This window comes from Rattus norvegicus, chromosome 13, assembly GCF_036323735.1.
Source record: "Rattus norvegicus strain BN/NHsdMcwi chromosome 13, GRCr8, whole genome shotgun sequence".
Taxonomy (NCBI): domain Eukaryota; kingdom Metazoa; phylum Chordata; class Mammalia; order Rodentia; family Muridae; genus Rattus; species Rattus norvegicus.
In genome coordinates, this window is record NC_086031.1 from 81,033,290 (window position 1) to 81,163,278 (window position 129,989).

At 44.4% G+C, this 129,989-nt stretch overlaps 1 protein-coding gene and 1 long non-coding RNA gene across 6 annotated transcripts; one reads left to right on the forward strand and one right to left on the reverse strand.

Moving 5' to 3' along the window:
• The first annotated feature begins 18,433 nt into the window (after window positions 1–18,433).
• Ildr2 (immunoglobulin-like domain containing receptor 2) lies at window positions 18,434–80,301 on the forward strand. Of its 5 annotated transcripts, XM_008769713.3 has the most exons (11): window positions 18,434–18,624; window positions 34,813–35,145; window positions 36,010–36,129; window positions 54,716–54,772; window positions 57,865–58,011; window positions 59,017–59,193; window positions 67,169–67,282; window positions 71,241–71,454; window positions 72,434–73,130; window positions 74,221–79,636; window positions 79,872–80,301. In XM_008769713.3, exons 1-10 carry the CDS (start codon window positions 18,579–18,581, stop codon window positions 74,254–74,256), a joined length of 1,941 nt encoding a protein of 646 aa, XP_008767935.2. In that variant the 5' UTR covers window positions 18,434–18,578; the 3' UTR covers window positions 74,257–79,636; window positions 79,872–80,301. The 5 variants fall into 5 exon arrangements, with proteins under 5 accessions (XP_008767935.2, XP_017454485.1, XP_008767938.1 ...); XM_017598996.3 differs by lacking the exon at window positions 18,434–18,624 and adding an exon at window positions 18,672–19,239 and having other exon boundaries at window positions 74,221–80,301; XM_008769716.4 differs by lacking the exon at window positions 18,434–18,624 and adding an exon at window positions 19,281–32,528 and having other exon boundaries at window positions 74,221–80,301.
• On the reverse strand, window positions 53,637–71,247 carry LOC120096307 (uncharacterized). Its single transcript, XR_005492613.2, has 4 exons — window positions 69,137–71,247; window positions 57,780–58,890; window positions 56,346–56,513; window positions 53,637–54,983 (listed from the first exon to the last, which is right to left on the reverse strand). It is a non-coding gene; the product is annotated as an uncharacterized LOC120096307 (long non-coding RNA).
• Window positions 80,302–129,989: the final 49,688 nt, after the last annotated feature.

Genomic DNA, 129,989 nt, shown 5'->3' on the forward strand with positions numbered 1-129,989 from the left:
ACCACGGTATTCCTACTGCAGAGTGCTGCCCAGATGTCTTGAGGAAACTACACTCCAGCTGCCACCATGACTGCTACTCCAGCCACAAGTTCTGCTTCAGGAGATCAGCTCCAGTACAGACAGCTGCACCAGCTTACATCAGGAAGGTCAATCAGATGTGACCAGGATGGGAACCACTTAGGATGGGAAGGTTATAGGTGACTCAGAGAAAAAGAGAAGGCTGGCAATTTGGTGCTTATGTAAGGTTTGTGATTGGTGCTTAGGTAAAGCTTAGGTGGGACTGAAAGCACATGTGAGGCTGTGATTGGTAGAATCACAGTTGATGCACAGGCATGTTACACCTGTCACTGGTGATGTAAGCAGAATGATTCCCACACCTCTGAGGTTCATTTGGGAGGATTTTCTCCCCAGGGCTGCAGCATTGAGCCCAATCCGGCATCTCTGAATGGCCTTCAGCTGACTCGTAGTCTGTATTATTGGTATAATGGGCTGAACAATCAGACTTAACAATAGCAACTGCAGAAAAGAGGCAGTTAAAGGCCCCAGACCACCACTGTGAGCTGAGAGCCCTGGAATCCAAGCTCTGAGAAACATCAAGAGGCAGCTGGAAGTACCAGGCAGTCACCAAGGGCTGCAGGTACAGTAAGCTAATACTAGGAAGAATGTCAGGAATACTGTGGTTAAGTCTATGGAAAAGGGCAGTGCACTAGAGGTTAAAGGGGCTGTAACTGCAGCCTCTGAGTCTTGATCCTTTAAACTCAGAAAAGTGCTCAGTTTGAGCACACCCAATGACAAGCCTTTGTCACTGAAAGCTTGGAGCCATAACCCTTGGGCTCAAGGCTTAGAGCTATTGCTCTCTGCATTGGAAGCCTAGTTTCTTGTAAGCCTCCAGAACTCAGAGCCAGTAACATGAAGAACACTGTTCCCTGCTCCTTGCAGTTGCTTTTAGATAAAGCAAAAGAGCCCATAGCCAGCCACTTGTGACAGTTTCAGGGTGGTGCATGCGCGCGCACGTGTGTGTGTGTGTGTGTGTGTGTGTGTGTGTGTGTGTGTGTGTGTGAGAGAGAGAGAGAGAGAGAGAGAGAGAGAACCAATGTTGATAAAGGGCCAGCATACAACAAACTGAACATACCTGAGACATAAAATTTGACAGTTGTGCACCCGAGAATCTGCATCTGCAAACATCTGCCGCAGGCTGCATGGGGCACCCACAGTTCTCTACTCATTCTTCCTTCTGCCCTTTTCTGTCTCCTCGTGTGTACTTTCCCTCTGTTGCTATGCCTTCACGTTCACTTGTGTTCTCTATGTCTGATGTCAGTCCTACCAGCATATTTCCACACCAGATTATTCTGTTTTTATCAGCGGGAGTTAATTGAATCTTAAAAATATCCTCTATTTCTCTACTTAACAGAGCCGTTCTTTACTTTTCTCCACACAAAATTGAGCTATAATATAGAGAAGTTAACGAAACAACTAATTGTCCTTGTCTATGCATTTTGTCACCCGAGTCATTTCTAGGTCTGTCCCAACAGGTGGATTATTATTATTTGGAGCTAATGTCCTATGGTTTTGCTTGGTAATATCTGATTGCAGGCTAGCCATTTTACTGTTAAATGATGCATATTTTTATATTCGTGTGCTTTGCTCCAGGACATGGTTTATTACCTGGAAACAGCTAAATGCTCTCTTTGCACATTGTTCCTATGCTTTGTTATTTGAGGGCAGAGCAACCACTAAGACTAATTTTCCCCTCTACTGACATGACACCCTTCTGAGGACTCCACCTGATGGCCCATGCCTGAATTTGGAGGCTTTTCCATTTTGGCTGACAAGAACACAGACTATTTCCAGCCCTGTGTGAATTCCAAGGATTGTTCCTTCTAATCCTTTCAAGTTGTTCTTTCCCTGGCACTGGTGTGGTTTCCTCCCACACGGACGTTGATCAGTATTCAGCTACAGCTTCAAGGGAGATCCTCACTACAGCTCCAGAGTGCTCTCTCTCTCCCCATGCTTCTTCGTCTTTCCTGTTACTCTGCTGGCAAACTCTTCTTGCTCTGGCCAACCTGGACACTTGGCTCCTTTTTCTGGAGCCAAGGAGACTCTAGGGTCCTGAGTGCTCCCTTCTTAAGCCTGAGAGCTTGCTCTTTTCTGCTCGTTCAGGAATAGATACCTTAGCTCCCTGATGTCCAGTGTTTGAAGTCATTATTCCATATATTTGATTGGGTTTTTAGTGGCTTCAGGCTGTTAGATAAATCTGTTCTCTGTTACTCCACCTTGATCCAAAGGACTTTCTCTTATTTTAACACTTAAAACAATTACATGTAACTAAGAAATTTTTAGATAGGTGGTCAGGACAGATTATCCTGAAGAGACCTTTAAATTAGAAAGGAACAGAGAGAATTCTAGACAAATGGAATGGGTTACACAAAGGCTCAGATGATAGCAATCTGCTCATGTCCTCAGTACATATGAAAGCCTGCTTCTTAGTGGTATTGTGATTCTATTCAGGTAGAGAATGGTGTGTGTTGAGGTTGGAATAATGAATTGGGACTTGGGTGTGGCCATTATGAGGAATTCAAATTGTAATCTCAATAAAATGGTCAAGAGTTTTATATTATTTTTAACTGATAGAGTGCATACGTTTACTATATACACACATGCTATTTTGATATATGTACACACCATGGGATGGCTAAATTGAGCTATTTAACATATGTATTACCATGTGTACTTTTTTTTGTGGTGAGAATACCTTAAATTTACTTTTAAAACTGCATTTATTTGTTTGGGGTGGGGATGTGCAAGCACCATGGTATGTAAGAGAAATCAGAGGGCAACCTGTGGAAATCTCTACCCTCCTTTTGCTACGTGGATTCTGAGGGTCAAATGTAGGTCTTCAGGCTTGGCAGAAAAACCTTTACCTTCTGAGCCATCTCTGGACCAGAAACCCCCTATTATTTGAATGCTTTTAAAAGCATGTCAGGATTGATCATTTAAGGCCAATGTTACTGCTATTTGGAGAGTAACTCAAAGCGGTAAGGATGAGGGCATGTGAGGTGACTCCTCGTTAAAGATGCTAAGAAGCACGGCAGCATGAGTTCAACTCTCAGAACTCACACAGGGGTAGAAAAGAATCAACTCTCACAAGTTGTCTTCTCAGCTCCACATGAGCACCATGTCCCACCACCAACAAATATTTATAAAAGGCAGTAAGAACAGACAGGGTAAGATCTGTTAAGAGGTTCCTTTAAGAGTTAAGGGAAAAGAGCTATGGGCATATTGGTAGGTAGCATTCCTGGGGGTCCCTAGTATCACACGGTGAGAAAGGGGAGTCTACATGAATATTACAGGAGGCAAGAGGATCATAAGATCAAAGTCAACAACCTATTGAGACCTAGACTCAAGCACACAAACTTGAAAATGACTAAGGAACGTAGCTTAATGGTAAAATTCTTACCTAGCATGCTCAGGGCCTTAGGATCCATGGATTCAATCTCTTTAAGTTAGTGTAGGTGTGAGTAAACCTAGATGGTGGCCTAGGATAGAAATGCACTGGCAGATATGGAAAGCAAGGAATGGCTAGTATTGTAGTGCAGGGAAAAACAGAACTTACAGGTCACATGCAAAACCAAGAGAAATGGGAGTCACCTAAATGTGTGTGTGAGTTACCAAGTTGCAAGTGGTGCTTTTACTAGGTTTGGAGGACCTGGGGGTAGAGGGAGAAAATGCTGGTGCCAAGGAGGGTCCATATTCTCATATCTCTTTCCCTCATCCTCTGATACACTTTGTCCCCACTCTTAAGTCAAGTCCTAAATAAACACAACTTTATCTTCCTTTCAACCAGATACAATTATGCCATTCAGAAATTTTAGAAGGTGGCAGACTTTGATTGAGATAGTCTGGAGATTAAGGGCACCATTATGGATACATTAATTTCTAACGCCTATTCTATATCCAAGTGAAGATATTAAGTGGCCAAGAGTCCATATAAGCTTGGAGGTCTGCCCTTGAGATAATGTTTGGAAGTGAGTCACATGAAGATGGCTTTTCTGTTCGTGGAAATGGGTGAGATAACCCAGGGAGAAAAGGACCCAAGATGAAGGACTGAGGAACACAAGCATTTAGGAACCATAGGAAGAAGCCCAAGCCAAGGTGAATAAGAAGGCATATAGGGGAAGTAGGAAGAAAATGAGGAGAACGGAGGGATGGGAGACACCAGCAGGCAGCAGTTCATTTACTCAGTACTCAGTACTGAGCCTGGAGAGAGCTGGTTTCCCAGGAGTGCCGTTACTCCTAAGTTCACAGGTAAGACCACCACTTTGGCTCCAATAGCTGGCCAAAGAGGGACCTGCCAGGAGCCCACAGGGCACAGGAATGGCAGAGCAGCCAGGGACATGCACCTTCCAGTCTCCATCTGCACCCTGAAGCTAAGGCTGTGCCACATCTCTCCGTACCCAAAGGAGAGCCTTCTGAGTACCCCATTCTGTTATAGGCAGAAGAGTAGGCTGGATAAAACAAAGGTTATAATAAGGAAAATGGGCAATGAAGAGATAATAAGTATGTTTTTCTAATTAGATGTCAGAACATCATATTGGAAAAGTCTGATGAAGAAAAACAGGATAGAGGAATAGTAACGGGCAGAGCCTGAAATTTAGGGCAGTCAGAAAAGTCCCTGGATAAGACAACAAAACCTGAACAGACTCGAAGCAACTGGAAAGCCAAACCACAACATTTCCAGAGATCATTGCAAGGTCAGAGGAACAGCAAACCCTCAGGCAAGATGGGTTAGTGGTGTTTGGACAGCAAAGCTGCTCCTATAATGAGAATATGGTGGCCGGTGTGGACATAGGATAGCAAAGCTGTGCAGGACTTACCCAAGGACACCATAAAGACCTAGATTTTAGTCAAGATGAGGGAAGCCAATAAAATTTACGTGGGATATATCGTATTTTAAATACAATATAGAAAGTATAATTTTCAGCTAACTGTGTAAAAAGCACCAAAGAATGCTATGGTGGGTTCTTGGAAACTGTGGTTGAGTTTTCCCTAATGATGGCTTGTATTAAATGCCTGATAATCGTTTGTATGCAGACTCCACCCTGTTCTGATAAAATAATGACAGTTAATGTTCTTTGAAAGGTATTATATATTGAGCCTCGCTGATCCCGACCGACAGCTCACTGCTCCCAAACCCCTTGGGAGAGAGAGCTTGCCGCCTGGACAGGTGGGAACTCCTGAGACTGCAGAGTGGGAGAGACCACCAACTGCCCACCCCTGCCCACATCCCTGGCCCAAGAGGAAACTGTATACAGCCTCTGGGAACCGGAAGATAGGGGCACTCTTACGGCAGACCCCCTGCAGTCCAGACACTGCCCAGACATGGAGGGAATCTGTCAACAGTTCTCTACACCCAAATCCCATGGGAGGGAGAGCTAAAACTTCAGAGGGGCAGACACACCTGGGAAGCCAGAAGAGACTACACTTTGCCCACATTTCTGAATCCAGAGGAAAACACCTAACACCATCTGGGACCACGGTGCACCGGAGCTCCGGGAAAAGGTGGCACAGACCCTCCTGGTTGCTGCCCTCACCAAGAGCTCAAAGCAGCCCCCCACAAGCAACTTGAGCTGCGGGACCACAGGTAAGACCAACTTTTCTGCTCCAATCAACCTGCCTGGTCGGACAGGACTCAGGACACAGGCCCACAGAAACAGCTGAAGACCAGTAGACAGGAAAGACTACACGCCCGAAAGCAGAACACTCTGTTCCCATAACTGGCTGAAAGAAAACAGGAAAACAGGTCTACAGCACTCCTGACACACAGGCCTATAGGACAGTCTAGCTACTGTCAGAAATAGCAGAACAAGGTAACACCAGAGAAAACCTGATGGCGAGAGGCAAGCACAGGAGCCCAAGCAACAGAAACCAAGACTACATGGCATCATCAGAGCCCAATTCTCCCACCAAAGCAAACACTGAATATCCAAACACACCAAAAAAGCATAATCTAGATTTAAAATCACATTTGATCATGATGCTGGAGGACTTAAAGAAAGACATGAAGAACTCCCTTAGAGAAACGCAGGAAAACATAAATAAAAAGTAGAAGCCTATAGAGAGGAATCACAAAAATCCCTGAAAGAATTCCAGGAAAACATAATCAAACAGGTAAAGGAGTTAAAAATGGAAATAGAAGCAATAAGGAAAGGACACAGGGAAACAACCCTGGATATAGAAAACCAAAGGAAGAGACAAGGAGCCACAGATACAAGCATCACAAACAGAATAAAAGAGATAGAAGAGAGAATCTCAGGAGCAGAAGATTCCATAGAAATCATCGACACAACTGTCAAAGATAATGTAAAACAGAAAAAGCTACTGGCCCAAAACATACAGAAAATCCAGGACTCAATGAGAAGATCAAACCTAAGGATAATAGGTATAGAAGAGAGTGAAGACTCCCAACTCAAAGGACCAGTAAATATCATCAACAAAATTATAGAAGAAAACTTCCCTAACCTAAAGAAAGAGATGCCCATAAACATACAAGAAGCCTACAGAACTCCAAATAGATTGGACTAGAAAAGAAACTCCACTCGTCACATAATAGTCAAAACACCAAATGCACAAAATAAAGAAAATATTTAAAAGCAATAAGGAAAAGGGTCAAGTAACATATAAAGGCACACCTATCAGAATCACACCAGACTTCTCAACAGAGACTATGAAAGCAAGAAGATCCTGGACAGATGTCCTACAGACCTTAAGAGAACACAAATGCCAGCCCAGGTTACTGTATCCTGCAAAACTCTCAATTAACATAGATGGAGAAACCAAGATATTCCATGACAAACCCAAATTTACACAATATCTTTCTACAAATCCAGTGCTACAAAGGATAATAAATGGTAAAGCCCAACATAAGGAGGCAAGCTACACCCTAGAAAAAGCAAGAAACTAATCGTCTTGGCAACAAAACAAAGAGAAGAAAAGCACACAAACATAATCTCACATCCAAATATGAATATACCAGGAAGCAATAATCACCATTCCTTAATATCTCTCAACATCAATGGTCTCAACTCTCCAATAAAAAGACATAGATTAACAAACTGGATTCGCAATGAGGACCCTGCATTCTGCTGCCTACCGGAAATACACCTCAGAGACAAAGACAGACACTACCTCAGAGTGAAAGGCTGGAAAACAACTTTCCAAGCAAATGGTCGGAAGAAGCAAGCTGGAGTAGCCATTCTAATATCGAATAAAATCTATTTCCAACTAAAAGTCATCAAAAAAGATAAGGAAGGTCACTTCATATTCATCAAAGGAAAAATCCACCAAGATGAACTCTCAATCCTAAATATCTCTGCTCCAAATACAAGCGCACCTACATACATAAAAGAAACCTTACTAAAGCTCAAAACACACATTGCACCTCACACAATAATAGTAGGAGATTTCAACACCCCACTCTCATCAATGGACAGATCATGGAAACAGAAATTAAACAGAGACATAGACAGACTAAGAGAAATCATGAACCAAATGGACTTAACAGATATTTATAGAACATTCTATCCTAAAACAAAAGGATATACCTTCTTCTCACCTCATGGTACTTTCTCCAAAATTGACCATATAATTGGTCATAAAACAGGCCTCAACAGATACAGAAAGATAGAAATAATCCCATGCGTCCTATCAGACCACCACGGGCTAAAGCTGGTCTTCAATAACAATAAGAGACGAACACCCACATATACATGGAAGTTGAACAATGCTCTACTCAATGATAACCTGGTCAAGGAAGAAATAAAGAAAGAAATTAAAGACTTCTTAGAATTTAATGAAAATGAAGGTAAAACATACCCAAACTTATGGGACACAATGAAAGCTGTGCTAAGAGGAAAACTCATAGCGCTGAGTGCCTGCAGAAAGAAACAGGAAAGAGCATATGTCAGCAGCTTGACAGCACACCTAAAAGCTCTAGAACAAAAAGAAGCAAATACACCCAGGAGGAGTAGAAGGCAGGAAATAATCAAACTCAGAGCTGAAATCAACCAAGTAGGAAAAAAAGGACTAAACAAAGAATCAACAAAATTAGTAGCTGGATCTTTGAGATAATCAACAAGATAGATAAACCCTTAGCCAGACTAATGAGAGGACACAGAGAGTGTGTCCAAATTAACAAAATCAGAAATGAAAAGGGAGACATAACTACAGAATCAGAGGAAATTCAAAAAATCATCAGATCTTACTACAAAAGCCTATATTCAACAAAACTTGAAAATCTGCAGGAAATGGACAATTTCCTAGACAGATACTAGGTACCGAAGTTAAATCAGGAACAGATAAACCAGTTAAACAACCCCATAACTCCTAAGGAAATAGAAGCAGTCATTAAAGGCCTCCCAACCAAAAAGAGCCCAGGTCCAGACAGGTTCAGTGCAGAATTCTATCGGACCTTTATAGAAGACCTCATACCAACACTATCCAAACTATTCCACAAAATTGAAACAGATGGAGCGCTATCGAATTCCCTCTATGAAGCCACAATTACTCTTTTACCTAAACCACACAAAAACTGAACAAAGAAAGAGAACTTCAGACCAATTTCCCTTATGAATATCGATGCAAAAATACTCAATAAAATTCTGGCAAACCGAATCCAAGAGCACATCAAAGCAATCATTCACCATGATCAAGTAGGCTTCATCCCAGGCATGCAGGGATGGTTTAATATACGGAAAACCATCAACGTGATCCATTATATAAACAAACTGAAAGAACAAAACCACATGATCATTTCATTAGATGCTGAGAAAGCATTTGACAAAATTCAACACCCCTTCATGATAAAAGTCCTGGAAAGAATAGGAATTCAAGGCCCATACCTAAACATAGTAAAAGCCATATACAGCAAACCAGTAGCTAACATTAAACTAAATGGAGAGAAACTTGAAGCAATCCCACTAAAATCAGGGGCTAGACAAGGCTGCCCACTCTCTTCCTACTTATTCAATAGAGTTCTTGAAGTTCTAGCCAGAGGAATCAGACAACAAAAGGAGATCAAGGGGATACAGATTGGAAAAGAAGAAGTCAAAATATCACTATTTGCAGATGATATAATAGTATATTTAAGTGATCCCAAAAGTTCCACCAGAGAACTACTAAAGCTGATAAACACCTTCAGCAAAGTGTCTGGGTATAAAATTAACTCAAATAAATCAGTTGCCTTCCTCTACACAACAGGGAAACAAGCCGAGAAAGAAATTAGGGAAATGACACCCTTCATAATAGTCCCAAATAATATAAAATACCAAGCAAGTAAAAGATTTCTATGATAAGAACTTCAAGCCCCTGAAGAAAGAAATTGAAGAAGACCTCAGAAGATGGAAAGATCTCCCATGCTCATGGATTGGCAGGATTAACATAGTAAAAATGGCCATTTTACCAAAAGCGATCTACAGATTCAATGCAATCCTCATCAAAATACCAATCCAATTCTTCAGAGAGTTAGACAGAACAATCTGCAAATTCATCTGGAATAACAAAAAACCCAGGATAGCTAAAACTATCCTCAACAATAAAAGGACTTCAGGGGGAATCACTATCCCTGAACTCAAACAGTATTACAGAGCAATAGTGATAAAAACTGCATGGTATTGGTACAGAGACAGACAGATAGACCAGTGGAATAGAATTGAAGACCCAGAAATGAACCCACACACCTATGGTCACTTGATTTTTGACAAAGGAGCCAAAACCATCCAATGGAAAAAAGATAGCATTTTCAGCAAATGGTGCTGGTTCAACTGGAGGTCAACATGTAGAAGAATGCAGATCAATCCATGCTTATCACCCTGTACAAAGCTTAAGTCCAAGTGGATCAAGGACCTCCACATCAAACCAGATACACGCAAACTAATAGAAGAAAAGGTGGGGAAGCATCTTGAACACATGGGCACTGGAGAAAATTTCCTAAACAAAACACCAATGGCCTATGCTCTAAGATCAAGAATTGACAAATGGGATCCCATAAAACTGCAAAGCTTCTGTACGGTAAAGGACACTGTTGTTAGGACAAAACGGCAACCAACAGATTGGGAAAAGATCTTTACCAATCCTACAACAGATAGAGGGCTTATATCCAAAATATACAAAGAACTCAAGAAGTTAGACCGCAGGGAGACAAACAACCCTATTAAAAAATGGGGTTCAGAGCTAAACAAAGAATTCACAGCTGAGGAATGCCGAATGACTGAGAAACACCTAAGGAAATGTTCAACATCTTTAGTCATAAGGGAAATGCAAATCAAAACAACCCTGAAATTTCATCTCAGACCAGTGAGAATGGTTAAGATCAAAAACTCAGGTGACAGCAAATGCTGGCAAGGATGTGGAGAAAGAGGAACACTCCTTCATTGCTGGTGGGAATGTAAACTGGTACAACCATTCTGGAAATCAGTCTGGAGGTTCCTCAGAAAATTGGACATTGACCTACCTGAGGACCCAGCTATACCTCCCTTGGGCATATACCCAAAAGATGCCCCAACATATAAAAAAGACACGTGCTCCACTATGTTCATTGCAGCCTTATTTATAATAGCCAGAAGCTGGAAGGAACCCAGATGCCCTTCAACAGAGGAATGGATACAGAAAATGTGGTACATCTACACAATGGAATATTATTCGGCTATCAAAAACAATGACTTTATGAAATTCATAGACAAATGGATGGAACTGGAAAATATCGTCCTGAGTGAGGTAACCCAATCACAGAAAAACACACATGGTATGCACTCATTGATAAGTGGCTATTAGCCCAAATGCTTGAATTACCCTAGATGCACAGAACACATGAAACTCAAGAAGGATGACCAAAATGCGAATGCTTCACTCCTTCTTTAAAAGGGGAACAAGAAAACCCTTGGCAGGGAATAGGGAGGCAAAGTTTAGAACAGAGACTGAAGGAATGCCCATTCAGAGCCTGCCCCACCTGTGGCCCATATATATATATATACAGCCACCCAATTAGATAAGATGGATGAAGCAAATAAGTGCAGACTGACAGGAACTGGATGTAGATCTCTCCTGAGAGACACAGCCAGAATACAGCAAATACATAGGCTAATGCCAGCAGCAAACCACTGAACTGAGATCGGGACCCCCGTTGAAGGAATCAGAGAAAGGACTGGAAGAGCTTGAAGGGGCTCGAGACCTCATATGAACAACAATGCCAAGCAACCAGAGCTTCCAGGGACTAAGCCACTACCCAAAGACTATACATGGACTGACCCTGGGCTCCAACCACATAGGTAGCAATGAATAGCCTAGTAAGAGCACCAGTGGAAGAGGAAGCCCTTGTCCTGCTAAGACTGAATCCCCAGTGAATGTGATTGTTGCGGGGAGGGTGGTAATGGGGGTAGGATGGGGAGGGGAAGCCCATATAGAAGGGGAGGGGGAGGGGTTGGGGGATGTTGGCCTGGAAACCGGGAAGGGAAATAATAATCGAAATGTAAATAAGAAATACTCAAGTTAATAAAGATTAAAAAGAAAGAAAAAAAAGGTATTATATTGACCACTCCTAAAAACTCCATGAGAGTTAATCCCTATCTCCCTTACAACAGGGAGAGACAGATTCCTTCATTAGTCCTGTTCGTAGACCAGGATATTGGAGTATAGAGTAGAAAACTGACTTCCCTAAGCTGACACTGCCCGTGACCCTGAGATCTATGAGATCCCACGACCCTTTAACACTTTTATAACAAAATGTTTATCACAAATCCTCTAAGGTTTTTATGATCTGAAAGCTTACAAAAGCAAACCAGGAATTTCTGAGTTTCTTCTCGACATTACTGAATGTGTTTGAGTAAATGAACCCCACCTGCCTAGTTCCTTGTACCCACCGAGTCTATATACCTTCACACTTTTGTTTGGTCACGTGGATTTTGCCTCTTGTATTGTCCTGTAATATTTCTCTCAATTCCTACTCATGGTGTTCTGTGGCCTACTTTGGGTGATTTGTTCCTTCCTGGCCTTTTAAAATTAACTCCCCCATGAAGAAGGCCTCTTTCTATTTTTTCCTCTCCTTAACTCATCCTGTATTCTGTGGCCAGAAACACAATTTGCCAAAATATAAGGCTGACTGACGTTCCTTTTCTTAGAAGTTCTCATGAGTTCCTTTGCCTTGAAGTCCAGACCTGGAAACCCAATTTCCGTTGTCTGATCTCAGTGCTATTGCCCCTCTGCCCATTAGAGCACATGTTCTAGGAAGCAAGCCCCGGTCTCACTTCTGCTTGCTGCTTCTGTTTGTGTACCTCTGGTTTCCTTTCTGTCCTAAGAGATTCTGCTCCAGTGATGCTTAAGATTTGGACTAGCGGTTACTTTCTATGAAAACATTTCTGAGTCACACAGATGATCCGTTCTCTCTGTTTCTATTCCCACATCATACCTGATACATTCTCTCACGTGGCCCCTGTCACACCATCATATTCGCCTCCCTTCCCATACACGCAGCTGTGATAAGTTCTTTGATGGGCTATGACCCATTCATCTTTGAATTCCTATTTGTCTTAAATTTTTAGATATTATAGGTGCCCAATAAATGACTGATTTCATGGCAGAGAGAGGAAGGTAAAAGGCAGGTGAATATTCTGGAGCAGATGGAAATGAATACCTACTCCATGTGGAAGGCATCTAGAATTGGCCAAGAGGGGCACAGTGCATACACTTGTGTGAACTATCTCTACCCCACAATTCCAACATGAAGGTCAAAGTGGATGCTCTCTAATACTGTCATTGCGACTTCACCTACCCTTTGCTCATTCGGTCTATGTCCTTTCACAATGTTCAGTGTCTGCCTTTGTCTTTCGTCTCACCATCCCTGTGTGTGGGAAACAGAGGAAGCCCCGAGTGAATGTATGCTGTTGACATTGGCTTAGAGGGACGGCAAAGCCTTCCTGTGGTCCGTGTGTGGATATTAACAGTGTGTACAGAAAATGTTCCTCATAGCTTTCTCTCCGTGGATATCTAGAGTCTAAAGACCGCTCCCCTACAGAGTCTGCTCCTACCAAATCCAGACCTCGTAGCCCAATCTCCCATGTCTGATCTCATCCTACTTCTGGCATCATTGCCTCTCTGCTCATGTAAACACACTCTGTGGGAAGCAAATTCCACTCTCACTTGTTTGAGCCAAACCAGATTTCTTGATCCAGCAGTAAAGCCATGAGCCCTACCTTCTTGTTTGTACTTAAGAACTCAGCCTCTGTGCTTAACTGTATATAATAAACACGTCAAGCTTCCAGTGTGCCAAGGTTTCTCTATCACACAGCCTATTCCAGCCCATCCAAGATTTCTGCCCATGTGTGTTTGCATGCTATATTTTTTCCATTGCTTCACTGCCCTAGTGAGGTCTGACCTTGGAGCTATGCTGGATGAAGCCTCTCCCCATATTCTGGGAGTGAGGTCATCAGATGATTCTGGGAGTGAGGTCATCAGATGATTCTGGGAGTGAGGTCATCAGATGATGTATTTTTGTAGTTCATGTCTATCCCTTGGGTTCTTTCTGTCTATGACTGGGACCAGGGAAGGCCTCTGAAAAAAATCTTCTTAGGCCTCTGAGCAAGAACCTTTCACCCTGTCATGATCCAGTGCTCTAGGCACTTTGGGCTTGTGAAAGCCAACTGCCCATATCCCCTTTCTTCTTTCTCTTTTGGGCTGTCAGACATTGCTCCATCCCTGGGATCAGAATTGCTCTGTTCCCCATTTTGGGAGTTGCCAGTGTTATTCAGGTTTCCAAAAAAAATGCTAATAATTGAAACAGAAACAGAAACAGAAGCCAAAATCAGAATGAGGGCTCATAACAGAGAAATCGCCTTACTTCATCTCTGGCCCTGTAAATTACAAACAATTTATGAGTTGAAGTATTAGTCTGTAAGTGTTCCCAGGGCTTCAAATCCTCATAATTAACTTGATTAGTAGATCACAATTGAGACATAATGAGAGCAGGTGTACGTTTGGGAGCTTTGTTTCTGGCTAAAAATACAGGCCTGACAAAGCACCTGCCACTCCTCTACCTTTCTCCTTCCCCCAGGGTAATCCCAGACACTGAATAAATTTGGGGAGGGGCAATATGTTTAGTCAAAAACTTTTCCACATTGTAGAAATAACGGTGTTTAGAAAATTATAAAGAAGGCACAAATGAATTATAATATTACCCAGAGATTATCTTTTTGTTGCTTCGTCTTTTTAAAATGTATCTTCCCCCATTTTTGAGATCATGCTGTTTTGTTCTTGTTTTCTACACATTATCCTTGCACGGGACCTTTGGGAAAGGCATTCAGAGAGCTAGTTCAGAAGGAGAGTGGGTTCTGACCCCAGGTAGAGTACAAAGGTACCATTTAATTCAGCATCCAGCATCACCCAAAGTGGGAGTCTGAGAGAGCAGGCCCTAAGATTAAACACAGCACAAATGAGGGAACTGTAGCATTGTCACTCTGTCTTTTGCTTATGATGTACTTACCACAGTTCTTGGCAGTTGACATGGAGGAGACATTGTGAACTTTACGTTTACAATATTAGTCTCTAAGACTATTAAAAAAAAACACGAAACAAAATATCCCTCATTTACAGAAGAGCTTCTAGATTGAAAATTCGTCCATTCTCAGGAGCGTCCTTGATTTAGATATTTAGATTCTTTTTTTTTTTTTGAACTTGGAATTCACTGGGGATGGTTTTGTCAATATGAGGATGGGGAGGATAACAAACCCAATAGGTAGCACAAAGAAAGGAAGGATGAACCGAACTTAGATTTAAAAAAAAAAAGGCATCTGCTTTAAAGTCCCACCTCATCTACTCCTCCTGAAACAAAGATCAGAAAGAGGCAGAGATACGATTTTTATCTGTGCGCTTTAAAAAGACCACATTAAGCAGGGCTCCTGTGCATGCATGCCTGTGTGTCTGCAATGAAATCAGGTTTTAAAGAGGATTCAGCTGCCTCATATTTATAACTGTGTGTTCTCCAAGCTCCCGGTTCCCAGCATGTCTCCTTGTGGTGGATCACGTCTCTATTCTCTGTGTCCTGATTTCTGTTCTAAAGCATGCAGCTTTGAAGAAAGTAGACTATTTGCCCGTCCTTTCTCCCCACCAAACCCCATCCTAGTCGTGACTTTCTGAGACTCCTACTCTGCTCTGACATGCTGGGCCTACTGCAGGAGAGAGAGTGATATGTTGGGGAGCAGGCCTCTCCCTTTGTTATGATCAACCAACCTCTACCCAGAGTCCTGCTCTGCTTGGCTAGTGTAAATGGACAGTGAGAATTTAGCCACACCACCGGCTTATTTGCAAATATTGACAACTTTCTAGGAAGAGAAAAAAATATTACTTCTTAAAGACTAAACTTTATTGAAAGTACTCAAGGAAGGGATTAAAATGCAGATTTCCAGGTTACGTGGTGGCTTTGATCTCATTGTTTTTAATTGAACTTGGAATCTCCCTTTTAAGCAGGCACTGTACAGAAATTCTGCTGCTCCAGGTCCAAAATAAAGAAAAGAAGGCAACAAGATATTGGGGGTCTTGTATTCTACTATCTACTGCCAATATGACAAATCCAATTCCGTTGTCACAGCATCCTCCTAGCTCTATCCTTTGGACTGTACATTTTGGATCACTGGGTAGCCTTAGTGTTTTTGCACGGACCATAGTGGTGTGCATAGGAGGGAGCATTTAGGAGGCACACATAGTTCAATTTAGAATGTAGCTCAGGGTCCTACCCATTCAGGATCATACGGGATAGATCACTACATCTGTCTATTTGTAAAGTAAACAGGCAGTACCATAACATGCAGAACTGAAAACAGTTCCTGGGCTGACAGGCAGGCCCCCTGCACTCTAGGATTCACTATGATATAGTTCTTCTGCAAGACTTCTGATTCCCGTTGACATACACATAACACACATTCAAAGGTCACTTCTGTGGACATTCACTTTTTAAATTAGCCCATCTCCATATTTCCCCTCTGTATAATTTTCTCATATGTCTACGTTTTGAACAAACTTCTCAACCAGACGTTGTATGTACAAATATAGGCATTCAATAAATAGCAGATCATAGTACAAATACATTGATATTCCAGCCCTTTGATGCAGACATACTTTTTGTAGTAGAAAGCATACATTTTGAAGCCAGATGATTTGGGATCAAATTCTAGCTCTACCATTTACTGGCTTCTTGATCTCAAAGGTATTAACGACAATCTTTATATCCAAGTTTCCTCATTAGGATTAAACAAAGAATTTAGTAAAAACACCCACAAACTTGCTTAGATCCTAATAAGAAACCATCTTAATTTCTAATTTTTTTGGAGTGCTTAAAGGATATAGTTCTCAAATTTCTCTCATAGAGCTTATTACTCAGGCCTCTTACTGGTATACAGATCATTCAGATTAAGTGAAAAGACCGTCTATGAAACGCAGTGAGTGGCTCTAAGATTTACTAGAAACCTGAAGATCCAAATGCAGGAGACAAGTGGGAACCTAGAGAGACCACACCAGGACCGCAGCTCAGATCACACCCCTGCACAGTGTGACCACTTGGTCTCCATCCAACACACCTGGCCCTGGCCCCAGATGTTGCTGCTACCTCTGGGCAAAACTGGTTCTCCAGTGCCCCTACTTCTTGTGCCCGATACTTGATCCAGATTGAGAAACCTACGAGTGACGAGAGGTCACCCTGGCCATGCTGGGGCCAGGAGCCTATCCTCCAGCTTCTGTAGTCAAGAGGTGACTAGACTTTCTGGCTTCTTTCTGTATTTGGAACTGTCCAGATATGCAAAAGAAACCCAGAAGGCAAGTCCTGGTGAGAGGCCACCATCAAGCCCTCTCCTTATTCCACAAGTGACCCCGTGCACATCACCCCCGCTTTCACATGCATCAGTTCTTAGGCTGAGGGATTTCTGTTTCCCAGTTCGCGCGCACTTTTCGGTCCTCGGGCATTCTTCCTCCCTCCCTCTAGCCAGAAGATGGGTGCCTGCTTCTTTAGCGCTACCAATTCGCAACAGTCCAAATCTTGTCCCATCTTTCAAGTGCTAACGCAGTTGTCTCTTTTATTGTGGTCATCAGCCCCACCCCTGGCACTAACTTGCTCTTTCCTGAGTCCACCCGATCTCTTCCCTGTCTTTCCCAAGATGACACTGGCACAATTTTTACAGCGAATATGCATCCTGCCTTTAATAGTCTGGCCTTTTTTTTTGGTTCTTTTTTTCGGAGCTGGGGACCGAACCCAGGGCCTTGCGCTTCCTAGGCAAGCGCTCTACCACTGAGCTAATTCCCCAACCCCATAGTCTGGCCTTCTTCCTTGCCTGGACCCAAGATGAGGCTCCTCAAGGACACGGAGCCTACACCATTACTCATCCTGTAGCCTTAGTTGTTAGAGCCTAGGAGAACCTTCGTATATATTTGCTAACCCAAGCAAGCGTTTCTCAGCGCTTTCTCAATGTATTGTGAGTATTTCCCAACAGACAGGAGACAACTCCATTTTAAAAGTGGGCATAACCCATGGAAATGTGCTTCGCAAATGGCGAATATATAGGTGTAGGCCATTTCAATCTCTCCTCTCCTCTCTCCTCTCCTCTCCTCTCCTCTCCTCTCCTCTCCTCTCCCCTTCCCTCCTCCTCCTCCTCCTCTTCCTCTTCCTCTTCCTCCTCCTCCTCCTCCCTCTTCTTCTTCTTCTTCTTCTTCTTCTTCTTCTTCTTCTTCTTCTTCTTCTTCTTCTTCTTCTTCTTCTCTCTCTCTCTCTCTCTCTCTCTCTCTCTCTCTCTCTCTCTCTCTCTCTCTCTCTCTCTCTCTTTCTCTCTTAAAAACCCATTTTCTGTTAACAGGAAAAAAATGTTGCCTAGTGGGTTTCTCCCCTGTGGATTCCAATTTGGCTGAGGCCTCTTGATTCTTTGAACCAGAATGCATCAGATAGGACACAGAAAACAAAACAAAACAACAACAAAAAACAAACCATACACAGAAAACAAACAAACAAAACCCACGTAGGTCTGAGCCCCAGGAGAAGTTATGCCAAGTCCTTGTAGCCTTTCTGTCCCTAAAGGTAAGGTTGCCACGAGCAGATGGAGACATGGGGTCCTGCATGGTGGCCTGAGTAGAGTGTGGACCGCAGTCCCCCGCCACAGGAGGCGCTGACCTCCTAGACCCCGGACTAGCCCCTAGCACGTGACTGAGAAACTTTGGCGGGCGGCGGCGGCGCGGGCGGCGGCGCGGCGGTCGAGCTCCCCCGCGCGGCGAGCTCTGCTGCGGGGAGTCGCTCGCCCCGCACCGCGCTGCTTGTGCGTGCGGGAACGGCCCCCGCAGCCCAAGCGGACTCTGGAGCTGGCGGCAGCGCGCCTCTCGCAGGCGGCGGCGTTCAGCGCCCGGGGCCGGGCTGCGCGGCCAGCCCCGAGGGCTGCTGCGCCAGGGACGCGCTGGGCCCGCGCTCCGCCGCCGCCTGCTGCCGCGAGGTCATCGAGATCCTAGCGTGCCAGCCGCTGCCAGCTTTCCCCACTCTGGATCTGAATGGGAAGTTGGGGAAAATGGATAGGGTCGTGTTGGGGTGGACCGCTGTCTTCTGGTTAACAGGTAAGAAGAGTCCTTTGCTACAGAGACGGATAACTTTATATGTATTCCCACAGTGGTGGTGTTCCACTCCAGCCTCGTTTTCCTCCTTTTTGACGGTGTGTTAGCGCTGCTTAGCCTGTGTGTGTGTGTGTGTGTGTGTGTGTGTGTGTGTGTGTGTGTGTGTGTGTGTGTGTGGATGGATGGATGGTGGGGGAGGCAAAGAACTGGATGGAGATGCAGGTGTTTGACTCACTACCGCTATGAGGCTGTTCTTGGGATGTCTATTTCCCCTCCAGACAATGGCTCTTCCTCCTTCTTTCTCCGAGTTTCTTAGGCTCGAGTCCTGGGCAAAGCCTGGGGAAAGCTCAGAAGGGGTTGATTCATTAACAGCACTGGTTTTCTGGAGGAGGGGGTAGGGGAGTGAGTGTCTCTCCAGCTACTTCCCGGGAGAAGGAGGGAGACCCAGAGGCCTTCTCTGGGGCTCTCCGGCTGCAGGGGAAGGGGTTTGGGAAGATGAAGAACAGGCTTGATTGGCCCTGGAATTTAAGGCCTGATCAGTCTTACCGGAGCCATTTGGAGAAGAAGAACGACAACGCCCCTCCCCCCAACAAGGTTAATTTGCATGGAGGCTCTGAGGTAACTTTGGAGATGCCTCTGGTGCACCTCTCCTTTTGTGAACTTTCTTCCCATCTTCTGGTGTCAGGAGAAGCCCTTGTTTGTAACACTGTGTACAATTCTGCAATTCTGGGTTAAGGAACAAGTGGCCCTGGGGTGGCCACCACAGATTCACAGCCCCGCTGAAGGGAAAATGGGACAGGATGAGGAGGGTTCGGATGGCCGGGGGTGAGTCAGAGGCAACCAAAGAGACAGTGGAGGAAACAGAATAAGGTGTCAAAAGGTCACGCTTGATAGGATCCGGTCAGTCACAGGCAGAAGAGAAGAGAGCAAAAGGCTGCAAGAAGAAAAAAGTTTGTTTCCTCTGGGGTATCCACCAGCTCCAGAGGGATGCAGAAGGGTGGGGTGAGATGGAGACACTAGGAAAATGGGATCCAGCTTAAAATAGCTGAAACAAATCCCTGGAACGGGAGGAAGGCAGATGCTCCCTCTTCTTTTACCCTCAGAATGAAATTATCAATTGTCTGATTTCTTTCCCCGTCGCCCTTTCCCCGTCGCCCTAACAGCGCTCTTGCCCCCAGCTGGGATGAGGTGGGGGGTGGCACCCTCAACAGAGTTAGCCTCTTATCTTGGCTGCTCTGAGTTCATCCCTCCCACATTATTCAAATATGAATCATCTAATTCCAGGGTTTGGCTGATCCACGCTTCTGCCTTCTCTGGCCTCCCAGTGCTTTCCACTGCCGCCCTCACAGATCCTAGCTCGGAATTGCCTCTACCCCTTTCTCAGTTACCATCTTCCAGGGGACTTGGACTTGCGGCCTGTGTCATGGCTTTTGAAGTCAGGAGGGCATCTTAGGAGGTCCATGAGTCAGAGATGCTTTTCTGGATGACCCCCACCCCCATACTGGGTCTGCCCACTCAGAGAGAGTGGGAGAAAAACATATGGTCTCTCTAGATGGCTAACAGGTTCTTATGAAATGGAAACCTATTAGTGGGGGGACCACGGGAAATCTAGCTCAGCCCCACCTTGGTGCAGAGGGACAGTATGCGTATTTGAATCTGGAGTGCACTACGGTCCCCCAGGGCCCCAGCCAGACTTCTGTACACCAGCTCCACCTGCTTCCCTGGGTTTCTGGTGGGAAGCTCTGGTGCTTTATTTTTGCATGGAGGGAGGTGCTGCATTGTCTGTGCCTTCTGCCTTCTGCACCTGGAGAGCTGGCTCTGCCTGGAAACAGGCAACAGGTTACTTGTCAGGGAGTCTCAGCAGTGTCAGATGGCAGGGGTGATGTGCAAGGGAGGCTGCCCCTTGGGATGCCACTGACTACCCTCTGCCATCCCCTGACCCCCCCCCCCCCCGCTGTCAGAGGTGCCGATGGACAAGGAGCCTCTCAGTCCCTCCACAGTATGAGGGCACTAACAATGGCTGCTGCGGGGGAAGGGGCCTGAGGAGAGAGGTGCAGTCAAGGATGAGCAGGATTTAGACTCATCCCTCACACAGGAACCATATGAGGAAAGGTAAGACATTCTGGTCCAGCCCAATCAATAGATTCTCTCCTGAGACAAGGTAAAAGGGAGAGGGAGAGAGACAAAAAGCAGATTAAAAATGAGACAGAGCCAAGAACAAACCACATTCATCCTTTCCCTCCTTCCTCTTTTCTCTCCCTCCCTCCCTCTCTCCCCTCCCATGCTCCCTCGCTCACCATTCTACTCCCCTGTTTTGCTTTAAGGCAGGCTGAGTAATTTCTAATCAACACTTGGGTTCTTTTCCTCAGGCTGCAATGGCTGCTTCCTTGTCTTTCCATTACTGAAATCCAGTACTTTTTCCTGCTACGGATTTAGCCACATGATTTCTCATTGTCACTGCAATGCTACTTCCTGCAATAGATTGGTGGCGTTGTTGATGTTCTGAACAAAACAAAATGCCTACCAGCTGCTAGTTTAGCAACAGGTGCCATCTAGCAATGAGACTTGAAGAGGGCTCCTTCAGTCGTTGTCCCTCCCCTGGAGGCCTTTCGGATTCAGTCTTCCCTGGCAGCAGGGGCTGTGAGAAACAGTGGCTCTACTCCGAGAGAGCCTACTCTATGGACTAGCGATAGGTTTTCCTAGAGACCGTTGGGTGTCTCTGTGGTGGAGTCTAGTTGTTCCCTCAGCTTTTCTGGGGGGTGGGAACCCTTTCATTCCCTTATCAACCCACACTGAAAGCTCATACTCAACCCCTGTGATTTCTATAGGTACTGAGACTAAGGTGCCAATGGACCCTCAGAGAAGGGCCAGCCTAGTTGGTGATTCAAACTAGCACTCGGGGAATCTGTCATAATGGCTGATGGTTCTGTACGAGCTGCATAGGTGCTGTGTGCCTGGAATAGGCAAACTCTATCCAAAACAGGGGACTCTAACCCAAACTAACCCTGAAATGAAGTTCCTAAAGAAGTGATGGCTGAACTGAGAATGCAGTTTTCATGCAGTCAGGGAGTCGCTGGCTTGTCCTACGCACTGTGCTGTATCTTAGTAAGAATAAGGACACTAAAACAACCACCTTCTAATCCAGCAAGGAGCAGCCAGTAGACACTAGTTTTAGCATTGTGCAAAAGCAGTAAGAGAAATCTTCCCTAAGTATTGTGAGGTGGTTCAGAAAATCTCCTAACCCAGGGTGGAGGAGGCAGGGTGGTGTTGGGGCATGATTGTTACCTGGGCCACTTTGCTATCTGATGACCATGTAAGGATGGTGATATGAAGACTTAGGGTGTTATCAGTCCTGGGAAAGGAAGACTTTCTTTTAGAGATTGCTGGTACCTTAACTTCCATTATCCCCTTTCATGCTCTGTACAGTGCCTATACTCCCTCCCTTCTCTGTTCTGCCTTCTTCCACAGAAGGGACATTGTTTACACCAGAACTTCTTTCAATATTTTATCATAGCTGTCCCCACGCACACCATCCCCAGCCTGGGTGCTCCTTGCTGGATTAGAAGGTGGTTGTTTTAGTATCCTTATCATGGCCCACAGTTTGGACACATGAGCATGCGGAGTGGCTGCTCTCCAAAGGTTTGAGTATAGTGAGCTCTGTGCTTCTATGTGTTAGCAGGTTTTAGTCCAAGTACTCGGTGCTGGCTCTAATGTTAGTTTTAGTATGGGAACTTGGTGGATGGAAAGATCCCTAACCTGGGAGTTGAAGGTTAGGTTCAAGGACTAGGTCTTCTGTGAAGAGCTGTGTAACCCTTGGTCTTACAGTCTGCTAGGTGGGTGATTTCTAGGGTTGCTTTTGGCTGTGATTCTGAGTCTGAGCGTTTTCTCGACCTAGTTTTGGTGACCTGCTAATTCACCTGGTGAAGGAAACTGAGTAAATCTGTTTTCTTCAGTGTTTTTCATTCTAATTGATGTTTAGAATGAAACAAACAAACAAACAAACAAAAAACCAAAAAACAAAAAACCACCAGCTAGGAAAGGAGATCTGTTGCTGAGATTTTCAGAAGAACAAATGATTAGCATTCAGCTTTTGGGACACAGGGTTGGGTGGTCAGGTTAGGTAGAACGAGTCGAATAGTTTGAACTAGGTGGCTGAATCCAGGCCAGCATGGATTCCTCCAATTTCCAGAACCTACTTCTCCCTTCTTTGGGCATTCATACTTCCTATTCTCTAGTCGGAAGCATACAGAAAGGTAATGGCTTTTGGTGTTGTTCTTGATATTTTTGTGCTGTGCTGTTTCCCTTGGTGTTGGTGGCTTTCATATACATTATCCCATTTGATCCTTCTGAAGTAAGGCCATTATTACCTACTCACACCCAAGAAGCCCAAGGCTCAGAAGAAATAAAGGACTGATCTGTCTATGGGGTTTTATTGATTAAAAAAATTCATGAGATATGGTGTGTCAGCACTTTGGCATAACTTGGCCGTCTCAAGCGCCGGGATCCACGGAAACCATTCTATTTTGGTTAAGGTGGCACAAACTGTAGTTCTTGACTTTAGTGAATAAACATGATGACTACTGTGGCGTCTTAGAGTTCATGGAATTCAGGGAAACAGTGCAGGGGAAAATGAGAGAGATCGGCTGTTGGTTTCCCCTAAATTAAGTCCTGAGGTGTGCGTGTGGGGTAAAGTGTATAAGGAATACTTCAGAAAGGCAGGGGCTGTGTCCTCGGGATAGCATTTGGGACTAAGTGTTAGTGCTACACACCCAGGAGCCCTGAAAGATGTAGCCATGCTGTATGCATGCTTAGAATCTCGGTGACGGAGATAGGCTTTTGGCTCTCCGAAAATGAAAAGAAAGCATTTTGGATGACTGGAGTTCTTTGTGGGCCAAGAAACAAGAAAGAGCACAGAGGAACATGCTACTTCCTCTGTTCGCCTTCTGTGTCTGGAGCTTACAGGATGCAGTGATCTGCCTTAGGAGCAGAATGGACACACTATTGCTCCTTCTGTACCTGGCCTTTCCATGGGGCTAATACAGAGGAGAAGCAGGTCATAGGCTGCAGTTTATGTGTGCATGTACGTGTGTGTGTGTGTGTGTGTGTGTGTGTGTGTGTGTGTGTGTGTGTGTGTGTGCCTGTGCAAGTGTTAAGGGGTAGGGTTAGCATTAACTGACTTGGATTTGAATGCTAGTTTAGTATTTTATCTTATTTCCTTTGACTTAGACATACAAAGCTCACTCGCCTCACAGTGCTGGTTAAATAATTAAAATTAAACCATGTAAAAACTCCCCGAACAACGTTCAGTAGATAGTGACAGCCCATTACATCTCACAAACCAAACTAGGCATGCTCATTAGCAAGCAGCATCAAGAAACAAACTCCATAGCTCACTGAGTTAATCATGTCCCATGGAAGCTGCAGTTAGTTGTGGGTAACTGAGTGTTGGCTTGGTGGACTTGACTCGGTACCAGTTGTCCTTTACCAGTGTGAAGGAACAGACACTAACTGGTTATGTGGCTCTCACAGTGGAGGGCAAGGGTTTGGGAGGATTGGGTGGGAGTACAGAGGCAGCGTGTAGTGCCATACCACACAAGTGCCTCTAAATTTCTACTTGGACACGCCGTGTGACTTATCTGCTCATATTACGCTGGGCAAAGGAAATCCTGTTGTACAGTGTACGGTCTGTGGAGTTGGACCGGTATGTGTGCCTGCAGAGTCTTCCAATGCAAGACTGGAAAGGGAAGGAACAGTGAAATCCATCCGTTGGACTAAGTCATCTAACAACTGTAATCTTTGTCCTTACCATGTAGCAGAATCTTCAGAACCCTGCAGAATGGAATTATTGTTAAGAAAGGCTGCAGATGACTGAATAGGAAATTCTCAGGCGAGGAAATGGGATTCTGCTGTGTACTGTGCTGAGAGCTGGAGGCAGCTTTTAGAGACAGTGATACTTGAGGAAGTCCTGAAGAATAAGTAGGAGTTAGAAGGGAAGGGAGCTACGGGGATAAAGAATAAAGAAATGTGCAGAGGAAACGGGCTATGTAACGGCTGAGAACCCAGGGAGGATGTGATACTTTTTTTGTAAACTACAAATATTTATCTGTGCTTGAAGCATTTAGTGCTGCAGGAGCACAGAAAAGAGAAGCCCCTTTGTCCTCCAGAAGGCTAAAGGGAGTCTTGAAAAAAAGAGTCAGAGCCAGGGGCATGCTGTGATCAAGTGTGCATTTCAGAAAGAACATTCGTGCTCAAGGTGGTGAATAGATTAGATGTTGGTAAGGAGCCTTGTAGGAGAAGGTATGATGGGACCTGTACCTAGGTGGTACAATGAGATAAGAGACAGACATGGAGTTTCAAGAGATGGCTTAGAGGTTAAGAGCACTGGCTGCTCTTCCAGAGGTCCTGAGTTCAATTCCCAGCAACCCCACAACCTCTCACAACCATTTATAATGAGATCTGATGCCCTCTTCTGGCATATGGGCATACATGCAGACAGAACACTGTATACATAATCAATCAATTATGGAAGGGCAGACTGACAGACAGACGTGGACAGACTTACATGGTGGAAGTAGGAATGGCTGGATGCAGAGGTTGAAAGGGAAGGAATGTTAAGGATGCATCTTGATTTCTAGTCTGGGATTTCTAGGAATCCATGGCTATGGATTAATATGAAAGGGGAAACACATAAAGGAGGGACATGGACATCTCGCACTGTCTCTTTCTCCTAATTACATTATAGCCTAGGCTGCTATAATTAAGGTATGCTAAACCATACTGTATTAGTGATTTTATGCAGTGCTCAATAAAAGCAACTTAGGAAGAAGAGCTTGTTCTGGCTGACACTTCAAGGCTATAGCTCACCCGGGTCCTGGTGGTGGGAGCCTGAGACACCCATCACACTGTGTCTGCAGTCTGAAGCACCCATCACATGTGTCTGCAGTCAGAAGCAGAGGGAGTTGAATGTTTGGCTCAGTACTTTCTCCTTTTCATGTAGTCTGGGACTCCAGCCCATGGCATGATTCGGTCTACATGGAGGTTGGTTCTTCCCACCTCATTTAACGTCATCTTAATCATTCACCCCAGATATGCCCAGAGTCTTACCTCCTCATTAAGTTTTTGGTCTTATCAAGTTGATGATCTTACCCATCATGCCTAGTGACTAATATAAAGTACTGTATTTTTCTTTCTCATTACAGTTTGGATATGTGGTGCTACAGCTACCATTTTAACATGTGGTTCCTAGCTGTAGGCTCTTCTCATCAGGAGGAACAAGGAAAATAGAGTTGAGGGCAAACAGCTTGCTGGCAGAGAGGTGACCTAGAAGCTGTACACCTAGTTTCTCACTGCTTAAATGTAGTCACAGGGCCATAGCTAGCTGCAAGAGAGTCCAGAAAATGTGTAGATCCTGATGGTTTGTCTGTCCAAATGAAAACCTGGGATATCCTATTACTAAAAAGGAGGAAATGGTTGTGTCTCCCTCTTTAGGAGAATGAGCTTAAATATGTTTATGTAACACCAAAATAGAGAGTAAAGCTGTGTATTTGAACCTGGAGCTCAGGAGAGATCCAGACAGGAAACACAGACAAGTTGATAAAGGTTGATAGGAGATAGGAACTTTCTTATATATTCCCTTGCTTGTCTAAATGACTGGAGTTGATTTCTAAGGTCCCTTTGCATTGCAGGGTAAAGAATGACCTCTTTCAGCACTGCTTTGGTTCCACTGGACTAGCACACAAGCTAGTTAGACGTCACCCGTAACTCAGCTCGGATCTATGGATGATGAAACAAGTCAGATAGATATATCTGGTTTTTATCTACATGGTGGTTGCAGAATAGGAAAACATGGCCCGGCTGGAGACATAGGAATTATGCTCAATGAGTGGCAAGCTTTGTGTGCAACGGGCATCAGAGCTATTGGCTGCCAATAATAACTAGGCTATGGGCCAAGCCTATGTGGGTGTCATTGACCACACTCCTATCTGAAATGGGAACATGGTGTTGTACTTTGAGATGGAAAACATATTAGGATGCTAGCATTAAAAAAATGGTCTTCAAATGGTCTATCTGGTTACTCTAGGTGTAATGTAGATAAAGGATTCAGGTACTGGGGCAACAAAGAAGAGACCTTAGTGTTAGATTGGTCTTGTGGGCAGTGCATTCAGATGCTGAGTTCTATATGACAAGATCAGGTTGCAGTCTAGACATGTGTGGGAACAGGAAGCGAGGATGGGGGTGGTGGAGAGAGGTGATGGAGTCACACGATGAATCCTGGGAATCAGACTCCCGAAACCAGCATCGGGGTGCATATCTGAGTTTATTGAGCAGTGCATAAGCTTATATTCAGTGTTCAAGTCAATCCAAGCCCCTAAATCTTGACCAATCATATTTTGCCACAGCAACATCATGCTCCAATGAAAGCCCTGCTGATGAGGTTACTCAGAAGTGTCAGGGCGGGGGCGGGGGGGCTAGGAGAAAGGGAGCCATCTTAGACCTGATGCCATGTGCAGCGGATCGGGACTCTCTGAGCAGTCTCAGGAGCCTGTGGTCCTCACTCTCCCTCACGCTCTTTTCCTTCACAAGGTTGGCCTCTACATTCCCACAGACATGGGCACTGTGTTGACCAATGTGCTGTAAGGAATGATCCCCAACATCTCTGATTGGTAAGTAAAAAGTAGAGCCTGTGACAGGGCAGGGGGAGAGGAAGACGGGGCATCGGATCGACTAGGGGGTCTCAGGTAGGGACCACGAGGGAGAAGGATCAAAGGAGGACACAGGTGGAACCAAGCAAATAGGATCTATGGCTGAGATAGAATAGCTCAGAATCTGCCCAGTTTAGACTTAAAGGTTGTTGATAAAGATACCATGTTCCTGTGTTTTTTATTTGCAAATTTTACAGGCTAAAGTGGGTGTTGAAATGCTCTGCAGAAACCTGGGAACAAAAGGGGGCACAGGACACCCCCCCAATAAATTACTACGATACCATGGTTCTAGCCAGTTTAAGCATGGAAGAAATCTTTTTTTCAAAGAGTTTGATAAACTTGGGAATCAATGGGAAATGTAGAGAACAAGGCTCAGAAAATAGGCAGGCACTAAGGTGACATCTACTATTCTTACTAAAGACTTTTTTTTTTGAACCTCAGTTGATCAAGGAGATTGTTTCTACTTCTAAAAGAAAATTGTCAAGCTGCATTTTTCTTTGTCTTTAAACCTTTAACCTGTAGGTAGACATGGGGCAAATGCTTTGCTCCCATCCTGAATACTCAGGGATGCACAGTCTTTCTTTACTTGGTTGGACCATAGGCTAATCCCATATGTGCATACCTTCTATTTGCTTGTCTACATTTGGAAAGCTTGCCCACTGGCTGTCTCGAAAACGTCTTGGGAGGTTGAGACAACATGTTTAAAGTGTGAAAACAAGTGATAGATTTCTTATGTTTTAACTTGAAGGCAGGAGAAGGAAGGTTTGAATCCACATATTGAATAAAGAATAAGGAATTTGTCAAATCTGCTTTGGGGACTTGTAGACTTAAGGGATGGGTAAGCTTTATACAAAGCTTCTAGATGCCTGTCCCTAGATATTTTTGTGACCTTAGCAGCATCTTGCTTCTCTAAAGTGGGCGGAGGGTGCTTATAGAACTGCCTCTCAGAGATGCTGGAGGAATGGCTGTCAACAAGTGGGGAAAGGAACTTGCTCTGAAAAGAAATGAAGGTGCTAAAATAAGAACAGCCTTGCTTTAGAAACTGCTTGTGTTTCTTCCACGAGAATATAGTTGGTCATATGGAGAATCCCTTCCCTCACATGAGAATTGGGGTAGGCAAATCGGGACCCTAATTTGCAGGCACTTGGAGAGGACTTTTCTCTAGTCTGAAAGTAATCCAGGAGGACAGCTGCTATTCTGAGGTCACTTCTTCAGGTTTGGGCCAGAATGCACGCTCTGCACCGAGGCGCCCCTGCTAAGAAAGCCACTCAGACTCTCAGGCTCCTGTGTACGTCCATTTGTTGATTTACTCCACATTTTCTTAGACCTCAGCTACACTCTATGGCTTTGCTGGATGTTGGGGATGTAGGCTCAAGGAAATCCTGGTAACTAACCTCAGGCACCTTAGGGTAATACAAATAAGCAAGTTTAGATGAAATGTACCAAGATCTGGAATTTGCCTTTTCTTTGCGTTACTAGCATTTAATGACGTGTTTTGAATAGGTTTTGGCAGAGTTAAAATAACAAAGGTCAGTGTTTTCTAGAGTTCAGAGAGCCAAAAGTATGTGTAAGAATAGTTGGTCTAGGAGTTGGGGATTTAGCTCAGTGGTAGAACGCTTGCCCTGGGTTCGGTTCCCAGCTCCGAAAAAAAAAAAAAAAAGAATAGTTGGTCTAAGATGATGACTCTTCTCTCTATGGATGAGCTACTTGTGGTCTTCGATAGCTTACAGTGCTGCCTGTAGTCAGTGATTAACTTTTGAAAGGAGATCTGATCTTTACAGGTGTGTTCTGTGCCACACACACTGCCTGTCTTAGTCAGAGTTTCTGTTCCTGCACAAACATCAGGACCAAGAGGCAAGTTGGGGAGGAAAGGGTTTATTCAGCTTACACTTCCACATTGCTGTTGATCACCAAAGGAAGTCAGGACTGGAACTCAAGCAGGTCAGGAAGCAGGAGCTGATGCAGAGGTCATGAAGGGATGTATCTTACTGTCTTGCTTCCCCTGGCTTGCTCAGCTTGCTTTCTTATAAGAACCCAAGACTACCAGCCCAGGGACGGCACCATCCATAATGGGCTGGGTCCTCCCCCCTTGACCACTAGTTGAGAAACTGCCTCACAGCTGGGTCTCATGAAGGCATTTCCACAATTGAGGCTCCTTTTCTGTGATAACTCCAGCTTGTGTCAAGTTGACACACAAAACCAGCCAATGCACTGCCCTTCTTCCTTTCATTTATTTATTTGCCTTTTTTCTGCTTCTACCTCTTTTTCTGTAATAGCTACCTACCTTAGTTTGAAGAATGGACCAAGTTCTTTCTGTACCACTTAAATGATTAAGAAAACTTCAAAACTCATGTTCAGTAAGATGTCCCCAGTGCCTGAGCTCAGAATGTCAGCTCTCTGTACCAGCCAGTGCCCATACTCAGAACATCAGACTTCCCACTGTGGGCCAGTGCTCAAGCTCAGCATGCCTGTCTTCCTAATGTGTGCCAGTGACTGATCTCAGAATTCCTGCCTTCCCACTGTGTGCCAGTACTTGTTCCTGCATTTGCCACACCTCTCCTCAGCGTTCCTCTCTGACTCCTTTCAGCGATATGTCCCTCTAGACAATGGATGCAAATGTATAGCTGGAATGTATATGGGCCCAATCATAAATAAGCTCTGGCTTTAAATCTTATTTTGTTTATGTGTGTATGTCTGCCATGTGTATGTGGTGCACCTAGGGGGAAAGACGCAGCGGGTCATCTGGAGCTGAAGTTACAGGTGGTTGTGAGCTGCCCAGCGTGGGTGCTGGGAACCGAACTCAAGTCCTTTGGAAGAACAGCCAGTGCTCTTACCTGTTGAGCTCTCTCTCCAGACCTATGAATGAGGTCTTACATCATACCAAGGCATTGGGATTTGGGAATTTTATCCTGGAGAGAATGAGGAATGAATAGCATTTAAGGCAAGACACTGAACTGATGGGATGATCACAGGTTTTTAGGAAACATTTTTTTGGGGGTTCTTTTTTTTCGGAGCTGGGGACCGAACCCAGGGCCTTGCGCTTCCTAGGCAAATCCCCAACCCCTGATCACAGGTTTTTAAAAAGAATGCTCTAGAAAAATGTTGCGTATCGATTGGGCTAGAAGTGTCTGTGTGTATGGTTACTCAGTACACAGCTCTCACATCCAGGGGGTAACGCTAGCCATATAAGGTGATGGTTAAGAACTTTGGAGCCAGTCAACCTGGGGCTCAGCACATTTGTCACCTGCCACACTGATATTTTAAGCAGGTTATGCATATTATTAGAACATCAGTTTCCCATACGTAAACCGAGCATGATAATAACCCCTATTTCATATGTTTTTGAAAGAATTCACTAAAATGCCATAGGAGAAAGGCTTATCATGTAAGGTCATACAACAATTATCTGGGAAGGTGAACAAGAAACCTGGTGATGGTGGGAACAGAGAAAATCCAAGTGAGGGATCAAAGGCAGTGGGCAAGTCATCGCAGCCGAAGCATTGGCCTGGAGTGGGTGTATTCGTTACTTTTGCCTCACTGTGACCAGAGTTCCAAACAGGGCCAACTTAAATGGAGGAAACAAAAATTTATTCCCACTTATAGTTTCAACCCATCATGGAAGGGAAGGCATGGTGGAAATGCCTTCATAGTGAATACCATCAACCTTTCAGATTTGACTCAACTGTGCATGAGGAGTTATAGGAAACATGTCCCCATCCTTTTGAGAAGGGACTGCTGCTGGGTTGTGGGAAAAGCGAGCTGAAATTCTGGGCAGGGCTACCAGATTGCAAATTAGCATACCAAATTGGGAACAGTTTCTGTATGAGGCAAACACAGGATAAAAACAAGAGATGCTGTCACGTGGGCACAAGAAATCTACTCTCTCATCCTGGACATAGGGTTAGGGCCAGATGAGCAGTTGTAGACCCTGGAAGCTGGGTTTCTGATGGAGTCAGAGCGGCTTTGGAAATCAAATGCTCCTTACCATTGGAAACCGACAAAGTGGAGACAGAGATTGTCATTTTCATTTTAAATCTCAGTGGTCATGGTCCTCAAAAAGTCTGGTAAATGGACACTCAGAACTCCTGGCCATGTCCTCTCAGCTAATCCAGCTCTGTCCTCAGTGCAGGGTCCCATCATACCTGCATCTGTGCCCATCCAGTGCGCACGTGTACACGCAGTGCACGCATACATGCATGTGCATTCACATATGCCACTCTCCATTTTGACTTCAAGGACACACTATTGAATTGGTGAATGACACATCGAGACTCCGTCACTGTGGAACTCCTGACATAGCTCCAGCATGCTCTTCCCTTTTCACGGCCAGCATCTCATGCCTGACTGTCTGCCCTTGCCTGGCTTGGGGACCACAGCACCACAGAAGTCAAGATGCTTCTCGATAGTTACAGCAACCACAACAGCGGTTGCCATAAGTATTTAGGATGAAATGTCATCTAACCTTTAAACAACCCCATAAGACTGTTACTATTATTATGGTTTTACTCATGAGAAATCTGAAGTTCACGAGCTGAGTAACTTGCCTAAGGCCTTGTAGCTGGATTCTAATTTAGGACTGATTTCCAAGTTCCAGCCTTTAACCAACCGTCGTGCTGTGGAAAGGCCAACGTTTCCGAGAGCGTATTTCTTACTCTTTGGAGCACGAGTTTGTGTGTCTGTAATGGAGGAAGCCGAGAGCTGACTAACCTCTATTAATAATTGATTAAGAGAGTTCAATGGCTTCCCTCCCTCAAATGGCTAATCTCATTAACAGAGAACAGAGCTGGTGACAAGATTATTCTCAGCAATCATCTGATGAACCAAAACCCATATTTGACTCTTTAAAAAAAAAAGAGTAAATAATGTTTGAAACCTCAAGAACGCTTTTATGTAGCACTTTCCCCCCTCGATGATTTTATTTACCCTGGAGAGGCTGGGAAGTGAGATTTTTCCCAAGCAGAGCCTCAGCGGGGCACAGGGCAGAGGGACCTAGCATGGTCAAGTGCATGATATGTCCTGGGAACACTGCCCATGCTTCGTTCCCCAGACACAACTGTTATTGATTGAATGCTTTTCACCTCTCTGATCCACTTACGTCACCTGGAAAACTGGGACATGAGCAAAGATTTGAAGAATTACAGGGCAGAAAATTGGCGCTGTATCGTTTAAGGAGGAACTGTAACGTAAGGCACGTTTCTACTGCAAGTGCGTGAGTCAGGGAGAACGGAATTAGCGACATCAACATTTGGGGTGGGAGATAGCAGCTGAGTTTCCTGACAGAATTTCTTGCCCCTTGATGGGGCCGATCTACAGAATATGGTGGTTATCAAACCTGGTGGTAGGAGATGGTCGTTGAGGTGTAGTAGGTGCGGAAGGGAGCAGAGGGACAGAGGAGAAAATGGCGGTGGGGGTGTCCTGTGAGATCTACCTCTCAGTGAAACTCTGTGGAGTCTGCTCCCTGAAGGAGCGTGGTGAGGTAGTATTTTCATGTTGTGTTCCTGGGGGTGGGGGAGCATTGATACTTCCTGGGTAGGTGAGGAAAATGGATCTCAGATTGCTACACAGATTTTAAGGCCTTGCCACTAGTATGCTGCCAGATGATATTCCAAGCCCTTCCTGTTTGGTGCCAACACTATTTTAATATACTATGCAATCTATGAGTCACCTCCCACTTTCCTCTGCAAAGCCCTTAAAGCTCTCATACTAATAGTCTTATATTTGCTCATCCGTCCCTGTATTTATTCATGGGCAGCCTCCAAGCACTTGGCTGGTCCAAAACACTCTCTTGTGTTCACTACCACGTTCCGGGGAATACAGGATTCATTTTCTCACAACAAGAATGAGGACCTGTGTTTTTGACTGCGCCTTTCATGGAGGAGGGATGCTGCTCTGGAAATCAGGGGACGTGTGTACACCTTGTCCTTGCCAAGGCTGCTTCAGTAAAGAGGCGTGTTCCCACGAGGTGTGTGTTTGAGTTTGAGGGTGAGCACCTGGCACCCCTTTCTCACCCGTCCCTGCTGGTCTAAAGCCAAACCTCCTGCCCCACGCTGGGTGGGGTGAAGCATGCTTCATCCCCAGCACCTGGGAGCCAGAGGCAGGTGGATCTCTGAGTTCGAGGCCAGCCTGGTCTACAGAGTGGGTTCCAGGACAGTCAGGGTTACACAGAGAAACCCTGTCTCAAAAAACAAAACACAAATCAAACCAAACCAAAATAAACCAAAACAAACCGAAACAAACCGAAAGCCTTCTGCTCCAAGCTACCTGAAGCCAACCTGGAATTCAGCTCGGAAGCTCTCCAATCTGTCTTCCTGTTCCTTTCTCTGCCTCTCGTCACAATTCTGCTTTTGCTTCCAACAGAAGTCTCTAGGCTAGAAAGTCTAGTCCTTAGGAAATGGTGTTCCCATAGCTTAGAACTTCTAGACTCCGACTGACAAGTCCCCGGGCCTTTGCCTCTCAGACTCCCCTTGGTATCTTGCTCACTAAAATCCCCTGTTCTCCCTGATCGAGTCAGCCGACAGCTCTCCTCTTCTGGTTTTTAGTTTCTTTTCTTCTTTTGATTGCTCTTAAAAGCCGTTCAACCCAGTGTAGTGCTTTGGCGCTGGGGTCTCCCTTTCATAAAGAGACGTCTTTGCTCCATTTCTTCTTTGCTTGGTCACCATCTGGAAAGGGAGTCAATTTGTCTTGAAGTCATACTTCCTGATTTCATTGCTTTCCTATCAAGTATTTGGTCAGAACCCATGGGCTTCACAATCCAGATAACATACTATCATTTCCTGAAATGGCATGAAAAGAAGTACAGAATTGTCACAATTAACTGTGAACAGGAGAATGCTTGGCATGTGGCTAACACAAAGAAGGAAGGGACCCCCTGGTCAAAGAAGGCCTTAGAATTGGGTTTTGAAGACGGATCGTCATGTGCAGTGACCTAGAGACGTGGAGTAACACGGGTCACTCGGTGAAACTCTACATTTTTGGTTTTCGTTGAGCTTGGTGCTCCAATGGAGTTATTTCAAAGGGATGAAGCAGGGGGCCAGAAGCTAGATGATGAACTATTGGAACATCTTGAGGAAGATGGTGGTTAGTTTCAATTATGAACTTGGCCAGGTCTACAATGACTGGAGTTATAGCCTCTGGGCATGCCTGTGGGGCTTAGGTAGATTTGGTGGAGACAGGAAGACGGGCTCGTTGTGGGTAGACTCCTTCCCTGGGTTAGGAACCTGGACTACGTAAAGGGAAGAACGTGAGCGGTGCACACACGTTCATAATGCTGTGCACACACGTTCATAACGCTGTTTCTTCACCGTGGGTTCAGTGTGACTGCCCGCGTCAAGCTCCCGCTGCTCTCTCTTTTTACGCGATAGACTGTAACCTGGGACTGTGGGCCAGAATAAATGAGAGCAAGGATGTCAGAAGGGAAGGTGATGTCGTGCGGTGAGGGCTGGGGTCCAAGGTATGGATACTGTTCGGACCTGTTCCTTCTGTTTTGCAGCCATGGTTGAAGGCCTCCAGGTCACAGTGCCCGACAAGAAGAAGGTGGCCATGCTCTTCCAGCCCACCGTGCTTCGCTGCCACTTTTCCACGTCGTCCCACCAGCCTGCTGTGGTACAATGGAAGTTCAAATCCTACTGCCAGGATCGCATGGGAGAATCCTTGGGCATGTCTTCTCCCAGAGCCCAAGCCCTCAGCAAGAGGAACCTGGAATGGGACCCCTACTTGGATTGTCTAGACAGCAGAAGGACCGTCCGAGTGGTAGCTTCCAAACAGGGCTCCACTGTTACCCTGGGGGATTTCTACCGGGGCAGAGAGATCACCATAGTTCACGGTACTGACACCCTGGTTCTGAGTCTACAGAGCGGGAGGGAGGTTCAGGGTTTTCCCAGACACAAGGGAGAGTCAACCTCTTGTCCTTTCAGTCTCTCGAGGATCTGATTTTGTGGGAGATCGGAGTAGCAAGAGCCCTGGCATTTTGCTCTGAGTGACAGGCAGGTGTGTTGACAACATCCCATGTAGGAAACACAGGGATAAGCACTGGAATAGCCTTTCAGAGCCTGACCTCCAGTCTCAGGGATTATTGTCAGAACTGTTTGAGATTAGTTTTAGTGGAAGAACTTGAGGCAGTCGTACCATACCTAGATATTACCCTTCTTGCCTCTTTACTGACCCTGAAAAATGGACTTTGCTAAAAATCCCTTTTCCTGGAGAAGGGATGTGTGTAAGCTACAGAGCCAGGAGGATGGATCCATTCCACCCTCTCTCCGGCTCCCTAAAGCTTTAGATAAGAAAAATCACATGTCTTTTGCAAAGTGAGTTGCAAGTCTCATGACCTCTTTGCTCATTAAATTATTTGAAGGAATCGATTTATTTCTAGGAACCCAGAATTATTTGGGAAACTACCCTGTTCTTGGGTGTCCCTGCAGACCTGGTTCAAAGACATCCACTGCTCCTGAAAGTGGGCTAGAACTACATCTGTTTGCGCTGCTGTACCCTAATCATTCTCTTGCTTTAAGGATGCCAGTTTGTATTATTTTGTTTGAAACAAAGTAAGCAATTTCCAGTCAGTATTTGGGCAAGGAAACAGAATTCTGTAGATGTCCCAGAAGGGTGCTCCTGTCCCAGGCCCCATGCTCAATGCCTTTCTTCCAGAGGACAGAGGTTTAGGACTGGACCCTCCTTTTTGTGATAACAGATGCAGATCTTCAGATTGGAAAGCTCATGTGGGGAGACAGTGGGCTCTATTACTGTATCATCACCACCCCGGATGACCTGGAAGGCAAAAATGAGGAGTCGGTGGAACTGCTGGTGTTGGGTGAGTGAAAACCAGGGGCAGCATTTACCTCGTAGACTGCTTGCATCCCGTTCATTTTCTCCTGCATGCATTAGCAGACGGCATACATGATATCTATCTTCTGTGCGCAGACAAGCCTGCTGTAGAATGTTCTCCCTCTGAGTTGTAGCTCTGTCCATTGTGTCTTGCTTCCAAAAGGCTGTGGCTCTCTTTGGAGCATTGTCAGAAATGTTTCTGGTCTCCTGAGTGCCCTTACCTTTCCTACTTTCACCTTTAGTCCTGATTTCCCTTACCCTTTTCTTGTCTTTTTACATGGTTACATAGTTAATTATGGGGAGAAAAGATCCCTGGAGCCATGAGCTGTATCTCTCTTTAGTCTCTACCCGTAATTCAAAGGCCTTTGGCATTTTATTGAACAATTAATTTGTCTCTATTTAAGATAACCATGAGCAAGGTGTCTGTAAGCTGGAGAGTCTAGTAATAAAATGCATCCAGTGAGAAAAGCTATTTAGAGGTATGCTGAGTTATTCTCAAGCAAATACTTGTAATCCTTATTAATATGAACTGTTTTGTAACTGAAAACTCCTTGCTTTGGCTATTGTCCCTCTTGTGGATTGGAGGAATGTTACTGGTCAGTGCTCTCTTTGAAAATTGAGTGCGTATTTTGCATTTCATAAATGTTGGTTAGATAAAACAAAACAAAAAACAACTTACAGTAAAAAAATGAAGAAAACAAAGAAAAACCCTCTATCAATTGTAAGGAAAAAATAATTGAGGATATACCCTTTAAACTATATTCAGGAGACGTTGTGGTTTTGCGTTTGTTTTTCTTGTAGCCTCCAAAAGTTAGCTGACACTGATTTGTGGGAACATCTAAGAATGCCTTGATTGAAATGCAAATGAAGGTTAAGATTGATATCCCCCCTCCATGAGAATCTCAATACTTAGGGATAAAGTGACATTTTCTGTTTAGAATTTTTAGGTTCTGTCATGACTTTGGCAAAGCCATAGTTCTCGTGTCTTAGTCTTAGAGTTTACAAGCTGAACTAAGGTAATTTTGGTCTTCCTTGTTAGAAGGCTGACTTAATCCTTAGGGCCAACACAGAAACTGCTGTGGTTTGTAGAAAAGGGGGGGGTATGAATTATTCAAAGAAAATTATAGGAGCAAAAGATGTATTGACAATGTCAAGAGCACAGAGAGTTAAGGCGTGAACTGTGTTGTGGCTTTTTAAATCAGACAGTCTGAGAGATACATTCTTATTTTGCCTAATCTTAGAACTCTAATAGCCAAGCATGCAGTAACAAGAAGTTCGTTTGAGCTTGCGTTTAGGTAATTGTGAGCACAGCTATTGGATCGAGGCAGCCATCTGGAGGGAAATAATTGGGTATGGAGGGAAAGAGGCCAGGTAAAAAACCTCTTTAGATAATTTGGTCCCACTTCAGCAGATGTGGGGGGAATGTTTTGTCATCTGAGGATGTACACATTCCTCTGGATCAAATAAAAGCTAACTGTGGGTTGAGGAGGCCCTTCTTGAGTGAACAGAAGGCCAGATGACAGTGGTCACCAGTGATGGGAGGAGAGATGAGGAGCAGAGATCAGCACTGAGAAGAGCAGTGACCACAAATGAAGGACACTGAAGTCAGAGCTCTACATAAAAGCAGGACCACGAAACCGATACACCTGAGGAATGAGTATAGCCCTGCTCTGCTCTATGCTAATTAGAAATGGACAAAACGGCAGCCAACAGATTAGGAAAAGATCTTTACCAATCCTATATCCAATAGAGGGCTAACATCCAATATATACAAAGAACTCAAGAAGTTAGACTCTAAAGAACCAAATAACCCTATTAAAATAATGGGGTACAGAGCTAAACAAAGAATTCTCAACTGAGGAATATTGAATGATTGTGAAGCACCTAAAAAATGTGTTCAACATCTTTAGTCATCAGGGAAATGTAAATCAAAACAATCCTGAGATTCCACCTCACACCAGTCAGAATGACTAAGATCAAAAACTCAGGTGACAACAGATCCAGGCGAGGATATGGAGAAAGAGGAACACTCCTCCATTGTTGGTGGGATTGCAAGCTGGTACAGCCACTCTGGAAATCAGTCTGGAGGTTCCTCAGAAAATTGGACATAGTACTACCTGAGGACCCAGCTATACCACTCCTGGGCATATACCCACAAGATGCTCCAACATATAAGAAGGACACATGCTCCACTATGTTCATAGCAGCCTTATTTATAATAGCCAGAAGCTGGAAAGAACCCAGATGTCCCACAACAGAGGAATGTATACAGAAAATGTGGTACATCTACACAATGGAATACTACTCAGCTATTAAAAACAAATACTTCATGGAATTCTTAGGCAAATTGGATGGAACTAGAAAAATATCATCCTGAGTGAGGTAACCCGATCACAAAAACACACACATGGTGTGTACTCACTGATAAGTGGATATTAGCCCAAAAGCTCAGTTTACCCAAGATGCAATGCACAGACCACATGAAGCTCAAGAAGGATGACCAAAGTGCAGATGCTTCAGTCCTTCTTTAAAAGGGGAACACAAATATTCACAGGAGATATGGAGACAAAGTTTGGAGCAGAGACTGAAGGAAAGGCCATCCAGAGCCTGCCCTACCTGGGGATACAGCCCATACACAGTCACCAAACCCAGACACTATTGCTGATGCCCAAGAAGTGCATGCCGATAGGAGCCTGATATAGCTGACTCCTGAGAGGCTCTGCCAGAGCCTGACAAATACAGAGGTAGATGCTTGCAGCCAACCATTGGACTGAGAATGGGGTCCCCAATGGAAGAGTGAGGGAAAGGACTGAAGGAGCTGAAGGGGTTTACAACCCCATAGGAAGAACAATAATATCAACTACCCAGAAACTCCAGAGCTCCCAGGGGCTAAACCATCATCCAAAGAATACACACGGAGAAACCCATGGCTCCAACTGCATATGTTGCAGAAGATGTCATCAATAGGAGGAGAGACCCGTGGTCCTGTGAAGGTCCCAGCATAGGGGAATGCCAAGGCAGGGAGGAGGAAGGGAGTGGCAGGGTGGGTGGGGGAGCACCCTCATATAAGCAAGGGGAGGAGGGATGGGATAGGGGGTTTCTGGAGGGGAAACTGGAAAAGGGGATAACATTTGAAATGTAAATAAAAAATATCCAATAAAAGAAAAAAAAAGAAATGTGCAGAATGGGATAATTTGCCATGGACAACTTTGGGCAAGACTACTTATGTCAATTATTTAAAGGAATTGATTGAAATCTATGAAATTTTTTGAGCACGTTAAAATACTAAGTGCCAAATGAATCTTTATCTTGGCATCCCTTTATACATTTTTTCAAAATACTGTCACATTAAAAAGAAATTAGAGTTGTTTGGTTGTTATATTCTGCAGACCATTTTGCTTAATAGTCTTTTTTCTGCGAGACCAGGAAAGTAACTTGATTTCTGGGTTCTCTGCCAAAGAATGGGGTGCCCTGAAAAGATTTTGGGGGTTCATAGTTTACTAATTACAGCACCATTAACTAGTGGTATTAAATTTTCTGTGAGGAATGGCTAGAGGATTCATTTTAGTAAAAAAAAAAAAAAAAAGGACTTAAAGACCAGGGGATGTGTCTTCCATATTTGGAATGAGGGTTTGTACAAGAGGCACTGGAAACACACTCCATGCCTGGCCGGTGGTTCATTAGCGGAGGAGCCTGGAGCAGGGCTGGATATGGAGGCTGGTCCAGGATCGCAGACGAAAGGTATGAGGTTCTGAACCAGACTAGGAAATGCAGACACCTTAACCACAGTTCTGCGACCAAAGCAATTGATCGTGGGGATGTATAGAAGGAAGCAGGGGAGATGAGTCGAACAGGATTTCTAACTAGGCGGTTAACCAGGCATCCCACTAACTGAGAATGGGACAAGGGTGAAAATGCAGGTTAGAGAAAAAGCAGAGGGATGAGTTGGGTTTTGAACATGTAGAATTTAAGATGTCTGTGAGACACCAACGGGCCTCCAGGGGCTGTGTTTCATTGGGACATAAACAGATGACGTGAAGTAAGTAATATACTTACCAGGTCACACTCACTGGTCGTAATCTTCTTCTAGGTAATGAGTGAGTGTTAGTAGGATTTATCAGAAACTATGGTCGAAAGCCCTGGTTCTGATTAACTTAAGGGAAAGAAAAAAAAGAATGCATTGGAGGGTATCAAAACCAAAGGCGACCTAAAGAGTGTATTTTTTTTTTTTTTTAGGAAAGAATTCATTAGCCTCTACACAAATATCTCCTAACCTCAGTGATCTTTTTCTGCCCAGAAGTTTATTTCTACATTTGCCAGTCAGACGGATAGTTCCCCTCCAAGGGGTGGCATGAGGTTCTAGGCTTCTCTTTTGTTTGGCTCTGCTGTGTTGGACTTCTGCTCCCAGATAAAGGGGAGTGGGGATGGGGTGAGAATGGATAAATATACGAACGCTCAACGGGGGCTTCTTGGGATCTAGTGTGACACAGAATACTCCATAGTCAGGGTTTTTTCATTCATTAATTTATTTATTCACTTTACATCCCGATCCAGCCCAGTCTCCACCTCTCCTCCCAGTCCCACCATCACAAGCCCCTCCTCCCATTGCCCCCTCCCCTTCTCCTCAGAGAAGGGTGAAGCCCCCCTTGGGTACCTCTAAAGATACATCAAGTCTCAGCAGGACCAAGGGCATCTCCCACTGAGCCCCCACCAGGCAGTCCAGCCAGGGGAAGGGGACCCAACGTCAGGCAAGAGTCAGAACAGCCCCCCCCACAGTTATTAGGGGACCCACATGAAGACCAAGCTGCACATCTGCTACAAATGTGGAGGGAGAGGGCTAGGTCCAGCCCCTGAATAAGCTTTGGTTGGTGGTTCAGTCTCTATGAGTCCCCATGGCCCCAGGTTAGTTGACTCTGTAGGTCTTTTCTTTAGTCATTTTGGAAGAAATAGAAGAAAATAACAGCGGTTAACATAGTAGTTAGTCTCAGCATTGTCAGAGATGCTTCGGGGCTCCTGGCTTTATGCTGTGGAAACTGCTGAAAAAATATCTTTAGGGCTCCCTTGGTAGAAAAAAATAAACATAAATGTTATTTTCCATTCTTGTAGTGTCCTAACAACAACAACAACAACAACAACAACAAAATTAGCCTTAAGAGAGAAATCCCAATTGGCCCAATTAGGTCAGTTGTCCACTGCTTAGCCCTGGGAAGCCAGAGGCTCTCGGGGACCGTCCACCGATATAAAGAGAATGAATACCTCAATACCCACCACACATGCACACCAGATAAATGTCATCTGAAGTGATGCCAGCACTGTGCCCACTCACACTGAAAATAAACTGCAATCCACAATGCTTTCCTTTAATACTTTTATGGGGTAGGAGAATAGCAATTATTCCCCCCCCCAATCTTCCAACTTAAAGAAAACCAGTGCCCTGCTCTAATGACTGCACTCCAGGTTTTAAAAGGTGTCAGTGATTAAACCCCATTGCTTTTAATCCCTAACTTTATCTGTTTTCATATACCACATTTCATATCTGTTTCAATACCACAGGTCCCATGTGTACCGAGACGCTATAGATTAAGCTATGTCCTAAACAATGTGGTTGCCGCTAGGGGCCCCAGGCTTGCTTCCTTGGTTCCCTGCATTTCTTCCTTAAACTCTATGTAACCATTGACCTAGGCCTTCACTTCAAAGACACAGTGGCTCTTGTCTAGATTGAATATCTCCCCACTGAGCATGAGTCACCCCTCCTTCCACCCCATACGTCTGAACCTCAGAGGCTATGGCAGCTTGTTCAGAGGTTACAGAAATAGCCAACGGTACATGATTCACAGAAACGGGAGGACAACCGCTGTTTCAACGTTAAACAGGAAAACTATCCAAACACCCTTTGATGATTCAGAAAGTAAAGTCATTCTGAAGTTGGAAGAGCACACGGTGTTTTGGTGCTTTGAGACGGCCATGACAGATACCTGGGAAATATTTAGACAGAGTGGATGCAGGCAGGACAGCACGACAGGCAGTCACAGAAGGCAGGGTGTCCAAAGATCTGCCACTTGGGATTAGACATTGGTCTGGGATTGGTAGCAAGGATTGGCTGTGAACATGTGACTGTTTGGGTAGGAATAAAGTTCCCAGGGGCAGCTCCGGCTGGCAGGAAGGGCCAGGCAGGGAAGTTATTATTTTAAAATCTAAAAGCAGCCTCCCTTCTTCTTAGTTCTTCCTATGTACCATATAAGGGCCTGACCTTCTCATTCTGATGTCCCTCGTAATAGCTTGATGTTTAAAGGGGGGACAGGGACCCCTGTGGAGACGAGGATGTGAACACCCCTGCCTCCACTCCAATAAGAGGACCTGAGCCAAAGGGCGCTTAGCTCAAGCTAATGGTAAAATAACAGGTTTTTTCAAGTTTGAAATTATAGGTGGTTGGGAGAAATCACAGAAGCTCCTTCTCTGATGAGCTTTAGCACATAGAACAAGTTCAATCCGGGTTGCCTAGATACAAGGAAAACAATATGGCTTTCCACAGGCCTTTCAGGGATTTTTTAAAAAATTCATTTCAAAAGCCCCTGGATTTAAAAATTAATTCTCCATTAGAAGGCATTCCTCAAATTGCCATCCGCTGCTGTGGTTTGTTTTAATATTGTTTCTCAGAAAGAAAAGATTTTTTTGCTTGTTGATCACACGTTGAACCAAGCAGGAGAGTAGAGAAGAAATTACCCCTGCAAAGCCCACTCTTTCGAGTTGTCACAATTCCACAGCCATCTAAGGGATGGAGGTTCCAAATGAGGTGCGTCCTGTGGCTTCCGTAACAGGCAAACCCCAGGGCATGCCCAGATTTAATCAATGAGTTCTGGTGGCAGATCAGTGTGTCACAGAGCTGGCCTGTCCTTGCCTCTGCCTCCTGCTCTTTCCTCATCTCCACTTTCAGGCAAGGCCTCTTCTGAGGACTTGCACAGGACCCTGCCTCAGGAGGCTAGAGCTCTGTCTGTCTGTCTGTCTGTCTGTCTGTCTGCATAGTCCCTGTAATAGCCCTGTTGTTGGAGGGAGGCATTCAACCCCCACCTTTGCTGCAAAGGAAAAAGCAGCCTTTTCCTGAAGGAAGCCAGGCAGTTGTTCCCAAATGAAGACGAAGGGAATGCCAGGCAGGCAAAAACACACACTGCTAACATTTTGTGGAATTCATCATCAGTTTCTGCCTCGTTATGGGCCAAATGTAGTGCTAACTGAGGAGGCCGGAAATAGGTGTGCTCCCAGCGGGTCCTTGCGAGAAGGCACTAATTTGGGATTGGTTCTTTCCTATAAATACAGTGCTGCAGAACTACCTTTGTTTTTCCTATTTTTTTCTTCCATCTCCTGTGACGTACCCAGGAGTACAGCATACATTACCTAGACAAGTAAAAGAATGGGCTGGCGTGGTGTTTTTTTTTTGGTCTTAATTCAAGCTATTCACAGTCCTGTGTCTGGTAGAAATAAATATCTCTGCTCACTGGTATGTTTAAAAGCCATTAAGAACCAAATAAGTAATCAATGAATTTTGGGGAGGGGATATCTCCCTCCAGGTGACTCTAGGACTATTTAGTGGAAGTATTTCCTAAGATTGCGCGGAAATGCCCTAGCGCCCACCTCTGCATTCCTGCAGTTCGGGTTTGAATCCTGCCCCACATCCCAGTGATTTTAGTTCGGGCTGTTCAGAAAGGGTACTTGTTGCCAAGACTTCCCCTTCCCCCTTATCTCTCTCTTTGCCAGCCACAGCCTGGTGCTGCTAACCAGGGAGATTTGCCTATTAGAAGGGCCTCAGCTCCCAGAGTTCCCATGGCAACAGCCTCCTTGGAGGTCTTTTGTTGCCTGCTAAAACTTTGATCTCAGAGAGTGGCTGCTGCTGTTTCTCTCTGGAAGATTTACAAACAGAGGAAGAAGGGTAAAAGAATTGGGGAAGAAAAAAAGAAGTTTACTCCTGGCAGAAGGGAGAGAGGGGGAAAAAATGAATTACAAGAGCCACACTCTGGCTAGAGAGTCTAGAGAGAACCTTGGGAACGTCTCAATTTTCTGCATTTCTCTCCCAACATTTCACTTGCAGACTTGACCATGCTTCACGGTTGGGCTCATCCCTAGCACGGTGAAAACATCCTACTTCAGCATGCACACATTCAGAATTCTAGATAGGTTGAGATAATCCTAAAGGTGCCCTTGAAAAAAGTGGCAAAATGAGTGCGTTTCTAATGTCTGGGCAATGCTCTAACGTCTCTTCTCCAATCTCTTTGCTCTCCCCCCTGGCCTGGTCTGCCCACAACTTTACTTAGCCGTCTCTGTTGTTTTTGTTTTTAATGAAGAATGAGAAAATGTATTGAAAGGAGAAAGAAGAGCTAGAGGAGTTACCCAGGCATCTAACTCCCCCTAGAAACTGTAGCTAGGAGGAGAAGAGAGGAGTCCTTCCAAGATGTGGAGCCAAATCTTTGATGTTCTGCCAGAGCTTCTCTTAGCTTCAAGAACTCATGGCAGAATCCTAATCTTGCTCACTGACAGACACCCCAGAGTAGGTCAGTATCGCTTCCGTTCTGATTTATATTTAAACTGTGATAGAAAAATTTTAATGAGTATTTTTAGCTGTACTGGATCTTTTTTTTTTTTTTTTTTCGGAGCTGGGGACCGAACCCAGGGCCTTGCGCTTCCTAGGCAAGCACTCTACCACTGAGCTAAATCCCCAACCCCTTAGCTGTACTGGAATCCCACGCAACTGAAGATACAAAATACATAAATGGCATCATTGTGTCCCTATTAAAATTTTGTGTCCTTTGTGAAGGTAAAAGTTGTGGTTTGGTAGAAAGAAGAGTAAAAAGAAAGATTAGAACTGTGCTTGGATACTAAGTATCTACGCCACAGGTGCTCAACAGAGGGCGCTTTGCCCTCTAGGAGACTTTTGGCAATGTTTGGAGGCCTGTTTTGCTTGTCACACTGGCCAGGAATTAGGATCCCAGTGAGTAGAGGCTGGGAAGGTTTTGGAGCCTCCTTCACTACAGACCAACTCAGACACTCACTGCTCTTACTGCACACATCCCAACAGAGTAAGTCTGTTTGGATACTGGCCGTGATCCAGTGTGAACATGGTATAGAGGCTTGGGGACAGACAGCTCTTGGTGAACTAATATGAGCTAAGTTTCCCAATCTGTAGAAGAGAGGGTCTTAAAAGTTATCCCAAAGGCTGATTGTTAAAAAAAACAAAACAAAACAAAACAAAACAAAACAAAACAAAACAAAACAGAAAATGTTAGATCCTCCTACCGCTTGCCACTCTCCACCATACCCCACCAGTGTGTTATCCCTGATCTCAGGGAACCCTCTAAGGAAATGTATGTTGAGTACTCCTAAATGGTTGGTTTTCCTTAAGCAGATTTAATGGGCTACGTGTGATTGACCATTAGGAATAAACTCCTATTTTCTCACTGACACCTGAGCTGCCTTTGAAATCCTCCTGATGGTGTTAAACTTGGAGTTTATTTGACCCAAGACCCTTCTCGTCTTTGCGTTACCTCATTTTTGGTTGCTATTGGAAACACCCATTTTCTGAGGACTTAGGGATGTACAGCTAGCTCCCTTCAACTACGTTAATCAAGCATTCCAGCCCAGAGAAAGAAGGGTGCCTTCACACAATAGTAGTTGGCTGGAAAATATATCCAAAGATTTCTGACCTGTTACAGTCTGGCAGGTTCTCTTCATGGGTGCCATTCCCTCAGCTACTCCAACTCAGGATGGGGCCAACTTACTCTCCCCTCCCTCCTCACAGGCAGCCCAGCTCACTATTTTTCCCTCACTTGTTGCTCATCCCTGTGGGAGGAACGCGGCCTTCAATTAGCGTGCATTCCTGACCACCTCGGTTGCCATGGTTACCCTGGGTGGCGCAGGAGCAGCTGGGTCAACCGGCGCACTGTCTTTGTGGTCCGCAGAGCCCTCGCGGGGAGGGGACGCAGGGCCAGCGCGCTGGAGTGGGTGGTACCGGGAAATCGGCTCAGTCCCCCAGGAAAGAATGGCAGTCCCTCAAAGCGGATCAGGAGACGGTTCCATTTTCTCCAAAGCCAGCTGCCACTATTCAAAAGCGTGCAGGTTTAGTTCACACGGGGACGGTGCCTCGGATTTGGTTGAATTGGCCTCCCAAAGAGGGCCCTGGGAAAGGGTCCCTGATAGAAAGCCCTTTATACGTCAAGAGGGCTGGCCGCTAAAGGAAGGGCAGGAACTCTGGCCTGCATGACCTTTTGAGCGGTGTACCCTTCTCTGCCTGCCTGAGACCCCAGGGTCTTTTTTTTTTTTTTTTTGATTAAGGAAAGTAGTGGTCCCTGAATAGTGGATCAAGTCTGGTGAATATCTTTATGCTAATCTGTTTCACCCAGCACAATAAAATGCAAGAAAGCACCCTGGTCCCCACAAACCCAATTTCCTCCTTCAGTGGCATCCCACCGTCCTCATCAATTTTGAGTCAGTCTGGCTCTCTTCTGCGTTCAGACCAAGTCAAGCATGTTATATGACTTATGATATTTTCCATCCATTCACTCTTTGGGGGCCGGAGGTTGGATCACTATAGCACTTTGCACAGGCTAAATACCCTCGCAATCGTTTTTTATTACTGTTTATGAGTTTGTACCAGCGGCGGATGCCTTTTAATTAGATCACACTGCGTCCTGACGTATCCAGTAATCATTTTCTAGTTGCAACTGCAAGAGGTATTGAGACTCTTTTTTTCAACATCTCCAACATTTTCTACATTCAGAAATTATAGTTTCATTATGTAAGTGGAGGGATTCCAGAGGCATAAGCTGATTTCAGCCATTCAGTGCAAATGCCAGGAGATTAAGAGGCACCATGACGTAATGGAGGTGGGAGGGGAGACAGCTGGAGTGAGGAGACCCAAGTTCTATTCCTCCGTTGATTTTTAGGCAGTTATACAACTCTCCTTGAGATTCTTAATCTCTCTGGTTTTCCGAAGACATCGGGCGGGGGCTGTGGTGTGAACTGACCTTCGTGGTCCCTATTTAGCCATAAAAATATGATTTAAAAATGTGTAAATAAAAGAAGTCAAGCCCTTTGGCCAAACTCACAATCCACTGTCAAAGAGCTGGGAGCATTTATTAACAGTCAATGGCAGATGATCCAGTAGTCATTTTATAGAGAGAATTCACTGTCGAAATTACTCTCCTCTAAGTCTGTAATTTAAAGTGAGCTAAAATATAAAAGACACAAAAGGAAAAAATAAACACAAGAAATGCTTAAATACATAGTTTATAAATATATGTGAAGGAAGGGGAGGCTCTATCCACATTTGTGACAGAGAGTCATAAACTGTATTTATTGGAAGCATGGTTGCCATGGGAATATAGAATAAAATTGGGCATGTGTGCGCCCCTGGGAGATTTCCACCTATATTTGGTATCTTAAATAGCCATAGAAACAACCCTCCAAGCATGGTCCTAGAAGCCTCTTTACACGTACGGACAAGGGCCAGAGGAAGGCTCCTGCTCTCCTTGGAGACGCAGGGATGCGATATTTCGAGGATTGGGAGCAGTGAGCTCAGAGGGTGGATACAGTACAGTCCTGCAGATGGATCCAGAGCATCTGAGGAAAGCTTGGAAGCAGAGGACACTGAGATGTACATTAGACAGAGGGGAAACTTGGAATTGCAAAGGACTTGGAAGGCGTTCGCCATTCTCCTGAGGAGAAGGTTCCCTCACGCGGTGCCCTGGCACGCCCTGTTATTCTACTCAGAGAAATGTGTCTCCTGTTATTCTACTCAGAGAAATGGACAGAAATAACTGTGTTCCAGGCAATGCAAGGATGAAAGGAATGCTCTCATCTCACCCTTATACGAGTTTCTCAACACTCGGTCTCTGCCTGCTGCCTGCTAAGGGGCCAGGTTTAGTCCCTGAAAACAAGTTTGTATGGAATCTAGAATTTCACGTACCTTTACACTTTGAAGGCTTGAACTATCAGACCCTGAAGGGCATAGACAAAAGCAATCTCTTAGGGTAGATTTTATATTCAAATTACATCTCTATAACAGATTCTTTTTTTTTTAAAGATTTATTTATTTATTATATATAAGTACACTGTAGCTGTCTTCAGATACACCAGAAGAGGGCATCGGATCTCTTTACAGATGGTTGTGAGCCACCATGTGGTTGCTGGGAATTGAACTCATGACCTCTGAAAGAGCAGTCGGGTGCTCTTAACCGCTGAGCCATCTCTCCAGCCCCAGATTCTTTTAACATACACCAGCCTGGTTTATTTTCACTGGTGCGAGTGAGGTGGCAAGATGGTCTGTTGCCTGGGGTACATTCTTGGCACTGAACGCCAACTCCAGGATGCTAACTGCTTTGCTGCATGTTGAAAACTGATGCATGCGGGGACTGACCACCGAACAGTTCCTTTATCTTCCCTATTAAGAGTCTACTGGATTAAGTGGCAGATTCTATGATGAGCAACATGTCAGAAGCCTAGTTAGAGGTACGGCCTACCAAACCATGGGCATTTACTCTTGGAAAGCCTTGAAAGTTCTGACGGGTGAATGAGGGGCCTTCAGGTGCTAGGCTGCTAAGACGCTGAGCTTAGGGTGTAGTTCCTGCTCTAATGGGACTTCTAGCCTGCTGACGTAGGCCTGTGCACATAGGTGTGTGCAGTGTCCTTGGGGAGCTTGGAAGAGGAAACATCTTCTGGTAGCAGCCACACAGGGCTCTGTCAGAACATATTTTTAGAGTCCTGTAGACCAAGCAATAAGTACTCGACAAATGCAGTTCAAACATGTGTTTTGCTAAAGAACAAGGTGCACTACCTTGAGGGCTCTGAATGCTAAGGTAAGAGATTAGCACCTTGGGAGAGATGCTGCTAGGAAGTGTGCAAATGCTAAGCTATGGGATGGAGAAGTAGGAAGTGTGGCAAGAACTTTGTCTCCGGCTAAAACTCCAGGACCAGAGGGATCCTGATGTCCGAAAGGCAAAGGAGATGGCTACTGGGTGAAAGCACTTTGCTGGGTAAGCATAAGGGCCTAGAGTCTCTGTTAAGTGCCAGCTGGACAGACTGCCTATCATCCCAGCACATAGAAGTCATAGGCAGGGGACACCAGAAGCTAGCTAACTAGATGAGCTAAATAGGTGAGCTCTAGGTTCAAGTGAGAGACCCTGCCTCAAAAATTAAGATAGAGAGCAATTGAGTAAGATACCTGATGCCAACTCCTGGCCTCTACATGTGTGTACACACATGCACAGAAGCCTGCACACACATATGAGCCCAAGCACATGTGAACATGCATCTACACGTTCACATCATGCACACACACACAGTCAAAGGAGGTTGACAAAAACAGACACAGCAGGAAGAAAATCCAAGTGACTAAATTGGAGTTCTCATGTTGGTGTTTGAGCTGCGTGGGTGGGCGTGGCTAGAATGAGCCTCATAAATGACCTACCTCTGTTCCTGCTTCTGTCTACACCTGACAGAATATTCATGTCTTTGCTGAGTGAATGAATGAATGAGTGGGCAGCAGACATTCCGAAAGTGAGCTGAATTTCAGGAATATGTAGAAACAGCTCAACTGGGGATAGCTTGAAAGTGACAGTCTGAGGAAACAGCTGGATTTGACAATTAGGAGGTAAGAGATGCAAATCATGCATTCACAGTGCATGCTCCTACTCTGAGCATTCAATCCCAGGACCACGTGTGGCTGTGGAGTGTATGCCAGCATGCTAGGAAACCGATGGTTGGATGTGTGAGCTCTTAGGGTGCTTTAAGCTCTTGGCTTATTCATGTGGAAATTTCCTTAAAGTAATGGATTTCGCAAGCTTTGCAGAAAACCGAGTGCTTACATGAAAGCCATATTTTCTACTGATAGTTTGAGCTATGATTTGAAAAGAGTAAATGTGCCCTTCTATCCACAGGGTCTGCTTCCTCTCTTTCCCTTAGACATTAAAGTTGCTTGTAATTACCTCTCCTAAGCTGAATTCTGGAAGAATAACAGTGATTCACAAGCATGGGCAGGCTGTACTGAAACCCAGGCGGTATTTACTGCTATTGTTTCCATACTCCAGGATCAGACCCTTGCTGGACGCCATAGAAGAGAAGACACGATAGCACATTTCTAACTGATGGTAGCATTTCTTAGGAATTGTTATGGAAGGAGCTGGAAGCAAAATGGTTTTCAGAAAGATAAGGTTGCAGCATAAATTCGATTTTTAAAAGGCCTTTAACTCCGATGAAATCAGAGTCATGGTGCAAAAAGCAGCGAGTGCCACGTTTGTGCGGTTGATACAGTGGTGTTGTCTCTTATACCCAAAATCTTACTACATCCTGAATTCTAAAGACATTTCATTTTACCCACTTTACTGCAAGAGTCTCTCACCCATGCCTCCCTGGGGCTGACTGCGCTCAAGTGCATTATGGGAAGCCTTTACCTCTGGAAGCACCCGTTATTGACTGTTGCTTCAGGGGAAATGAGAAGTTAGAGTGTCAAAATGTGTGCATTTCTCTCCACGTTTCTGTTACATTCCCTCTTTAGTTTATAGTTTCCAGTCGAAAAAAAAAAAAAAAGGAAAAAGCCTAGGGTGCAAAACAAAGGTCCCCTCCTTGGTCTGTTCCCCTTCAATGCCTATTCCGCATCCCCAGAAGTAAGAAAGGCTAAGAGGTGATGTGTTGTACTGTTGCTTCGAAATCTTGATTTGAACGCTGGTAACCGGAGCTGTCGTTCAGCATTTAGAAGCAATGTTAGAATGCTGTCAAGGGAACCCAAACAGCCTGTGGAGGAATCCAGCTTTTGGTGTGTACAGAAACCCTTTGGAGGTTGCAAGCACACAATCTCAGGGTTCTGTACAGCCCGCAGACATATTTTGTTTGGCTTCTCCACTATTTAAAAATATATGAATTAAGTTGCTTAACATGTTTAAAGTTACAGTATTTCGCGATCAAGTCTGGGGTCTGGTGAACTTGAGTACAGGCTCATCTTATCATCTCCATTGGGCAACAGTTGGCTGAGTCCAACAGCGGTGGCCTTGTAAAGATACTGCCATTTGTCACACCCAATGCTCTTAGTTGTCTCACAGAAGCCATCTGTGCACATTTGCACCACCAGCGAGCTCCGACGGACATTTGGGGTTGAAGTACCACTCGCTGAGTATCAGGTTGGAGAACTAAACATGGTGTCCAAATGAGGATATTTTCCAAGCAAAAGTTGGTGCCTATAACAATTGCATCAAGATCATGGGCGTAAATCAGGACTTTCTCAGAAAAAAAGATATGCGTACCATTACATCCCAGTCCTTCCATCTGCTATGAGGAAACTGAGACCAGGAAAGAGAGGGATGTGCCTGAAGTAGTCACCACACAAGTCAATGGCAAGGCATTCCCTACTGCTGTGACCCCTACCCCAGTGTTTTGATGGCATAACAAGTGGAATAAGTATGAAAGCCATTTCCTCTTTGGCCATATGGATATCTTATAGTTGATTGATATCATAGCCAGATGTGGTGACGGCACATCTGTAATCTAAGCACTCAAAAGGCAGAAGGAGGAAGATCGTGAGTTGCATGCTAGGCTGGGCTACATAGCAAGACTCTGTCTCCAGAAACCCAAATTAATGAAGGATCAAGTGAATAGACAAAAATTGTACACACACATATACCTGTCTATCATCTATAAATAATATGGCTAATGTCATGGAACTGCTTACAGATTGGTAGGTTATATAAAGAGTAAATTTATATTATGATTCCAATTAGTTTTGTGGCTCATAGCCCACCTGGGAGAGCAGTTGCCAGGCATCTGATGACTGTTATGTTAACAAACGTTGTTCATTCCTGTCTTGGTCACTGGCTATTATATGGAAATGAACACTGAGTGTGTGAGAGATGTCTAAGATCCCAATTTCTTAAATCCTTGACCATCTGTTTATTCCCTCATTTCTAAGACATATTTTTAGAGAACACTCTGGATGAGATCATTATTTTAATCACGAGCTCAGATTTTGGTACCAAACTCCATCTCATCTCACTGTGCCTTGGGGGCACCTCTTGGTGTTTTGTGAAGGAAGTCCTCTATAAGACATCTTCCCTTTTTTCTTTTATTTTTCTGTCATACACTACATCCTGACCACAGTTGCTCCTTCCTCTACTTTTCCCAGTCCTTCCCCACTACCTTCCCTCTCTTCCCAGATCCACTCCTCCTCTGTTTCCCTTCAACAAAAAGAGCAGGCCTAACAGGGATATCACGTAACAAGTTACAGTAAGACCAGGTGCAAACTCTCCCATCAAGGCTGAATGAGGCAACTCAGTAGGAAAAGGGCCCCAGGAGCAGGCAAAAGAGTCAGAGACACCCTCTACTCCCACTGTTAGGAGTTCCACAAGAACACCCAGCTATAACAAGGCATATGCGGAGGACCTAGCTCAGACCCATGTAGGGTCCCATGATTGTTTTTCTATCTCTGTGAGTCCCTATGAGCCCTGTTTGGTTGATTCTGTATGCTCTGTTCTCAAGGCAGGATGCCTTTCTTGATGCCCATTTGGCTTTCCTTCGAAGAGACCTTGCAAGCCCCGGAAGCATCTTCCCATGTCAGCTGTGCAAAAATGAAGAGCTTTTTTTTGTTGTTGTTTTTTTTTTTTTTTTTTTTTTTTTGCCAAGGCTTGCTATAGCAGAGCTGGCCTAAAGCATCGGCCAATGATGATATTCTTTTAGAATATGCACGTAGCTTTCCAAAGGACCTGTTGCCCTTACAGGAGGCTTGACCAGGATGCACGTTACCATGGTACTCAACTGCTCCTGTGGAGAGTCAAAGAACAGAGCAAGCGACGGTCGCTTTCTCCCTACTCACCACTGTCTTTCCTCAGCGGCTGGATTCTCTCCTAGTGTCCCAGGTGCCTTTCCTCCCACCTTTGACCTTTGTCAAAGCTGCTTTTTGGTGGACTTCCTTATAGAAGAAGAAACCAGTGACTAGCTGTGACTTCTAGACTCAAAATGTAAACCACACATTTCGTTTTCTACACTTGATCCTAGCCAAAAGGCTGAGAAGCAATAAAGTTGTTTTCTAAATGAGCAAAACCCATGAGTTTTTTTTCCTCATATGAAAGTTGGACTATAGATGGATGGATGGGAAGGTATGGTGTGTGGTATACGATGAGTGTATGTGTGTGTGTGTGTGTGTGTGTGTGTGTGTGTGTGTGTGTGTCCAATCTGGATTAGTAGTACTTCCAAATATACCTCTTGCTACATCTAGTTAAATGAGAAGATTCATTTGTGTTTACCAGTTAGAGCTCAAACACACCAGTGTTATATAAACATCTCTAGATATGTTGTGGTCCAAGTCATTAACTAGGTTCATAATGGAAAGTCATCCTTGGTCTAAAACTACAACCCTCTGGACCCGTGGAATTATGATGTTCAACAGCTACATGTGGCTACTGAGCCCTGGAAATGACAATGTGCTGTGGATACTGGCATAAGTGAAAAAAAATGATTTAATTATTTCCGTTTGTGTGTACATTTTTAATGCTATTACTGGAAAAGCTAAAGTTACCAATGCAGTTAGCATTGCACTGTCATTGGATGGTGCTGTTCTGGAGATGTTCGCCATACTCTGAATTCAAGAAGGATTCAGGTGCATGCCTTACATGTACCACAGTGACCTTTTGTCATCCCAGGACAGATGGGACGTTTGCTATTTGCATCCTAGCAGAGCGTCCTACTTTGTTAGCAAAGTTCCAGGGTGGTAGTGATACCTCAGGCTATGGTGAAAACATGCAAAGTATCTTCTGTAAGTCAGACTCACGTCCTCCTTCAAATCACTTAGCGCCGTGTTTCCTGTGCAGCTCTTCAATTCCCAGAGTCCCCGAGGAGCACCTGTTCCGACACCAATCTTGAAGTTTCTATGCAATATCACACAGAAGGCACTTTTGCACATACGACGCCAGCTGTGGGTGCCATATGGAAAAACCATACCATATACATATGTACAGAGTATTTCTGAAGCCAGAAGGAGTGTAGAGGAGTGTGTAGCCAGTCTAGCGTTATCTTTTCATCGCCTTTGAACATTTTAATCATTGAGATATCTTCAAGCCATAAATAGAACCATGTAGCTAGTTAATTCTAAGTTAAAACCAAATATGTACTTTTGTTTTGATATGGACATGGGGCTGTGTATGGATTGTATGAAAATGTAGATTGAATGTTTAGATACAGATGGGTTTGACTTTCCACTGAAGTGTGTGGAGAAGGCTGTGTGAAAGCACGGGGCTGGAGCGTGTCAGTCTGCTCAAGCAGGGTTTCTCTCGTGGAGGCGAGATTTCCTCTTCCTATAGTCAGAGACAAGGCCCCGTTTCTGCTTCCACCTAGGGTAGGTGCACCCTTCCCCTTGGATGGCCACCCAAAGTGCTTGGTATAGCCATCCCCTTTGACCAGGCCCAGCCTTGATGTACCTCTCCTACCACAGAGTGTACAGAGCAGTGTGGCCCTGTGAGGGCTTGGCACCAGCGAGTGCCAGGAACAGGGCTGTGTTTTCCTTTGGAGTAACCTCTTCCTTCTTCTTTTCCTTCTGCTTCCTCTAGGCAGGACAGGGCTGCTTGCTGACCTCTTGCCCAGTTTTGCTGTGGAGATTATGCCAGGTATTCCACCATTTAACCCTTTATTTGCTGTCATCCATCATTTAACCCTTTATTTGCTGTCGCTCCATCTGTCTGCTTCTGCGTTAGTCACGAGTTACTTGTTAGGATTTGGTGGGGGGAGGTGCATTTATCTGTATAATGTTGGTTGTCTTTTCCCAGGATGAACTAATCCCCTTGGATAAGCCTTTTGTATACCTCCTTTTTCTAAGTCCTAAAAGAATAATGAGAATTAAGAGTAAGTGGAGATGGGGACCCAGTCCCCCCAGTGCATCTTCATTGCTTATCTCGGGATCCACCTCAGTATTTCATGTGTCCCCCGATATTTATATGTCCTTAAATATTATTTATCTGTATTCCTCCTTTCCTAAATTATATTCTTACCCATTCACTATTTTACAAACATGTTACAAGGACGTGCCTTTTGTAACATTAGCAAAAGTCTTTTTTTTTTTTTTTTAACTTAGGAAAGACGTGTCTTCTTTCCGGCCAAAGCATGCATTCCCAGACCTATACTTGTATATTTAGACTCTGGAAATTCCTAGGCATCCATGGACCATATGTCAAGATCCCTAACCCAAATAAAGATCTGCATCTCTTCATATAGCTGCAGGTGAAGGTACCAGCCAGACACACCAATCTGGTGCTGAACTCTAACTTGGAATTGAAGGAGGTTCAGGGGGGAACTGAAACTGAATTATAGAAAGGATGACACCCATAAAAGGAATAGCAGAGGGTATAATTAGCTTTGATTTCTGCCATTGTTGTTAAGGTCCTCCCAATAGCAACAGAGAGATGTGAAATAATTCTGCCTGTTGGTTTTGGATTGATTAAAACTTTAAGAAATGTCCAGAGTCTTCAAAGTCCAGCCTCACTAATTGTTCTTTTATGAATTAATCCAGCCTTTTACCTTTAGTTGGCCAACCAAACTCAGACCTTTTCCTCATTGCTATTACGGTCAAGGACACAGAGAGACATTGTAACCACTCTTACCAAGACTTCCCTCCATTTTTAAGCACTTATTTACACAGATAAAAATGTCACATACAGTGTTTCAAAGTAAAAAAAAAAAATGTATCTTCCAAGTGCAAGCAAGAGTTTCTGTATTTTATATCCAGTTCTGTTCACCTCGGTTTCCTTCTCTTTGACCCTACAGTCCCGTCACTGATTTGTTTATTTATTTACCTATCTATTTATTTATTTAGAAGGGCTATTGTTACTGTAGGCTTGTCCCATCTGGTACTTGCTGTGAGCCTAGGCTAACTTTCAATTCACAGCAATCCTCTTTTTTTTTTTTTTTTTTTTTCGGAGCTGGGGACCGAACCCAGGGCCTTGCGCTTCCTAGGTAAGCGCTCTACCACTGAGCTAAATCCCCAGCCCCAGCAATCCTCTTTCTGAAGAAAGCTAAGGAAGTGCTAAGATTACAGGCAGGATCTGCCTAACAGAGCTCAGACAGCATTCGTTTGTTTCTCAATATAATCTGGTAGTCCTTTATCCCTAACTGCTTCAATTCCCTCCAGCTGACCCAAAAAACCTCAGCGATAAACCGATAAACCTTCTTAAGTTATTTACTTACAAGGCTTGGGTTGCTTGCTATTGGTTATCCTCTCCAAGAATGTTCTCCACACAGTTCAAGACAGACACAGAGTTTTCTCATTCTCTAGAAAGGTTGGCTTGGACATCAATGTACTGAAGTTGGATAAGAGGGAGCCATTCAGAAAATGTCGAGCTGTTTGTTTTCTCTCTGAAGAAATGATGCCCCAACCAAAGGTCAAATGAGTCAACAACTGTCCCAAAACTCTTTACATGTAAAAGTCACATTCTCAGGTCCTCAAATGAATATTCATTGAATGGGAGGGACAATTAATAACCAAACTTTAAGAAAAACAATATCGGGTTGGGGATTTAGCTCAGTGGTAGAGTGCTTGCCTAGCAAGCACAAGGCCCTGGGTTCGGTTCCCAGCTCCGAAAAAAAAGAAAAAAGAAAAAAAAAGAAAAACAATAACTACTGAAGCTTATTTTGGAGGGATTTTGAGTGGATGGTTTTCAACCATCTTGATCTTTTGGCTTTTAAGGGAAGCCTGGCTCGTACCAGAGTGTCCAAGTCTCCAGGAAAGATGTGGGCTATTCCCAAGCCCAATAGCATTGAGACAAGTCACCCGAGGGTCGTAGTCACTGTTATGTAAGCCGGATATAATTTGCCTCCTTTTAAATCTTTTGAATGAGCAAATTGAAGGAAATTCATGTTCAGACTCAGACAGAGTTAGGAAAATTATAGAAGTTGACAAACACATTAGCTGTTCTATTCACCAGCTCTTGAGTCACTAAATTCTTGGCTATGCTGGCTGGCTGGCTGGCACAGCCATCTTGAGTATGATCATACCAAACCCATACCCTGGGGATGGGGGCTATATCTCTATTTGAACCTATGCCTCCACCCCACTAACATTGGATAGTTATTGAAGTATAAGCAAGTTTGGACCTCTGCCCTGGAGCAAATGACAGGAAAGATACCCCAGGGAAGCAGATGAATGCACTCTGAGCCTGGACCACATAAAGGTCATCTACATAGGCCATGGAGGTGCACAGGCCTACTCCAGCTGAGAGATTTACAGGTTTTTTTGTTTGTTTGTTTGTTTGTTTGAGGTGGGGTCTCACTTTGTAATGCAGGCCTCTTTGATCTTTCTATCTCATCCTTCTCTGTGCCGGAACTAAAACTGTGGCCCACTATGTAAGGCAAGATTGACTTCGTTATAAAAGACATGATTTACAGGATCCACCAGTTAGGAGCCCAGCACACAGGATCCCGCCCCTCAGCTTTTGTCCTACCTTTGTTCCGGTTAGGAACCCCAAAGTCTCCAGTCACAGGGCTTGATGCGCCCCAAGAGATATAGGTCACCTGGTTCTCTTTTCTCAGTGCCCTAGCATTTCTCATTCTACGTTCTTCATGAGTCTGGGGCCCCTATATCCCGGTTAGATGTCCTTTCTTCCCCAGATCCTCCCCACTCACCACTTTTGCAGGTAGACACCCATCCATGTATGCCGTGTCCTGAAGGGGGGCTACCTCGAGTAGATTTCTTTGTGCATCCTTCCAGAGTGGGTGTTTGTCGGCCTGGTAATCCTGGGGATCTTCCTGTTCTTCGTGCTGGTGGGGATCTGCTGGTGCCAGTGCTGCCCTCACAGTTGCTGCTGCTACGTCCGCTGCCCATGCTGCCCAGATTCCTGCTGCTGCCCTCAGGCCTGTGAGTAGGGAATCTGTGGGGAGGTCTGGAACCATCTGAAGAAATGTCACCTCTTCATCTGACAGCCATGAGCCCTGAGTTCCTCCTCCACCCCTTCCCTCTAGCTTCAGGGAAGGCCGTTCTTGTTCTCCGCCTCACCTCCATGCACGTCAGTCTCTCTGCATGCGGTGTATCCACATGTCATGCATTCCTATTGCTCATGGATATTGCAGACTAAAGGAAGGGCAGGGTCAGAATGGAGATGTTTGGGGTAAAGCTGCGCCCTCTCCTTGGAGCACTCAAACAGAGAAAACCTACACTGGTCATTGTCCTTCGGTGCAGGGAACACCCTCCGTTTATAAGTGGAGCATAAAAACTGTGACATTTGGCTACCATCCAGCAGACACCTATGAGTCCGTTTACCCATAACACAAGCAAGGCCCCCACAGGGATCCGTCTGCATTTGGGGATGCACATGGTTAGCTTACTGGCCAAGCCCATGAAGGCATTGAGTTTGACATTCCAACCATAAACCAAATACATCTTCAAAGAGAGAGGCACATTCTATCTTGAGAACCTTTAGGAATGAGACAGTTCCAGAAGGGCCTGGGTGACTGTCTCTGTTTTTAAAAACACAGACGGGGGCTGTGTGTGTACCCAGTGCTTGCTTTGCCTCCTGGAAACATCCCTGGATGACCATTTTGCTAACCCCCTCTGGGGGAACCATGGTAGCTTCTAGACAGGACAGTTCCAAGTGGAGAACAATGGCTCCTAGATCCATTTCAGTGTTGTTCAGTAGCCAGATTCTAAACACTGCCGTTCTCATGTGGCTGCCTTTCTCATGGAGCTGGAGGAATCCAAGGGGAGTGGTTCCAGTGATTCCAGTGAACCAGTTCCGTCCTGGAAGAAGGAACAGATGTTTGTTTAGGAACTCCCTTGAAAGAACAGAACCTCAGGGATTCTGGGTGTGAGGGTTGAGGAGGGTGGGGCTACATAATCTCTCTTGCTCTTCATCTCCCTCCACAGTGTATGAAGCAGGGAAAGCAGCCAAGGCCGGGTACCCTCCCTCTGTCTCCGGTGTCCCTGGCCCCTACTCCATTCCCTCTGTCCCTTTGGGAGGAGCCCCCTCTTCTGGCATGCTGACGGACAAGCCTCATCCACCTCCCTTGGCACCAAGTGATTCCACTGGAGGAAGCCACAGTGGTAAATGTAGTCCCAGACTGCCCCGCCCGATACTTGACTTGGGCCCTTCCCTCATTCCTTGTTGATAAGGACAGTTAGTTCTTCCGAGATGTATCTTTGGGAAAACAGTGATCTCCATTCCAGAAACCGGGCCCTGAGGCAGATATCTTTTGGGGTGCACATCAGACTTCCCAGGGGCTAAAACACACCCTGAGTCTCGCTCTCCGGTTCATGTTCTCATTAACCAGAACTATAAAGAGAGGAGTTTGCTTCTTAAACAACGATCAATCAGGTGGTTAATAGTGATCTCACGTCCACCTAGTGTCCAGGACTATATCAGGGAGTGTGAGGGGCAATAGAATGTGTAGACTATGGTTTCTCAAAGGAGGGAATGGACCATCGTTGAGACAGTTCAATGCTGAAGAATATGGCTACTTAGATTCCAAGGATAAAAGAGCTGGAATTTCTACTGCGTCTTCTTGGAGGAGATGAGATCTGAACTGGACCGGGATGGATGAGAGATATTTAGGAAAACTGTGTGGCTGCTGACTGTCCCAGCCAAGGAAGGTCAGTAGTACAGTGGAATCCCGGAGCACAGAATGTGAACGTTTCAGTGTGCAGCCTGTTAGGCTGCCTGGAAGAAGACAGAAGGGTTTGCTGGAGACTACAGTCGGCCTTGATGCCTGTCCAAAAGACCAAGTGAGAGCCGCTCCGGGCAGATTGTTCAGAGGAGAGCTGGCAGGCGGTAAGGTGGGAGAGCGGCTCGGGGACAGAAAACAAAGCTCTGAACACATCGTTCAGGTGTATGAGCATCTGGCTTATGGCGGAGATGGTGGGAGTCACAATTTCAAGTGAACCTGAGAAATACTTTGAAAGAAAAAGAGATGTTAAGAAATAAAGCAAGGGTAGAAGACTTCAGGATGACCCCAAGTTATCCAACACTACAGATCAGAGGCAGAAATTAGATCATTGGTCAAGAGGGCTGGTTAGGGGGCAGTGAGCTTCATTAGGGATAAGTAGAGAGGCCAAGGGGCAAAGCAGGGTGGAGAGGAGAGACATGTTGAATTACAGCTTACCTGGAGGCATCTGAACAGTGTTGCATGGCTGTGAAGGGTGAGGCTGTGCGTGGTTGACAATTTGTGTGTGGGGGAGGTGAGAATGGGTGCCCAGCCCACATGATGAACCTCCAGTGCCTGGCTATGGCAGGAGTAGGTATCCTCAGTGAGTAATTGGTATTTGTGGTTTTTTTTTCTCTTCCCTAGAACTATTAGTAGAATTCTGACGTCTGAGACTGAGGATGAGTCACAAACTGAGAAGGAAAGGCTAATGATCAAGGATGTGCAGGGAAAGCAAGAGACAGACAGCATAGTCCATTTCCCTGGAGGGAGGAGTGGGCAAAGGAGGCCAACTGGACCGCCATGGCGCAGGCTTCCAGTCCCACCTTTTCTTTTCTCTATATCAGCAGGACTCCTTCACCTTACTCTTCATTTAATGGATTATCATAATAAACTGTCTTATTAATAAGCTAGCAAGTATTTCCTCTCTCCATGTTTTTCTTTTTCTTTCTTTCTTTTTTATGTTTTCGTTTTTAAACAGGGGCTCTGGCTAACCTGAAACTTGCTGTGTAGACCAGGCTGGCCTTAATCTTTCCTCTCTTTCTGCTTGGTGCAGTTGGACATCATTTTGGCCCCATCCCATCAGACTAACCAATTGCAATTGGAAGTAGGAAAAAAATGTGTTAGGACAAGAATTCCCAAGACTCAGTAGTTGCTGACGTGGCTGCTCACACGGTCTGGTAGCATTCGTGCAGGACAGATTTCTTTCTACTGCGCTGTCCTCTTTAGCACATGCTTCATCCTGTGGGCTGGTCCCCTTGATGACAGCAATAGTTAGGAAAGGCATCTGTGATGAGCTATGTAGAAAAGAGCCCTGCAGTTGCCACATGAGAGAGGAAATAAGGATCCCTGACTCCTGTTCCCACCGGTTACAGCTGTTCCTCAAGTCCTTCTCTGTTGCTATGACAAAAGGTGGGCTTCTCCCCAGCTGATCTGGGTCCATCCCCTTCAGGGTGTTGACTGAATATCCACACTTCATCGGGTTTACACCTCCCAGCTCTGACCTTCTGTCTTGGTGTCTCTTTCCTTTCACCATTCAAAACATGCTGGTGTCTCTCCTGTAGGAGTACAGCCATTTGTAAAACACCCCAACATCGCTTCTCCATTTGTCCTCCACTCCTCGCAGCCAAACTCCTTGAAAGAGCTTTTAATAGTCAATGTCTCTGTTTCCTCCCCTCTCACCAACTGAGCTAACTTCCTTCTTGTTCTTGCCAAGCTGTCTGATTGCTGCTTCTCAACCCTCAACCTCTCTTCTCTAAAACCCTGGCTGCTCCTGATGCAATTGTGCCTCTGTGCCTTTCTGGCTCGACGTTCTATTCATTTCGACGTTCTGTTCATTTCTCTACCTGTTCTGACAGTCAGTGCCTCTTTCTTTCTCTGTACGTCTTCCTGGCATTGGTGTTCTTGCTTGGTCTGTGGTCTGCTCTCTGCAAAGTCCTATCTACTCCCATAGCTTCAGCCACCATCATATGCTGATTTCCAGTCACGACTTCCTAGACTTCTGCAGCTAAGACCCTTATAGCCAACTGTTTCTGAATGTCTCCAGCCGGATGTCTTACAGGCGGTTAAACCTTAGCCTCTAGGAATTCAGTCTACCCTTCCTCCCCCTCCCGCTTCTTTGCTTTTCTACTTCAAACCAGAGTCTACATAACTCATCTAGGTCGGTGGCATCATCATCCGCCTAGCAGCTTCACTCCTCTTGTCCAGTCTGTCACCAAGGCCTTCAGCATATATTTCAACCTTGAACTGTTTCATTTCCCTCCATCCCTACCCTAACTATCTTGGTCCTCATTCCCACTTCCTCCTGCCTTGCTTACTGAATCAGCTCCTCCCCTTACTCCTGCCCTGCCCTCGTCCATTTTATCTGAATATACCTGGACTCCATTCAGGCAAGAGAATGGCAAGATAAGTAGGGTTTTTGAAATGTCATTTTAAAATTAATAGAGATGTGTGTCTATATATATGCCTACTGTATGTACACAGAATATGCAAATTTTAAGACTCACTTCTCCCACAGTTGAGCTGCTGTCACCCTGGGGGTGGAATCTGGCAGCTCTTCCATCACCCATAAACAGCCTTTCTGAGCTCATCAGGATAGGACAGGAAGAACAAGCCTATACCCAGGGAAGTACACCTGGGAGACCGCCTGCACATAAACAGCCTTTCTGAGCTCATCAGGATAGGACAGGAAGAACAAGCCTATACCCAGGGAAGTACACCTGGGAGACCGCCTGCACAAGGTTTATAAGTCAGATCTAGCCTATAAATGGGGAAATTGATTGAAAAAAAATCCAACCTTAGTTAGGTCAAAATAGCAGCTTAAATGACAAGTTTTTTTAGCTTATAGTTTAGCATGTCGGGTAATTTCCTAATGTCCTCTCTCTAGTAAAGTTAAAATTAGAAAAGTAATGAGAGAGAGGCTGAGGCATGAAGAGATACACAATCCAAAGGACTTGGACCTGGCTTATCTGGAAAACAGAAATAAATCATCCACGACCCTGAGCTGAAACACCACCAGGAGAAGTCATTTTCTAAATATGCTGGGCCTCAGCCAACAGTCTAGGACATTTTTTATTAAAATACTACCACACTTCAAAGCTTTCTCCTGCCTTTAAATGATAGATAACCAACAACCTGATACAGTTTCAGGCAGGATTTTGGTTGGTTAGTTTGCTTTAATACATGCATGTGCGCGAGCATGCACACACACACACACACACACACACACACACACATATATACACACACAAACACACACACACATACACATACACAAACACACACATACACACATACACACACCACACACACACATACACACATACACAACACACACACATACATACACACACATACACACACATACACACATACACACACATAAATACACATACACATAAACACACACACATACACACATAACACACACACATAAACACACATATACACACATAAACACACATACACACATAACACACACACATAAACACACATATACACATAAACACACATACACACACATACACACACCACACACACACACACATACACACACATACACACAAACACACACACAAACTAGATGACCTTGGATGACTTCAAATGTGTTATGTAGTCCAAGCTAGCGCCAATTCAGTGCCTCAGTATCCCATGTACTGGTGCCATAGGCATGTGCCACAATGCAGAGCTCTACCTGTTTGCAAATCGAGGGATAATCTATAGTTGGTGCTGGTAGCTCATACCTACAACCCCAGCTCTCAGGAACGGAGGCAAAAGGAGCCACAAGTTTGAGACCAACCTGGATTGCACAGCAAGTTCAAAACCAGCCATTTCAAAAGGATTTATGAATGTTCCCGCTCTCAAAGAAATTAGAAAATTGTAGTCTATCAGTATCATTGTTGGAGGTTTGCTAAAGGAAATAAAATGGGTAAGAAATACGGAGGAGTATATGAAGAAACTGTAACACAGTCAGAAAGGAAAGTCAGAGAGGGTGAGGAAAGATTTCTCTGGTGACTCAGATGCTCTTGAGTACGTATGAGACACAGAGCCAGATTCTATGGAAATGCGAGAAGAATTTAGTGTGCTCCACAATCAAACTTGCAGCTTATAATTTTATATAAAAATATCCACACCCTTTAAAGGGAGAATTGTTTTGATTTTTAGCAACTAAAACCGAACGGATGATGCTCATACGTCTGAAGAGCAATCATTTGCTTCTGTCTTTTGACAAATTAGCAGAATTTACATCTCTGAGGTCAAAGGTGGAGGAGAGGTCAAAGTTGAAATATTCTGTCACAGCGGGGTCTCTTTTTAATGAATATTGAAAGCTGAAACTGTTCTCTTCCCACGGGGCTGCAGTTACGGTATATTCTCGGAGATTGATAACCTAGGCATACAATCTAATCTGTATCATAACAAGGAGTGTAATTTTTTCTAACGACACTGGAAACAATCTAAACTCTACTCCCAGCTCCTCCATGTGGCTCAGCATAGATGCTCCCCCCAGTCCCGTCTCCTGGGAAACAGCTAGTACCTGGTCACAGATAGTAACAACCTCTCTGACCCATGGCTTTTATTTTGGCATCACTACGTGTTTGCTGTAAAAGTGCTCCCCATGTTAAGTACAGCCATGCTGACATTCCTCCCTTAGAAAATGGCCATGGATCATGACAGACACAAAACTTCTTGCTTCCCCAGGCTACCATTCAAATCCTTCCCTTCCTGGTTAAAATTCTCCAGTAAACCGCCCACAGAGCCTCCTATGCCATACTCGGTAACCCACAAAACACTGCTAGTCACAGATTTCATTCACTCATTCATTCATTAATTCATTCATTCACCCATTTAAGCCTCCATCCATTCATTTGAACGTGCATGTTTTGGGCATCTAAAATGTGCCAGGGTCTGTGCTAGAGACTAGAGTTACATAGGCCACAGAGAAATCTAGTGATTGTCTTCAGGGAGATTACAGGCTATGGATTAAATGCCAATGGTAGACTTTCTGAGGAGGCCATGAACCCCCTCCAGAGGCTGGAGACACTCACCAAATCTTTAAGTACTCGTTATATATATAAAACACAGTCTTAGGCACATGGAAATCTTAAATTATAATGTCACCAAAAATTTTTAAGAAGATTACAGGCATCTATATAAAGAACTTGGAACAAACGAGAATATATTAAGGCCTATAATACAAATTCACATCAAATGATTTTTAAGTTAGGGAAAAAAAGATTGGAACAGAGAGAGAGAGAGAGAGAGAGAGAGAGAGAGAGAGAGAGAGAGAGAGAATGAATTATAAGAACCAAAGGACGTTCCTTGGAAGAGGTGGCATTTAAGATACCCCGATTCATTGCCTAGCACTCAAGTGCCCCGTCAATTTGCTTTTAGCTGTCTCTCTTCTTGAAGTAATTACATGGAAACTGAGTCCTGATGGGTCTTCATTCTCTGGAGGTCCCTCACTAAACCAGCCCCGGCACGCCCAGACCCCGGCTTCTCAGCCCTGCACCTCATCCATCAGACATGGTTACCTTGCTACAGACACAGCAGTTCTGTGGGATAATTGCATTTTAATTGAACTGTCTGTACTACTCCGTAAATGCCTCTGCAGAGGTGGAAGGGTGTGTAGCTTGGTGAATAAAGTCGTTTCTGCTAATAATTCCTTCTGCGTAGGTTTTATGGATGGACCTCAGCTCTGGGAGAAGGTGCCACTGAAAAGTACGAGCTGAGAACTCATTAATTTCTCTGTAAGTCATTTCACATGTGGAGATGGACGCGGCCTGCCCAGTATTCTCTCACGTGGAAAGTCCGTGCACCTGCAAAAAGATGTGTGGGCGGCTTTTTCCTTCAGTGCTTGGGATGTGATTACAGCCCTGTAGAATTTTATATTTCAATCTTTCATGTAAAGAACTTGAGGACAGAGGGCTTTGTCCACAGTTATGCATCCAGAGACATAAAACATCTCTTTTATTGAATGCATAGGCATTCTGTGTGTGCACCACTGGGGGCCAGAAGAAAGGCCCATGCCTCAGACCTTACCCTCCCTGGTGTGGTCTAAAGACTATGTCTGCTGCCTCCTTCGGCTTCACTATTTTGCCTTCTTCATCTACCTCTTTTAAACCAACCAACCAACCAACCAACCAACCAACCAACCAACCAAAACCAAAAACAAACCCTGCCCCTCCCTCTACACTTTAGAGAGTTTTGACACCCTAATCCAGTTAAGCTTCAGCCAGTGAGACCACACAACTCGGTGCTGCCAAGTATTTCTTGTTATGCCCTAAAACTCCTCCTTTGCCTGAGTTTTCAACCACAAAATATGGCTACTTAAACCTCCTTTAAAACTTAAAGTTACGTGCAGGGACAACAGTCCCTACGTGTGTGGTCATGAAGAACAGCCATCCTGGTAAAGGTCAGCAGAGCACCGGGCACATTGTCAGTGTCCTGTATGTGTTGTCTGGTTGCCCCTCATGCCCCCTCCTCATCCTCATTTCCTCCTATTTGTCTGCTATGCCTATTGTCCTGTCACCCATTGGGCTGGTGTGGGGCTAGACTTACGTGATGCAGGGCATTAACAGGTTGGGAACTGATGGAGATCTAGGGGATAGGATTATTTCCCCTGCTTTTTGGGGGGGGGGGGATTTTATTAAGCCCTGGAAAATAAACCCACCTGTTTCTAACCACAGAGCAGCAGGTCGAGTTAAATTAGTCACATCTGAAATGTGGCATCCCTTTTCCTAAAAGGAAAATGCTAAGGAAATAAGCTGGAAGTGTGATTAGAAATCTCTCTGTTGTGCGGCTTGTTTTGTGCCTCTGTGTATGTAGTCTAGAATCTAATATTAGCTCTTAGGCACGCACCATCCAGTTTAAGGGATTTTTCCCCCCCATCTCCCAGGCAACTAGAGGCTTTCAGCCTGCCTCTGTGGGAGTCTGGGATGCTTGGAGATCTGTCTGTCTTAAAGTTAGTGCACCTCTACCAAGCGAAGGTAAGGACTTCACGCTGGAGACTGACATGTGCCCTCAACCGAGAATGGGGTCTCTTTCCCTTCTGGATAGCGTGAGCTTGCTCCTCCGCTGGAACTCAAAAGCCATGCAGAGAGGAGCCTTTAGCATAGCTGTAGAGGTTCAGACGACAGGAGGGAAACTAGCAAATGACTGAAAAGCGCACTGCGGTGGATTTGCTTGTTGACCTCCAGGATCTACGTCCCGATGACGTCCTCTGATGGAGGATCTGAAGTGTACCCCCCCGTGTATAAACTGTGGTTTATTATTTCTGGGTGATTGTTCTGACTGGGAACTGTGGTTTCTGCTTGGTAAAAATGAGTGGAGGCCTCCTTTTCGTTTTCTGTTTTTAGCTCACCCTCCTGTGCTTTCTTCCACAGTTCGCAAAGGTTACCGGATCCAAGCTGACAAAGAGAGAGACTCCATGAAGGTCCTGTACTATGTCGAGAAGGAGCTGGCTCAGTTTGATCCAGCCAGGAGGATGAGAGGGAGATGTGAGCATCTGTTCGTTTCGGGTGATCAGGGCTTCATTAAGGATTTGGTAGCCGAAGAGGAGATGGGGAGGGTCATCGGATTTGAAGCTGTGAGCCAGTAGGCTTGACACTACCCCCGAAAAGTACCTCTAAGAACACGGAAGGGAATAGAAGGGGATTCTAGTGGCAGTGTGCAGTAGTCACATGTGGTTGTGGGGGCAGTCTGTGTCCATTGCTATGACGACGACATAATCCTGGCTTTATAATGTTTCATTCGAACAGTCCCCTCATATTACTCTATAAGCAATCCTCAAAAAACAGTTACTCAAGACGTGGGATGGCTCAAGCAGTACAGTCATTGCTGAGCGAGTATGAACTCAGATTCCTCACACTAGTGCAAGCACGAGGACCCACGGACCAACAGAGGACATCTCTAGCCCCAGCCCAGAGCTGGCAGAGACAAGCCAATCCCAGGAGTTCAATGGGCACCCATTCTACTCAGTCAGCAAACTCAGGTTCAGTGAGAGAGTCTTTTTCAAAAAGTAAGGTCAAGAATATCAAGGAAGATATGTCAACCTCTTGCATTTACATACATGAGCACATGCACATGTGCACAGACACACATGCACACTCAAGTGAACATTCACTATCAGCTTCTTCCAACCTGAAAGGCCCTAGTATTGAACCACCCAGAGGCTGACTTACCACATGGAGGGGTCAATGAATGTGAAAGAAGAAATCTAGTAAATAAATCTAGGGGAAAGAGGCTGGCTTCCCTCTGAGATGCCCAAACCATAGAGATTTCAGGGTGAGCAAAGAGACTGCACTTCTTGTCAAAGAACCGTTTAATTAGTAAGTCTGTCGGTGGCAGGGCCCCAACCCTTAACTTATCCAAAGCCCTTGGAGGCTGCAGCTGACACTGCCGATTCTTTAGAGTGGGTTCCAAATTACTGTCTATCATGGGAGGCAGAACAGGGCAGGTCTGACTCGGATGGGCTAATTATCAAGAGGTGCTGGCAAGCCTGCTAGTGAGGTCACTAGGCACTTTCTTTGAACCCTCTTCTTCTTGGAACCAACAAGAGACATGATGGAGCTGTTGGGGAAACAGTCCCAGACTGGAGGAACTTTATTCAGATTAAGGACAACATATTCCACCCAGTTTTACAATTCTAAATTCATCCTGTCTGGGCTGCAGCCATGGCTGCATCCTCCCACCTCGTGGACTATAAAAAGACCATCTCCAGATTGGAATGTCAGGAATGCAGATGTCACCACACTTGACAAGCTGGTTGTAACAGTGTTGTCATGGATCTCTGTAAGGGGACAGAGACAGAGAGAGCCCTAGATCAAGGAGAAGCCAGGCAAGAAATCTACCAGTATCACAGCTTAGAGGAAAAGTTAATGACAGAGATCAAAAGGATGCACTTGAGTGTATGTGGCTTATCTTGGGCTGACTACCTTGACCTGAAAGGTATTCAGGAACTGGCTGGTCTCAGCCTGGTGGAGCCTCAGAGTTGAAAGGGATTGGAGAGCTGCTCCATGTCAGCTTGTGCAGTGTTCAGATGAGGAAGCAGAAGCTCAGGGAGTATATCGATAGAATTAGAAGAACTCAGATGGGATGATTCCCAATCTCGTGACTCAGGCACAAAAGCTTTTGAGCTAAGGCTAGACTGGCCTCCTCACTGTGATATAACCAGTGCTAGCATGTGGCCAGGGCCTAGACTAGAACTCAGACCACCAAGTACCTGTGGATTGACAGTACAACAGTTGTGTGGACGGACACAGGAACAATTTACTCTGAAGGTTGGCTCTATTCCAAAGAGCAGGGCGGATCAAGGACTGGGGCCATTTTTAAAAATCTCATAAAATAGATACCTTGGTTTCACAGATTCTGTAAGAATTGGGGGTGTGACGTCCAGGTTCTTGAATTTGCTGGCCACTGTGGTTCTCCTTTGGTAATCACTCCTAGATGCTTACATTCTTGGGATGTCTAGAACAAGAATCTACAAACAATATCTCCTGGACACACGTATAGATAACAATTTCTGGTTTTTGGTTTTTTTTTTTAAAGTTTTATTGGATCGCAGCCAGGATAACTTGCTTATCTATGTCCTATAACTTCTTGAGTGGCAGAACTGAATGGTTCTAACCAGTGTGGCTCACAAAACCTGAAATGTTTATTCCCTGGCTGGTCCTTTACAGAAAGCGTTAGTGTATCCCCGTCCCACACTGGCATTATGTCTGTCAAGGGCTGCGCTGACGTCATGTTCTACTTGGCAGAAAGTTTAGTGTAACATACACCCTGGACAGCTTGTTACTATGAGTGGTCAAATGGTGACAGTTCTTACAATCAGGAAAAATGAAAAGGGTCAAGTATTCCTTAAAATTTAGAGAAAGATCTGAGCCAACGATGTAACTCGTGGGGATTGTGAGGGAACATTCTAGATTTTAACCAATAGTCTGTGAGCTGCTTTCTTCGAAGATGGGCATAAAGGCTGGAGAGGTGGCTCGGTGGGGAAGAGTGCTTGCTGTGCAGGCATGAGGACCTGGCTTTAGATCCTGGCATGTATGTGAAAAGCTGGTCATGGTTGCAGTTTCCCGTAACTCCCGCTCTGTGAGGGGTAGAGACACCAACCAGCCTAGCTCCAAATTCAGTGAGAGAATTAGGTGAACACGTAAAGTCCTCAGGCTTCCAGATACCAACACACACCACATCTTTCTCTTTAAGAGGTTTATGTTTAAATTTTGATTATAATTTAATACCAAATGATCCCATGAGTAAATTGTCACCCCTGTGTGCTCTCAGTTAAGGCAACACTAGGAGGTCCTGCTGTTGTATAAAATTCCTCCGACCCTCCCATTCCCACAGGGGATGGAAGGAAGGCAGAGGGAATCCAAGAAAACACATCTCTGCCTCCCACCTCTACTCTTGGCTTTACCTTTCACCCAGCAGCAAGGACTAGTAAATGTTGTCTCTAATAGTATTTTTGAAGTCTCAGTGGAAAGATTTAGAAAACAAGTGGATTCAGTTACATTACAAATAGGTCACTAGATTTAAGTAAAACAAATCCAATACATTTCTAAGTTTTTAAAATAATCAACATTTCTGTTATTTTTTTCTAGCCTACATCATAATTCTGGTCCTAGTTCATAAGTGATTCTTATGAACTTCACAAAGCCAGGAAACGAGAAAGCTGTGACCACACCCTTTATATTTTTTAGGCAGGGGCCAGAGTTCAAGCTACAGCCCAAAGCCTGAGTCCATCTTCCAAACTTCTGGCCTGGTCACTCGTGACCACAAATACCTGGAATCCCTTGGTAGGGAGGGGAACAGCTCTAGCCTGGTCTTAGATCTGGTGCTCCTTGGGTAGGGTATTAAACAACACGATCACGGTCTAAAAGGTAAGTGTGCTGAAACCAGGTGTATATGTCCTCTATGCCTTGACTTAGAACTCTTTGGAGAACAGAATGGCTGAGGGGAGCAGAATGGGCCTCTTCTAAAAGCAGGGTGTTCATACTGGCTCTAAAGACCCCTTTTTGGGACTGGGCCAGCCGTAGGGAAGATGTTATTAGTAATGGCTTTTTTTTTTCTCTTTGTTTCTTTTGGCCCAATATGGCCTGGGTCATTGAAATTCATCACAGAAATTATATAGGACAGAGAAGAACATTTGAACAAGAGAAATGTACCAGGAGGCCAGCTGCAGACAGCCTGAGTTCTAGGAAGCCTGCCTTAGGTAGAACAGAGGCAATTGTCTTCCCAATCCAAGAACAGCATGTAGGAAGCCTCCATCTCTGTAAGCAAGCTGGGTTTGGCTTGGAGCCAATTCCTGCTGAGTAACACAAATACCACCTGTGCCAGTCTACTGCACACAACCGATCAGGACCAAGGCTCCCAGGCGGGAGCTTATAGAATATGTGAACTCAGCCCTTAGTAGCACTCGCCTTTAGAAAACTGTGATGCTTGCTTTTGTCCCTGCAGATAACAACACCATCTCAGAACTCAGCTCCCTGCATGACGATGACAGCAATTTCCGCCAGTCTTACCACCAGATGCGGAATAAGCAGTTCCCCATGTCTGGGGACGTGGAGAGCAATCCTGACTATTGGTCAGGTGTCATGGGAGGCAACAGTGGGACCAACAGAGGGCCAGCCCTGGAGTATAACAAAGAGGACCGTGAGAGCTTCAGGCACAGGTGACTGCCATGAGTGGGAAGGGGCCACTGTGTGTCTGTTCTTCTGTTTCTAGAGCCTGTGGAATATCTCTCTCTTAACCTACATGACACCCTTGTGATACGTCTGAGAAGTAGTCATTCAAGCCTATTGAGTGTCCTGTAACGAATCCAGACACTCTTTATCTGTTTTATCCTATAACCTTTAAAGGTTCCCGCCCACCATGTCCACTGCCCTGATCATAAGAACAGTAATCATTCCATATCTCTCATAATTAGTCCTTATACTTCTAAAAAGCGCCACTGCTATTGTTTCTATTTTAGGCTGAGGAAACAAAGTTGCAGATGCCAAGGAACTTGCCCAGCGTGATAAGTCCAACCAACATTTAATAATCTGGGGGCTGGGGATTTAGCTCAGTGGTAGAGCGCTTACCTAGGAAGCACAAGGCCCTGGGTTCGGTCCCCAGCTCCGAAAAAAAGAACCCAAAAAAAAAAAAAAATCTGTGTGGCAGCTTCATCTCTGAATGGCCTGCACCCGTTCTGTCCTCCAAGGACAGTAGACCCCCCTATCTTTCCCTTACCCACTGCAGAGGTCTCAGGCCTCCTGACTTAACTGGTAACTTGGTCCCTGCCTCAGAGAGAGGGACAGTCCTTTCTATGTCACCAAATATCCCTGTCTCCTGGGACCAGAGCTGTGTGTTGCTGTTTGCTATGGTGGTTGGAGTAACTCGTGTGACTGTCACCCAAGGGTCTTATCACGATCAGAAACTGGCCTGTGCTTTTCTGCACTACACAAGGTCTTTTCAGATACACAACTCCATTCTCGTCTTCCATACCAATTCATGAGAGAGCTAGGATTGCTCTGGCTGGACCCTCAGCATGAAAGGTGACAAAGTTGATTCATCCCGCTGGGCGGAGGGGTAGAGGCTGGGCCCCTGGAACTCCAGGGGTGCGCTGCAAGGGCTCCATGCAGAGTCAGTAACCAATGACCATCTGCCCACAGCCAGCCGCGCTCCAAATCCGAGATGCTGTCGCGGAAGAACTTTGCCACTGGCGTGCCGGCCGTGTCTATGGACGAGCTGGCGGCCTTTGCAGACTCCTATGGCCAGCGGTCGCGGCGTGCCAACGGCAACAGCCACGAGGCCCGAGCGGGGAGCCGCTTCGAGCGCTCGGAGTCGCGGGCCCACGGTGCCTTCTACCAGGACGGCTCGCTAGACGAGTACTACGGACGCGGGCGCAGTCGCGAGCCGCCAGGAGACGGGGAGCGTGGCTGGACCTACAGCCCCGCTCCCGCACGCCGCCGGCCGCCGGACGATGCGGCTCTGCCGCGCCTGGTGAGCCGGACCCCGGGCACCGCGCCCAAGTACGATCACTCGTACCTGAGCAGCGTGCTGGAGCGCCAGGCGCGGCCTGAGAGCAACAGCCGCGGGGGCAGCCTGGAGACGCCATCCAAGCTGGGCGCACAGCTTGGCCCGCGCAGCGCATCCTACTACGCCTGGTCGCCGCCAGCCACCTACAAGGCTGGGGCCAGTGAGGGCGAAGACGAGGACGACGCTGCCGACGAGGACGCGCTACCACCCTACAGCGAACTGGAGCTGAGCCGCGGGGAACTGAGCCGGGGCCCGTCCTACCGCGGGCGTGACCTGTCCTTCCACAGCAACTCGGAGAAGAGGAGGAAAAAGGAGCCCGCCAAGAAAACTGTGAGGGCGCACCCGGGATCTCTCTGGAGCTGGGTCAGGGAATGGGGGGAGTTGTGGGGTTGCAAGGCCCCCTGGCGGGCAATATGGGCGTGGAGGCACAGTCATCCATTTCCCTCTGTCCAGGGTCAGGTGGAGGAAGTAAGGGTGGGGCCTATTTTCTTCCTGTTGAATGAGTGAATGAGTGTGTGTGTGTGTGTGTGTGTGTGTGTGTGTGTGTGTGTGTGTGTGTGCCTGTCCGCGTGCGCGCGTGTGCTTGTGTAGGGAGCCTTTGCTTCTGCTCAGTTCTCTTGTAAATGGACACACACAGACTTCATTGCTTTCTCTGTACACTCAAGAGAAGTCTACTCTTCCTTTAGCCCCTGAAAGAGTTCCGGACTTTAGAAACATTGGGGGAACAGTTGCATGTCCACAGGGGGGCACCAAAGTACTCCTGCCCTCCCTTCCTCCTCACCGCACACACTGTATACTTCGGATATCACTCTCCATGCTCGAGAATTTCTGTTTGTAACCTGACTGCATCCTAGTTTCTTGTCTCTCGGCTGGGTTGACCTGCGTACCTCCCTGCCTTTATTCCTTTTCACACACTCAAACCCAGGGCCTTGCCCATGCTAGACAAGCTTTCTACCACTGAGCTACATCCTCAGCTCTGGGCAAGTTTTACTATGCAATGTGGAGAGCAGGGCAACGAACAGGAAGTAGGTGTTTGACGTTATATTAATCCCCCCCCCCAAGCACCTAAGCGTCTTTTGTTGTTCATTAACTAATTAGAGAAATGCAATGACCAAGGAAGGTACCTTGAGTGAGGAAGAAACTCTCGGGTGACTTCAGATTAATGGTACACCACCCACATGTCGGTATTCTTGAGACAATGCGAAGTTAGTCTTTGGCCATGCAACTGAGTTCTATCTTATGTACGTTGGCTTTACTCATTGTCCTGGGCTTTGGAATCATCACCAGAAATCTAACAAAGTCTAGAGTCAAGAGTGCCTGGTTTTGATCAGGTTTTCAGCTCTGCCCGATTAGCCTTCGGTTGTGTCTGTTGCTTTCTCAGTCTGAGGTTTAATGGTGGGCTCTTTCTGCTTTTCCCTAGGGCGACTTTCCAACCAGGATGTCCCTTGTAGTCTGATACCTTTAAGACACCTCTCTGGATTACTGGAAATCAGATGCAGACAATGGAGACAAGACACAAATCTGAAAGCCGGCAAGCCTAGAACCTTTTCTGGCCAGCAACCATCTTGGAAGCTTTGCGGATCTCTGATTTGCCAAGGGACTCCCCTTTAAGGAGGCTGATTTCAAATCTTAGTGCCCATCTGTCTTGAACAACTTTCAAGAAAACGATGTGAGAGAACGTATCACCTAATAACACACCACGTTTGTCTTGCCCCACCCCCACTTCCTGAGCAGAAACAAGACTCTGTCCAGTTCTGAAGCAGGTAGCTTTGGACCCCTGGTCTCTAGAAATTACCCATGCCTGCAGTATGTTTTTCTATGAGTGCTATTCTGTGCTTAGAGACAGAGGAATTTATTATTACTGTTAGAAGACCTTCTGCTCACAAGAGAGATAACGTCAAGGTAAAATGTACCTTGGATCCCCATCGCTTCCAGTCACTGGTCAATGAGTCTTGTTATGCTAAAATCAGAAGGCCTTTAGTGAGCTTAGCGGCAGTGACCTCCCGGGCAATCACAGAAATGGCTTCAATTTGCTGCTCTGACTCACAACTCTAAGTGGCTGGGACCGGCAGAGGATAGCATTTTGAAACACTGTCTTAAGTGGTCTTTTTTTTTCCATCCGGAGGACACAAACTGCTTTTCATCTTTTTGTTGCACAGTGACACGCGAGCCTTGAACTCCTAAGGCTCCCCGCTCCCTGGTCTCTCTCCTCCTTCCCTCTCCTGGTCTTTTCAGGGCTGGTGCCTCTGAGAGTGTTTCACTCCACACTTCAGTATGAATAGCTTGACATCAGGTGCCTTTGACAGGTGTTTGAAACACACATTTGAGAGAGGAGGAAAGCAGACGTCGGTGATGCAAGATGAAGAAGGGGAAAGGACCTGAGAGGGAAAGGACGTGTAGTCTCATTTTCTTTCAGATGTGGGCTGTTTTCCCACAAACACACTCAGATTTTTTTTTTTTTTTGGATTTGTACTTCATTTAACAGTTATTTCTACCATCTTGTTTCTGCTGCTGCTGGATACCAGGGATGTGGTGTCCACATCTTTTGGCCTCATTGGCCTGCCACTATAGTGCTTTGGGGAAGAGAAAGATACCACTTCCTCAGCAAGAAGCACTTCCTCTTCCTACCCTTGCCGAAAGGAAAAAAAAATGGTTTTGCCTGAATCCCAAATTGGACTTTTGTAGGTAAACTGAGAAAATGGCCACAAATGCTTCCCCTCTCATTTTCCTGTGAAGGGGTTTGTCCTCTCACTACCACAGACCCTACCAAATGCACCTAAACTCTCCTACATGGTGAGAGACAAGCCTGGTCACCACGGCCATTATCTGGGCCCATCTTAACAGACATGGGAGAAAATCTAGCCACGACCAACAAAAGAACTGCCTAGCTGAGCCGAGCCCAAACTGGGGATTCCTACTTGAGAGGAGACGTTTGGTATCCCCACGTGTTCATTTATCAAGGATGAACCTCTCATCAGAATATTTGGCTCTGATTGGTCACTCACCCAACCTTGGGTGTCACACAACCTTCGATTTTGTTAACAGACGTTTCAATCTGCGTCATGGTGGTGAGACTCGTGACTGGGTGAAGTATCTGGAGCAAGGTGATGCTTGCTTCCCTAATCCAGTGGTGGTCAATTCTCTACTTATTGATCTATGTGTAGCCTCTGAAGAAGGTTGGTCAGCATTTCCTCTGACTTTTTCCCCGGCCACCTGACTGGAATTCCAGAGTCCATTCTGTTAGCATCCATTGTACTTCATGAGATTTTTTTTCAGAAAAAGTCCTCTATGTGTGATGTAAGGAGCTGCTGGGCGAGGGTTGGAGGGGTAGAATCATTGCCTGGAGGAGAACTGGCCTGCCAAAGGACTTCATGGTTGCTTTGGCTTGCCCTAGATGGATCAGGAGGATACTTCAGCCCAATGCTGGCACTTCCAAGGGCTGGAAGACAAAAGCCATAACTCTGGTGCTGAGTTTTAGACTTAGTTTAGCTAGTGTCCCTGGCTTCAGAAAACCTAGGTCTGATCCATCTGTTTGGGCTCTAAATCCACATGGCAAAGACATCATTCCTTAATCACCAGCCTTTGATTTCAACTTGCTCAGGCACTCTTGAAGAATGTTGGATAGCCGCAGTAGCTATTGTTATACTGAGCACTGTGTCAGGCTTCTTACCACCAAAGAGCCCCGTCGCACAGGCCACAGAGACCAAATACATTGCTTTGTAGAGCCAGGGGCAAGTATGAGCTTAGTGAAAGCTGAGGGGAGCAATAAATTTAAAAAAAAAGTTAAAATTGGAAACACAAGTTCTAAAGACAACAAGTCTATAGGCTGGCATTTTTTTTTAAGTTCAATGTATAGAAGATAACAGGCTTTCAAAATAACTGGGGGAAAGTGGAACACAGATTGTTCTTTGTAGGGCTGCATGAATCGCATGGGCTTCCAGACCTCCAGTAGAGAGGAGGAGCAGTGGGTTCTGGGTACGTGGGTAGGAGAAGATGCTAAACAGACAAGGCTAAGCTGGATGCTCTCCGTGCCCTCGACGTTTCTTTACACACCCCTTTGTTTCTTCTCCAAATACTGTGTCCCGCACAGGAAGTGCCTATACGTATTATTTCCTTTCCTGTTTTCCTAGGGCATAAAGAAAAGTCTCATATAAGAGGTGATCTCCATCCACTGATTCCCTACAATTTAAGAAGGAAGATAAGTCATGCCCAAGAAAGAATGAGTATATTTTATGCATATGAAAAGAAATAGTGCTATGGATAAATTATAATAAACTCAGAGATTTAAAATTTTTTAAAAAAAACTTAAATGGGAATATTTTGATATTTAACTGTTGTGTGTTTGTCCATCCATCCCAGTTTTAGGACATGCTCAGCGATCTGCAAAGGCAGGCTGTAGAAGTCTGAGCTGAGAAGTGGTGAGGGGAACAGAGAGAGATGAGTGGCAGGGGTGGGGAGGGGGCAGAGGCCTGCTTCAGGAGCTTCTGTCTCTGCCTGTGACTCACAGCTGAGTCAGGGACAAGCTGGAGAGGGAGCGTGGAAGCGGGTGGCGGGAGGGGTCCCCTGGTGCTCAGAGCTCTTCTCTAGGACGTGTATAGACTCATTAGGAGACTCAGACAGTGTTCAGTTCTTTCATCCAAGCAAGCCCAGGGGAGCTCAGGATGGAGTCCTCCAGGCACTTGTATCTACAGCTTGGGGTGCAGCAGCACCTCACATGGGTAGGGAACCCCATCTCTTCTCACGATCCTCACTCTGCACACGGTGTAGGCCTGTGTGAGGGTGAGGGGAGGCTGGCGCTACATATCAAAATCTGGTTAGATCCAAGGCAGCCTTTGAGAGGAGTGGAGTAGCAGATACTGCATTGGTTCATCCACTCTCCATCCCTTTAAAAATAGATGGAGAAACCATTATCCCTGTTTGCAGAGTCCCAAACCTGTCAGATCTTTACATTCCCCGTCTATAGGCTTTTCCTGTTGGATCTGTGTTTTACAAAACTGCCTGGCCATAGGAACTATTTGCTTAGGGCCTGGAGAAAGATGGCTCAGCAGTCAGAAACACTTAACTGCTTTAGCAGGGGACCTGAGTTTGGTTTCCGGTAACCTCACAATGCTCACAGCTGTCGCTAACTCCAATCCCAGGGACCCACTGATCTTGTAGAGCATCTGGGAGCACGAATCTCACATGTATATGCCATAAAAACCACTCAGACACACAAAATAAAAATAAATATGTTGTTAAAACCCGAAACTGAAAGGATCTAGAGAGATGACTCTGTGATTGCAGGTGCTGGCTACTGTACCTGAGAAGCCACACTCATTTTCCAGCACATGGAGCCTCCCCGCTCCAGTTGTAGGGGATCTGATACCCTCTTCTGGCCTCTGCAGGTACTGCACACATGTGGACAGACACGCAGGAAGGCAAAATACACACATAAAAAAGGAAAAAACATTTGAAAAAACACTTGGTAAAATAATCGCATGTGGGACTGGGGATGCCACTCAGTTGGTAGAGCGCTTGATTCGAGTGCACAAAGCCCTGGTTCAATCCCCAGCACTATAAACCAGGGGCCGTGGCACGTGCACGTCATCCCAACATTTGGGAGGTAAAGGCAGGAGAGTTAGAAGTGCAAGGTTACTTTTGGCTGCATAGTGAGTTCAAGGCCAGCCTGGGCTGTATGATTATTTTAAGAACCAAACAGTAAAAACAATTTTTAAAAAACACAAGGATTACTGTCTGCCTGTCAAAGATGCTGTTGAGCTGTGCCTTGGAGAATGGGTGGGTGGATCTGGAGTAAAGATTTGTACTCTGAACATATGCAGAGAGCCTTGTGGTAGATGTGTTTGGGTGGTGTTACACTGGATCGTACCTCTGGTGCACCCCTATCTGCTGGCCAGGAGTATTGTTCGTGTCTGTATTGGTCAGGATTATTTTATTCCAATGTCATGGTGAGGTCCCTCTAACTCCCTTGGGGCTGGCACTGGTGCAGCACCAGCTATGACACTGGAGACTGGCTCATCAGAGTCCAGCAGAAAGGAGACATTTAAAGGGAGAGGGTTGGAAGCCCTCCCCCAGGAGACTCCTTGAGATGTTCCAACTCCCAGAATAGTGATGTGTTGTGACAGGCTGAGATCAGACAACAGGAATTACAGGTAATTTTCTTATTCCCTTGCCATCCCGAATAAAACTTAGCTCGTGAATAGAAAGAAAGCCATTGGGGAAAATGGCAAACGTAAATCATTTCTAAAGGGTACAAATGAACGGCTTTGCTAATAGCATAACTTTTATGTTAGGAGCAATAGTGGGTGGAGGAAAAATAGTAAAATATACCCCTTCCAAAATTGATTTAGTTGTGGCCAGAATCTTATGGGAATTTAGAAGTGATGTATACAGGGTAAGGATTATCCCTGGAGATTCTAAGGTCTAAGAAGCAAAATGGTGCCTAGCATTCCCTGCCAGGACCCTACCTCCTCGGCACTTGGGGCAACCAGTGAAGCTCAAAGGCGAGTAAGAGGCTAAGTTGCTTGAAGCCTGAGGTTGGCAGTGATGGGGCATATTTGTTCTTTGCAGCAACCCGTGTGTTTTCCCACCTTACACAATGTGGAGCTGAGGTTAAATATGCCAAGTGACCACTTATTGCCAAATAGCGTTTAGTCTTTAAATGGCCTTCTGACTGTCTAGGGTTCTTCCCAATTCCTGCAGTCATCACAGGCCCAGACCGCCACTTATTCTCTTCACAACCAGGTGGAGAGTGGGGAGAGCCCCGAGTCGATATTCACTCACAGGTCATCATCGAGGAGAAGCTACGAAGATGGGTATTGGCCACTTCATCTATCCACGTGAGTTCCTTGAAGTCTACTCTGACAGGGAGGGGCCTTTGCTGGGAGGATCTCCATCCTCAGCACCAAGTGGTGAGGGAGAAAGGCTTTGACTAACGTGCTGCCACTCTCTGCATTCTTCTCAAAAAGGAATTTCTAAGCCAAGCTACAAATGCAGCCAGGCTCGGAATTCCACAGTTGAGGGCAGGGGCTGTCGTCCTCACTACATTTTGAGAAACATTCTTATTTTTTTTAGGTAAAACTGGGGATCCAGATCTAGAGGGGGATAAAGAAGACAAGAAGGATAAAGTTGTGGCAGTTGAGCTAAAAAGCCATGTTTGAGTTTTCTGTGGGGCTGAGTGGACAGGAGTAAATGTGGTCTGACTCCTTCTATCTAGAAGGTTGGGAGACACCCATAGCTTCTCTCTTGCCATGTTTATTAATAAAGATGTTAGACACTTCTCCGTGAGATATTTCCTTGTGAAAGTAAAGACCACAACATCAAAACATTGGGTTGCAAAGTTGCCTACTTCACGAGAGTCACCTGCCCCGTCGTTTTTGTGCCTTGTCTGTGACGTCAAAACGCAAATGTTTATATCACTGTCACTCATGATTATTTTCCTATGTCGGACAAACAAAGTGCATTTGGTTGTAATGTTTTAAAGTAAATAAAGCATTTCATCTAATTCTGTGATAAAGAACTCAATTAATTATATTACAGTCTTACAGTAAGTGCTTTCTCCAAAATTAAAAAAAAAAAATCATATGAAGTGACCAGGTATGGGACTGGCATTATGAAGCTTAGTATTTAGTACCACTATCTAAACAATAGCAACACCAATAATAATAATAATAATAATAATAATAATAATAATAATGCACACACTCTCCAAAGAATGGTCTAAGTACTGTATTGTAGAGGTAGACGTTGGCAGCAAATGTGTGTCCCAGCAGACTTTAATGAGCTGCAGGCTGGGTGAATTCCGTTGACACTCGCTATGACATCAGGACAGAAGGTAGATGTGGGAGTTGGACAGTGATGGTACCTGGCTCACATTCAAGAAGAGAGCATTTGCCTGACTCTTTGGAGAAGGGAGAGGGCAGCCATTCCGTGGGAGGACATTTTAGTTTCTGAAGAGATTTAAAAATTCTTCAGCACCATAATTAAGGGAGGGCAATTAAAAGCCTTTGTGAGCATAAACAGTGGTGAGTACCTCATGGAGCTATTAATCTCTTTGATGGCCAGGCCCTGTCAAGAGATTCCAGAAAACCTGTCTTTGTTTGAACCGTTAGGGCTTAACTCACTTCTTTTAGTAGTTCTGTTAAAACATTTCCATGTAGGTTTAATTTAAAAAAAATAGACTCTAAAGCAGTTAAACGCTTATAACTCTTCCTGCTACTTGGTTAATGTTTTAACTCTGACTTGATTTTTTTCCAGCCCTTATAAAATACTATTTTTAAATTTCTCAAGTCTATTTAGAATCCCCCTCCCTACCATTTCCCCCTCTAAACCTTTCCTGGCTACTTTATAGATCTTCTCTATGAATTGTTTTTCTTCCTGAAGGATTTTTTTTTTTTTTGCATTGGTCCCTTGGTGGGATATACTATTGGTTTAGTTGCTGTCAATCACAATGTCTTGTTTTTGTCCCCCGAAGAGAATCTCACTGACTACAGAAGTCACCTTTCCTTCACCAAACTGAAGTCATCATTTCGCTTCCTTCTGATTCCCATGGTTGCCTTTGAGACGTCTGTCAACCCGATGGCTTTTCCTTTGTCAGCCATCATCTCCTTTGTGCTTCGGGATACTTTTACAACTTTGACCCTTGTCTCTAGGGTTCTTAGGTCTTAAAGAACACACTACTGTGGTTTTTATCATTATTATTTATTACGTCCGGGACTGTGCTTCCTCAGTCTGTGGGTTGGCTTTCTATCAAATATGGAAAACTTTAAGCTATTAACACATCAAATATTTCATCTCCAAACTCTCTTTTGACAAATCCAATTAAATGTTTCATCTTTTTGTTCTACTCTCCGTGCCTCTTAATACAGTCTTTGTGTTTTCTCTCTCTTTGTCTTCAGCTTTCTATTCTGGGTAATTTCTTCATGTTTATCTTACAATTCCCTATTTCCCCATCAGCTGATTCCAGTCCCAATTCTGATAGATTTTTCAGTTCTGGTGCTCAACTTAGCTTTCCTTTTTTTCTTTTCTTTCTTTGTTTTTGTTTGTTTGTTTTGTTTTGTTTCATTTTGTCTTTTGGACGTAGTCATTTTGATTCTTTATTCTTTTTTGCCTTTTTAAAAATTAGTTATTTTATTTATTTACATTTCAAATGTTATCCCCCTTCCCCATTTCCCCTCTGTAAAACCCCCATCCCATCCTTTCTCCCCCTGCTTCTGTGAGTGTGTTCCCCCACCACCACCCATTCCCACCTCACTTCCCTAGCATCCCCCTATGCTGGGGTACCGAGCCTTCACAGGACCAAGGGCCTCCCCTCCCCCATCGATGCCAGATAAAGCCATCCTCTGCTACATATGCAGCTGCCACCTTATTCTTACCCACAATTCCCTTTTGTTTCTTTGAACTATCAATATTATATTAAATCATATTTCAACGCCTATACTGTCTCCGCCTTTGATGTTGGAGATTGCTAATTTGCTTACTGTTGTTTGTGATTTTTTGTGTTTTATGTTTTTTTTATTTTGAACATATGTGATAGAAAATCATGATATGTTGGCGTCAGTCAAGAAAGACCTTTTCTAATTTTTAAAGTACCCTGCTTCCCAAAATCTATATATTCAACAAGCAAAAAGTCAAAGATTAAGGAGAAACCGCAAAGAACTGGACATGCTGCAGAGGAAAAAAAACCAAAGTATAGAGATTTGTAATAAGATAAAAGGAGACTCCGATTTGTGTAAGATTCAGAACTGAATCTTTACAAGAAAATGGCTATTTAAATACCTGATATAAGACTATTTTAGGGAGCAAATGTGAGCAGATCATTAACTGTGAGGAGGGACTATACAAATTAAGGATCTAGATTTTATTCAGGAAGCAAGGAAAGACTAGACCCAAAGAGTGAGATGGAATATGGAGAAACAAAATGACCCATTTTCCTTCACTTTGGCTAAATCTAATATGAGCTTTTATATTCTTCTAATTCAAAGGGATAAGAAGCAGGGTGATTTCTGGGTCTCCTGGTAGAGATATCCTAACGCTTCTGATCATGCCATGGAGGTGACAGTACCATTCTCTGCTGAACTGCTTTCCCGCATTCCTGGATGCCTTTCAGGTAGCCTGAGATGGCTCACCCAGCCTGGCAGGAGTAGAGGAGCTCGCAAGTCCAGCCAAGGGGCAGGGATTAGCTTCATACGCCACCTAGTGGCATGCAGTCACTGAATCTTTTAACTTTCCCAGAGTCAGCATGCTGGACAGAGGCAGGAGGGCTTGGTGTTCTTAAAAAGCTGTCCGTGTACTATCCTTACAGGAAGAGCTACAAGTCATCCATGGCTCCTAGGAGAGGGAGAATTAGTTTCCTTTAATGATGTGCTCCCCCACACTCTGTCTAATCACAAGTGCCTAGTTTTTCCTCGCACAGTACCCAGAAGAGTTTACCTTGAAAACATAATACGGAAAATCCTAAACACAAAACTCACACGGAGAAGCTTACAACCCCCACACGAGTAGTTCTTGGTACATGTAACACGTTAATTTGCATATATCCTTCATACATGATGAGCACTGTACCTGTATCACTCCTACTCCTTCCTCACCTTCCAACCGGCCCCATGTCCCCCCTTCCAAATTCATGATCTCTAATTATTATTGTTATACACACCACACGCACTCAAATCAAGACATGACCACACATGCACATGCACACATGTCCACAGACCTACTGAGTCTTTGGAGTATTGATTATATATGTACATGTGTCCAGGTGTCACTATTGCAGGCAGAGCATCGTTTGTAGCCTGAAGGGTTTGTAGCTAGGTTGGTGTTTCTCCTCCAGAACGCTACGTCCTCCAGTACCATGGAGGTCATGGGAAGGAAGGCTCTAGGTGGGCACCAGCCCAACTTCTTCTCCATGTTCAATAAGTTATCGTTCAGTAAGTGTTGTCTTCAGCAATAGGATCTTATCATCAGTTTGTGGTCAGCAACCGGTAGCCTCAGTAGTAGCTTGGGTTTGGGGTTTCCATGGGACCTTCTGGCCAACAACTCAGTCAGTACTGGAAGCTTCATTTGGTGACGAGATGAATCCAGTTGGGGCTCTGTCTCCCCTGCTATTTGGTGATTTCATTTAGATTCATTTCATATATATACACATTTCAAGAAGCTTCTACTGTATTAGGTTTTCATATGGCTCTTTAAATGGGCCTTACTTTTACTCCCTTCTTTCCTCCCAAATGAATTTGATCTTCCTGTTCCAGTCTCCCTGCCGTGTGTGTGTGTGTGTGTGTGTGTGTGTGTGTGTTTGTGTGGTGTGTGTGAGTGTGAGTGTGTATGTGTATGTTTGTGTGGTGTGTGTGTGTTTGTGGTGTGTGTGTGAGTGTGTGTGTGAGTGTGTGTTTGTGTGTGTGAGTGTGTGTGTGAGTGTGTGTGAGTGTGTGTTTGTGTGTGTGAGAGTGTGTGAGTGTGTGTGAGTGTGTGTTTGTGTGTGAGTGTGTGTGTGAGTATGTGTGTGTTTGTGTGGTGTGTGTGTTTGTGGTGTGTGTGAGTGTGTGTGTGTTTGTGCGGTGTGTGTGAGTGTGTGTGTGTGTGTGTGTGTGTTCGTGCATAGCATCTTGTGTTTGAATGTCTAATCATTAGGGAGTGGCATTACTTGGAAGGGATTAGGAGGAGTGGCCTCGTTGGGGTAGGTGTGGTCATGTTGGAAGAAGTGTCACTAGGAGATGGGCTTTGAGGTTTCAACGACCCAAGCCAGGCCCATGTTTCTCTCTTCCTGTTGCCTGTGGATCCAGGTGTAGAACTCTCATCTCCCTCTCCAGCACCGTGTCTGCCACCATTCTTCTTGCTATACTGGTAATGGATGAAACCTCTGAAACTGTCAGCAACCCCCGATTAAATGCTTTTCCTTATAAGAGTTTCCATGGTTATGCTGTCTTCTCACATCAATAGAATAGTGACTAAGACAATACCATATTTATCTTTTTGAGTCTGTGTTACCTCACTCAATAATGTTTTTCTGCATCCATCCATTTACCTGGGAATTTCATGCTTTCTCCCCCTCCTCGTCCTCCTCCTCGTCCTCGTCCTCCTCCTCGTCCTCCTCCTCGTCCTCCTCCTCGTCCTCCTCCTCCTCCTTCTGTTTGTTTTGTTTTGGGTTTGTTTTAATGGCCACGTAATATTCTGCTGTGTAAATGTATCATGCTTTTTCTTTTTAATTCCCGTAACCCACTGACAGACATCTAGGCTGTCCAATGTCTGACTGTTATAAATAGAGCAGCAGTGAACATGGCTGAGCCAGTGTCTCTGTGGTCGTGTATTGTGGGTATTTGCCCAGAGTGGTGGAGTTGGATCTTGAGGTAGATCTCTTCCCATCTTCCCGAGGAATTGCACACAGACTCCCATGATAACTGTACGAGCTTCCATGTCCACCTCTTACTTGGCGTCTTTGCCTACAGGAAATGCCATTTGTTTTATTGGCCTTTGCCATTGTAACTGGTGAAAGGTGAAACCTCAAAGTAGTTCTGATTTGTGTTTCCCCAGTGACTCAGGATGCTGTGCATTCAGTGTTTCTCAGACACCCGTGTTTCGGCTTTTCAGAGCTTTGTTTAGATCCGTTCTCTGTTTTCAGTTGGGTTATCTGTTTCCTTGATGGCCGCTTTTCTTCATCCTTCATATTATTAGATCTTACCCCCATGTCCTATGTGTAGTTAATAAAAACTCCCTTTCTGTTCTACAGGCTGCCGCTTTATCCAGAGGACAGTGACCTTGGCCATGCAGAAGCTTCTCCATTTCATGAAGCCCCATGGAGTCATTGTTGGTCAGTGTGTGTGCTACTGGTACTCACTCTCTTCAGGAAACCTTTGCTTTTTCTCACACTGCTCAGGTGGCCAAAAACATAAGACTAGAAAGGGAAAACCTAGGGGAAAACCAAGTACTACTTTTCTGCTAAAGGAGCATAACAATAAAGTGACTCCTAAAGATTGTCTGCTATACTCAAGATCAGCGCCTTCCTCAGCCATCCATACAGAAGCTTCCTCCTGCAGCAGATGGGAGCAAATACAAAGACTTAGGGCCAGACAATGTGCAGAGGGTGGGAAACCTTGGAATGCTCTGTCCTAAATGGGATTTCCCTATTAAGTACCCCCTTCTCGGCTCAGGCAGCTGAATATTGTAAAAGCCAGTGGTGCTGGAAGACCCCAATGGAAGAAGGCCTTCTAGACACAGCCAGGCTGATGATATACTGGGCCTGCACCAGTCTAAACAAAGGAGAGCTGAGAGGGGAAGTGGACATGAGCCCCGTCGCAGAAGCTATCTCCACTTGATAACCACTCTCAAGGGAAGATCTTTCTCCCAGTAGAACCTCACTGGGTATACAAACCACACGAAAGGTCAGGCCCCGTGCTCCCCAGCACATGAGTGAGGCAAAACAACTTCAATGGTATTTTTGGAGAGCTTTTGTTTCAGTGGTGTGCGTGCGTGTGTGTGTGTGTGTGTGTGTGTGTGTGTGTGTGTGTGTGTGTTGTTGTTGTTGTTGTTGTTTCGCTCTCATAATACATTATCCGCTGCAAGTCCTTTGCTTCCATATTATGGTTTTCAGTTCTGTGTTTTAATAAAATGTCTGTGTGTCTGCATCTATATGTGTTTCTTGGGCTTTTCTTTGTCTCTTTTTTTCTATTTGTCCTCTTCTTTTTTTTTTAATCTTAGTTTAGTTTTTTTTTTAGATGCATAATTTCTAACGAGAAAGAGGAGGAAAGGGTATGGCTTTGTGTAGGAAGTTGAGAGGATGTGGGAGAAGCTAGAGGAGGGGAAATCAGAATCAGAATATATTGTATAAAAAATCTATTTTCAATTAAAAGAAAGGAACATAAGAAATCTTTTGGCTACAAATGGCAGAAAGCCAATTCAGACAAACATAAATTATTTTTAAGGCAGGATTATAAGTGGCTTATTAGAAAGATCCTAAAGCCCAGAAGCTCAGATTACCCAAGATACAATCCACAGACCACATGAAGCTCAAGAAGAAGGACAACCAAAGTGGGGATGCTTCAGTCCTTCTTAGAAGGGGGAACAAAAATGCTCACAGGAGGAGATTTGGAGACAAAGTTTGGAGCAGAGACCAAAGGAAAGGCCATCCAGAGCCTACCCCACCTGGGGATCCAGCCCATATTCATACAGCCACCAAACCCAGACAATATTGCTGACACCAAGAAGTGCATACTGACAGGAGCCTGTAATAGCTGTCTCCTGACAGGCTTTTCCAGAGCATGACAAATACAGAGGCAGATGCTTGCAGCCAACCGTTGAACTGACAATGAGGTCCTATTGGAGGAGTTAGAGAAAGGATTGAAGGAGCTGAAGGGGGTTGCAATCCCGTAAGAACAGCAATACCAACCAACCAGAGCTCCCAGGGACTAAACCACAATCCAAAGAGTACACATGGACAAACCCATGGCTCCAGATGCATATGTAGCAGAGGATGACCTTGTTGGGCACCAAGGGGAGGAGAAGCCCTTGGTCCTGCCAAGGCTGGATCCCCCAACCCCCATGTAGGTGAGTGTCAGGGCAGGGAGGCTGGAAGCGGTGGGTGGTTGGGTGAGGGAACACCTTCATAGAAGAAGGGGGAGGAGGAATGGGATGGGGGGTTATGAATGGGAAACCGGGAAAAGGGATAACATTTGAAATATAAATTTAGAAATATAAAAAAAAAAAGACCTGCAGTGACTTGAAGAATGAAAGGTCTGTAGGAGCTGGGTGTGAGGCTCACTGAGGGCATTATCCCCTATGTCTACTTACCTCCTGCATCTATACATCATCTATGCCTTCCTCCAGGGAGAGCAGTCTTTCTCTTCAAGGCAGGAACATGGCCACAAGCAGTCCACGAGGACCTGTTTGCAAATGTATTTAACCGGACAGGAGGATGACTTTACTTAAAAGAGCAATCCTGGTCAGTGATTTACCCATGTTGAGTCTCATGCTCGTGTTTTAAATAATCGTTGTGATTGGAAAAAGCCAAATCCACTTAGAACCAGGAATGTCACCCAAAGACTCTGGTATCGAATGCTTTTGGAACTACTGGGAGGCACTAGAACTTTTCGAGGCAATGTCTGCTTTGATCTTTAGGGGTGTTTCCTCTCAGGGAATTGTGGGTGTTTAGCATTTCTGTGCTTCCTGGCTCAGACAGAACATCCTCACTGGGGGCACCAGGGAGACTATTTTCACTGCGTCTCAGTGACAAATCCCACCAAAGCCTTCCGTGCATCCTCACACCTTCTTGGTTCCACAAAGCTTGTTTTGGATTTAGAAAGCCATCTGTGTAGCCACCTTAGAAGAGACATTTAATCTCCTCCCTTGATTGCTCCAGTGTCTTCATTTCTCCTCTCCTACCACAGGCATCGTCTCCTACTGCATTTTATTAATCTCTAGATTAGCAGTTCTCAACCTGTGGGTCTCGGCCCCTTCAGCAACCCTCTATCTTGAAAACATATTAGGATTCATAATAGTAGCAAAATTACAGTTATGAAATAGCAACACAAATAATTTTATGGTTGGGGGAACTCATGACATGAGGAACTGTATTAAAGGGTTGCAGCATCAGGAAGGTTGAGTTAAAGGGTTGCAGCATTAGGAAGGTTGAGAACCACTGTTCTAGATAATTTTGAGAAAAATATTGACTGTTGGGCAAGGTGCCTTCCCTCTTTGCAAGTCTCACAGGACAGGAGAATTCTCTGTGTCTCTGGTTCTGTGGACCGTTTGTGCCCCCAACCCTGGTGCTCTCTTCACAGGTCGGAACACTAATCCTGAATGTCATGGTTGCAGTCTTCAGATATACAGACCTTTGAGCGATGTTCTAGTTCCCTACTGCTGGGACAGAGCTCTCAGACAGAAAGCAACTTAGGGTGGGAACGAATTTATTTGCTTATATTTCCAGATCACAGTCCATCCCCGAGGGAAATCAGGAAAGGAACTCTAAAGAGGAGCTTGGAGACAGAAGTCGCAGAAGAACACTGCTCTCTAGATCACTGTCAGGATCTTACTGGCTTCCTTATACAGGGCAGGGACACCCGACCAAGTGAAATCCACGATCCGAGAACTCCTGCAGCAATTAATGAAGAAGACAATTCCCCGGAGATGTACCACAAACCAACCGATCCCTGGCCTGATGACTCTAGGCTCGGTCAAGTTGGCAATTAAAGCTAGCAAGGACAGGGGGTAATTAAGTCATGAAGGTGGAGACAGGAGAAAGCTTGTTTTGTTTCTTTGTCATGGGGAGGACACAACAGCAGAACATCCATCTATAATCCAGGAAGAAATGCTTCACCAGGAGTGAATGAAGTAACACCTTCACCCTGGACTTCCCAGGTTCTAAAACTGTGGGAAACAAATTTACAAAGTTTAGGCTGTAGAATCTGTGATTATTTTTTTTTTTTACAGAAACCTCAAATGACTAAGATAGTTACCAACCTGTGTTGTCTTTTCAGCACAAGTAGGAAAGACATCCTGAGTTCACGAGAATATGAAGTTTGTTGTGCTACATTCCCAGTGTCAAACTGAGTGACCCTGCGCCCCACCTCCCCCTTTCTGGCTCCAGATCCTTCTATTTTTAATTCTCAGAGACAACTCACACCCCGTGCTTTCCTTTGTTCATGTGGACGGAACAGTTGGGCAGAATTCTTCCTATGTGTCTCAGCTTTAGACCAAAGCTTTGTTTTCTAACATGGTTATGGGAACTCCTAGAGTGGGAATGGATTTGTCCTTCAGTGAGTTCCCTCCCATTGGACTGAACTCACATATATGATTTAACTCGTAAATTATAACTGAATTCACATATATGTCTTAATAAATTGTAACAACTCACATATGTGGCTTAGCTTGTAAAATATAACTGAACTCGCATATGACTTAATTTGTGAAATATGTATTACATATATTACATATATATAATCACTTCTATAACTTCTAAAATAGATGCAACTTTTAAATTAAACAAGGAAAGATCTGACAGGTGGTGGGGGTGCAGGTCTTTAATCCCAACACTCGAGAGGCAGAGTTAGGTGGTCTCTAAATTTGAGGCCAGCCTGGTCTACAGAGTGAGTCCCAGGACAGCCAAGACTACACAGAGAAGCCCTGTTGCAAACAGCAATAACGAAGACTCTTTCATTTCCTTCCTGTAAGCAAAGCCTCAAATTAACCTGACCCACACTCTCCATAAGATTACATTTTCTTTACATTCGAGCATTTGATCTAGAAATTCAAACAGCATTTCAGACAGATTTTTTTTTGCAAATCCACAGCAGTCAATTCTTGTAGGAAAAGGCCACTTATTAAGAGAGGATCCCCTCAAGAAAAATGAACTCTGTGCTCAAGGCAATCTCCATGGGAAAAGCACGAACACACGTTTCCCCATGGTAACTCTCCGGACTCGAATAGCTGAGAAATAACGTGGGCTTTCGGAATGAGGCAAAGGCAAGGCACTCAGAACCGTCCGGGGAGTCGTCCCTTGGTTCTTCTTCTCCAGGCGTTGGAGGGCTCTATGCACAGCGCCAGTGAGATGGCGTTGAGAACTGACAAACTGTCCTTCCTCCCAGCAAAAGCACCTCTCACTCAAAAGCACTTAATGCATGTTGCCAGCTTCTCGAGGATGTTCAAAATGAAGTCGAATGCTTTACTTTTTCTTTTAACTTAAGGGGAATAGCATTTTAGTATCATCAAGTATACCCCATGCTTTAAAATGGAAGGCTTGAGGGGCACTGTGAGCACCTCAAGGTCGACAACTCCTTAGCACTAGCTTATAGCAGAAGGAGGGCAGCAATGGGGAGCAGTTCCATGGTAGGCTCAGTCCCCGGATGCCCCTAACGTGATGGGTAACTAGGCCCTCAATGCGGGTGAGAAACTTGAATACCACATCCATCATCCAGGAGGGCAGGCCCTAACCTCACACACAGCCATGTCATATCCTAACTTCCCTCACCAATGACATTCAACATTGAAAGTGTTTTCTACATAGAAAACAGAAAACTCAAATAACCAGTGGTTTGACTGACAGTACATAATCTGGCAAAGATTTAAGTCTGATTTGTCATTGTCTGGGCCTCTGCAGCCTGTCTGGCACAGTAAGTGACTTAGGGTGCACACAGGTTCTCTGTGACCTGAACTTACTGCCTAGCAACAGTTTTCTTCTTTTCTTTTCTTTTTAAAGATTTATTTATTTATTATATATAAGTACACTGTAGTTGTCTTCAGACACACCAGAAGAGGGCATCAGATCTCATTACAGATGGTTGTGAGCCACCATGTGGTTGCTGGGAATTGAACTCAGGACCTCTGGAAGAGCAGTCAGTGCTCTTAAGCCATCTCTCCAGCCCCAGCAACAGTTTCTACATCCAGTTTTCTTCTCTTCCTAGTCCTTGCTGTGCTGCACCATGAGGGCCACGTATAGCGAGTGAACACTATTGTTGGGTTTTTTTCTTTTTTCTTTGCTTTTGTTGTTGTTTTGGTTTGTTTTTTTTTTGTTGTTGTTTTGTGTGTGTGTGTGTGTGTGTGTGTGTGTGTGTGTGTGTTGTCCTTTCACTTCAGACTTCCTTCTGTGCCCTCTTTGAGCATTATCTTGAACTGTTCAGTTTGGGTGTCCTGTACCACCAGATTCAGCTAAAAGTTTCGGTGCCATTTCCCCATTAGTGTGTGTTCTGTCACCAAGTTCAACACACAAGTTAAAAACGCTTTTTTTGTTTATTTGCTTCACTATTTGAAAAGTAATCTTATTTTTGTTCTAGTTTCATTTCTGTTGCTGTTATAAAGAGAAAATAAACCAAGAAGTTTTCTGTTTGTTTGTTTGTTTGGTTGGTTGGTTTGCAGGGAGAAAGGGTTTATTTTAGCAGACAACTTCAGGGGATAATCTACCACAGCAGGGAAGTCAAGGAGTGGGACTTAAAAATTATCTACTCATCTCTCATCTTCACTCGGGAGCAGAGAGACATGCGTGCGCACACACTTGCTTGCCAGCCCACCTTTCACTCTTGTGTAGTTAGTATGTGGGCCTAGACTATGAAATGATGTTGTCCACATTCATGTGAATCTTCCCATATCACTCAACCCAAGTAAGAAACTTCCAGGATGGCGTGCCCCTGGGCCAACCTGATCTGGACAGTGCTCATTTAGAGCCCCTTCCCAGACGATTCTAGATTATGTCAAGTTCACAATTGAAACTAATCATCTCATGCTGTGGTGGTACGGAGCGCACAGCAGATTCTCACACGCTAGCACAACTAAAACCACATGAAGATGTCCTATAACATCCCAGAGGCCTGGTGTTAGACAGGCTGACAGAATCGCACTCAGAGGGGGTAATCGCCAGACACATTTCCAGCTAGGTCACCTCAGCCACTACAGATGATGGCAGACACTCAGGCTTTTCAGCCTAGGCACGTGCTAGGCAGAGTTCTCAAAAGTTTTCAAAGGAACTTGCCAAGAGAGTTTGCTTTCTCAGTGACATAAGAGGGCAGGATGTGGGTCTTAGTTTTACCTACCAGTCTCTTACAAACAAGAGGTTCTGTGATGGCAGGGCAATGCCTGAGGCAGTATCAGCAACCATCTTGGCTTCTCACCCCAACTGAGAATTTATAGCTATGGAGATTCTTAGTGGAACTGATTTGGAAATAAAAAGCCAGCTTGCCCGTGCATTCTCTCTCTCCCTCTTCCTTTCCCTCCCTCCCTCTCTCCTGCTCCCTTTCTTTGCATGTGTGTGCATGTGTATGCATATGTGTGTGTGTATGTGTGTGTGTGTGTGTGTATGGTGTATGTGTGTGTGTGGTGCGTGTGTGTGTATGGTGTATGTGTGTGTATGGTGTGTGTGTGTGTTTGTGTGTGGTGTGTGTGTGTGTGGTGTGTGTGTGGTATGTGGTGTGTGTGTGTGTGGTATGTGTGGTGTGTGTGTATGTGTGTGTGTATGTGTGGTATGTGTGGTGTTTGTGTGTGTGTATGTGTGGTGTGTGTGTGTGATATGTGTGGTGTGTGTGTGTGTGGTATGTGTGTGTATGTGTGTGTGTGGTATGTGTGTGTGTGTGTGTGTGTGTGTGTGTGTTTAAATCAGCACCTAGACTTGTAACTACTATCCCTAAATTCCCAATCTCAAAAGAACCACAGAAGAGTAGAAGCTGTCCACTCAAGACATCAGGGTTGGACAACTCAGAACCACACGGAAGATACCATGCCCAGATAGAGGAGAGGCACTACTGAGGCACTGCAAAACAGAACAGAACAAAACAAAACAAAACAAAAAAAAAAACCAAAACAAAACAAAAAAGAACAACAACCAAAACAAAGAACAACAAAAACCCAGTTTCAGGTAGACATGGAGTCTGCTCTTCCCCATCATCTCTGAGACTTGGTTTTAGTTTCCTTTCATATAAAAGGCAACAAATCTCGGTAGGTAAAAAGGACGGGGAGCAGCCAGCTCACACCCCACACCCGGGGAGCAGTCAGCTCACCCCCTCCCCCACCCGGGGAGCAGCCAGCTCACACCCCTCCCCCACCCGGGGAGCAGTCAGCTCACACCTCCCCCCCAGCTATGGCGTCAAACGACAATGGGCAAAGGGTCTCTCAGAGGTCTCTGGTCTGACTTGATCTGACTCAGAAACATCAGAGTATGGGAGAGTGAGGGTGAGGCCTCGGATTAGGGGATTTGGGAGATGAAGAGCAGGGTGCTTTGATGCATAAACACCATTCATGCTGCCATCTTTGAGAGGTACATGAAGAGATTTTTTTTTAAGGTTTTGTTTGCTGTGAATGCCACACTCTCAGGGATTTTCGAGAGACTGTCAGGATGAAACGCTTGGGTTAAACTGATTGTATCAGCATTTAAACAGTCCCCCTCTTAGGGAGGCTTCTGTCTTCTCATTTAGCACTAAAGGTTTTTTTTTTCTTTCACAGCTTCTTTGAGGAGGCATCTATACTCAGCCTCAAACAATAGAGGGGGTCAGGATGCTCCGTTGTACAGCGATGGGCTTTAGAGGATGCCCCCGGATCTGCCCAATTACTCTTGGCTCTACCTTTTATTTCAATAGGATTTTAAGGTTGCTCCATAGAATATCCTTATGCATTGTCCTCTGAGCCAAGCTGAGAGAGCGGCCATCTCTGGTTTACAGATGAGAAAAATCAATACCACAAGCGGGGGAATGGCTCTCCCAAGCGTAGTTTACTATTTTTCTTTTAGCACTGAGTAGAACTGGAGGTAGCATCTACATCTGATTCTTAGTTCCGTTGACCACCTTACACTAAATCCATGCCACGTAAGCAGATACAGAGGTTATAGAAGCTAATATGAAAGGCTGTCACAGCAAATGAACCACCAATTAAAGAAACGTAGAACCTTGCATCCCTTTTGACATAGCACAAAGCTGCCAATGGTGAGAGATATGAAGAGTCTGCCGGTTCACGGACGGAGGGTGGGACCAGAATCAGATCCAAAGAGAGATCTAGAGACTGGAACAACGAGACAAGTGAAATCAGGAGGTGTTGAGGGAAAGTCTGATTTTTTTCATCTATGATAAAATAGTCCGAGGACAAGATGTGGATATATTCGTTCAAATCCTTTTGTTCAACTTGTCTTCACAAGTATTTGTTGGGCAGTCACCATGTCTGTGCAGTGTTCTTGGCACTCAGGTAACTGCCATGAAGAAGAATTGGTCAAATAAAACCTGCCATGCAGACCTCAGCCCCTGGTGAGTAGCTAGCTAATAAATGGATGGTTTCATAAGAAATCCAGTGCCAATAAAAAACAAAGTGAGGTGACAAAAAAAGACATTGGCTCACAAGGAAGAGGATGGCATTAGGAGGCAGGCCAGAGAAGACCTCTTTAGGGAGGGGGCATTTTCAAGCTGTTATTTAAAGGAAAAAAATGAGGACTATTAAGGACCACCAGGCAGCCTTCCAGGGAGAGAGCAAGTAAGACGCTTGCAGTAAGCATGACTTTAGCTGTGTTAGGAACAGAAGGGAAGCCACCATACCTTAGAGTCAGGGAAGAAGAAAGACATAAGCTCTGCCAGGGGAATTTTGGGGTCTAGGTAATTGGGCTCTGTTGGAACAATGGTGATGATTGCTGGCCACTCTCCCCAAATCAATCCTTCTCTTTCCTTGGTAAAGGACTTATTTGGGTACTTAGACACTGAATTTCCCAGAGTTCCTTGCGGTGGGGTGAAAGCACATGACAAAAGCTATTACCAGTGGAATGTGAGCAGGAAAGATGCGTGTAAGAAGACCCTCATTTTACTGAAGGGCAATTGTGTTTAACTTTTGTCTTACTCCTGCCTGGAGTGACAAGCATTCAAATAAAGACAGTGTGCAAGGCAGAGGAACGGAGGTCAAGATGGGAGGGACCTCACTCCCACGTGACAATACAGAATTATTCTGCCATGTGTGATGGTTCATTCTAACTGTCAACACAACACAACTTAGAACCATGCGACAGGATAGCCTCACTCGAGGATTGTCTAGATTAGGTGGAGAGACCTGCCCACAGTGCGCAACACTATTGCATGGGCTGGGTGCTGAGCTGCCTAAAAGTAAAGAAAATTGGGCCAGAGAGATGGCTCAGTGGCTAAGATGGGTGCTGTTCTCGAAGATGCCATGGGTTCGATTCCTAGCACCCACACGGCAGCTCATGACTGTCTATAATGCCAGTTCCGGAGGATCTGATATCCTCTTCTGGCATCTGTGGGTACTACATGCACATATCGCCAGGCATACATGCAGGGAAACACCCATACACATAAAATAAAAATAAATTAAACATGTGAATGACTAGAGAATGCTAGCAGCAAGTGAGCAGGCTAACGAGGACACCTGTGCGCACTCTGCCCTTGACTGCAGATGTGATGTGACTAGCTGCTTGAACTCCCCAAAAAATGGTGGACCGTAGCTTAGAATTGTAAGCCAAAAAAAACCCCCTTTCCTCCCTTAGGCTGCTTGTTGTCACAGTATTTTATCATAGCAACAGAAATAAAAATAGAATACCAGGCTGGACTGTTAGGTGAGAAATAAATTATCTTATTTAAACTCCAGTACTTTGAGGCCTTCGTTACAATAATGTAGCTCTTCCTATAATTAAACCCATAAGATATTTGTCCTTTATGAAGCTAGAAACTGCTAGAAAGATTCAAACAGATGACTGCTGTGGCCTGTGTTTCAAAAAGACCCTCTGAGTCCTGTATGGAGAACAGATTGCAGGAAGCCAGCAGTGGAAGGAGGGAGCAGCCCTGCTGTGTGAGATCATGGCTGAGATGGCGGCAGTAGAGGAAGAGATGCTGGGGAGAATGTGAACATTTTGGCAGAACGAGTAGGCTGGCTGATTTCTTAAATTGCTGGAGAGGGAAGGGAAGAGAAAAGCTGTGACTCTGAGGTCTCTGCCTCGCATGACTGGTGACACTGTGGTGGGATTTTCTGAAGTGCAGGAAACTGAGCGCAGGAGGAGAGAATGCATACGCAGGTCATAAAACTAGCTGTAGACTGGCACACACAACAGCGAGAGGAAGCTGATGGCTGGCTTAGTCTTATCTGTGAGCGCCACGTTCAGTGGAGATCCTGCCTCTCACCTAAAGTGGAAAACAACCCAGGATGTCAACCTTGGGCCTCCACACTCATGCACACACATGTTCATGCACTAGCACACACATGCAAACATGTATGCACATTCATGCAATCAGAGACAGGCCATAAACTCAGATGTATGCACATATACTCTTACACGTTTAGACACACACTCTCACATTCACACACATTCAACTGTCAAACTTGGCACATTCATACACAGACACACTGACATGTTTGGACACATACAATGAATTTTAACACATATACATTTCCCCATATATATTCTCACACTTATGCTCACATTCCAACACTTACACACACTTGGGTACACTGCATATCCTGACACATTCTATACCATACACACCTACCCACATTCACCCACTAAAGTTCTCCAGAAACCTGAACATATATATGCATACATCCAATCAGATACAATATCAGATTCACAATCACACACACTTACTTGCTAACACACTCACATAAACTCGTTCATTGTTTCTTACCCTCAAACACTCAAACTCATATGCTTGCACTTTCTCACACACTTATGCACATTCAGACTCACACTCGTTCTCACAGGCTCTCACAATGACACCCGCCTCTGAGCTCACATCTGCACTGCTAAAGATGCTCACATGTTCCCATTCATACACACACAATACTCGTACAAATGCACACTCACGTCCCCATGTTCACACTTTCACATGCTCACACTCTTACCACTTGCCTACATTCACACTTGCACACTCACATATGTCCAGATACATATGCCTGCACACTCATGGATACCCAGACACACATACACTTTTACTCATCTCTGACTTACACACATAAACACACTCACACTTTTACATTCGAGAACATCTTCTGTTAGACACACCTATACATTTCCACAGACACAAACGACTCTCATAGTTTACAGTCTCTCAGATATTCAGTCAGTCACACACATACACTCACACACATTCACATATGCTCGACACTGACCCACATTCACACTCAATCACATACCCACACTTCCACATACTCACACACCCACATCCATGCACCTACTCACACACTTGCTCACTTACACACTCAGATTTCTCACTATTTCACATCACAAATGTACTCAGAGCACACTCCCAAACCCCACATATTCACAATTCACACCCACAAACTTGCACTCACAATCTCAGTTACACACATTCACACACTCAGATACATTCATACACCCCAAATCGTTCATGCACACTCACTGATATACACACCAAAACACATGCAAGCTCACACATTTACACACCTAAACACATACAAACTCACACATTTACACTATTGTATATACACATTCACAAATTCAAACACACATATATGCACATTCACACTCATACAGTCACCAACTCTGACTTTCAGATTCAAACACACTTTCACATTCATACTCACACACGGACACCCTCACACATACTCAAACTTAGACAAAATCATACTTGCACATGCTTTTTCTCTCACATGTTCACACACTCGCATACAAAAATCTCACATTCAGATTCAACCACATTTATACTCCCACATACACACAATCACACAAATAACACAAGCTCTCATGCTCACATACCCACATTTACACACTCACCCTCACATACTAATATACATTTACTCATTTGCATACAATTGCAGACACACTCATGTACACTCATGTACTCATACACACACATTTGCACACTTACATTTACACACGCACATATACTCTCACAGACTCACCCTTAGACACACATTCATGCACACACTTAGACATGTTCATGAACACATATTCACAAAGTTACTCACTTCTACACATGCCCACACACACTCATACACGCTGACAACACACATATCCAGACATACACCATCTCACACACTCACACATACACATAAACACTTTTCCCTTACACGGGCGTTTATGTTCCTGTTGCTGATTTCTTTTTCTTTTGAGTTGTGGAATGCTGGAAACGATTCCAAGGCAAGACAGGTTTTTTGAGGGGGAGGCTCTCATTACATGGCCTAGGCTGGCCATCCAAGTAGCCTAGGCAGGTCTGCAATTACCAATTTTCCTGTTTCATCCTCCCAGTGCTGGAGCTATGTAAGCCTGTCTCGGTCTGGGAAAGAGATATATGCATAGCCATGGGGGAAGAGAAGGAACACAGAGAGATTTTGTGTTTGTCAGAAGAAAAATTAATATTCCTGAAAATTTTTCACTGGTACCAATAAAGAGGCGCTTCACATTGAAGTGACCCAAATTACAAGCATGCAGTACCGGTGAGCCAATGTGAGCCAATGTGAGCCAGTGACTATGTTTGGTGACACAGGTGTGTTGTCTGTGACTGATGAATCTGGGCAGCTCTGCAGGGAACCAGGGCAGAAGACAGCCAAATAAAAACCCTTGCTGCTCCTGGCCTTTGTGCTTTAGAGATGTAGGTTTCCGTGTGCTGGGACTGATCACAAAGGTTTCTAAAACTGTTTCCCTTTTGTAAGTCAGCTCTGTGACATTTTGAGAAATCAGGCCTTGAATATGAAAAGCAAATTGGGACAATGCCATTGAGGGCAAAGGAAGTTGGTCCAGGCAGGATGAGGGAGATAAGAAACAGCCAGCAGCAGTGATGGTGATGATGAGTCATCAAACGCTCACCTCGCCGATCTGCCAGGGGGGTGGCTCCCCGGCTGGGCAACTTTCTTGTTTGTCATTGTGTGGATAAGAAAAGGTTTCAAATTTGTTTACGGTTGGAGGCATGGAGATGAAGGTCTCAGTCCTTCATGATCGTCCCAGAATATCGAATGGCTCCAGGTTAATGTGGGTCATGGCTAGGACCTTAGCCTAAGATGAAGGGAAGAGTTTATGCCACTGTGGATGTTTCCGACAGGGAAACTCAGGCACAGAACATTAGGGAACTATCCAGTTAGCTTCTATCAGACATACAGAATTTGAACTTCTTTTAGTCCTGAGATTAACAGTAATTAAATGCTCAGAGCAGCCATCAGCATAGCCTTTGCTTGCCCGGGTGCTTTTCCTCTTCTTCCTCAACTGTCTCTTCTTCCCGCAGAGTTTAGAGTATTGACCTTAAAGAGTCAGAAGCGACAATTCTGCCTCACTGAAGAACATTATGGTAGCAGTTCTGTGCCTGCATTATAAAAAATACCTTCTCTTTACGAAAAACAATTAACATCAGGTTTAATTGTTAGGAGGCAGGACAAAGAAATTAGAAAATGGAAAGTAGGCGATTTAAAAAAAATAACCTTAGGAATAACTTGAGAATTATGGGGCTGGAGAGAGGGCTCTGTGGCTAAGAATGGGCACTGCTTTTGTAGAGTCCCCTGTTCGGTCTTCTACATCCAAGATGGGCAGCTCATCTATCACTCTAGCTCCAAAGGTCCAATGTCCTCTTCTGGCCTTTGTGGGCAACTACATTCATGCGCATGTGTGCGTGTACACACACACACACACACACACACACACACACACACACACGTTTAAACATAATATTTTAAAAAGGAAGAACTTAGGAGTTTTGACATGTGAGTGATTGTAAAATAGAATAATCCATATTATCCCACCAAAGATCTGTTCTTTCACATCTTTTCCCTGTCTCTCTTTGTGGCCTCACAGTAAGCTTAGGTTTTCTCAAAACCTACTTTAGTAGGGGTTATCAAATGCTTTGACCCCAGTTCTAGTCCACCATTCAGAGGTAGGGGAGAAAATGTGGTAAATAGGACAAGGGGAGGTGGACCTGTTTAGAAGTAGTTCTTTAGGATGATTCCAATCTCCATTTTTCAGGATACCAGCAGTAATTCAGTAGTTCGAGGACACCAAACATGAATCAGCAGTGGCAGCACACAATCCAGCAGAAACAGCCAGGCCTCTGCCAAACCAGCATGAGTCAGCAGGAATGACCAGAACCAGCCGAGGACACTAGAAGTTCTCTATCCTGCCTCTCTCAAGTGAAGTAAAGATCATCGAAGATGTGAGACCAACAAGGCGTTGCAAAGCTAGCTACACAAGCAAATTGTCACTGTTTGTTGAGTTGTATTTATATTCTCTCTAAACATCACAAGTTCTCCCACACGTCTTGCCTCAGCAAAACACCACATGTGTCTGCATCCCATGACACAACCAGAAACTGAAGTGGAAATTTCTGGAGACTCAGTTGTGCCATGTGATGTTTTTCTGGAAATGGTCTTAGGAGAGGATGTTTTTGCTGAAACAGACACGTGGGAAGATGTTTTGCTAAGAACAAACATGTGGTGTTTTTCTAGAGGAAGCCTGGAAAAAAGACATGTGATGTTTTGCTAGAGCAGATGCTTGAAAGAACTCGATGTTTAGAAAGGTTATAAATATAGCCCAACAGACAGTGGACGGTGCTGGATGGTATTGATATGCCTTGCCATTCTTCGTTGGTTATCGTTTTGGCTTTGCTGATGCTGGTCTTTGCTGACAACACTGAGTGGTATTGGTATGACTTACCAACCTTTGTTGGTCATAGTTTGTCCTGACCTTGTAGAGAGAAATGCATCAAAAAATTTCTGGTGGTGTTCCAGTGGCTGACTTAGGCAAGTTGGCAGAACATCTTGGTTTCTTCTGGATCAACCTGCTATTGCTGGTTTGTGAATGGTGTTTACAAGTGGACCGAGCTAGGCCCTGGGTTCGGTCCCCAGCTCCGGAAAAAAAAAAAACAAAAACAAGTGGACCGAGCTGACACTGCTGATTTGTGTGAACTGAACTGCTGATATCCTGATAACACAGAATGAATTTGCTCAAAAGAAATATTTCTAAACAGGCCCACATCCTCATTTGCCCTATCAAGCTTTACTTTCCACTCCCTTTGGCGAGTGGTGGGCTAGAAGGGAGGTTAAAGCATTTAAGAACCCATATTGAAAGTAGGTTTTGACTCTTATTCCTTTCCCTCTTGCTTTCTCTTTGTTGTTCTTCTCTGCTTTTGTGCCCTCTTTGTCCCTGTCCCCTCTCTCCTCATCCCCCACCCCTTCCCTCCACGTGCTTATGGCCAGCCTTTCCTCTCCTCTCCTCTTCTCTTATTAAATCTCTCCACGTGGAAAAAAAAAGTAGGTTTTGAAAAATCTAAGCCTGCAAGAAACTTCCACCTCACCTCAGTGGCTCCGTTCAGTTGAGTCCCAGGAATCCCAGCACATGTCTCTCCCTCTCATGCCAGCACGAGTGTATAGTTCTGAGATGTTCAGTATGCTTAAATCCCATATTTGCCACTTTACAATTCAGTGAACTTAGGGAAGTTAGAAATCTTTTCTGTCACTGTGATAATATACTCAGGCAAAATTAATGTAAGGGGAAAATGGTTTATTTTAGCATACAATTCAAGGTTATAGTCTATCATTCCAGAGGAAATCGTCATGGCAGGTGTTTGGAACAACTGGTCTCATGGCATCCTCAGTAGATGAACAGGAATAGACAGTGCTGCTCCCAGAAGACATGGGATATTAACTGAAAGTTTCAGTGCCAGCAGACATGAGATATCTCCCTATGAATTATTGTTAAGAGAGACCCTAGATGCTCCCAAAATGGCTTAGGCTCTTGCCATTGTACTTAGTTGTCCAGTATGGCTAGATGACCAAAGCCCCTGTTGCTGAAGACATCACACACTTCGGTTGTAAGACATGGAGAAATCAATCTGGTCCTTACTGGAAACGTCCTCCCTGCTATTTAGCTTTCTAGTGCCAGCAAGTGCCACAGGCTAATGAGGAAGAAAACATGTCAATGGTCTTACGTAGTGCTGGATCCAGGATGCTGTAATACCGACCTGCCAGGTGACACTGGCCACTGGTATACATGGTATGAAGAGTACTGGGATAACCCGTTATTTTCTGATTGGATTTGAGGCCTATACTCAGGAAGGAATTCATGTCTGGTATTGTAAAACTATAAAATCCCCTAGCTACAAGGCCACAGGGCCCACTGTGAACTACAAGTTCTGAAACATGAACCCAACCAAAGTTTCTCTTATTTTAAGTTATTTATCTCAGATGTCCCATCACAGTGATCTAAAGAGGACCAATACACACGGGTACACACACATGTACACCCATGCACACACAGGCATATGTATATGCATGCACACAAACACACATGCATACACAGGCACACACATACACACACAAATGTGCACAGACATGGACATATGTGTACACAAAGAGGAACCTGAACATACAGGCTTTGCTAAGTCTCTTGGTTGGTCAGTCAAATCATCCCATCTCCTTTTCCAGTTATATTTCTCAACTGTCTACTTGTCATCAAATCTAGCCATAAAAGGAACATATTTGTTTTCTTAAGGCTTCCCCTTATTTCCTGAAAGTTTCCATGTTCATATAGCATATTAAACATCACCCCCCAGACAGAGTCTCACTCTTTAGTCTTGTCCAGCTTGTAGCTTGCTGTATAAACCAGGCTGGTCTCAAGCTTGCCAAGATCTGCCCATCTCTACTTTTCCTGGGCTGGGATTAATGATGTGTACCACCATGCTGGGCTATTATTTCTCTCTTTCTAGTTTGACTTTCACTATAACGTCCTCAGCTCTGAGGCTAAATTGGAGAGAAAAAGTATTCTCCCATCTCATATGGCATTGAGTCCCAGGCTGATCTCTTCTGTGAACACGTCCCAGGCCCCGCAGGCTCGATCTGTCAGAGTCGCCTCTCTGCTTCCACGGAGCAGCAGTGCCTCCTCACAGCAAACTGTTGTTTTCTGCATCAAAGATCGCAACACATGACTTGACACAGTGAGTGACAACCAGACAGACTATTTGAGAATCAAGGGAAAGTGGTTTTGTGATTATAGTACTTACCGTGTTAGACTGAATTGTGTTTGCACATGCTTGGGTGGTGAGCTTCTCAAGGGCATGTGTATTTCTCCTCACCTTCAAATCCCATGTTCTAGTTCAGTGCCTCTGTCTCCAGCTCCAACTCCCTCTCCCTTCCTGCTCTGTGTGTGTGTGTGTGTGTGTGTGTGTGTGTGTGTGTGTGTGTGCGTGCACGAGTGCATGCATGTGTTCTATATTCATATGCATGTGTGTGCTGAGGGGTACACTTCCTTTTGTGGGCATGATGTTTGGAAGCTAGAAGTTGATGCTAAGTTGTCCCCAGTCACTTCTTTATCTCATTTTCTGAGACGAGGTCTCTCATTGAGTCTGAGATTCATCGTTTCCCCTGAACTGGTTGGACAAAAAGCCTCCAGAATCCACCTTCGTGGGATCTGTCCCCCTCCCCGCTCCAGCCCGAGGACTGTGCTGTAAATGCATACAGCCATATCTGGCTTTCACAGTTGCTAGGGATCTGAACTCAGGTCTTCATGCCTAAGCAGAAAGCGTCTGATGAACGCTTTTCTCACTTACTAGATGGACTACATGTGTTCCGACTGATGATACTCCATGGAGAAGTAGAATACAGACCAGCTACATACACTGTTATTCTTATTACATTAATTCCTATACACTTTCTTCTTATTACTAACCTTTCCTCCATCTGCTCCAAGATACTCTTACACTGTTTATTTCTGTTCAAGATATACATAACTGATGACCATGGAAATGATTACCAACCACACAAGCCTTTCATTTTGACAAGAATTCAAAGGCTTATGGGAAGTTGGCACAGGAAGTGCAGGAGAGGCCTCGTCTGACAAGAGGGAAGAATTTGGCTGAGCAGAGAGGTTTTCTGGAGTTACTCAAAGCATACCTCATGTAGGTACTTCCTGGTAAAATGATTACATACATCATTTTAGAAATGTATGATAATGTAGCCACTTTGGGGGGTGGCTTGGCTGTTTCTTACGAAACTAAACATACTTTTACCATATGATCCAGCAATCACATCCCTTGGTGTTTACCCAAATGAGATGAAAACATATTCACACAGAAATCTGCACACGGATGTTTATAGCAGTTTTGTTCATAATTGCCAGAACCCAGAGGCATCCAGGATGCTGTCAGTAGGTAAATGGGTAGAGCTTAAGTAATTAAGACATAGAGGGCACATCAACGGTGTAAGAAAAAGAAGCCAATCTGGAAGCTACATACAGTAGGAGTCAAGCTTAACAGGACATTCTAGGAAAAGGCAAGCGTACAAAGATGTCTGTACCAGTAATTGCCAGGCGTCGTTAGTCTGGAAGGAGAAATAGATGGCCAGACACAGAAGACGTTCAAGGCAGGGAAAGCATTTTGTAAGACAATGGTGGATTTTACCATTATACATTTGCCCAGACCCACAGAATTGAATGTGAAGAATGAATGTCCACTAATGTAGACTGTGGGCCATGGATTGTAGGATCGTTGCAATAAATGGGCAGCTCTGCTGGGACAGGGTGACAGTGTGGGGGTTACCTGTATATGAGCAAAAGAGGGAACTCCGAAAACTGCTCTGAACATAAAGACTGTTAAAGACTAAGGACAGACAGTACAGAATGAGAATAGCATTTGTCTGTAAACATCTGTGGTGATTGAAGAGAAAGCAGCCTTCCTTATGCCCCATCACCCAGAAGACCCTCTGCGCCCGCGTCACAAGATGGGCAAAAAGAATCGCATGCCCATTGCTTGGTTCAAGGCCTGGTAGTTGGTGGTCCTGATTGCCCATGTGCACAGGAAGTGAATCTGAACATGTGCCCAATCGGTTGCGAGCCAGGCAGACTGCTTGAGTGCAGCCTGACCCTGCATGCCTTGTGTGGTGTGGTCGTTAGTTTGTACCCTCACTGGTGCCTGATGCTCCAGGTGCTGTGTTCAGCCATGGCGATGGGGCGTGATCCCAGGGGTATGCTGAGTTCCTCAGGACAGGTGATCTGTAAAAAAGAGCTTTTTCCATGGAGATAGCACAGAGTGGAGACAGCATACTGTAGGGTACCATTCTTGACTCATTTCTGCAAGGAGAAAGTATTACAGTAGTGTAGTAATAATAATCCAGATAATAAATCCCGGCACAGGGACGCTACCCGCCCCAAAGGTTTATGTACCTGAATGAAAGACGCATACACACAGCCTTCTTATTTTAATATACCTTAAACAGCACAGTAGTCTAACCTCCACTGCTGTTAGAATCTACCTCTCGCCGATAATTCCAAGTTACTACTTAACTAACTTCTACATTCTATCTTGGCTGCCCTGGACCCAGTTGGGCAGCCCTTTGGGTTGCGCTCTCCCGTCCCTCTCCTTCACATGGTGGCCATGCCTCTTTGTCCTGTACTCTTCTCGGGCATGGCGGCTCTTTTCTCCTCCATTCTCTCCCAGCATGGTTGATCTCCTCCGTCTCACCCCGCTCCCAATCCCAAGCCTGTAAAATCCTAAAATCCCTCCTCTTTCTGTCCTCGCCAGCTGTTGGCATCTTTATTTACCAATCAGAACCAACTGGGGGCGGGCTCCCAGAAGTTACTTGTAGACACTCATGCAAACAGCTTTTTTTTTTTTTTTTTGCAATATAATTCACATCCATAATTCAAACAGTTACACAGTAGCCAGTGAGAGTTCCTGTCAGCCCAAGGTCTTTCACCCTCTGATGCCGTGGAAGTAAACCAGTCTGCAAATGCAGCCAGCCTGCTGTTCTGTGAACAAAATGAGCGCACGCTTAGTATGGCAACATCTATGTGCTCTTTGCCATTGTGACATAGCAAAATCCTTGGCAAAGGAATTGGTTTTAGACTCCAGGGTCCGCACCTTTAGCACGTCATCACAGCAGGTGATCGGCTAAGCCTTATGGTTCCCGGCATCCACTTGTTTAATGTCATTGACAATGAATTTTTATTTCATCATGGGGCTGGTGCTCAGGGTGCCCCACTGCAGACCACTGTGTGCCTTTCTCCTTAAGGGGCTGCTTCTTCAGTGTTCCTTGCTGTTGGGGTTGAGCAGAAGTTGAGCCTACGACCAGAGGTGTGTCTTCCCATGCCTTCCCCACTAGATTGGCTCACTGGGGCTGCCATAGCTAATAATTACTGCAAATTAGGTGACTTAAAACAACAGAAACTTGCTATGTTCACAGCCTGGGAGATCAGAAACCCAAGGTCAAGCTGCTCATGGTTTTTGGCTCTTCCTGGAGGCTTTCAGGAAGACTTTGTGCCATATCTCGAAGCTTCTGGCGGCTGTTGGCAACCTACAGCAGTCCTTGGCTGGTAGATGCCTCAGTCTCTGCCTACATTTTCAGATTTTTTTCCCCTGTGTGTGGTCTGTTTCAAATCTCCCTTTCCCTGTCTTATACGACCACCAATCCTACCTTGCCACGGTAAGGTATATTTGTCATCAAAGCTACTTGAGAGGCTGAGGCAGGAGGATCACTTGAAATCAGGACTTCTAAGACCTGTAGTGAGATTCCCATCTTAAGACAAAAGCAAAACCCCTTCAAACCCTAAAATCCCAAACTCTGATGGTGTCAACCTTAAATCCAAGATGATACCATTGGCTATTCACATCTTTTAAGTGGCAGACAAGGCTCTCCCTGTCATGGACTCCCTTTGTAAACTCTGAATATTTTGTCAACCTTCAAGGCAGGGAAATGGCCAGCCCCCTTCCTCAGACCTCCCCAACTGTCATAATAGCATTTCTAGCCTTCGAACGGTCACAAAGGTCATCCCAGACCCTTGGCAGGACCCTTTCAAGATTATGTTGATTTTAGGCGAAACATCTGAGCAATAGCCACCAATCCCTGAAAAGGAGAACCCCCAATTCCTGAGCTCTCCCAGGCTCAGGATTTGAAATTCCACCAATCCTCACCCTAAAAATCTCTATCCCATCACTGTCCATTGAGTTCCATTTCTATTCTCTTCAATCATCCCGTGTCCTCCCATGGGTCTTGCCTTAGCAAAACAACATGTGAGTCAGCCGTGGCAAAACACTATATGAGTCTGTATCACCTGACATATCCAGAAACTTCATGTTAAGGTTGCCATCAGCTGCTATTTCACACAACTGGAGCTCAACTGCAGCCGGGATTGTTTTGGAGATTGTAGGAACAAATGCTCCCTGATTGAGAAGTGAAGAATCTGGACCTACTCCCCACCCCTCCCAACCCCCTTTCCCTCTCCTGCTTCTGAGGACACGGGCCCTTCATCATGTTACATTCATCCTCTGACTAACTGTTTTGATTTTTGAAGAAAGTCAGGCTTTTTTTTTAAATGGTGAACATGTTGGCTTATACAGGAAGATATTACGGATACAAACAAGGCATTGTCCTAGTGACTGTTGTATTTCTGTGAAGAAACACCAAAATCAAGACAGCTTATAGAGGAAAGGTATTTAATTGGGGGGTTGCTTGCAGCTTTAGAAGGGTAGTCCATGACCATAATGGTAGGAAGTGAGGTGGTAGCAGGAAGGCATGGTGCTAGGGAAAGTGGTTGGAAGGAGCTACATCCTGATCCTTGGACAGGACAGGGAGAGAGAGAGAGAGAGAGAGAGAGAGAGAGAGAGAGAGAGAGAGAGAGAGAGAGAGAGAGAGAGAGAGAAAGAGAGAGAGAGAGAGAGAGAGAGAGAGAGACAGAGACACTTGGCCTGGCATGGGGATTTGAAACCTTGACGTTCACTCCCACTAATACACCTCTTCCAACAAGGTCACACCTAATCCTTCCCAAATAGTAACACTAACTGGGGACCAAGTATTCAAACATATGAGACTATGGGGGTCATTCTTATTCAAATCATCACAGACACCAATAATATTAATTTAAACATCGTTACAAAAGGAAAGTTAGGTTATATTACATACCCCAAAATCTCCTGCCCTTGTCATGGATGAATGGCTGGCCTAAGCTACTGAATCTGTATTTTTAATGTAACCTGTGTTATGCAATGTGAGGTTAAAAGATGTAAGATACAAGATGATGTAAGAGTTGAAACTTTTGATGATGTATATGGTTTAACTGGATCTCCTTGGGTTGCATTATTATGTTTTTAACTAGGGTTCCACATTGGGATTCAACATAATACTGATGTAGGTTGAAATATATAAATACACAAATAAGTTACGCAAAACGTGGTTATTGTGGAATTTATTGCAGAGGTGAGAATTTAGAAAGAACAGAAGAAAGGTGAATAAGCTGTGGCATATTCTTACTATGTCTTTTTATGATGTCTTTACATGGAGAGATGTGAATGGTGTAAACCAGGAAAAGCAATTTCCAGAACTATAGATAGTTCCATTTCATAGCAATGAAAATGATAATTATGCATAATCAAAGCTACAAATTTGCATCTCTATTATATACACAGAGAGAAAAGACGAATGCAAAGAATATCTCTGGCTACTGCAGCAGAGGGAAGGAAACCTGCTGGCCGATTCCGAAATGCTCACATGGAGGCGTGTATGAGATATTAATGAATGAGAGATCCAACATGAAGGCTGTTTTCTTTCTCTACACCAGCTTCTGTGTCTCTGATGACTGCTTCCTGTCGCTCCTTTCAGAAGCCGTTGCAATGTCCACAGCCACCTCAGTTGTACATCTGTTTCTCTGTTCCTCGTCACCATACTGGGGATGATTCCTTTGCCTCTAGGAGATTAAGAGCCGACTCCCCGTCCCCACAGAGACACGGTGAGTCCACCCTCTGAACTTTCTGCTCGACAACTTGTCCCCGCTAGTGAGCGCTGGGTGTTTCCAGCGTTTCACCTTCTCAAAAGCAGTAAAGCAAACGCATTCTTGTGAATATGTTTTGGCTAATCAAAATACATGAATCTTAAACTCTGACACGCATGGCCGAATTCCCCAGAGTGGCCACACCAGTATCCATCCCCCCCCAGCAATCTGTGAGAGCATTCGCTTTCCCCCCTTCAGCTTTGTGGCATTGGATGCTATCATACAGCTGTGTTTGTCAATCTGAGAAGCAAGGAAAAATCCTTTTGTTCACAGTTTCATTTGATGGACCGTGAGTGAGATCATGCTCCTCCTTCTCCGACAGAGGCCTTGAGCCAGTCTCCTCCTGGACCGAGCATCCTTTTCACAGTGACTTGTAAAGGCTCTTTGAGAACTGAAGTTTGACACTATGTCACTCTATTTTATACACACGACATTCCAGTCTGTCCTCAGTCTTTTGACTCTGTTGCATTTTCCCATGTAGCTTTTGAAAGTCTAGATGAACAAATGCATTGATTATATTTTTTAAGAGTTCAGATTTTGTTTCTAGCTTAGAACAACTTCTTCACCACAGACAATAAATTCCTGGGGTTTGAAGTATTTTATGCTTAAATCATTAATCCGCTAAGCACTGATTTTAGTAGGGAGAGAAATATTTACTTTTTAACTTTGTAGGCATTTTTATTGCTTCTGTTTTCTAAAACGAGTGTTGCATTTGCTTCTGTGATTTAAAAACGTCCAGTAAATCAAGAGAGACAAGAAGGCGTTATGACCCACAGGATGAAGCCGGGAGGCAGAAGGGGCTGTCTCCTTCGATAGAGGCGTTAATTCAGTACACTCACCACCTGTAATTAATCAGGTGCAGTACTAGGTCCTGATGACATAACAAAAGCCCAGATTCAAGAACTGGCGATGGCAATTAAGAGAGCCACTGACTGAAGTGATTTAGACCGCAGAAAAAAATCACCATGGCAACGAGAGCCCGAACCATCACCATGGAGGTACCACGCTTGAAATTATGGCTGGTGCGAGAGTGTGACATCGTTGGTGAGGTTTTGAAAAAGGTACACAGGCATGCCATAGATGTTTCAAAACCAGGCTTTCATTTGCCAGACTAAGGCTTATCGTCTCCCCTCTCCTCAGTGTTCTCTTTTGGGAAAACTAGAGAGGAGCTACTTAAAGACCAATGTAGATTATAAACACGCACCAGCTTGACAAAGTTGGTGTGGCTCATGACTGTCCCAGCTAAGGAACAACAAACAGCTTTTGACTCAAAGAACTGCCACACCATAGATTGTACAGGACATAGTCAGTGAGTGTCCTTGCGCCTTGAAGTTCTGATCCTGCTGCTTAATGGAGAGCCTGTTTTTGTTTGGTTTGGTTTTTTGTTCGTTTGTTTTTTTCAAGACAGGGTTTCTCTGGGTAGCCTGTAGCCATGGCTGTCTATAACTTGCTCTGTAGACCAGGCTAGCCTCCAATGCAGAGATCTGCCTGCTTCTGTCTCTCAGAGGATGGGATTAAAAACATGTCCCTCCATTTTTCTTCCTACAGCAACCATAAGATTTCTGCCCAGCATTTAAAGCCAAGAAGAAACTGACACATTTGCATATTGGGCATGGTTTCGATGGTAAAATTTGATCAGGTTTTGAATTAGCAGGAGTGTGCAACGTTTTCACACTGCAAAAACACGTTACCATCTACAGATTACTTTGGGTCACATTGACAGTGACCCAAACAGCCCCCGGGCCAAGGTGGGACATGCATACTGGTCATTTTGTTATGTGGCAGATTTTATTTTTTTTTATGAATATAAGCGAGGTCACATTTATCATGTTCAAATAATAACACCTTCTGCCCCCTTATCTTCCCTCCCTTCACTGGAAACCTCACTTTGGGGGCCACTAGGGGCTTGAGCAACTCCAGGGCATAGGTGGCTCACATGCTCCCTGCTGCCCCCGTGGTCTCTGCCCTTGTCATTGCTGGCACTGTCTCTACAGTGTTCAGCTGCCCCTTCAGCCTAAGAACATTGCGGCTTCTCTCTTGTAAGCCCGAGCTTCGACTCTGCCCCGACTCCCCAGCACGAATCAAGACTGGTGCGTCGCCATGAGAGCTTAGTGCGTGATTTTTGTTTTCTCTATGCTTCTTCATTCACGGAATGGAACTACAGCCATAGCCTTCCAACTTAGTACAAGGCATCTGTAGCAAAGGTGAACTTCCTGTGCTCTTTAAAAGTTTCCATTCTTACTGGGAAACAGTCAAGTGCATCACTTCTCTGAGGGAGAACCCCCCTTCTTCATCTTGGAGTTAACTATTAAGATACATGGATTATGGGGTTTAGAGATCTGGTAGGTATCAGGGCGGCTGAAGACAGCGTCGGCCGCCCTGACTACAGCGCACCACACCGTCTCATCTTGCACCAGAGGAGTCTGTGAGAAGCGAGCCTGGCCATCTCTAATACGCTTCACAGCAGAGCATGGACTGTGGACTCCGGAGCAAGACTGCTCGGGCCAAAGCACAGCCATGTCAGCTCCTGGCTGTGCACTGGTGGGAAAGCTTTTTAATCTCCTGTGACCGCTTCATATTTCCCTGTGGGTGATGGTCGTATAACCTTCTCCATTAGGCTGGGGAGGAGTGAACCAATCACTACCAAACCCACACAGCTGATTTTCCATATCTGGGGGTCCTCCTTCCACAGATTCAACCAACCTGAGATTTAAAACAATAGGAATAAGTTGGCTTCCTTCTTACTTATGTTTCAGTTGTTTATTTCTCTTGCTTCTGGTTAGTGAAGTCGCTTTATTGAGGAAGAGTGAAGACTGTGGGGGCCCTTATCTCCTCCTCGTCTTCTCACTTTCCCCACCTCAGTACCCTGCTGACTATAGGTTTGTTCTATGTAACCTTTCTTATGGGGAAGTAGGTTTCTTCTGTTCTTAGTTTCTTCAAGGCTTTTATCATAAAGGCATGTTAAAATGTATCAAAATTCTTTTCTGTATTGATTGAAATATATATACAATTTCTGTCCTTAAGTCTGTGTATGTGCTGTATTATTAAATTTATTGTTTGCATGTGTTAAACCAACCCCTGTATGCTTGGAATGAAACCAATTTGGTCATGGTGTATGTGTGCGTGTGTGTGTGTATGTATGTATTTATGTATGTATGTATGTATATGTATATATGTAATTTTATTTAATATTCAGGGACATCATATATGTATACAATGTACTTTGATGATATTCATCCCACTCCTAACCTCTCCCAGATTCACCCTGCCCTTTTCAGATTCCATATCTCCTCTCCTCCCCCCTCCGCCCCCCCCCCCGTCTCTGCCTCTCTCTCTCTAAAATAATGCACTGAGTTCACCTTGTGTTGCTTAAATACTCATGGGTGTGGGGTGAGCCATTCTCCCACAGCGTCCTTGGGTCTTGGGACGAGGTGGTGTGTCACAGATGTCTCATTTGTAGCTGAGCACCACAAACGCTTACTCTGCACTTTGACCAGTCATGCGTTTGCTGATCTACGTCACAGAGACACTTCTCTTAGAATGTCTGAGAGCTGCACTCGGCTTTTGGTTTAGAAATATAAATTTAAGGGGCTGGAGAGATGGCTCAGTGGTTAAGAACCCTGACTGCTCTTCCAGAGGTCCTGAGTTCAAATCCCAGCAACCACATGGTGGCTCACAACCATCTGTACTGGGATCCGATGCCCTCTTCTGGTGTGTCTGAAGACAGCTACAGTGAGAGTAGTCACGTACATCAAATAAATAAATGTTTTTAGAAAGAGAAATATAAATTTAGAGGGCAATTTGATATTGTTTCCATTTGCAAAATAGTAGTAGTAGGTTCACTCCTGAGTCCTGGTATATGATTTTAATGTGTTCTTGAGTTTGGTTTGCAAGAAAGATCTTTATTGATAATTTCTGTGTCTGCATTAATCAGGGATATTGGTCTAAAGACACAGTTAGAAAACGCTTAGATCTACAATCAGTTTTAGTAGGATGATACAAAAGCAACACACACAAAATGAGTAGCTTTTCTATGTCCCAATAATGTTCCAATATGAGAGACAGAAATCAGGAAGAAAGAAATTCTATTCACGATAAGCTAAAAACACAATTCCTGGGAATAGAGTTAATGAAGTAGGTGAGGTTCACACAATTCGTATGGTCCCCGTCAAATCCCATTGACGACCTTCACAGAATTAGAGATGACAATCGCAATATTGCTGTGGGAACACCAGGTACCTAAAGCAGCAAAGACAACCCTTAGCAGAGAGACCAGGACTGGAGGGGTTGCCTCTGCTCTCAAATCACATCTCAGAGCCAAAACCATCCGGGCATTGGCACAAAACCACGCAAAACAATAGAGCAGAACGGAGGACTCTGCGAGAAGCCACACAGCTGTAACAACCTGCTTTTTAAACTGACTTGGATGTGCCTGAGGGTTTGGCCTAGACCTGCTATGCATCGTGTGCGTGCCTTGGAAGCCAGAAGGCGTCAGATCCCTGAGAACAGGGGTTACAGACAATTGTAAGCTGCCATGTGAGTGCTGGGGATCCAACCCAGGTCCTCTGACTGCTCTGAACTACTGAGCCATTTCTTCAGCCTTGGGCAACCTAATTTTTGACAAAAACAATTAAACATATATTTGAGGAAAGATAACCTGTGTAATAAGTGATGCTGGGAAAACAGGATTTGGATTATAGGAGAGTGAAACACCCATATCTCAGCCTTCCAAAAATCTATGAACAATGAAACAATAGCCTAAAGGTCTGGAATTTTGAAGCTGTTAACCAATAGTTATCAATTTGGGGGTCACGACCCCTTTGGGGGTTGAACAACCCATTTACAGGGATTGCATATCAGACCTCACATATCAGATGTTTACATTATGATTCATAGCAGTAGCAACATTACAGTTATCAGTTAGCAGTGAATACAATTTTATGGCTCAGGGTCCTCGCAATGTGAGGCGCTGTATTAAAGAGGCACCTCATTAGGAAGGTAGAGAACCGCTGTGCTACAGGAAACCACAGATAAAGCAGCTCAAGATATCGGCGTACGCGAGGACTCCAAACCTGGGCATCGACAAACGGCTTGCTATGAAATTAAAAAGGTTCAGCAGAGTGAAGACAGTCTGCAGCAGTGTTCATTAGGGCTAAACGTTTCCAGATGGGGTCTTTGCCAGCTACACATCCGAAGGGGATTAGCGCCCCCTAGAGAAAAAACTGCGAGAACCAACCCCCACCCCCACCCAAGTGAGTCAGTCTAGGATGGATTGATACTCTGAACCGGCAGCCCTGAAAAGATTATATACTTTCAAAAGGCCAATTGTGTACTTTAAAAAGGGTTCAACATCCTTAGATGTCAGGGAAATACAGTTAAAACTGCTTGATTCCGTCTCGCCCTGGTCGGAATGGCTATTCTAAATCAACCAAACCGAACCGAACCAAACCGAACCAAACGGAACCATAACAAAACAGCTGACTACAAGTGCTGGCGAGGATGTAGGGGGAAAGGAAGCCCTATTCACTGATGATGGGAATGTACACTGTGCAGTCATCTTGGCAATTGTTGGAAATTGAAAACTGGAAACAGACGGGCCACCTGACATGGCTATACTACCCTGGGGCGTATGCCAGAAGGGCTGAGTCCATACATCACAGAGACACTTGTACATTTGTGCTTACAGCTGCACTGTTCACAATAGCCAGGAAATTGAATCTGCTTTGATATCCATCATCAATGAATGAATAAAGAAAATGTGGTCCATGTACACAATAGCGTTTTCTGCACTGTAAAGAAAAATGAAATCATGACATGCCCAGCAAGAGGAATGGAACGGGAAATCCTTCTGTACAGTGAAATAAGGCAGACTCAGAAGACAGGGACCACATGTTCAATCTTATACGCAGGGCCTCATTTTAAAATTATGTGTGTTTGCCTTTGTATCCATGCGTGTAAGTCACCAAACTAGAAAGGGGATTGGGGTGGGGGGAAGAGCTCTAAGATGGGGACTGTAATAAATACAGGTGTTTAGAAGGCAGAAGGGAACACTTACGGAGGAAGCAGATTCAGGCAGGGGACAGACTCCTGGAAGGCAATGATGGAGGGAGCAATTGAAAGCAAAATATAATGACATGGATGTAGGAAAAACGTCACAATGAAGCCTGTTGCTGTATGTGCTGAGCTGAAAAATTAATTTTAAAATGCGCTGGGAAGGTAGTTTGGCATGTGAAGTGCTGGCTGAGTAAGGATGACCTGAGTTTGATCCCCAGAACTCATATAAATGACGGCCTGTGCTTGTCATCTCAGCACTGGGGACGCAGAGGCAGGAGGAGCCCAGGGCTCATTAGCCCGGCAGCACAACTTCATTTGCAGCTTCTGGTCTCACTGAGAATCTGTTTTTAAGAACAATGTGGGAGGGTCCTGAGGGAAAACATCTGAGATCGACCTCTGAGCTCTAAATACACTTTCTGCAACCATGCAGGCAAGAACACACACACACACACACACACACACACACACACACACACACACACACACACAGGCATGAATACAGACAAACACATACACTCTTACAATACACACTCATACACACACACAGACTCTTACACACACTCATACACACTGACACACATAGACACACAAACATACACATTCACATACAGGCAGACAGACAGACAGACACACACACACACAGGCATGAATACAGACAAACACATACACTCTTACAATACACACTCATATACACACACAGACTCTTACACACACTCATACACACTGACACACATAGACACACAAACATACACATTCACATACAGGCAGGCAGGCAGGCAGACAGACAGACAGACAGACAGACAGACACACACACACACACACACACACACACACACACACACACACAGAACCTTGGTCAGAGTTCTTCTGCTGTGAAGAGGCACCATGACCATGTCAATTCTTAGAAAACCATTTAACTAGGGCTGGCTTGCAGTTTCAGAGGGTTAGTTCATTGTCTTCGTGGCAGGGAGTGATGCAGGGCAGCATGCAGGCAGACATGGTGCTGGAGAGGTGGCTAAGAGTTCTACATCAGGATCTGCAGGCAGCAGAAGGAGAGAGACACTAGGCCTGGCTTGGGTCCTTGAACCCTCAAAGTCCATCCCTAGGGGAACACTTCCTCCAATAAGGTCACACCTCCTGCTGTGATCTCCTAATCCCTTCCAAGTATCACCTCTCCCTAAAGAATAAACATTTAAACATAGGAGTTTATTGGGGGAAGGGAGCATTCTTTTTCTAACACACACACACACACACACACACACACACACACAAACACGGGTAGGAGAGGGATGTCAAAAAAACTGCACTTAACAAAGACATTCTCTTATTTTTTTATTTACCCCCCCCTAAACAACATAGTAGGAAAACTACTTACATAATATTTTGATTATGTTACACCTTACAAGGAATCCAGATTTAAAGCTTATTATGTGGATGTATATGGATGTATATTAGTTACATATAATATGATTTTACCTTATACAAAGGACTTCATTCCCAGTTTTGATGTGTGTAGGAATCCTGTCCCTGACAGAGTTCAGTGTAGTTCTTGGCAGATATGAACCATTATTGGCTTGGTTAAAATGTCAAAGTGTCATTCGGACTGAGTGTCCCCACCTTACTTCTGTCAGTCATTCTGTAATCCTGGGCAACTAAATTTTATGAGCATCAGTCTTCTCATCTATGGCATGAAGAGAAAAGAAGTTTACACCCAGGGCGGTACAGTTGGAGTTAAAGGGAACAGTGTTTTAGGCAGGCATTCAGTACCTGTTAGCATTCATCATTCATGGGCCTGGTGAGAAAGAGCCCTCTCAAAGGCTTCTGCTATTTCCCACCATCACGAGGGACGACATATGCAAGGCTTCCCCTGACTTCATCACTCAGTCAACTAAAGCCTATTCCAAATTGTTCAATTTCTTCCTGTAGAATTCACTTTTGAGTTAAAGTTCAGAAAGGTTACTTTTGGACAGACTGAAAAAAAAAAACCCTCATTTTTGGATTGCCTGGTGTGTTAATCCAAAGGCCAGGGCTTCCTAGAGTCTAGCTGGGACGCCTGGTGGCCATTAGAGCCATTTTGGCTCCGGAGAACGATCTACGATTCTGGCTAGTGGCTGAGCATCCTGGAGCAAAAGTGAGGAAGCATTGCCCTCTGGTGGCTGCAGGGTAGACAGCAGCTAGCCCAGTCGGAGCTGTGTCCCTGAAGTTTGTTCACCCCAGCACTGGACTGTGGACCAGGAAACAAAGTCTGAGTCAGCTTGCCCTTTTAGGAAGTACCTGTTAACCCCTTCACTCCCGCCCAGGACAGGTTTTTCTTTTTGGCAGGCAGTAAATAAACCACATAAAACATCGCAGAAAATTTTCAGCAGAACGTTAGAATAAAAGAGTAGGGGGTTACATAACGATTCCTTTTCTATTACCTGATTTATTGCCTATGTACCTGTGTGCGCGAACATGCGTATTCTTGCGTTTGTGTAGAGGCGCAGGGCAACTCGAGGGAGTCTGTTTTCTCCTTCCATCGTGTGGGGCTCAGGAATCGAACCTAGGTCCACAGGCCTGGTGGCAAGCCTCTTTACCAACTGAGCTATCTGACCGGTACCACATGTTGGTTCTTATTTTCAAGAACTTTCATGAATGCTATCTGTCAGAATAATTTCTTACAACAACCCTAGGCAAGCAGTATTACATCTCCACTTTGCAGATGTGGTTACTGAGAGGGAGTGATTAAGTGAGGATGGGAAGAGTTGGACTCAAACCTCAGCTAAAATATCCCTGGACTTGAGTCTTTAACACCATGCTCTTCTCCCTCCGCTGCATTCCAGAACTCTAACGAAATAACATGGGCAGGATAACAGAAGGAAGAAAGTAACAGACAGACAAGAAGACATCTTTACAGAAACAACACGATTTAAAGGAAGAAAGAAAGAAAGAGAGAGAGAGAGAGAGAAAGGAAGAAAGAAAGAAGGAAAAGAAAGGAAAAGAAAAGAAATTAGGCAGTAAGGCAACATGAGATGTAAGACTGACTCTAGCTCCCAAGGACACAGTAAATGACGGAGCAGGTAGATGGTAATGCTGTTCCGGGTAATCAGAGCTGTGACTCCAGGCAGCAAACTGCCTCCCTGATTTCAGCCGATAAGCCTTGACCAAATCTTGTAAAACTCATTTACCACGTTCCTTCCCCAAGGTCAGATTTTCCTTGGGAACACCAGATAGCAGTTCATCTTTCTGGGCCAACAAGGCCTCCCCCCCTCCCCCTTTCTCTGGGAGGTCATTTTAGAAGCTCATTCTGCTCCCAGCAGAGTCTCCCCACATCACGAGCATTTCCCGTGCCAGTTTCAAAGCCCGGTCATCCCCCAACTCCCTGCCACAGCGCGGAACATCTTCTGAATGCGTGACCATCACCACACAGAGCATGTGTAGGCGTAGCACCTTGTAGCTCCCAGCCACGTGGCGAGCAGGGCTTATAGAGTTTTCTGCTTCCTCCAAATTCCAGTTTTAGCTCGCTGCAAAGGTTGCAGAGGCAGAAAAGGGCTCTTTCCCAACAGGTGCAGTTTAATAGCTCACACTTGAAACAGGTTTTTTAAAAGGCCGCATAAATACCTTCCACGATCACATCCGGGGACAACTTTACCTTTACCTGGAGCTCTTTAAGCCATCTGTTCTGCTTCGTTGCAGATGGTGGTGTTTTTACTACCAGGTAGGACCAAGGAGATGTTGGCTGCCAGGCTCCCTCCCATAGTGAGAAGCCGGACAGAAAGCCACTTCTGAGATTGACTTCACCAGATAGAAACTGTCTAGGGAGACCGAAGGGTATTACAGTCGGTATATTAATCAGCTTTCTGACACTGCACCAAACACCAAATATTACTTTGTCTCACAATTATGGAGGCATCGGTCTGTTCTCAATTCATCTATTACACTTGGGCTAGCGGGAGAGTTTGACCCCCTAGTAATTTATTTTAGGCACATTTAAGCACAGCACAAATTAGGTAAAAATTTATCCTGCTGATAACTAAGTCAAGCCTGTGTTCACAACAAAGCGTACATAAATCTCTTTGAGGAACAAAGTACACTAAATACAGATCAGACATGACTACATTGAAACTCTGTAAAATCCACGAAGGAAGGTTCTACAGATTTACTGAGAAAAACAAATTTACGAAAAGAGTCTAGGGAAGGTTTGGAGCTGGAAGAGTCTCTGGCCACACAGTAAAGCATCGGTCACCAGGCTGGCAAACATGTCTGCTCCAAGCCTTCTGGATGGATAACAGGTTTTGCATTCCTTCCTTGAGAGAACAACCCTGTGTGCTTAAGATTACAGGTTCTACTAGTGCTTATCTGTGAGCACAAAGACCCCGCATCTCCTCAGGAAATGAAGCAGAGGCCACAGAGGAATGCTGCTGACTGGCTTGCTCCTCATGGCTTGCTCAGTCTGCTTTCTTCTATCCCCCAGAACCACCTGCCCAGGTTGCACTGCCCATGACAAGCTGGGACCTCCCTCCTATATTGATCATTAACCAAGAAAATACCATACAGATATGCCTGTAGACAATCTGAAGGAAGCAGTTTTCAACGGAGGGTCCTCTTCCTACATTTGTCTAGGTTTGTTGTAAGTTGACAAAAATCCAACCAGCACAGGGTCCTTAAAAGAGCAATCACACACACACACACACACACACACACACACACACACACACACACACACGTGAAAGTATGTATGTATGCATACACATACACACGTATATGTATGTATATATGTATGTGTGTATATATGTTTATATGTGTACATATGCATATATGCATGCACATATATGTGCATAGATGCATAGATGGATACACATATACACATATAGTATGTGTATATATACACGCATGTATGTGTATATATACATACATATATACTTATATACAAATATAGACAGGCCCAGGAAGAAGATAAATCTATAAGCAGAGAACAGAGCTCTCACAGAAACCAAATTTGCTAGCCTCTTGATTTTGGACTTCTAGCCTTCGACAGTATGGGAATCATCATGACCCAGACTTTACATGTGTTTGTCCTTTTGTCATTCCCTCCCTGCCCTTAGTCAGGGTTCCAGTTTCCAAGCCACTTGGGATGCTGGCAAGTAGCCTAGGCAGTTCAAGCCAAGTGTCTGCACGCTTCATAAGGCACATGGTTTCTAAAGGGTCTGCAGGCAGAACTTGTTTCAATAGAACTGTGTTAAGTGTAAACACATGTATGTAGGCATTTAAAAACATTATTCTTGGGGATGGGGATTTAGCTCAGTGGTAGAGCGCTTACCTAGGAAGCGCAAGACCCTGGGTTCGGTCCCCAGCTCCGAAAAAAAGAACAACAACAACAAAAAAAAATTATTCTTAGAGTGACTTCAAAGGCATCACCAGACTGCCAATAAGGTCCAAGATGAAACCCAAACAAACCCCAGACAAAACCAAAACAACCCCTCCTCTGACCTCTTTCTTTATTGTTGATATGTCTCTCAACTTGTAAACCATAAATTTTACTAGGGGCCAATATAACTCAAATCTATAACTTTCAACTATATTAGACTCGATTGTTTGATGCAGTCAGACGGTAAAGAACATTATACAAAAGTCCTCTAATACATTTGACTTTTACCAGGCATTTATATTGAGTATGAGTCCCTAAATAACACTATGTAACCTTATGTATAGACACCATATGTTTAGTTGACACGTGCATGTGCCATGCATGCTGCAGCATACCATGTAAGTCTTTCAAATGACAGTTAACATCACAGCTGATTGGTCGAGGTTCTTCTATATAGCAGAGATGCCGATGTCTGAAATGGAAACAGTCCACGCACTTAGCGGTGATGTGTGGAAAATGGGGAGTTTTGTTTCTCCTGTGCCAGGAACTGTAAAGGAGTCAATGGTTCCTAACCAGGTCTAAAGAAACCAAGCAGCCTTTCTTAGAGAGAGAATTATCATTGTTAGACTCCAGAGCTGGACCAGCTCACCAGTCCACCAATGGCAATCACAAGGCAAGTGTTGGTGAGAATGTGGAGAAACTGGAATCTCGGTCTTTTGGTGTAAATGTAAAAATGGTGTAGCTAGGTGGGAAGCTGGAAATTCTGCAACATTTAATTATAGAAGTAGCATATGGTTTAACAATCTGGGCATTTAGCCAAAACAGCTGAAGAAATGGAGTGCTCAGAGAGGGTACTCCTTACAATAGTTAGGGTGTGGCCTAGCTTAAGAGAAGCTACTTAACAATAGTTTCAATAGCTAGGACGTGGTATTTCAGGATGCTCAATCACACTGTGGGGCTGGGGATTTAGCTCAGTGGTAGAGCGCTTGCCTAGCACAAGATTGTGTTATTTACTGAAAAAAAAAATCTGTTTCTTGTTGTGGTACGGCTCAGGCCTTAGCACACACCTTTAATTCCAAACAATGAGGATAAAGTTAGTTTGTGGAGGGAAGCACCCATGTTTGAAAGTGATGTCTATTGAGTGGCAGACAAAGTGACCAATCAGAGAAAGATTTGACAGAATAGGATATGCCCAACCCTCATGAGAAGAGAAGCTACTGGAGAGAGAGCGTGCAGGGAGAAAGAGGAGGCAGTTTTACAGAAGAGTTGTTTACAAAGACAGATTGAAGAGAGAGCAAGGTAGACACAGTTGAAGACAGAACTGCTGAGGCTAGGTCTGTTGCTATGTATTGTAATGCTAAATTCTATACCCAGAGTTCTAGCTGCCTACAAATGAATTCTCCTGTTACCAGCTTTTGTTGTGCAAACCTTGTTACTTAATTTAAAACTCTTTGATTAAATAAAGATGGCTCAGCCAATTACTGAAGGGATTAGAGGTAGGCTGATTTTGAGTTTACATGGTTGGGGGTCTCAGAGAAAGTGAGGAAAAGAAGGACACTGGAAAGAGGAGGAAACCACCATGAGAGGAGATGGGCCATGAGCACACCACCAGGAGAAACAGCAAGTAGTTAGGGAGCCTGGCTGGGGAAGTATCCAGGCCAGCAGTGAGAAAGGAGATTAAGGGTTACTCCAGTAATTGTCAAAGCCAAATAAAATAACCATAGGCTGAGTCTCATGCATTTGTAAGCCTGACAGGGATAAGTTTAAATTGGTTCAAGTACATTTTGGCACACCTTATGTGGGGCATAGAACCAAACTATCTGAGACAAGTTACTGGGTAGAGAGGCACAGCCCTTCCCTGAAAACCCAGCTTTGAAGCTACTGCAGGACAAAAGACAGATACTTCTTGGAACCAACCAAATGCAGCAACCTGGGAGGTGTGGTACTCCCAAAGGCTGCATGGTCTCACGGAGTTCATGCTACAGAGAGCGTCCAGGAGGATCCCTCCCAGTACAAGGTGCAAATGCATGCTGGGACACAGCTCCAAATGCAGCATTGAGGCTGGCTGTCAATGCAAGTTTCTCACTGGCACAGAGATCTGGAGCTTGGCACCCCAACCTGCCCTCGCTCTCCTTCCCATGTACCCACATCTAGGCAGGACACTGGGCAGCCTATCCCCACTGCCCACACTGAGGGGCTGAAGCCGTGAATTGGTAAGCAAGCTGTGGGTTGCAGTTTACGTCCACATCCTGATCCAGCCACACCCAAGGCTTGGAGCTGGACGCACACCATTTTTCCAATAGAGAAAAGGCCATCACAGGATATGCACAGGAGACAGAAGACAAAACCATCTCAGGAGCATAAAAACCACAAGGGTTTTTTCTACAACCAGCTCCTCCTTACGAGTAAAAGAATCAGAAACCACCTTGGTGTCCTCAGTTGAAAAGCAAAGGCACACAAAATACCGAATCAATTAATAGGGTTGGAAGTTGTTATTTTAAAAAGAAATAGACACGTAAAGATGAAAAACACAACCAAGACCTTTTGGACTTTAATACTATTTTGACCAGTTCAAAAGGGACGGATCTAGAGGAGATTGTCACCTTGCTAGTTATAGTTATTCAATGTTAAGCCTCACTCTTATCCTAATAAGCATTTTAGTTTGCTATGTCTTTTCCAAAAACAGGGCCTCAATAAACCCACAAGCCTTAGAAAAAGGATTAAATATTTCATGAAACAGAATGAAACCAATGTCAAAACAATAGAGGGGAGAAAACTGAAAATTATAAATCAGAATATAAAGACTGGGGTTGGGGATTTAGCTCAGTGGTAGAGCTCTTGCCTAGCAACCGTAAGGCCCTGGGTTCAGTCCCCAGCTCCGAAAAAAAGAAAAAGAAAAAAAAAAAGAATATAAAGACCGTTCATATTTCTAAGAGACAGGAAAGGGGTGAAATATGAAGGCAGACATTAGAGAAAAAATTCGACACATTTGTGAACAAAATTGAGGAGGACACTGAATGTATAAGGAAAATTGAGGGGGAGGTTAAGATAATGAAGATACAAGAAAAGGAAAGTAATAAAAATGGGAGAGAAGTCTTAGAAGAAAATTTACAAAAGATTTTAAATAAAATTGAAGTCTATACTAAGATGGAGATAGAGAAAGGAGGCCCAAAACACAGAGCATCACCTTAAAACAAGACTTAGAAAGGGCAGTCTATTTCTGTTAAAAAAAAAAAAAACTAAAATGATTTTCCCAGCCTTGATAAGGGAATTGGAAGAAGATGAAGAAATTCACAGGGTTATCAAGAATTCGAATGGCAACCTATAGAGGCATAGGATTTAAAAGGGTTAATGAGCTACGGCTTTTACCACATGTCAGATACTTAACAACTGGGCCACACTGACTCATTCCAAAAGATTGGCGAGATCTGATGACAGCCATTCTAGAGCCTGGCCCTCAGTTAGAGTAGCTGACAGGATGGGAAGATGAGGTGTCAATTATGGAGCAGCGCAATAGGACTAGAGGCACTGATGTTGTCAAGGATCCGTTACTAGGTGAAGGCCCGGACTCTGAGTAAGGAGTACAGATTGCCCCTGAGGATGCTGTCCTGGACCACTGTCATACAGTAGCTTTAAATGCTTGGGACAAGGTTGAACAACAGGGGTGAGCTGAATTCATTTACAAAGATAACCCAGGGTTCAAATGAACCTTTCATGGGCTTTTTACAAAGACTAACCATAGCTCTAAATAGAGCAATATCAGATCCAAATGCTAAAGAAATCTTAATTAAATCTTTAGCTTTCGAAAATGCTAATGACAAATGCGAAAAGGTTATTAGACCATTAAAAGCAAGATCTGCACCTCTTTATAAATGGATTAAAACTACTGCAGGCACAGAAACAAATGCTCACAATCCAATTAAGGCTGGACAAACAATTACAGGAGATAAAGAAAAGCACCGTACCCATTGCTGCGGCTGTGAAAGATCAAGTCATTCCCTAAGTAACGGTAACCAAATGATTCCTAAGGATAAATCCCTCTACAATGGTAATGATTCTGGGAGAAATTTTCCTGTGAAAGGCAGACAATGGGGAAGGAACAGAAATACGACTCATGAATGTAGGTCATCCAAAGATATACGAGGCAATTCCTTAATTTTGGAAAACTAACTAAAGGCTCAAGGAAACCGTGAGCCTCTCCACTAAGGCAGTGTATTTCTGAAAGACAGTGAAAAAAATGCAAGGTCTGATAGGATAAAGAGAGCTGCTTAAAAGTCAATTAAACCACTTAACAAAAATTGAGCTGCTCCTAACAATAAAACAAGAATAGTCCTACCTTATGCCAATATTTTATACAACAGCCATTGGAAATAATTTGTTAACAATTTCTTCAATCCATAATTTACCATTGTATGGATGATATTTTGCTGGCTGATTCAAATAGAGATACCTTTGAACAAATGTTTAACGAAGCAAAAAAATTGCCTTACTGGGGATTACAAATTGCTACTGAAAAAATATAAAGAGGAGATTCTATTAATTATATTCTTAATGATTTTAAAAATTACTGGTGATATTAACTGGCTTCAGCCTACAATTGGTTGAACCACTCAAGAGCTGAGCAATTTATTTCAAACCCTCAAGGTAATAAAGAATTTAATAGTCCAGGAAGATTTTTAGCTGAAACTGAAAAGGAACTGACTCTAATAGAAAAGAAATTACAAAATGTCCACGTAGATTGTATTGACCCAAAGATGGCCTGTATTTTAGTTACTTTTGTCTTTCACACATTCTCCCACAGGAATTCCTATGCAGAGTGAAGATTATAACTTATAGGAATCATTTTTTTTTTTTTAGCACACAAAGGGAGTTAAAGAAATTTAAAGTCCTATATAGAAAAGGTCTCTGAACGGATTCTAAAAGGAAAAACAAGACTTTGTCAATTAGCTGGGACAGATCCAGCTGAGATTGTGGTACCTTTTACTAACTCAGTGATTGCCTCATTATGGGCACAAGATAAGAACTGGCAAAGAGCTAGGAGTAATTAACAATAAATACCCCCAAAGCAAGTGACTTTAGTTTATAAAAAGAACTAATTAGATTCTCCCTCATATAATAAGAGGGAATGCCAATTTCTGGAGCCCCTAGATTTTACATTGATATAAATAAACTGGAAAAGGCAGGATATAAGTCAGAAAATATAAGGTGGCTGAGAGTCCTTATAATTTAGTTCAAAAATCAGAGTTTTATGCATTTTATGTTGTTATTAGATATTTATTTATTTATTTATTCATTTATTTATTTTTACACTTACCCCGTCAGACCTCTAAACTTCTTGGGGCCTCCAGTCTCCTGAGGATTAGGTACATTTTCTCTGACTGAACCCAGACCTGGGAGTCCTCTGCTGTATATGTGTTAGAGGCCTCATGTCAGCTAGTATATGCTGCCTGGTTGGTGATCCAGTGTCTGATCTAGGAGGTCCAGGTTAATTGAGACTGCTGGTCCTCCTACAGGGTCACCCTCCTCCTCAGCTTCCTCCAGCTTTCACCTAATTCAACTGGAGGGGTCAGCAGCTTCTGTTCGTTGGTTGGGTGCACATATCTGCATCTGACTCTTTCAGCTGCTTGTTGGGTCTTTTGGAGGGCAGTCATGTTAAGTCCCTTTTTGTGAGCGCCCCATAGCTTCAGTAATGGTGTCAGGTCTTGGGGCCTCCCCTTGAGCTGGAACCCACATTGGGCCTGTCGCTGGTTACTAGGTCTTTAAGACTCTCTTACCACATTAAATGACCCTGAATATGCAGAGTTGTTTTGCATATAGAAATTGTTAAGCTTATTCAGGATGATTCCAAATTGAGATCATTGTTTATTAAGCTAAATGCGTGATCAGAAATAGAAACCATCCATTATACAACACATATCAGATCCCATGCAGGTCTACAAGATCTTCTAGCACAGGTAAAGATGAAATTGGTCAGCTGTAGGAAGTATGCTAGAGGCTACAGAATTCAATTTAAAAAACCCATGTTAACAGGTTTACAAAAGAATTTTCTATCACTTGGCAGCAAGCCAAGGAGATTGTAAAGCCACAACCAACTTGTTCTACAGATAACCAAACTCCATAACCTGCAGGGAGTAACCCTAAGGCACCCAACGAAATGAAATTTGGCAGATGGATGTGTTTCCTTTCACAGCGTTTGGTAAACTGAAACATGTGCACTATATTGTAGACACTTATTCAGGTTTCCGTGGAAACTGCTTTAACTTCTGAAGAGGCAGATTCTGTAATTACACATTCATTAGAAGTTATGGCCATTGTGGGGATGTCTGTGCAAATTAAGACTGGCAACGTTCTAGCATATGTATCTGATAAAATGAAGTTTTTGTTTGTTTGTTTGTTTGTTTTACATATTTTGGTATAAAACGTATTATAGGTATACTACATATTCCTACAGGACAAGCATTGTAGCGAGATCCAATAGTACTTTAAAAGAGATGCTTAATTTGCAAAAAGGGATAACAAAGACCCCCGGAATGCTTTGTTAACTTTAATTTTTTGAATGCTAGCAAACAAAAATTAGAGCTGCTGAGAGACATTGACTATGGGAAAAACTGCTGAACCAAACCAGCCTGTTTACTTCAAAGATGTCCTAACCTCAGAGTGGAAAACAGGAATTTTGTTATGCTGGGGGAGAGGTTATATCTATATTTCCACAGAAAAAGAAAAGCTATGTGCTCCTTCCAAATTGACAAAAATCAGATATGACAGAGGAAGACCTCCTCAGGACCCTGACTACAGACAAGAAGAAAATCTAAAGGCCCCAGACAGTCAATGTACATGCTGGTCCCTTAAAAGGAACAAATCAGAAACTGATTTGGACGTATAAATGTCTCCAGCCATAACTTCAGCTATACATGGCCAGCAAATCTTTGCTATCCTTTTTTATGGCATAGATGGAGATTTATTGCAATGTCAGTTACAATCCAAACTAGAAAAGACCAAAGTCTTTCTCCTGTTCAAACAAGGAGCAGAAAATCATCTTTAACTGATCTGTGGGCACGGCACATTCTGTACAAGTATTCTGTAAAAGTTTGCATGTTGCAGAATGGAAGGCCAAGAGTGCAGCCTTCACAAGACTCACCCTCGGGGATACTGAGGTGCTGAGACTTGCTGTTCCAGCTTCCTGCCTGGCCCTACGTCAGATTACAGCAGTGCTATTTCCTCTAAAGACTTGCTTTCAGAACAACGTCAAAACAGCTAGTTTACTTGATCCAGAATGATAGACTGATCCAGTGAGGACTTCAGCTAAGCCCTGCACTTTCTGGACAACAAATGCTACTGCTAGCTTTCTTTCTTTCTTTCTTTCTTTCTTTCTTTCTTTCTTTCTTTCTTTCTTTCTTTCTTTTTTTTTTTTTTTTTGGAGCTGGGGACCGAACCCAGGGCCTTGTGCTTGCTAGGCAAGTGCTCTACCACTGAGCTAAATCCCCAACCCCTACTGCTAGCTTTTTTAAGACTGACCATTTTTTCTAATTTTCTTGAGTCCCCCAAAAAGAATTCTATGTCTAACATCAGCAGGAAGACCATTGTCCCAGTCCCTTAAGTTGGAATGGGTAGTTTTGGTCATTATGAATTATGGATATGTTGTCGTTTTAGGGAATGATTACAAACAGTTATGGTCTTGGATGGGAGGAAACAAAATAGGGAGCTTAGACTCAAGAATTTCTATCTTTCCTTTCCTTTTCTCTATCCTTCTTTCTTTCTTAGAGAAAAGGAAGGGGGTTGAGAAAAACAGGGGGAACATAGAATTATCATATAGAAATCATAGAATAAAGGGTAGATCATTGAATCTACTCTTCAACTTAGAGCTATTGCTATTCTCAAATGAAGCTATTCTTGTTTACATTGATATGGATTATTGTATATTGATACAGGTTTAAGGTTTTTTATTGTTATGAATCTTTGTTTAGTGATGCAAAATTTTAGATTAATTTTGTTACAACGTAATATATGCATGTTTCAACTATATTATATGGAGTTATGCCTATGCAGATCACTTGAAAAATGTAAGGTTTTAATCCCAATCCTTTTAATAGATGCTATTGCAAACTGTTAGGGATGGTTGAGAAATGCAAATTAATGGTCAGTCAGTCAAACTAATGGTCATGTTAGATACTAGTTTGAATTATCACAGAAATATATATCGTGGGTTAAACAAATAATAAATAGCTATAAACAGGCGACGTTTGCTTGTTCAGGTATGCTATTAATAGACAAATGGTCTTTACAAACCTCAGAGACTCACAGAATATGGTATTTAAAGTTTTTTTTTTTTATTAATTTAAGTCTTTTTAACATTGAGACATGACAGATCCTGGCAACACCGCATTTGACTTGGAAGAAGATAAGGAGTACTGAAGGCCCTCTGGTTGGAAATGGCGTCACTGTGTCAGGCAAGCCACCAGGCAAAGAAAATGCCCTAACATCACAAAATGATGTCCAGGACAAACAGACACAGGAAGTCCACTGCCAAGTTCTGCCAAGACAAGCAAGTCCTTCATAATTTCTGCTTCTCAAAAGCTCTGTCAGATATTCTGGGCCAGAAGACTGAAGAAGATGCTCCAATGTTTTAGAGAATGTTGGGGACTGTCCAGGCAGTCAGTGTCTCTCTCATTTCTGTGATTTTTGGAAGTTGTATCCCTGCGTTTCCTGCATACTCAGATAATATTTTTTTCCTTCTCAAATCTCTGATTGAGACTAGATAGCCTCAACCCAAGCTGTTTAGGGTTTAAGAAGATGTTCTAGGTCTAAGAAGACGTTTTTAGGTTGTTAATGCAAGATAGGATAGAAAATTGATTTAGATACAGAACTATAAACTCACCAGGATAGGATAGATAATAGACCATGTCTCCATAGTTGCTAAATAGAAACATTTTAAATGTAACTCTTACCTAATAATTTTCATGATGGTTTCATAATTATTCCTATTGTATATTGTTTATTATTATAAGGGAAAGAGCCTTTTTATTTAGACAAAAAATGGGAACTGTTGAGGCCTGGTCTGTTGCTATGTGTTGTAATGCTAAATTCTGTACCCAAAGTTCTAGTTGCCTGCAAATAAATTATCATATTTACCAGCTTTTGTTGTGCAAACCTTGTTCTTTTATTTAAAACTATCGGTTGAATAAAAATGGATTAGAGGTTTTGAGTTTATGTGCTTGGGAGTTGCAGAGAAAGTGAGAAGAAGGACACAGGAGAGAGGAGGAAACCACCATGAGAGGAGATGGGCCATGAGCACAGGACCAGGAGAAACAGCAGGTATTTAGGGAGCACTGCTGGGGAAGTATCCAGGCCTGCAGTTAGAGGAATAGATTAGGGGTTTCCCCCCCAGTAATTGTCAAAGCCAAATAATGCTGAGTCCCATGCATTTGTAAGCCTGACAGGGATAAGTTTAAGTTGATTTAACTGCATAAAACGAACCAGAGAATAAGAAGCAAAAAGATTACAGCACATTGCCAAAGTTAGTACAAGGCCAAGGAGGGAAATTCAGGAGAGGTCATGAGAAAGAAGCCAGGCAGAATCAGTCAGCTTGGAGATGGGCTTGAGCCAGAGCGGCTGAGCTGAACCAGCCAGTCAGAGCTCAGAAAGACTAGAAAGG

Excerpts from the sequence above, each read along its gene's own strand:
- Ildr2 (XM_008769713.3), top strand. The coding sequence starts at position 18,579 with ATGGATAGGGTCGTGTTGGGGTGGACCGCTGTCTTCTGGTTAACAG. Across the intron at positions 18,625-34,812 it reads CGCTGTCTTCTGGTTAACAG|CCATGGTTGAAGGCCTCCAG; the intron begins GTAAGAAGAGTC and ends TCTGTTTTGCAG. Across the intron at positions 67,283-71,240 it reads CAGGAGGATGAGAGGGAGAT|ATAACAACACCATCTCAGAA; the intron begins GTGAGCATCTGT and ends TTGTCCCTGCAG.